Source organism: Mytilus edulis, chromosome 8 (genome assembly GCF_963676685.1).
Source record: "Mytilus edulis chromosome 8, xbMytEdul2.2, whole genome shotgun sequence".
Classification (NCBI taxonomy): domain Eukaryota; kingdom Metazoa; phylum Mollusca; class Bivalvia; order Mytilida; family Mytilidae; genus Mytilus; species Mytilus edulis.
Genome location: NC_092351.1, coordinates 622,922 through 733,614, shown reverse-complemented (window position 1 = coordinate 733,614; position 110,693 = coordinate 622,922). Strand labels below are relative to the sequence as shown.

At 33.1% G+C, this 110,693-nt stretch overlaps 4 protein-coding genes and 2 long non-coding RNA genes across 8 annotated transcripts; 3 read left to right on the top strand and 3 right to left on the bottom strand.

Moving 5' to 3' along the window:
* Positions 1-6,222: 6,222 nt before the first annotated feature.
* LOC139484542 (ubiquitin-conjugating enzyme E2-17 kDa) lies at positions 6,223-13,914 on the top strand. Of its 2 annotated transcripts, none has more exons than XM_071268272.1 (5): positions 6,223-6,401; positions 6,517-6,597; positions 7,764-7,879; positions 10,786-10,874; positions 12,894-13,914. In XM_071268272.1, exons 1-5 carry the CDS (start codon positions 6,358-6,360, stop codon positions 13,038-13,040), a joined length of 477 nt encoding a protein of 158 aa, XP_071124373.1. In that variant the 5' UTR covers positions 6,223-6,357; the 3' UTR covers positions 13,041-13,914. The 2 variants fall into 2 exon arrangements, with proteins under 2 accessions (XP_071124373.1, XP_071124372.1); XM_071268271.1 differs by lacking the exon at positions 12,894-13,914 and adding an exon at positions 11,855-12,518 and having other exon boundaries at positions 6,224-6,401.
* On the bottom strand, positions 12,866-15,251 carry LOC139484543 (uncharacterized). Its single transcript, XR_011655117.1, has 2 exons — positions 14,036-15,251; positions 12,866-13,965 (listed from the first exon to the last, which is right to left on the bottom strand). It is a non-coding gene; the product is annotated as an uncharacterized lncRNA (long non-coding RNA).
* A 2,370-nt stretch (positions 15,252-17,621) lies between these two features.
* On the bottom strand, positions 17,622-35,572 carry LOC139484541 (deoxycytidylate deaminase-like). Its single transcript, XM_071268270.1, has 5 exons — positions 35,444-35,572; positions 27,962-28,073; positions 22,099-22,234; positions 19,915-20,128; positions 17,622-18,032 (listed from the first exon to the last, which is right to left on the bottom strand). Exons 1-5 carry the CDS (start codon positions 35,485-35,487, stop codon positions 17,933-17,935), a joined length of 606 nt encoding a protein of 201 aa, XP_071124371.1. The 5' UTR covers positions 35,488-35,572; the 3' UTR covers positions 17,622-17,932.
* A 3,031-nt stretch (positions 35,573-38,603) lies between these two features.
* Positions 38,604-76,457, bottom strand: LOC139484560 (hyaluronan mediated motility receptor-like). Of its 2 annotated transcripts, XM_071268316.1 has the most exons (19): positions 76,259-76,457; positions 71,760-71,858; positions 70,192-70,274; positions 67,000-67,074; positions 66,341-66,529; positions 64,620-64,821; positions 64,084-64,134; positions 62,947-63,017; positions 62,367-62,542; positions 61,523-61,609; positions 60,499-60,615; positions 59,806-59,876; positions 59,155-59,303; positions 56,532-58,666; positions 55,938-56,042; positions 50,569-50,660; positions 44,332-44,465; positions 40,759-40,918; positions 38,604-40,519 (listed from the first exon to the last, which is right to left on the bottom strand). In XM_071268316.1, exons 1-19 carry the CDS (start codon positions 76,302-76,304, stop codon positions 40,506-40,508), a joined length of 4,056 nt encoding a protein of 1,351 aa, XP_071124417.1. In that variant the 5' UTR covers positions 76,305-76,457; the 3' UTR covers positions 38,604-40,505. The 2 variants fall into 2 exon arrangements, with proteins under 2 accessions (XP_071124417.1, XP_071124418.1); XM_071268317.1 differs by lacking the exons at positions 71,760-71,858; positions 76,259-76,457 and adding an exon at positions 70,701-70,719.
* On the top strand, positions 46,650-48,766 carry LOC139484563 (uncharacterized). Its single transcript, XR_011655119.1, has 2 exons — positions 46,650-47,732; positions 48,073-48,766. It is a non-coding gene; the product is annotated as an uncharacterized lncRNA (long non-coding RNA).
* Positions 76,458-76,632: 175 nt separating the features above from the next.
* On the top strand, positions 76,633-108,982 carry LOC139484562 (protein Red-like). Its single transcript, XM_071268318.1, has 19 exons — positions 76,633-76,770; positions 80,000-80,072; positions 80,485-80,643; positions 81,310-81,369; positions 84,196-84,265; positions 92,775-92,872; positions 95,407-95,521; positions 96,131-96,201; positions 96,656-96,708; positions 98,529-98,692; positions 99,776-99,887; positions 100,238-100,286; positions 100,787-101,063; positions 101,443-101,508; positions 102,860-102,900; positions 103,771-103,839; positions 105,099-105,254; positions 107,071-107,615; positions 108,615-108,982. Exons 1-18 carry the CDS (start codon positions 76,761-76,763, stop codon positions 107,240-107,242), a joined length of 1,815 nt encoding a protein of 604 aa, XP_071124419.1. The 5' UTR covers positions 76,633-76,760; the 3' UTR covers positions 107,243-107,615; positions 108,615-108,982.
* Positions 108,983-110,693: the final 1,711 nt, after the last annotated feature.

Sequence of the window (110,693 nt, the reverse complement as noted above, 5' to 3'; positions counted from 1 at the left end):
TGCCTAAGTACCATAGATTACTAGAGTTCTCCTGTCTATAGATATAAGAATTAAGATGGGATATGAGCTAACAATGCCTAAGTACCATAGATTACTAGAGTTCTCTTGTCTATAGATATAAGAATTAAGATGGGATATGAGCTAACAATGCCTAAGTACCATAGATTACTAGAGTTCTCTTGTCTATAGATATAAGAATTAAGATGGGATATGAGCTAACAATGCCTAAGTACCATAGATTACTAGAGTTCTCCTTGTCTATAGATATAAGAATTAAGATGGGATATGAGCTAACAATGCCTAAGTACCATAGATTACTAGAGTTCTCTTGTCTATAGATATAAGAATTAAGATGGGATATGAGCTAACAATGCCTAAGTACCATAGATTACTAGAGTTCTCTTGTCTATAGATATAAGAATTAAGATGGGATATGAGCTAACAATGCCTAAGTACCATAGATTACTAGAGTTCTCTTGTCTATAGATATAAGAATTAAGATGGGATATGAGCTAACAATGCCTAAGTACCATAGATTACTAGAGTTCTCTTGTCTATAGATATAAGAATTAAGATGGGATATGAGCTAACAATGCCTAAGTACCATAGATTACTAGAGTTCTCTTGTCTATAGATATAAGAATTAAGATGGGATATGAGCTAACAATGCCTAAGTACCATAGATTACTAGAGTTCTCTTGTCTATAGATATAAGAATTAAGATGGGATATGAGCTAACAATGCCTAAGTACCATAGATTACTAGAGTTCTCTTGTCTATAGATATAGAATTAAGATGGGATATGAGCTAACAATGCCTAAGTACCATAGATTACTAGAGTTCTCTTGTCTATAGATATAAGAATTAAGATGGGATATGAGCTAACAATGCCTAAGTACCATAGATTACTAGAGTTCTCTTGTCTATAGATATAAGAATTAAGATGGGATATGAGCTAACAATGCCTAAGTACCATAGATTACTAGAGTTCTCTTGTCTATAGATATAAGAATTAAGATGGGATATGAGCTAACAATGCCTAAGTACCATAGATTACTATTGTTCTCTTGTCTATAGATATAAGAATTAAGATGGATATGAGCTAACAATGCCTAAGTACTATAGATTACTATTGTTCTCTTGTCTATAGATATAAGAATTAAGATGGGATATGAGCTAACAATGCCTAAGTACCATAGATTACTAGAGTTCTCTTGTGTATAGATATAAGAATTAAGATGGGATATGAGCTAACAATGCCTAAGTACCATAGATTACTAGAGTTCTCTTGTCTATAGATATAAGAATTAAGATGGGATATGAGCTAACAATGCCTAAGTACCATAGATTACTAGAGTTCTCTTGTCTATAGATATAAGAATTAAGATGGGATATGAGCTAACAATGCCTAAGTACCATAGATTACTATTGTTCTCTTGTCTATAGATATAAGAATTAAGATGGGATATGAGCTAACAATGCCTAAGTACCATAGATTACTAGAGTTCTCTTGTCTATAGATATAAGAATTAAGATGGGATATGAGCTAACAATGCCTAAGTACTATAGATTACTATTGTTCTCTTGTCTATAGATATAAGAATTAAGATGGGATATGAGCTAACAATGCCTAAGTACCATAGATTACTAGAGTTCTCTTGTCTATAGATATAAGAATTAAGATGGGATATGAGCTAACAATGCCTAAGTACCATAGATTACTAGAGTTCTCTTGTCTATAGATATAAGAATTAAGATGGGATATGAGCTAACAATGCCTAAGTACCATAGATTACTAGAGTTCTCTTGTCTATAGATATAAGAATTAAGATGGGATATGAGCTAACAATGCCTAAGTACCATAGATTACTAGAGTTCTCTTGTCTATAGATATAAGAATTAAGATGGGATATGAGCTAACAATGCCTAAGTACTATAGATTACTAGAGTTCTCTTGTCTATAGATATAAGAATTAAGATGGGATATGAGCTAACAATGCCTAAGTACTATAGATTACTATTGTTCTCTTGTCTATAGATATAAGAATTAAGATGGGATATGAGCTAACAATGCCTAAGTACCATAGATTACTAGAGTTCTCTTGTCTATAGATATAAGAATTAAGATGGGATATGAGCTACAATGCCTAAGTACTATAGATTACTAGAGTTCTCTTGTCTATAGATATAAGAATTAAGATGGGATATGAGCTAACAATGCCTAAGTACTATAGATCACTAGAGTTCTCTTGTCTATAGATATAAGAATTAAGATGGGATATGAGCTAACAATGCCTAAGTACCATAGATTACTATTGTTCTCTTGTCTATAGATATAAGAATTAAGATGGGATATGAGCTAACAATGCCTAAGTACCATAGATTACTATTGTTCTCTTGTCTATAGATATAAGAATTAAGATGGGATATGAGCTAACAATGCCTAAGTACCATAGATTACTATTGTTCTCTTGTCTATAGATATAAGAATTAAGATGGGATATGAGCTAACAATGCCTAAGTACCATAGATTACTAGAGTTCTCTTGTCTATAGATATAAGAATTAAGATGGGATATGAGCTAACAATGCCTAAGTACCATAGATTACTAGAGTTCTCTTGTCTATAGATATAAGAATTAAGATGGGATATGAGCTAACAATGCCTAAGTACCATAGATTACTAGAGTTCTCTTGTCTATAGATATAAGAATTAAGATGGGATATGAGCTAACAATGCCTAAGTACCATAGATTACTAGAGTTCTCTTGTCTATAGATATAAGAATTAAGATGGGATATGAGCTAACAATGCCTAAGTACCATAGATTACTAGAGTTCTCTTGTCTATAGATATAAGAATTAAGATGGGATATGAGCTAACAATGCCTAAGTACCATAGATTACTAGAGTTCTCTTGTCTATAGATATAAGAATTAAGATGGGATATGAGCTAACAATGCCTAAGTACCATAGATTACTAGAGTTCTCTTGTCTATAGATATAAGAATTAAGATGGGATATGAGCTAACAATGCCTAAGTACCATAGATTACTATTGTTCTCTTGTCTATAGATATAAGAATTAAGATGGGATATGAGCTAACAATGCCTAAGTACCATAGATTACTAGAGTTCTCTTGTCTATAGATATAAGAATTAAGATGGGATATGAGCTAACAATGCCTAAGTACCATAGATTACTAGAGTTCTCTTGTCTATAGATATAAGAATTAAGATGGGATATGAGCTAACAATGCCTAAGTACCATAGATTACTAGAGTTCTCTTGTCTATAGATATAAGAATTAAGATGGGATATGAGCTAACAATGCCTAAGTACCATAGATTACTAGAGTTCTCTTGTCTATAGATATAAGAATTAAGATGGGATATGAGCTAACAATGCCTAAGTACCATAGATTACTATTGTTCTCTTGTCTATAGATATAAGAATTAAGATGGGATATGAGCTAACAATGCCTAAGTACCATAGATTACTATTGTTCTCTTGTCTATAGATATAAGAATTAAGATGGGATATGAGCTAACAATGCCTAAGTACCATAGATTACTAGAGTTCTCTTGTCTATAGATATAAGTATTAAGATGGGATATGAGCTAACAATGTCTAAGTACCATAGATTACTAGAGTTCTCTTGTCTATAGATATAAGAATTAAGATGGGATATGAGCTAACAATGCCTAAGTACCATAGATTACTAGAGTTCTCCTGTCTATAGATATAAGAATTAAGATGGGATATGAGCTAACAATGCCTAAGTACCATAGATTACTATTGTTCTCTTGTCTATAGATATAAGAATTAAGATGGGATATGAGCTAACAATGCCTAAGTACCATAGATTACTAGAGTTCTCTTGTCTATAGATATAAGAATTAAGATGGGATATGAGCTAACAATGCCTAAGTACTATATATTACTAGAATATACAATTTCTTCAATGGTCCGGCTTTAAGATTATTCCTCAATGTCAAGAATCCAGTTATTTTGTGCCATCTTTATCTGATTTAGGTACTGTTTTTTTTTTAGACTGGTCAAATAGGACTGTAAAGTATGGACCCGGCGACAATTGATCTGTCACAGATTATTATAATTGTATAATTTATCTATTTTAATCCAAATTATTATATTAACTAGCCTATTCATTTGATAGTTATTTGTATGTAACTGCTAGTCCATTCTTTTACCAATTTATCCGCCTTTGTGTCAAATAATATTTTTTTTTTAAATACTGTTAAATTGGCACTAGGTGTTAACTTAACGATTCCAGTTTTAACAACTCACCATTGGACAATGATAAATCAAATGATTAATATCAGCTTTTAAATCTACAATTCATATAGAAGGAAAAAAAATGTCCGTGTGTATTAAAATGTTCTAAACATGTTCAAGGGTCGTGCTTAGTAACTTGAGAATTAGCATAACTGTGACATGTAAAACATGTAACCTTTAGCAATTACCTGTCTTAAAGAGATATAGTGAGAAAATACCAAGAGGACAATAAAAAAATCGGCATAATTTTACTCATATAAACAAAATTCAAATTCAAATATTTTATTGGACAAAACACATATGATACAATGCGTATTCCAAGATACAAACACATTAAACATGACAAATTATGCAAATAAACAAAATATTACACAGAAAAACATTAATTGAGCAACACCAGTCCGTGAGACAAATAATACATGCAATCCGAGAAAACGTGGTGAACGCCCGTTTCTTCCGAAAAGGCAATATAATATATATGTAACACGCCACAATTTCAAAAATATTATGGAAATATTTAAGTGATATTCATTGGCCGTTTGTACTCGTGTCACTGAATAACAGATATATCAGAGGGTAGTAATGCCCTTTACCGTCAGGCATCAAACGGGCATTTTCGGCTACCGTTAGCGTCAAAATGATTATTCGTCAAAATATCTTTATCGTGATTCGTCAGAGTTCTCAAATAATTATCGTTACCGTTATTTTTGAAAAATCATTCGATTTTATATATCGTCTAAAAGAAAGTGCCGGCATATTTTATCGTCATGCACCAAAAGTTACCGTAAACGTCTTTTGGCAAGATTTTTTTTTAATACCGTAAGCCTACTAAAGAAAACGTCATTTGGCAAGAATTTTTACCGTTATTCGTCATGAAGGCACCCCCTTTACCACCCTCATATCATCATATCGATTTATTTAAACCTTTTATCTGAGACTACTATAATACACTAGTAGTGTCAGATTTTATTAATATTTTAAACATGTAAAAAAACTGCATTAGTAAAAGATATAAAAGAACAGAGTTCCATTGTCCGCGCCCACGTTGTACATATTTTATCAGTCCCAGGACAATAACTGACCAAGGATTTGTATAGTAAGACTTACTATGCAAATCCTTAAACTGACAAACATATTTTTTTCTTTAAAAACCGTTTTTATATTATTTTTTTTAGATATAAGTAAGAAAGTAAGTAGGTAAAACTTTATTTGGATTCGGCATATTGACAAACAGTACAAACATAAGCTCTAGATAATGACCTTTTCACCGAATATAAAAACATATGCAACTTGATAACAAATAAAACAAGGCATGCAGCATGCAAAATAAATAATTAAAAGCAGCACTAAAAATTAACTCTAAGCAATAGCATATACATGTATCTTGCGAAATAGAAAAACATATGTACATGATATATGAAGCACTATTTTTTTTTTAAATTTGCAGTTTAAAATTATTCTTAAATAAATTTCCAATGATCACATTTTTTTTTTAAATTTGCAGTTTAAATTTTTTATTTTTAAATATATTTCCAATGATCACAGATATCACATTTTTTTTAAATTTGCAGTTTAAATTTTTATTTTTAAATATATTTCCAATGATTACAATTCTTTAACAATTTGTTAATAGGCACCGATTTTCAAAATTGGTATAGAGGCATTGCTGATATAAATATAATATGATATCTGGCAAGAATTGTGCACTTATGAAATTTTCAATAGTGTTATATTTCCAAGGGACACAGAACTCTTTGAAAAAATATAAGCATTACCGCATTCGGCAATGCTCGGTGAATCTCTCCTTCTGAAGGTACGGAATCGGCCGAGTTGTGACGAATGGCATTTACCTATTGAAATGTGATTGAAATATCACATGATCTTATTTCATTCGGAACATTCGTTAGATTTCATCAGATTTATCCATCTTCACTGAATACCGAAAAACGAAAAGAACCCGTATGAGAACGTCATAAACAAGAAATATCTCTCCGCATTAATTAGGGAAATATCAATCAAATACTGCGATAAACGCACAATTATTGTAAAATATAACGTATAACAATGTCCACACCTGCTAGGAGACGATTGATGAGAGATTTTAAAAGGTAGTGTAGCCCTATTCTCATTTAAAACGAATTATGTACTTCAAAACAGTTATCAAACATGGCTTCCGTTTTTGTTTATATATTTTTTTTCAAAGTTCTTACTGTTCATTTTCAGATTACAAGAAGATCCACCTGCTGGTGTAAGTGGTGCCCCAACAGACAATAACATAATGTTGTGGAATGCGGTAATATTTGGGTAAGTTTTGTCGAGAAACAAGATAATTTGTCATAATAATCAGGTCAATCCCTATTACTATTAGCCTATTCATTGTCATTGAATAATCAGAGTTTACTAATTCCAGCACAACAACATTAAACTCTATTTAGGAACATTTGAACAAGTTACAGGTGCCTTTTCATGGAAAGAATTTATATAAAGAGCCAATTACAAACATGTGCATCATTTTCTACAAAATGATGCATCTTGTAGCCATATTGCCATATAAGCCACAGACCACAGATCTACGTACATGAAATGCCTCTGAAATACTTTAAGAGGGTTACCCTAGATATCTTCTGGTAGCGTGATTTAGGGGATCCTGGTCACATAAATAAATAAATGGGATCCTGGTGTTGTCTGAACTGAACCACAAAGTCAATACACCATATCGCTAATCCCGGACGACCCGACTGCTTGAACTTTTGATGCATACAACAATCACTTTTATATTGTGGCGTCAGATATTTTGTTTTATGACGTCAATTTTTTACAGGAACCTGTGTGATATCCAGTAATGGCGGACCAGTAGCGATAAGGTGTATTAAAAGTTAAATATTGTATAATTGAAATAAACCAAAAGTAACAGTTATACAAGTTTACAACATCTAAACTGCAGACTCAACAATATGGGGGCATCGTCTTTAAACTCTGAAGAACAATTCTCTCAAACAAAAATCATAACTCCCTCTCTAGAGCTATTTTTCTCTCAATACCATTCTACATTTATTTTCTTTAGTATCCTGATTACTATAAGGTTAAATGACTGATCAAAGAAATAATCAACAGGGCACCAGATTTATTTTGACATTTTTCAAATACAGATTTTCATTATCATGACTAGTCCAGGACTCATGGACTGTCATTCACCTTTGTGATATCTCTGTTATGATATTATATCGATCCTGACCCTGTTTTGATTCCCAGAAAACATCAGAGAAGAACAATGAATCAAAAGAAAATGTCACCAATTAAGCATGAATATGTGGAGTCTCATGTTAAAAGATGAGACTTGACAGTACTGCATCCATATAATTATAAAATGATTTCTTAACAGGCATATTGAAATATGAGCTTATTTTGTTTACACTGTCTTATTTTATTGCTTGCTTCATGGACTTCATTTGTTATATATTCTGTTTTAGGCCACATGACACACCTTTTGAAGATGGTACATTTAAATTAACAGTAGAATTCACTGAAGAATATCCAAATAAACCTCCAACAGTACGATTTGTATCTAAAATGTTTCACCCTAATGGTAAGTGTGTATTTAGTACAAACATCCTTAGAATGATGTAGAGCTTGACATATTATTAGGTCCTGATACTCATACAAACTCATAGATACATGTTTAAGAAGATGTGGTATGAGTGCCAACGAGACAACTCTCAATCCAAGTCACAATTTGTAAAAGTAAACAATTATAGGTCAAAGTATGGTCTTCAACACGGATCCTTGGCTCACACCGAACAGCAAACTATAAAGGGCTCCATAAATGACTAGTAGAAAACCATTTAAACGAGAAAACCAAGAATCAAATCTCAAAAAAAAAAAGAGAAACGAGAAAAATTTATGAACCACATCAACAAACAACAACTACTGAATATCAGATTCCTAACTTTGGACAGGTGCAAACAAATACAGCTGTGTTTTAAATGTTTTGAAACATTGTTTACATGTAGGTACAACTTCACCCTTTCCAGAAACAATAGTGTAACATCACAACAAAGAAAGACGCATACACTATAAAATATCAGTTGAAATGGCTTGACTCAATCAAAAGACATATTAACACAAGTGAACATACACTTAACGAATAAATTTGACTGATTAATTTATGAGCTGTATATAATGACGAGTTAACAAACACATCTTTCTTTGTGTTTTATACAAAGTCCCATAATAACCATCAATCCACAACACTTTATGCTACAGGAATGTTTTTAATTATTTTTATGCCCCACCTACGATAGTAGAGGGGCATTATGTTTTCTGGTCTGTGCCTCCGCCCGTCTGTCCCGCTTCAGGTTAAAGTTTTTGGTCAAGGTAGTTTTTGATGAAGCTGAAGTCCAATCAACTTGAAACTTAATATGCATGTTCCTTATGATATGATCTTTCTAATTTTAAAGCCAAATTATAAAATTGAGAATGGAAATGGGGAATGTGTCAAAGAGACAACAACCCGACCAAATAAAAAACAACAGCAGAGGGTCACCAACAGGTCTTCAATGTAGCGAGAAATTCCCGCACCCGGAGGCGTCCTTCAGCTGGCCCCTAAACAAATATATACTAGTCCAGTGATAATGAACGCCATACTAATTTCCAAATTGTACACAAGAAACTAAAATTAAAATAATACAAGACTAACAAAGGCCAGAGGCTCCTGACTTGGGACAGGCGCAAAAATGCGGCGGGGTTAAACATGTTTGTGAGATCTCAACCCTCCCCCTATACCTATAACCAATGCAGTAAAGTAAACGCATAACAATACGCACATTAAAATTCAGTTCAAGAGAAATCCGAGTCTGTTGTCAGAAGATGTAACCAAAGAAAATAAACAATATGACAATTATACATAAATAACAACAGACTACTAGCAGTTAACTGACATGCCAGCTCCTGACTTCAATTAAACTGACTGAAAGATTATGATTTCATCATATGAACATCAGGCACAATCTTTCCCGTTAGGGGTTTAGTATCATACCATCATAACATATATGAGTAGAACATAACCCGTGTCATGCCAACAACTGTTTTTAAAAAAAATAATGTGTTTAGTTCCGATGCAAAGACCTTATCAGTGACTCAATATTAACGCCAAAATATGCAATCTTTAATGACTTGACAACAGTATCGTAATTATATCCCTTCTTAATAAGTCTATTCAAAGGTTTTGTAAGTTTCTGAGGTGAATACTGACACCTTTGTGCTTTATAAAGAATATTACCATAAAAAATTGGATGTAAAATACCTGAACGTATTAGAAGTCTGCATGTTGAGCTATATTTACGAATGATGTCTTTATACCGATGATAAAATTTAGTAAATGTTTTGACTAGTTTGTGATATCGAAAACCCTGGTGTAATAATTTTTCAGTAATACATAAATTTCTCTCGTTAAAATCTAAAACATTGTTACATACACGAGCGAATCGTAGAAGTTGAGATATATAAACACCGTAAGATGGTGACAAGGGAACGTCACCATCTAAAAACGGATAATTAACGATAGGAAATGAAAAATCATCCCTTTTATCATAAATTTTAGTATTCAGCTTTCCATTAGTGATATAGATATCAAGATCGAGAAAAGGGCAGTGGTCATTGTTAGTATTAGCTTTATTTAAAGTAAGTTCAACAGGATAAATTTCATTAATATACATACTGAAGTCGTCATTATTGAGAGCCAAAATATCATCCAAATATCTAAAAGTATTATTAAATTTGTTTATCAGATGTTGTTTCGATGGGTCTTTGCTTATTTTTGTCATAAATTGTAACTCATAACAATACAAAAACAGGTCCGCAATAAGTGGTGCACAGTTTGTCCCCATTGGAATTCCGATAATCTGACGATATACGGAATCCCCAAAGCGAACAAACATGTTATCTAGTAAAAATTCAATGGCATATATAGTATCAAAGCATGTCCAATTAACATAGTTTTTTTGTTTATTGCTACTAAAAAATGACCTAAAAGAGTTTGAACATATATATTCACATTCTGATTTTTTGAATGCCCATTTAATTAGGTGTGTGAATTTTTTCTTAATGAGAATGTGAGGCAATGTGGTATACAGGGTAGAAAAATCAAAACTTTGAACAGATTCAAAATCACCAATATAAGCATGCAATTTATCAAGTACTTCCAACGAGATGTAGACTTTTGACTTCAATTTCACAGTCCACTGAACATAGAATATGAAAGTGCGAGTTTCAGGTTAAAGTTTTTGGTCAGTGTAGTTTTTAATGAAGTTGAAGTCCAATCACATGTTCCCTATGGTATGATCTTTCTAATTTTAATGCCAAATTAGATTTTTGTCCAATTTCATGGTCCATGGAAAATGATAGTGCGAGTGGAGCATCCATGTACTTTGGCCACATTATTTTATGAATTGTTTGTTGATCATGTATTTATTTACCTACATTATTTTATTTCAGTTTATGCTGATGGTAGTATATGTTTAGATATTTTACAAAATAGATGGAGTCCTACATATGATGCATCAGCCATTTTAACCTCTATACAGGTAAGGTTACATATAACACTAGCCATATTTACCTCTATACAGGTAAGGTTACATATAGCACTAGCCATATTTACCTCTATACAGGTAAGGTTACATATAACACTAGCCATATTTACCTCTATACAGGTAAGGTTACATATAACACTAGCCATATTTACCTCTATACAGGTAAGGTTACATATAACACTAGCCATATTTACCTCTATACAGGTAAGGTTACATATAACACTAGCCATATTTACCTCTATACAGGTAAGGTTACATATAACACTAGCCATATTTACCTCTATACAGGTAAGGTTACATATAACACTAGCCATATTTACCTCTATACAGGTAAGGTTACATATAACACTAGCCATATTTACCTCTATACAGGTAAGGTTACATATAACACTAGCCATATTTACCTCTATACAGGTAAGGTTACATATAACACTAGCCATATTTACCTCTATACAGGTAAGGTTACATATAACACTAGCCATATTTATCTCTATACAGGTAAGGTTACATATAACACTATATACCTCTATATCAGTACATGGGTATTAATCATCAACCATTGTATCATTTGTACGATATATTACAAGACATTACACATTTTACTTTGCTGGGATTTTAATGAAAATTGAAAAAACAAAAAATATATTTAAATTTACTTAAGTCATATAAGTTCAGGACATTTGTTATAGCCAGGCAAATTTAACAAATATTCAAATATGACTGTGTATGTGTACAATGAAATTATCATATGAGTCATTTATAAGGAATTGAGAGATTATTGTCTTAAGTTTGTTGCTTCCCTAACATCATGTTACTTTGTACATGTAGGTAAGTGCTTGGAAATTAAACAATAAGAAATAAACAGAAAATAAATTATTTTGGTTTAACTTAAAATCGTTGACGACATTACTTTAGGTCATCTTCATCATCCATACCTGTCATCCTAGCACATTATTGTCTCTTTCTGATTTTAGTCTTTACTTCATGATCCAAATCCAAATAGCCCTGCAAATAATGAAGCTGCTCAGTTATATAGAGAAAATCGTCGAGAATATGAGAAAAAAGTAGCATCAATAGTGCAGCAAAGCTGGCAAGATGATTCGGACGATGAGGAGGACACAACTAAAGAATTGTCATAGCAACAGCTTTCATTAATTAGATGCGATATTTTTTGTTACAGTTAAAAATCTCTCCATTGATAATGTACACATATCTTTTCCTTTTAAGGGGTTGTCTCAGAACTTTTCTTTTTTTGGTGTCGTTAATTTTAAACTACATGTAGATGTTATAACTAACATTATTTTAGAATGTTAATCAGCATATTCAGCTGTTTATTATTCTGAAATTCAGAAAATAGTTATGTCATTTGAACTTGGTGTAAAGTATTTTAATTTCAATAAAAATATGTTATGAGACAGCCCCTTACAGTCATTTCTGAAAGGGCAACATATGTTTGTTAATGTTTGATTGAATAGTACCATTTAGATGTGTTCCAGTCTTGTTAAGTAGTGTGAGTTATGGTATTGTTTTAGTAAGCACTGATAAAAAAAGAGTAAAAATATGCCTGACAAATGGGTAATTTTTCATCTGTTGCTAGTTACGGCATCATGTTTTTAATCAGTTGTAAAATTCAAGGGATTTATTTTATTTTCGCTTGTGTTTTATCAGGTTTTACAAAAAAACTTATGATTGAGAACAATCGTAACCAAAGCATTTTTATGATCAGATATCTGAAATGAGAAAGTTTTTAGGATTTTTTCTGTGATAATGATTTATGTAGTATGACTTACACATTTCAGAGATCTTGATCATGTTGGTAAGGGAGGTAACTTGTTGTCTGCAATGATGATTTGTAATAAGGTCACACAGACAAATCCCTGTGTTAACAGTTCATCTATTCAATAAAAGTTAAATGTTTATAAATTATAACAATATCAATGGATGCTACCATGTAGTTATAAAATACTGTAAATTTTAAAATAAAGTTTAGTCCTAATTTGGGTATAATTTCAGTCTTTGCTTGATGAACCAAATCCAAATAGCCCTGCAAATAATGTGGCAGCCCAGCTATACAAAGACAATAAAAGGGAGTATGAGAAACGAGTTAAAGTTATTGTAGAAGAAAGTTGGATTTTTCATGGGTCTATTGACGACGATTGAATAACATTGTCAGGTCTACAAACATCATAATTATACCAATGTTTTATTGTATAAAACTTTAAAAACACTTCTAACTGAGTTAGTTGATGTAAAGATTTTTTTGACATTCATATTTTAGATCTGTATTTGAAAATTTCTATCAGATTCTTAATTTTTTGCTATTTTATAATTGGAAATGTTTAAAAATTGAAGAAGAAGATGGTTTATATTAGAAATTGCTTAGAATTGTCACTAAACAGTTTTAACAATCCACTGAAAAGTGGCAAACAATTGAGCTCACAATAAATTTGGAAGTTGAAATAAGATGGTGGAGGACAGATTTGATTTCTACTTTATATTTTAAAAACCTTTGTTTTATACCAAAAACAGTTATACATTGTTAGTCACTTTAGGGTAGTGTGGATTAAAGGGAGACATTGGGTATATGTCAATGAGACAGCAATCCATGACACTTTATCATGTATTCAGTGTAGATGCTTAAAGTAAATGAAAAGGAATATTTGACCCTTACACATTAAAATACAAAGTTCATCAGGGTTTTATAGATTCTTTATATGGCGTTAACCTCTCCTTCAGATAGACCATTGACCTTGGTGCCTAATTAAAGTAGAATATAAAACACGTAGACATGTGTCTATATATGTATGAAGTATTATACCAGAAGTGCTGTAATTTATAATGATAGGAAATTGTATGTGTACAAGTGTCTGTATAAGACTATTTTGTTTTGTTATATACCTATTATATCATCAACTTCTCTACAGTGGGCTGTTATCACTAGTCTGTGGTAACCATGGTAACCATTGTTTTATAGTATATCCATGGTAATTTGTTGTCATTCTTTATAAGTCAGAATAATAGCTCCACAATAAAATAACAATACAATGTAAATATCATTAGTTTGCTTCACCGTCAAGTAACTGACCTTTCCGATAATCCATTAGTTCTGTAATGATAGGTTATTACTGATAGTGTTTCACGGTCAAGTAACTGACCTTTCCGTTAATCCATTAGTTCTGTAATGATAGGTTATTACTGATAGTGCTTCACGGTCAAGTAACTGACCTTTCCGTTAATCCATTAGTTCTGTAATGATAGGTTGTTACTGATAGTGACCATTACATCTCTTCATTCATTATTAAAACCTTATTTATAATTGACTTTTTATAGTGGTACAAATATGTAAAACTTGTTAAAGTTGTTTAGTTATCATTAGGGACTAGGTAAAGTTAACAAAATACAGTATTATGGGTCTGAAATATACAAAAATAGATTAACAGACACCAAAAATATAGAATAGACACAAATGGCCTAAAAATATTAGAATATTGAAATAAACCCCTTTTTGAATACATAGACACTGGAGAGAAATTGATGATATTGTTTATTACTTTGTGGGCACACAAGTAATAAATGGACTTCATCCACAATGCAAATACTTGTATTTGTCTTGTGCATATTTCAATATAATTATTGTATTATTATTATTGTTTTGTTACCAGGGATACTTTACAGAGTAGTTATAATAAGTTTTTTTATGCAGATATTATTTTCATACTTGGTAATTTTAAAGTTATATTTTTCACTTGAATAATTTATAATCAAAACCACACTTGAAGGATTTATGTAAACATTTATATGGCTACTCAAATGGCGATATATATTTTGCTGGGTTTCACTTTAATACTGTATGTATCCCTGAGTACTATGCTTTGGTTGTTTTTGTTATTGTATAATGTTGCCTGTATCATAAAGTATTGTGGTGTACTATTACTAGGTATATATGAAGGTACACCAGGATTCTTATTCAAGTATTTCATTCTGCATTTTATTGGTCACATAACTTCACTCAAAGACTTCTGTGTTATATTATATATATATCTAAACTACTTTTGTGTTATTATATAACTAAAAGACTTGTGTTATTATATAACTTTTTATTGTTAATTTTATTAGTTATATAAGATTACATCTATCATCTGTACTTGCACACACAATTTAGGTTATTAATCAAGGAAAGAATTGATGATCTAAAATTTGTGTCATTATCCAATTAAAATGAACGTTACAAATAGTGTTACATTAGAACAATGAATATAAAGCCTGACAATTATTATACTGATGTCATATTTTGGGTTATAGTCATTATGTATTGAACCACTTGAGTGAACTTCTATGTATTATCTCCATATAACATGATCTATTTATCATGTTATTGAGTTTTGTTTCATTTTTGTAGTGATCATTGATAATGTCTTTAAACGAGACATTAAAATTGAAAAAAAGGTTAGTTTGTCTTGTTATTTAAATATTATGTCTGAATGGCATTGTGTGCTAGGTGATCTCTGCCAGCTGATTCACTAAGCTTTCAATATTTCACTTTATCCATGACCCTTATTTCTAAGTCAGCTGATCATTCTTAATGAAATGACTAAAAAAGAAAGAGTACATAAACACATGACACAAGCACCTGGCAAAATGCAGAGGCAAAAGATTAGTTACAATAAAAAAGCCATGAGACTAAAATTTGGCAACAGACAACACCATAAACTTCACACTGGTCAATGCACAGTCAGTGTTACAATATGGGCTACCAATCTATAAAGACCAAAGGAACAGCACTTTATGTGTTCTTCTTTTAAGTCACAGTGATGCCTTCAACACAGAGCAAACATTCTCACTTCAATACAAGTTTTTAAGACATCTGTAGAACCAATTGGAGCAGAAAATATTAGTTCATCCCACAGGCAAGATATTCTTACTGACAAAACCCAAAGTATAGGAACAGTTGGTTAAATTAATGTCAGAGTTAAGCCTCCAACATAGAATGAAAACTGTTGCTGACAAAATCAAAAGTATAGGAACAGTTGGTTAAATTAATGTCAGAGTTAAGCCTCCAACATAGAATGAAAACTGTTGCTGACAAAACCAAAAGCATTGGAACAGCGACTTTGGATGTTCATCATTTTTCTGAGTTCATTTTCCAACACATCTAAAAAAAAAACAAACTTGCATCCACATGCACTGGTTTGAGCTAGATGTTGATCATGTTACATCTGTGCATTGATGAATTGGAAATGGAATTTTCACTGTATAAACTGGTAAAATTTTAAATTCTTTTGCAAACATGTTTACAAACTGCTTATAACTTACAACCAACATTTTCTGCAAACCAAATATAAAATTATACAGGATATTATTGAACAGTTCTAATTATATAGCTGGGATTGAACTTAAGACTGGCAATTGTAGCCCACATCTAGTCCTATACAAGAAAAGCAGTAATTAAAGAAGCACACACCAAATTTTAGGGGCCATTGCTAATTAAAACCCTGTATAGTGACGAAGGATACAGAAAGTGGGTCATTAGTTTTGTTTTGTTAGTAGGAAGATTCAGTGTTTATATGATACCCTATAAACGTCTACAGTTTGTGTAATTCATGTTTCAGTATTTATTATTAAAAGAAGACTGAAAACCAGCAGCATATCCAAACAAGGTCAGGTAAACTCTGCCAGACATAGTCACCCTATGTTCATTCTGTGAAACAAATATAGTTGAATTATCTGAGAAACAGATTTCACCAGGAAAAATTAACATTGTAAATTGTGAATAAAAATGAAGTAAGGGTCAAATGAAACCTGCCAGACTGACATGTTCACTTAACAATCATTCCATACACGAAATATAGAGTTGACCTATAGTACTGCTAATAGTATCTTAGAAAAGGAATTAAACATTGATCAATGATTCATAAAATGAGATCAGGTCAGGTGAACCCTGTCTTTGAGAAAGTTTAGACCTAGCAAGAAACTGAAAATGAGGTCAAGGACAATGGACATATGACAGACAGAAACTTTGTAACATAAAGATCTGCAAAATTATGGTGTGAAACCTGCATGTATTCTACCCTCTGAAATATAAAGCTTCATTCAAATAGTTCACTGCATGATATAGTGATGCCTACATATACATTCTGTAACTTCTATCGCAGTAGAGACGAAAACAAACCAAACCTTTCAAATTTTTATGGAACTCTTAAATGATTTTAAGTACAGGATTATGTCAATACTTTTGTTTTCCATAGGATCATACATGTCCTACCTTTTCAAACTGATTTCCTTAATGGTGTTTCTTTTCCTCTTTCTAATGTCAAATGCAGGCTGCCCTCTTACAATAACACAAAAGCTTGTTTCCTTTTTGTTTTCTGTAAAATCTTTTGAAATAATGTCATGCTAGGAAATCTTATTGACAGCTATATATTATAGATTTTGCTCATTGTTGAAGGACAAGGTTGTATGGTACCCTTTAGTTGTAAACATATCGTTTCTTTGGACTCTGATGTAAAGCTGGCTCAATGGCAATCATACCTCATATTTCCTTTAATTTTTAGAGTATTTATAATGTACAGCTATCTCATTTGGCATCCATACCTCATATTTCCCCTTTGATATTTTACAGTTTTTTGTGGTGAAAAACAATTTGACATTGTGGCTTTAGAAGAATGCCCAAGCACAATAATCCCTCAGAAAAAGGAACCATTTCATAACAGTTTTACTTCAAAAAGATAAATAAATAGCAAACTGTTTACATTCTATATTCATTATGCTATTCACTGCCATCACAGACTTTTGTTTTTATACATAGAAATATTATCTGTAATCCCTGGTATCAAGTATTGTGGCTTCATTTATTTTCTATGGAATAAATTTTAATAGGCATGATAGTTGGAGACTTTTAGAAATCCTTGGTTTGGTTATGTGGTCTTATCAAAGTTGCTAAAATTGTGTATTGTGTAGAGTATCTCAGTTTCTTGATTCTCCCTATCCAACTAGTATTCATGACTCCACTGTACATTGTTCTATCATTATCACCATGTATAAAGTAATGCATCTTAATCTGATTCCTTGTTTAATACATCTTTCACTTCTTGTGTCATATTTTCAATCACACTGAAATCTATTAGAATCTGTGTTTTCTTCGGGATATGTTGTCTGAAAAAATAATAACATAAGAAAAATATTCATTGTCTTTTGTAAAAAAAATAATTTAGGAGGTCATTATATATGAGATGATATTTTATGGCAAAACTTTGTTAAACTTTATCATACCCTTTTTAGAATCAAGAAGATTAAGAGCTTATATTTTTGTATACACACTGTTTATTAAGGTATATTAACCTCTAAATGTCTTCATTGTTTTTGTTGGGTTGCCGTCTCATTACCAATAAAAATATGCTAAGTTTATATTTCATAATGAGATATCAGAAATAAATTAAGAATTGAAAAATGTCATGACTTTCAGATGACTACCTTGTATGTTTCTCTCAGACTGCAGGTCTTTCCATTTTTTGTTCTACACATGCCCTTTTCTCACACACATATCTGTCTTTTTCTCACACACATATCTGACTTTTCTCACATACATATTTGTCTTTTTCTCACACACATATGTCTTTTCTCACATAGGTCTGAACTTATCTCACACATATATCTGTCTTTTCTCACACACATATCTGAACTTTTCTCACACACATGCCGTTTCCAATGCCTTATTCTTGTGATGCTACTTATTCTAATTATTTTGTGTATATCCAGCCATGTCCATCATTAACTTACCTGTGTTTGACCTCAGTCATGTCCATCATTAATTTACATGTATTTAACACCAGCCATGTCAATCATTAATTTACCTGTATTCTACTCTAGTCATGTCAATTATTAATTTACCTGTATTCTACTCTAGCCATGTCAATTATTAATTTACCTGTATTTTACTTCAGCCATGCCAACCATGTCAATCATTAATTTACCTGTATTTAACTCCAGCCATGTCAGTCATTAATTTACCTGTCTTTAACCCCAGTCATGTCCATCATTTATTTACCTGTATTTAACCCTTGCCATGTCCATCATTAATTTACCTGTCTTTAACCCTTGCCATGTCCATCATTAATTTACCTGTCTTTAACCCTTGCCATGTCCATCATTGGGTGCAATCAACAGTTTTTTTCTATGACGTCACATTTTGAGGGACCATGCATAAGTGACCCTTAGTGGTGGACTGATTAATAAAGATACTTGTATAAAACTAGATATCACTGGAATCAGAATGTTCTCTAGTTTATAATGAAATAAAAATAATGTGTACTTTTAATATATTAAAAATATTCCATCCAATGAACATGGGGAAAAAAAGGTCTAATTTGAACAAAAAAAACTTGAAACCAGGTCATGTGCACACCCATGAAGACATGATCCATGCACATTTTACATAATCAAAACTGTATGAAATTTGTAGGTTTTTACCTGGCCGATCAAAAAAATCTTGTTTCAGGGTACGGATTCCTGCTCCAAAAAGAGCTACAGTGGCTGCAAATAAGTTTTCAATTTTCACTGCCAAAAAAACAGGTTGTTTACAGTGTTGTCTCCCCTCAAAACATGTAAAGTTAATATAATTTTAAAAATTATTTCAATCATTCAACCTGTTTTAATTCAAAGCTAATTAACTAATTTTTACAATCAAATACAAAAAACATGATACTTTTTCACCAATTGAGTAAATAAACAGGGGTTTCCCTCCATGGTTATTTTTAGTCGGGGAATAACCCCTAGTTTTTTTATACAAAACTGTTTATAGCACCCATTAATTTACCTGTCTTTAACCCTTGCCATGTCCATCATTAATTTATCTGTCTTTCACTCCAGCCATGTCCATCATTAATTTACCTGTATTACACTCCAGCCATGTCCATCATTAATTTACCTGTATTACACTCCAGCCATGTCAATCATTAATATACCTGTCTTTCACTCCAGCCATGTCCATCATTAATTTACCTGTTTTTCACTCCAGCCATGTTAATCATTTATTTACCTGTATTTCACTCCAGCCATGTCCATCATTTTCCTTGAAGCAATGAATTCTGGTTTATCATGGTATTTATCTGAATAGTAAATGACTTGTTTGATACCGGACTGTATAATAACTTTAGCACACTCATTACATGGGAACAAAGCCACATATATTGTACAGTTCTTCACATCTGATGAGTTCTTGTTCAGAACAGCATTTAATTCTGCATGGCAAACTGAAAATAAAGTTTTTAAACACAATTATGATTAGGGAGCTACCATTTGATTTTTATGGGGGGGCTAGGATGAAAAATTTTGTTCTGCTTTTTTTTTTAGTTGTAATCTCTGTCCTGCCTTTTTATTTTTTACTCTATTCGGTCCTGCCTTTTTTTTTTTACTAGTTTATCCTGGCTTTTTTTACACAAATTGTCATCCTGCCTTTTTTTTTACCAAGTTGCTCATCCTGCCTTTTTTTTTTACTCAAAACTCCTGTCCTGCCTATTTTTTTCAAATTTCATCCTAGCCCCCCCATGAAAATCAAATGGTAGCTCCCTTAGATTGAATTTTATGGAAAAGTAAGCAATAATAATAATAATAATAAATTCTTTATTTAAAGAGGGTAAACACAGTAAGTTACAATTACTGATCTTCCCTGAGGCCCTTGTATACATGTATACAATACAAGTAAAAAAAAACAAAAAAAACAAAAAAAATAATAATAAGATTAAAAAGCAAACATACACATATAAACACAATTGTATAGACATAATAGTTTTATGTACATGTACCATGATTAAAAGATATAAAACAGTTACAGATTGTATGTAGTAAATAGATATAATATACAAATCATTAAAATCATACATTCTAAGAGTAATAGTTGCAATCATTTCAGACTGAATATTGGGACTGTCTCAAGTATTGTTTTATAATTTGTTGTTTTGCACTTTAAGCATTTCATATGGTAGTCCGTTCCATTAAACTGATCCAGAATAAGCAAAAGATTTTTTAAACAATTCAGTTTTTGGCTTTGGAACTATCAAATTACCTTGAGTAACACCCCTTAAGGCATAAGGATTATTAACAGATAGAAGTTGAAACTTTTAAAATAGGTACTGTGGTGCTTTTTTCCGCATACATTTAAATAGCAATAAATATTTGTGGTATTTGATTCTGTTTTCTACAGTCTTCCATCCAAGTTCTTTAAATAAGGGGGCTGATGGGGATAATGGGTCTGCATGAAGAATTAATCTTGCTGCTCTTACTATCCCTTCATTTTTACATTCTCCCCAAACAATACAGCAGTAATCGATAAGAGGCAGAATATACCCATTATAATATGCTTTCCTGGCATAAATATCTAAAAATTTCTTTAATTTAGAAAGAAGGTATATTCTTGATGAAATACTAGCACAAATTTGATCAATTTGATTTTTCCAGCTAAGTGTGCTGTCAATTTTAACACCTAATAATTTCTCACATGATGAATTTTGTAGTGTTTCTGAATTTATTACTAAATTTGGTTGAAAAGATTGGGTTGATAACTTCTGACTTGTTCCAGTAACCAAACATTTAGTTTTTTTGGTATTGATGAACATATTATTCATTTTGCACCATTCTTCAACTTTGCATAAATCTTCTTGAACATCATCATGTAAATTATCTATACTTTTCCCGGATTTATGAAGAGTAGTATCATCAGCATACAAGTCTGTTTTACAATTTTTAATGCAAAGGGGAAGGTGATCATTTATAAATAAGACAAATAATAGAGGACCTAGTATAGATCCTTGGGGGACACCAAATTTCACATTTTTTTTTTATCAGAGTTAACATTGCAAATGTTTACTTGCTGTGTTCTATTACTTAGGTATGATCTGAAAAAACCTACTGCAGACTCACTGAATACTGATTTGCCTTTTGTTTTGAGGTTTCCCAAAATGTTCTGCATTTTTTTTATACAAATCAACAAATATAAACTGTATCATGTGGAATAAATTTAGAAACGTTTCACCTCTGACCACTCAATTTAATGTAAAATATTAGACATCATAAAAACTTAACATCTTCATGGTCTTACAAATGACACTTCAGTAGCTTGGGCAAAATTTGAGTTGAAAACTGCTATTTGGAAACATACAGGCTAGTTGCTTGAGAAGAGCAATGTAATTTCTTCTAAACTTAGGTGTAAAAAATTATATAATACCATAAAGCTGTTTTGTTTGCAAAACATCTGAATGTTCACGTCCCCATGGCATTAAATCGTCATGACAACCAATTGGCATTCCATTATATCCAATTCCAACAATTTTATTTTCTTCGTTAACAATACAAGCACCTACCTGAAAGGGAAATAGAGAAAAAGATGTATATTTCTATATGTGTCATGTGGTTTTTTAAAACTAGAAGGCTCTAAAGAGCCTGTGTCGCTCACCTTGGTCTATATGCATATTAAACAAAAGGACACAGATGGATTCATGACAAAATTGTGTTTTGGTGATGGTGATGTGTTTGTAGATCTTACTTTACTGAACATTTTTACTACTTACAATTTTCTCTATCTATAATAAACTTGGCCCTATAGATACAGAGGAAAATATTTTGTAAAAATTGACTATAAAGGGCAATAACTCCTCACGGGGTCAACTGACCATTTTGGTCGAGTTTGACTTATTTTTAGATTTACTTTGCTGAACATTATTGCTGTTTACAGTTTATCTCTATCTATAATAGTATTCAAGATAATTACCAAAAACGGCAAAATTTCTTTAAAAATTACCAATTGGGAGGCAGCAACCCAACAACCAGTTGTCGAATCATCTGAAAATTTCAGGGCAGATAGATATTGAGTTGATAAACAATTTAACCCCTTGTCAGATTTGCTCTAAATGCTTTGGTTTCATAGTTATGGGCCAAAATCTGCATTTTATCCCTATGTTCTATTTTTAGCCATGGCGGCCATATTGGTTGGTTGGCCGGGTCAACGGACACATTTTTTAACAAGATACCCAAATGATGATTGTGGCCAAAGTTGGTTTAATTTGGCCCAGTAGTTTCAGAGAAGATTTTTGTAAAAGATTACAAAAATTGTAAACAAGAGGCTGTCACAACGACAGCAAACCGGATTTATTAATATTTATTTGTGTCCTGGCAATATCACAAGAACCATTACTGATGAATGGTGAAAGTGAAAATCGTCAATATCAAATTTGACCTCCATTTTGTCATCAGTATCAACATCTTAAAATTTGAAAAGCTTAGATTGAATGGTTCATGAGTAAATGCAACAACGTGAATGGAAACGCCATTTCACAATCTTTCAGGAACCATAACTCCTGAACGGTAAAAGTCAAAATCGTCATTATTGAACTTGACCTCTAATTTACCATCAGTAACAACATATAAAAATTTCAAAAGCTTTGGTTGAATGGTTCATGAGAAAATGCACAGACACGACTGGAAACACCATTTTTCAATCTTTCAAGAACCATAACTCCTGAACGGTAAAAGTCAAAATCGTCATTATTGAACTTGACCTCCATTTTGTCATCAGTAACAACATATTAAAATTTGGGAAGCTTAGGTAGAACAGTTCATGCGTAACTGCACGGACACAACTGGAAACTCCATTTTTCAATCTTTCAAGAACCATAACTCCTGAACGGTAAAAGTCAAAATCGCCATTATTGAACTTGACCTCCATTTTGTCATCAGTAACACCATATTAAAATTTTAAAAGCTTAGGTAGAACAGTTCATGGGTAAATGCACGCACACGACTGGAAACTCCATTTTTCAATCTTTCAAGAACCATAACTCCTGAACGGTAAAAGTCAAAATCGCCATTATTGAACTTGACCTTCATTTAGTTGTCAGTAACAACATATTAAAATTTTAAAAGCTTTGGTTGAACGGTTCATGAGTTAATGCACGGACAACATTTGATTCCCGCCCGCCCGCCCGCCCGACCGACCGACCGCCCGCCCGCCCGCCGTACATCCCCAAATCAATAACCGACATTTTTGTCACAAAAATCCGGTTAATCAAAGAGCTGAATAGCTCTGAGGGGAAAGACGGCCCTTGTTTCTATTTTATTATGTTTTTGGAAAGGGGGGGGGGGGTATCTTTTGATAGTTTACATATGAAGAATGAAAAAGAGAACCGCTAGAACATGTAGAAAGGTTGACAATATTGAAATCAATTGTTGTTTATGTAATTTCATTTCCTTAGTTTAGGATTCAATTTGGACCAATGGAAGTGATCTGCATCTTCTAAATCTAAACATTTGATTAAAGTTGATAGCTAATTATCTAAAACTCAACTGAATTCTGTCATTTCACAACAACTACAATATTTTTTGAAATCTTGATTGTGTACCACTGAACTGCAGGCTAGGGCCATTTTCCATTTTTTGTGACAGTACTCTTGGATTTTAAAGTTTTTTCTTTAGAAAGTGTGGACTGAAAAATCTATTCAGTTTTAAATTTCCATTGTTAAAGTTCTTAGTTACAACTCTCATCACAGGGAAACAGGTACTAATAAAAAAAAACAATATGAGTGATGTAAACTGTGTGAAGCTTGTTTCCAAATCATAATTTTGAAATATTTGTAAATATAAATATGTTAAAACTATAAAAATGCATTTTTTTTTTATTTTTTTTTACCATTACAATGATTATGTAGGTACACAAAAATTTAGTTTTAATAGAAGACTACTAATCCAATGAAATGTCACATTTGAAGTGTTTAAATACTTTAACTTTTATTTTAGTGGATAATTACTCATCAATTGAGGTGCTCCTGAATTGGAGGAAGATTCTCAGAATTTTTACAGAAACAAGTGGTCTCACTAATTAACAACAAAAAGAATTTTAGCGGCAAGAAGCGACAAGAAGAATATGTTTTTCTTGTCGCTAAATAGTCTTCTTCTTCTTCTTTGTATAAGCTTCCTATAGACAGGAACACCTCTAATGATATTAGAGTATATATGAGGGTAATTTTGTGGATAACTTTTTTTGTTTTTGTTTCTTTACAACTATGTACAGCACATTATGTGTATGTTTGTTATTATATGTACTTTTTGGTTTTGTTGTGTCTTTTAAAGTTATATATACAGATATTGCTTTTTAACTGGTTTATTATCATATGCTTATCTTATTTACATGTGTCAATGATGTGTTTTTCCTATTCATGCAAGTGACAATAAAATTACCTATATAATAGATGCTTACATGGGTGTAATTTACATAGGGAGTTTATGATGTTAAAAGAAAAAAAGAAAACTTGTTAAAATATCAACATAGTAGCCAATGCTTAAAATCTAAAACATATCTTTCATTTCATCTAGATATGATATCCAACTTTGCTCAGTATGATAAAACAAATTTCATATTAAAAATACATTATGATTTTAATATAATTATTTTGTGACGCTTTTTGTCGCTTTTTGACGCTTCTTGTCTCTAATTAGTGAGACCCGAAAAAAGTAATAAAATCGTTTCTTTCCCCTGTGTCATGTAACCCCACGATCTTTGTTTATTTTGAAAGTTGTTGACCTACAAATTAAAGTATTGCATGTTGATGTTTAAATCATCTACAGTAAACAATATTATGTTTAGATTTAACAAATACAAATTTGTGATTAGTGCACGATCTCTAAGAATGATTTAAATAACCAGTGAACTGGTGAAGGATATCCCTGCTTCTTCCAAGAATGACGTCACTATAAAATACAATGTAGGTTGGATATATTTAGAATATCTCGTCATACTAATTTTTCCGGATTGTTAAATAAACGTAAATAGTGTAAAGGAGAGTTCAAGATACGATAATTTCGTGAGAAACAGAAGGGAAATGTGTAAAAAAGTGTTTAAAGTCAAACTATTCATTTCTGGGTCTCCTTCTCTTCAATCTAAGTAAGATTTGTTGGGGGTTTTCCCACACTATAACATGTATAAAAACAAAATGAATGATGTGAGGGAGTGTCACTCTGGTCAACCCCATAGGGGATTGTCGGCTTGAAGCCGTCTTTCCCCAAAAATTGACTATAAAGGGCAATAACTCCTCACGGGGTCAACTGACCATTTTGGTCTAGTTTGACTTATTTTTAGATTTACTTTGCTGAACATTATTGCTGTTTACAGTTTATCTCTATCTATAATAGTATTCAAGATAATTACCAAAAACGGCAAAATTTCTTTAAAAATTACCAATTGGGAGGCAGCAACCCAACAACCAGTTGTCGAATCATCTGAAAATTTCAGGGCAGATAGATATTGAGTTGATAAACAATTTAACCCCTTGTCAGATTTGCTCTAAATGCTTTGGTTTCATAGTTATGGGCCAAAATCTGCATTTTATCCATATGTTCTATTTTTAGCCATGGCGGCCATATTGGTTGGTTGGCCGGGTCAACGGACACATTTTTTAACAAGATACCCAAATGATGATTGTGGCCAAAGTTGGTTTAATTTGGCCCAGTAGTTTCAGAGAAGATTTTTGTAAAAGATTACAAAAATTGTAAAAAAATTGTAAAAAATTGACTTTAAAGGGCAATAACTCCTGAAGGGGTCAACTGACTATTTTGGTCATGTTGACTTATTTGTAGATCTTACATTGCTGAACATTATTGCTGTTACAGTTTTTCTTTATCTATAATAATATTCAAGATAATAACCAAAAACGACCAAATTTCCGTACAATTACCAATTCATGGGCAGCAACCAAACAACGGTTTCTCTGATTCATCTGAAAATTTTAGAGCAGATAGATCTTGACCTGATAAACAATTTCACCCAGTCAGATTTGCTCTAAATGCTTTGGTTTCAGAGATATAAGCCAAAATCTACATTTTACCCCTATGTTATATTTTTAGCCATGGCGGGCATCTTGGTTGGTTGGCCGGGTCACTGGACACATTCTTCAAACTACATACCCCAATGATGATTGTGGCCAAGTTTGGTTTAATTTGGCCCAGTGGTTTCAGAAGAGAAGATTTTTGTAAAAGTTAACGACGACGGATGACGCAAAGTAATGAGAAAAGCTCACTTGGCCAGGTGAGCTAAAAATTATATTTCAAGATTTAATAATATCAAGTTACTGTCATAATGAAGGAAACCGATAACAGTATTCCTTTGATACAGATATAATAATATTCATGATATTTGTCAAATGGTTATTTTTTTTTTTATATATTCCAATACTTCCTCAATCTGCTACCTCATTACCTTATGAAGTTAAAAGATATACTGATATAAACCATCTATTACTTGTTTTAGTTGTTTACATATAGATTCAGTACTGTACTTTCAAAACTATTATATACTTATACCTAAGATTCAGAAAATTTTAAGTGCATTTATTATTGTGGTTGTTAAACAATGTTATTGCTATATTCATTATTGAAGTTTTATGATATGCTGCTTATGTAAAAAGTAATGCTAATAAAATTTTAAATGTGCAATTTTTTAATTTAGCAAAACCTTTTCTTTCACAATTACAAAAATTTCATGAATATTTTAATTCAGGCCAAAAATTAAATTTTATTTGTTTGATTTAACGACTTACACAACCACCTAATAAAGCTGCCTACCTCAACAATTTTATAACACACACTGTTTCAAAATTTTTGTTCCACAGATGTTTTTCATGCTCTGAACATCATTTTCTTGTCTAAATCATATAAGTTATGTTTTGGTCCAAAAAAAATCATATACCTACTCCTCTGGACAACCTTTATACAATTCTTTCAGGCAGTGTTGACTAAAGAAATTTTTTGATGGTCTATTTTAGTCTGCAGAGAAACTCTGGTTGATCCACAATTAGTCAGGTTATCTGGTGCCTGTGTTGTTGTCTTTGTTTGTACATCTGGTAGAAAAGCAACACCCATGACCCTCTCCCCAACAAATTACCCATGACCTATTGGTGAAAGGATATATGCCAAATCATACCAAACAAAAACAAGTACTGATAATCGGGGCAGTATCGCCATTCCAAGAGTCACTCCCCAAGTAGATATAATTCTAACCATAATAACATCAATTATATACCAGTCATGTCAATATATCATACCTGGGTTCTAGGATCTTTACTTCTTTGTGCAGAAAGAAATGCAATTGCCATGAAATAATCAGGCCAATCTAAATAGTTCTCTCGCTTAGCATTTTTAACACCAGTGATTTCACTAAAATAAAAGTTAATTTCATGTTTATACATATTTAATGAAATAGCTATAGATACTAGGGTACTGGACAATTCATTTTAAAAATAAGTTGTATAAATGATCATTTCTTATGATGACAGTAAGGATAATCAAGAATTTGCACTTTCCAGACACATTTCTGTACCCATTTTAACAGAAAAACGAAATAATCACTTCCCTCTTTTCTTGTTGAATTGCTGCGGTTCCCAGAAAGGAAAAGCTCTTGATGTGTAAGCAATCTGTTGTTTAATTGCTGAGAGTGTCATGGGAATGTGTTCCACAAAAGTGGGTCAGTGTAAGGTCAATATTTACCATATCTGCTAAAAAATAACATTTAATTTTGCTGGGCAGATGTGCAATGACCAAAATGATGAAAGCAAGAAAAATTTCAGAGCCAAATGTCATGAAGGACGGTTGATCCAAACTGGCTTTTTTCCTATTTAAACAGCCCAAAAGATCTTGAAATGAACACATAATAAACTGTGGTATAAAACAATATTCGTGTGAAAGAAGAAAACGTGAAACACCCAATTTCAACTCTATTCATTTAGTTTTTATAGTGGATAGGGAAACAAGTTATTGCAACTTATATTATCCCTCTTTATTTTGGGGGTGCTAGTGCTGCATACCCTTTTTCGAAATCTACAAGGGTGTCTTTTACTTGCAAGAGATATGGCTCTCTCTATATTCATTTAGAAATATAGATACATTATTTACCCATCTCCATTAATCCCAATATGGTGTCCTCAGATTCCACTGTTCCCTTGTAGTTTTTGTATGGGACTAGTGCATGTGTAGTGTGGCCCTGTACAAGATGTCATACTTGCTGATTTGAAATTTTTAGTGTGAAATTTTTTACAGATGGGTCTCATTGGGGTCTAAGCAAGACCCAGCATTGGCCGATTTTTTTTTTAAGCGTGACATGTAAAAACACAGTCTGGCCGACACAGGACCCCCTTACAGGTCTATGTACGTATAGTTTTCAGAGACAAGTGACCGTGAATAGGACTATCAGCTGTCAGGTTATAGGACTGTCAGATTATATGACTGTTGGATTATAGGTTTGACCCCTTTCATAGGGATGGCCTCATCAAACAAAGGGAAGTTTCTAACGACCTTGACTTGACAGCCCTTGCACAGTCGGATGGCCTCATCCAATATGTGAAATTCTTTTTATGGATTGTGTCACATGGCCTTGATCTTGGAAAGGAAAATAATTTGAGTTTCAAGAACCATACCACTGGCCATTAGTATGAATATAATTGAACACTATCTGTTTCTGTAAATATCTATAGGACCTTAATTATTCATACAAAGTCAACGGGTTGGACATCTTCGCTAGCCAAGGATCGTAACCCTTGGCTAGCGAAGATGCGGGGTGGAAAACTCAAATTGCATTTACAGATCAATGGATACTGTCATTTTTTTCATGTCAGTGAAATCCAGGACCTTGTGGAGCAGGAGCAGTTATTTATACTGAGAACAAGCAAGGAACTAGACTAAAAAGACAAGAAGCTAGCAGAGGCTCAATACTCTTAGCGGAACTCATAGCTATCCTTATGGTCCTAGAACACTGCATTTACACACTTAGTGAACAGTTCACTGAAATAAAGATTCTATCTGACAGATAGCCAGACAGCAGTTGGCATCTTGACTCTCAACTGGAAGTCATCGGACTACATCGACACTATCACAAACATCAAAGAAAGCATTGGCACTCATCTGAGAGGCGGCATACAAACTACCCTATCTTGGATCCCAGGCCATGCTAAATTATATAGCTAGGAACAAGATAGCGGACCAGTTTATAGCAAAAGATGCAGCACAGGAGGCCTCAAATCTAATTTAAATGACCAGTATAACGTCTATTGTAGGTAAGACTCTTCCACTTGATTACCCGAACCCAACTATTGGGAGAATCATCAAAATAGATCTTCAAACCCTATTAGCACCAGCAAGTAAGGAGACATACGAAAGAACAGCAACACAGGCACTTGTTTCTATCCATTGGAAGACCCACTATCAACGTAAATGTACGTTGATAGTGGGTCTGTTATGAATATGGTATACTCGGAACTACATATAACTGGTCTTACTATTACCAATGTACATTCGGACAACTACCACGTCATATTAAGGAATTCCGGGATTCCCCATGTTATATTTGACAGTCATAATATAGTTGTTATCCTGATCGGACGTCCCCATTTGATGAGCGGCCTAAAAGATAACCATTGACTCAAGCCTAGGATTGTGATATTATAGGTAATATATTGCATACACGTATCCCTATAAAATCATTACAGTGGTGTCAGAAGTCGGCACGAATCCACTGATTTACACTGTTAATCGGTGACATCCATTCGCGCCATATTTTCATATTTTTTCTTTGTTTTCGCGAGAGGAAAATCTTTGTTTCTTCTCTCCCGCGATTGTTTTATTTCATGGCGCGCTGATTTATCAGTACTATTGATATTTGCGCGAGTGATATATTCGTTTCATATTTATATTGTGATTATCAGACTTTCCGTGTGATAAAATTCCCATCCCCCTTTTTGTAACACATTTAAAAAATACAGAGATTTGCATACACCTGGAGAATAAGACAAAATAACCTTATAAAACAAACTACTAGTGGATAGCTTTTGATTATCTTTTTGGTTTATTTCAGGTTTTGTTTATTTATATTAATTACAAATCAACACATTTCTTTTTTCATTCATTGATATTCCGTTGAGCGTCAGATCTTCTGATGTCAGATATCATTTTATGTTTTTCTTTTGTTTTTCATAAATTATTGATACAACTGTGTGCGTCAGATCGTCTAATGTCATAGTTGTTTTGTTTTTGTCATTTTGTTTAATTGTCTTGTCGGTTTTACCGTCTGAAAAGTGTTCACTCATTAAAGAATGTGTTGATAATAAAACTTGTACTGGGTACCCTTGTACTGTACTTCTATTTGTTGTGAATTGTGTATACATACGTCATTGTTTACAATTGCATGCCTGTGTTTAAATAGTTTTTTTTCTGAGTTTACGAATGTGTATATTTGATATTAAAAAGAAACATATTTTCTTGTGCAAATTATATGTTTATTTACATTTATGCATATGTGGAAGTTTTGAATATTTAGGTCCCTTGACTTATATGATGATATAATCAGGGTTATTAATATTAGTAAATTTCTGAATCAGCTTTGCACGTCAGATCCTCTGATGTCATAGGTGTTTTCAGATTATTATTTTTTATATACACTTGTGTTTTCATTTGCAAATCAGAATAAAATCAAAATACCAATTTTTCTAAAATTGTGATTGTATGTTCAGGTGTTTGTGATTTTATTTTTAAATCTTGTTTGTGGATGTAGTGTATTTGTATATTGTAGTGTTACACAATTTGTATTGTATAAATTTTGTGTGTAATTCCTTGTAATTTTCGTTTTCTAAAGTTTTTATTGTAATCTTAGTTAGTAAATCCCAACTGAACTCAAAATATGAGTAACTCAAGTAATTTTGACGGAACAGTGCCATTCAGATGGTCTCTGCTGAAAGCCGATATTGAATCTACAGCTTTCGTGAAAGGATGGAATAGTGAAAAAAAATTGCAAACATTGGTATCGAGAATTTCCGGAAAAGCACTCAAGTTCTATAATAACAGGTCATATACAGTACAAGCAAACTACGAAACAGTTTGCAAACTCTTTAACGACCGATTTAATTCAGTTGGCAACCCATTACTCATTAGGGAAAATCTAGAGAATATCTTTCCATATCCAGATGAGTTATTGGACGAATTTACAGACAGGATTGAAGAGTTGGTAGAAGGGGCATTCCAAAATGAATCAGAAAATGTAAAAGAACATCTGATAATAGAATACCTTACTAATACGTGTTGTGATGAAGAAGGGAAAGAACTAGTTCAAGCTGTCGCCGAAGGTTCAGTGTACGAGGCAAAACGTTACCTCTGTACATTAAGTAAGTTTACATCTAAGAGATATTTAAAACTGAAAAGTTTATGGGAATCAAAAATGACAAATAGAATAGATGATATTGATTTCAAGATTGAAAAGACCGGAGACCATGATCCTATTGTAAGAAGACAAGAAACAGATGAAATTGTTGATTCCAAAGATATAACTAGAACAATTAACAACGATGAACCAGAATGTTATACCCAACCTAAACATTCGAGCGAAGTGGAATGTAATGGAGCAATGGAAAAGAAAGACGCTGATACCAATTTGATAGAAAAGACGGAAGTCCACAGTCCCGTTATGATAGAACAAGGAACAGAGCAAACGGCGCAGCAAGGAAAGACAATCGAGAAAGTATCAGACCCAGTAATAGAACACCATGCAACATCATGCCATTCCAACGTTGTGAAAGAAGATGCAGTTTACACAATCGAATGTCCCAATACCAATTACGAAGCGTATTGGTTAGGTGAAGATGATTATAAAATGCACAGAGAGGAAAGTTCCACTCCCAAGTGCGAAACAGATTGTTTAGGTGAAAATGATGATGATAAAATACAGACAGAGGAAAGTCCCAGTTCTAACTACAAGTCAGATGCAATATGTGAAACCGAGGAAAAGGGACAGAAAAAACTTACTAATTCCCTTTGTTTCAACGAACAAAATCATGATTGTGATAACAAATTAAGTAAAAGTAAAGTCAGTGCAGCTAAATCATGCAAAGAAACATCGAGGTTAATAACTCGACACAAACTCCATCTACTTGTTCAAGCAATGGTAAAAGACAGTAATGACTTAGATAAAAAGAGGTCAACAAACAGAAAGGAACATATTTTAGAAGAAAACATAAATACCAATGAAGATTCACAGTGTATACTGAAATACGACCAGGTCATGCAATCTCAACCCAAACACGAGGAAGGAGGAAATAAAGACTTGAAACATTTTATCAAGTTAAATTCATACCAAAATCAGTTAAGTCAATCAGAACTAGAATTGCTTGGTAACACCATTGACCGCCTTACTCCAAATGCTGTATACTGCCAAAATAACCTGTTGACTCTTGAACTCAAGGATAAACAATATCGTTACTGGATGACCCGTAAGCATGATGGAGGAGATAGGGAAAGAGATAGTAATAAAGAGGGAAACAATTTTGAAGATACTCTGAATAACTGCGTCAAAAGACAAGTTCTGAAGAAGGAACAATGGACACAAACTGATGACCTATCATCGGAAAAGGAATCCAGTCTTACAAAAAGAAAGGAGGTGAAAGATCAGAGTACACAAACATCAGTTGATAAGCAAACTCCAATGCACTTTGATCAAGAACATGAATGGAACATGCATTTTACACAGACAGCCATCAACCATCGCAATACAGTCAAAGCAGAGGATGAACATATTGATCCTGGTTTCCTTGAAGGAACACAATTAAAAGAAAAAACACATACAGAAAAACTTCAGGAAGCAAAGAGATGTACAAGAGCATACGAGAACAACAATATAGGTCGAGATAGTTTGAAAGATACAGAAAAGAAAGCTTACGTAAAGACTAAAACGTCCAAATTCAAGCAAATTAAAAAGGAACAACAGATTAAAAAGATAAAGCACAAGTTCATCACCAACAAAAAAGAAAGTGATACAAGTAAAAGGAATATGATGAGCACAAATAAAAGAAAGGACGAACTCGTAGCAAGGAGAATGTTACCAAAGACGATGAGTTGGGGTAAAGACGGGAAACTTAGATGGAAGAGACCTAAGGCTAAAAGATTCCATAGCAAAACATTGGGGAGATCGGATTGGAACTTGAACCTTGACAGAAATGATGTTCAGACTGAAAGTTTGGTCAGGGACAAACCATTTGATATTTCTGCAACCGAAGATGGAGATATTGTTGCCATGCAAAAACTAGTTTCTTGAGTTGTGTTTTTATGTTTTTATTTGATTGAAAACAAATGTATATAGTTACTGAATTATTTATATCAGAATTACATTTATATTGAATGCTATAGTTACTGCCATGTATATAATTATGTACAAGTGTTGGTTCAGAATACTAGTGTATAAGTTTTTTGAATTTATATTCGAAATGTATATAATAATTTTAAGAAATTCATGTCTTTAGATATTCGCCACTGGACATAAATGAGCAAAAGACAATCCATCCATTTATTCATTTTAAACTGATGTTTCTGCATAAAAACTACAATAATTTCAGCTTTACTTTAGGTGTATGTCGGCATCATTTTATTCATATTAAACATTTATATGTCTCTTTCTTATACCAGAAATATCCTTTCTTCCAAGATTTCTACTGGTAGGATCTTTACAACAACGAAGTGAACTATTTTACCCCAAATAAATTGTAGTTGCATTCATATGAGCGTACGCAACTAATGCTTTTAGAATAGAATCATTGTGTTTATGGAAGAAGGAGGAAGTGGAAAGGATATTCATTTCATATTTAGCATTGGCGTTTTAAGAGACATGCATATTGTATCTTTGGATAATTCTACTTCCAAATTGGCTATCCTCTGAATAGACGAACTTGTTCAGCAATCACAAGATGTCGTGTTGAAACTAAAGCTATGTTATCAATATTATTGTATAGGACGTTTTAAAATAAACCTTTACGATACAATATATCTCATTATCGTCATAATCGTATATAGAGATTGTTTTATATATTTGTGTACAGAAGGAAAAGGATAGCTGTTTTTCATAACTTATATGATTATAGTTTTATACTGTATAACAATGGAGAATCTATCTGCATGTATCAACCATATGTGTATCAACTACAACTTTACGGACTAGTGTATTCCAAGGATTTCAAATTAAGGATGTCTTTTTCGCATTTAAACATCAAACAGTTTATACAATTTAGTGTTGAGATATAAAAGAAGGTGCCATGACTTTATTCCAGAAGAGGTCCATTTCTATGAAAGAGGGAGGAATGTTATGAATATGGTATACTCGGAACTACATATAACTGGTCTTACTATTACCAATGTACATTCGGACAACTACCACGTCATATTAAGGAATTCCGGGATTCCCCATGTTATATTTGACAGTCATTATCCTAGTTGTTATCCAGATCGGACGTCCCAACATAGATGAGCGACCTTATAGATGACAAATGACTCAAGCCTAGGATTGTTATACTTAGGTAATATAACACATACACATAACCCTACAAAATCATTACAGGTCTTCCAATGGATAGAAACAAGTGCCTGTGAACAGCAGGGATAAACGGAGAATATATAAAAAGTTCAGGGCGATTTAAAGATTCATTTATCCCTGAAACCTCTGGATAAAGCATTGAATACGATAGATTCAAACAGGATAGAATACACACAATAATACTTACCATTTCTCTTTAAAATCGTCGCTAATGTTATTTGCTGATGACATCTTTCGTAAAATTCGCGGGAAGATTCTTCTTCAGACTTTAAGAAAAATCCAAAGTGTTCCGAATTAGTAAATCAATCCGGAACAGACATGATTTGAATCCGAAAACTATAACTTTTAGCAATTCTCTGCAACCACCAACTAAGTTCATTAAGTCTAATTGATCAAATGATCTAGTAATCAATTAAGATAAATGATTTCACTAAGCTTGAAATTTAACCCACCTGCTTATGTGATCCATTTAATCTATTAAATTTGACAAATCATTCAATCCATCAATTGCTGAAAAAGGACAATGCTGTGATCGAACTATTTCTTAAATTGGTCTTGGTCTGGGGTCTCTAAAAATACCGCAAAGGACCTCCTTTGTGCACAAAGGAGCACATAGAAGCACTAAGGACCCCAAAGAAGTTTGATAAGAGCACAAAGGACCTAAAATTCCCTTTAAAGCATAAAAATATTATGAATCCTGAAGAAAAATGTAAAAAAAAATAAAATAATTTCAATAAAAATTGCGATTTGTATAATGTAAGATTTGGTGTTATCACCGGTATTGGTTAGGAACCGACTTTATATCCGGGCTATGTGATAGCTCATGAATGTGATATTTTTAGATAGTTTTAATAAGATATTATTGATAAAAAAAAAATATATTATTCTTAATATTTTCTTGTTGTTATATTCTTTAAAATAAGAGACTTTACCAAAACTTCGAAAATTATGTAAGGATACCGATGTTTCTGGGTTTTTTTTGTGTCTCGTATTTCATCATCAGCTTGTTTTCTTATGTATGGTTATATGTATTGCTATGACAAAAAACGTTTCTAAAGGCACAAAGGGAAAGGTATGACAATGATTCTTAAGGTACGAAATCAGTTTGAATTTGTCAATCCGTATTACATCAATTTCAACATACACTTTGTTTTATAAAATTTTATTCTGCACAAAAAACAAAGTATGTACAGAAATTTTCTAACATGACGATTCTTAAATTGCTTTATCGAAAACGTTTATAAGACACAAAGGGAACAAACAGTATGAGATTTATTCTAAAGGTAGAAAATTGGTATGAATTTTTCAATCCGTTTTTCAGAAATTTCAATCTGACACACTTTGTTTCATAAAATTTTATTCGGAACAAAACAAAGTAGTTGTATTGAGAGTGAATTATGTTGTATTTGTACAGCTTTGAATGTTTCAATGAAGAACTCTCTGATTTTTTTATTCTTATATTTCTATAAAAATTTTCTCATTTTTTTTTTAAAACTTCAATAGACGATGTCTTTGATCGCCGCTTGTGAGATCTGTATTTAGAAAACTGGTATTTTTATCATTGTGCATAATTATATCTGAAGTTTTCTTTTGTTTTTCAAATATATTAATTAAATACACATTTTTCCGAAAGAAATCACTTTCCCCCATGCAATTCTTTGAACAATTTCAGTTCCCTTGAGCACTTATCAAACTCTTTTGTGGTCCTTTGTGCTAACTAATACTTACATACTTTTAAACATCAGTATGTTTCCATTTCATTTTGTTTCGTTTCTTTCCGCTGTTATTTCGTTTCGCAGATTGCAGGTACCCCTCTTTTCGCCCCTTTTCTATTTTTGATATTTTAATCAAAATTTTAAAAATCAAATTTTCAAAAAATGAAATTATCAAGATTGCACTTTTGGTTTAGTATTTTAAAAGTTTGATTAAATTTCTATACTATCAGATTTAAAAACGATATTCAGAATTTTAATATTTTTATTATTTGATTAGAATTTCAAAATTTCAAAACTTTTACATAATATTGAATTTTGAGAATTTTAAAACTTTGATCAAAATTCTAAAGATCTAAATTAAAATTTCAAAACTTTTTAAAACTTTGAATTGATAAGACTTAGTGTTACACGGGCCCTTTCAAATAGCCCGGATATAAAGTCGGTTCCAAACCGATACCGGTGATAACACCAAAATCGTACATTATAAAAATCGCAATTTTTATTGAAACTATTTAAATTTTTTAACATTTTTCTTTAGGATTCATAATATTTTTATGCTTTAAAGGGAATTTCAGGTCCTTTGTGCTCTTATCAAATTTCTTTGGAGTCCTTAGTGCTCCTGTGTGCTCCTTTGTGCACAAAGGAGGTCCTTTGCGGTGTTTTTAGAGACCGCTTGGTCTGTGGTATATCAATCTACTAAACCAATCTGGTCATGTGATCTATCAAATCAGTCTGAACAGATTATATATCAATCAATTAAAAAGGATGATGATGTCAATGAACCATTTATTATACCTGTCTAATCATGTGATCTATTAATCCAATTAAACTGTTTAGTTGTATGCTTTATCAAGCCATTAAGCTATACTGATCATTATTTAAGCATCCATTAAACCTGTCTCGTCATATGATCTATCAATCTATTAATAGGAAACACAAGGAGATACCGGTAACAAGTCAGAAATAAAACACTTCCATTTCTTTGTCAGATGTGTTTACGGTTTTGATTTTGCCACTTGATAAAGTACTTTTAAGTTGGAATTCTCATTGGAGCTGGGTTTTTTTTAAATTTTACTTTTAACACTCGACTAATCATGTGATCTATCAATCCATGAACATAGTGCCTTTTACCACATTTTTGGCTGTGTATACTGATCCTTCCCATGACAGTAAAACACTTGCCAATTATGAACTCAGTTATTTCAATTAAAACACCTGAACATGCGACTTCAATTTATCAATACTTCATGGCCCAAAAACTTACTTATGGAAGTCAATGAAGCAAAGAAAATAGAAGATTACACATTTTGTTTACACACTTCTGGGTGTGTGTTTTTCTCGCTTTGTTGAAGTCCCATTGGTGTCCTTTGGCTGTTGTCTGTTTGACATATTCCCCTAGATACATCCTTACAATAAGTTTTATGTGGATCTTTTAAAAATTAATGAGACATAAGCCTTAAGGGTTTACTTTGTCCAATGCAATGAACCTAGAATTATGGGTTGTGTTATTATAAAGACCACAGGGTTCATCTTTCGAACATGTATAATTTGTTTGCCAATTATCCTGCTCACAGACAGGGATGTTAAAGGTGCTACTTAAATGGCCTGAATCAACATAGAAACGAAATTAAACACAGTCTAAAATTTTAATTGATCTTGATCATGCACAAAATACATAAACAATCAAACTCAAAACATGATATGTCAGCCTAAAGTCACATGATATGTCAGCCTAAAGTTGAACCTGATTCAAAACAAAAGTTTTACTTGATTCTATTTACTGACATGCTACATAAAGAATCAGTAAGTAACAAGATTGCATATGTGATTCTATGGCAAAAAGTTTCAAGGCAGCATTTTAAAGTGTGCATATCAATGTGACTTCTAAGTGATTTTTGTGGCTCTCTAAACTTTAACACATATTAAATCTGGTTTCAAGTATTTTTTATACAGGATGTGTTGATGTTATAAAGTTCAAATGTTACAAGTCAATGTGTTAAAGGAAACTATACCTTAAATCTCATTAAAAACTTTCCCACGACTTAATCTCTCTGTCAGACATACATTTTATTCTTAAAATACATTGGCACATATTGACATGATGACTTATCTAAAGAGTTATTAAACATGAAAACTTAAAATATTGTTGACATGGTGATGAACAGTATACTTGTAAGTAGCTGCATATATAAAGGTCAAATCAAAGGTCATTGTACATATTCATCAAATAGTACTTGCTTGAATTTCATTTAGTAATATTTAAAAATATGACTGGCATATCAAGCACTGGTGTTACCAGATCATTTGTTTGAAATCTTTTACAGTTAAAAATTTGCTAATTCAGGCAAGTGTAATTGAGTTGAGGTTTTATTCTAAACTGTTTTCTCTACATAAGTCTATATCTAGTTATTACTAATCACTACATACTAAAAACTAAAGAAAAACAGACACTATAAAAATAAAGGTACAGAGAAATATTATCGCTTGTAGATTGAACAAAGATGAAAAAGTACCTTCAAGATTTAAACTTTTACTAATAAAAAATAAATAGAGGTAGTGTGAAAAATGTACTGCCATAGATTTAAAATTGTCATAGGTAAATACTAAATAATAACTCAGAAAGCTATCATACATATAGACTTATAACAAATGATTTAAAAAAAATAAAAGTGGTTGCATACATAATTCTACATTAAAAACACTAATAACTATTTAAAGTACAGTATAAAATACAGTTATACTACAGTGGTACTTCACATAATTAAAACCTGCTATTTCCTTGTCATAAAAGTGATATGTGTGAGTACATATGCAGTAAGAAATGAAGATTTCTGCTGCATTTAATGTAATATTCAGTTAACATTTCTGACTAGACTCTGTTGTCACTGGGGTAATAACTGTTTTATTATCCAGGTGATATGAGAATATGTTTTGGTAGACACTAAAATTCACAACCTTGAAATGAATATTATAAGATCTTGAGAAGTCAACTCTTGGGTTTTATATTTTATGGTTATGAGTAGGAATGGGATCTTTAAAATCAATCTTACAAATAATATTGCTATCATGTTTGTTTGTTGATAATGATTGGGTATTATTATGATAAAACAATACATTGTCACAATTATTTCTTACATTTTTAGAATTATTTTACACCATTAAAACTATGTGCTGTGTAACTTGACATACAATACAAATTCTCTATCATTTTACACAATGTCATTATAAGATTATATAAATTGACATCACACACATTGTTAGATTCATTTTACACAATGTCACTGTAAGATTATATAAGGTAGCATTTTACACAATGTCACTATAACACTATATTGTCATACTTATAACACACATTGTTAGAATCATTATACACAATGTAACAATAATAAAATATTGTCATACTTATTACACACATTGTTATAATCATTATACAAAATGTCACAATAACACTATATACTGTGCTCCTAGACTTCACACCGATGACATTCAACAGGTCCATTATGGATAGGATCCTTTTCTTTTGGCTTCTTTTCTTTATTTTCTATTTCCTAGAAAAATAAATAAATATATGAAGAATGAGGTTATCAAAAGAAGTAATAGAAAGCAAGTTATACTTGTACAATGTTTTATAAACAGTGCATTGCCTAATTGTGTATGTATTATCTGCTTCAGGATTTAAGAGTCAATTAAAAATTTAAATATAAATGTGTTCATAGGTTTGAATCTAAAATAATAAATCTGTTTGTTGCAAGAGTATGATAATATTGTGCTGACAAGAAATATTTACCATCTTTTAATGGACTTGATGGTGGAACTGTGTTCTCTTTGGATTGGAAAGCTTTTGATGGATCAAATCTTTTTCGCCCTTCTAATGTCAAGGTCTTTTCCTCTAATTTCTGGTTGGTTCTTTTAAGTTTATTAACCTGTTCTCTGAGTGAGGTAGTTTCCTTTAAAAAAAAGATTAAAAATCGTATTAAAAATATAGATCTAAAATATAAAACTTCTGTCTGACCTCACTATAATAACTAGTATAAAACTTCTGTCTGACCTCACTATGATAACTAGTATAAAACTTCTGTCTGACCTCACTATAATAACTAGTATAAAACTTCTGTCTGACCTCACTATAATAACTAGTATAAAACTTCTGTCTGACCTCACTATAATAACTAGTATAAAACTTCTGTCTGACCTCACTATAATAACTAGTATAAAACTTCTGTCTGACCTCACTATAATAACTAGTATAAAACTTCTGTCTGACCTCACTATAATAACTAGTATAAAACTTCTGTTGTCTGACCTCACTATAATAACTAGTATAAAACTTCTGTCTGACCTCACTATGATAACTAGTATAAAACTTCTGTCTGACCTCACTATGATAACTAGTATAAAACGTCTGTCTGACCTCACTATAATAACTAGTATAAAACGTCTGTCTGACCTCACTATGATAACTAGTATAAAACGTCTGTCTGACCTCACTATAATAACTAGTATAAAACTTCTGTCTGACCTCACTATAATAACTAGTATAAAACTTCTGTCTGACCTCACTATAATAACTAGTATAAAACTTCTGTTGTCTGACCTCACTATAATAACTAGTATAAAACTTCTGTCTGACCTCACTATGATAACTAGTATAAAACTTCTGTCTGACCTCACTATAATAACTAGTATAAAACTTCTGTCTGACCTCACTATAATAACTAGTATAAAACTTCTGTTGTCTGACCTCACTATAATAACTAGTATAAAACTTCTGTCTGACCTCACTATGATAACTAGTATAAAACTTCTGTCTGACCTCACTATAATAACTAGTATAAAACTTCTGTCTGACCTCACTATGATAACTAGTATAAAACTTCTGTTGTCTGACCTCACTATAATAACTAGTATAAAACTTCTGTCTGACCTCACTATAATAACTAGTATAAAACTTCTGTCTGACCTCACTATAATAACTAGTATAAAACTTCTGTTGTCTGACCTCACTATAATAACTAGTATAAAACTTCTGTCTGACCTCACTATGATAACTAGTATAAAACTTCTGTCTGACCTCACTATGATAACTAGTATAAAACTTCTGTCTGACCTCACTATAATAACTAGTATAAAACTTCTGCCTGACCTCACTATAATAACTAGTATAAAACTTCTGTCTGACCTCACTATAATAACTAGTATAAAACTTCTGTCTGACCTCACTATAATAACTAGTATAAAACTTCTGTCTGACCTCACTATAATAACTAGTATAAAACTTCTGCCTGACCTCACTATAATAACTAGTATAAAACTTCTGCCTGACCTCACTATAATAACTAGTATAAAACTTCTGTCTGACCTCACTATAATAACTAGTAATTGTTGCTTGTTGAGTTGCTGGATCATAAATCCTTAGGCCAAAAAAAAATAATGTCTGTTTAAGGTTACATGCTTTAACCCTTTCAACGCTACACAAAAAAATAGAAAAATGGCTGCTGCTGCTGCATTTTTTTTTAGTACATTCATTAGAACAGTATTTTCCTTTTCAGACTGCTGTATCTTTTTTATTATATGAGATACAGAGAAAGTTATTGCATGAAAAATGCTCAGGAGAGCATGAACTGTAATGTTAGGCAATTATTTTACTGAAATTTTTATCAGGTTACCTGCGTTTTCAGGTAATTAACAGGTAAAAGGTGTAATTTATTACATTTGTGTTGAATTTTGAATAAAAACTACTTTTAGTCTTCATTTATTTTGTTGTTTTATCTGCCATATTGTAAAGAAGACACCAGTTGCCCGATTCCGTAGCGTATTGTACCATACATAACGTTTTATGTAATCGTGGCACAAATAAATTGCTCCGTCCTAAAAAATTTCAGTCAACCTCCGTTTTCCCCCTTTTTCTACGTCTCGTAATGATCGATCAAATCATATTTCCCACACGAATTTTATGTAATAAACACATTGAGATAACAAGAAACCTTTTAACTAATCCTCGTTGTAAGTTTCGCCAAGGAAATGCTGAAATTTTTCCATATTTACAGCTTCGTTTCCGATTTCCGCCATTTGCATTTGTCAAAATATTTGTTTTTATTTTCCTTCTATTTTCCTTCTACTGCATGATTTTACTATAAAAATTGTCGGGATTTCAAGCGCAAATGAGACCTTGCATATCCTAGATTCAAACGAGGAAAAATTAGAGAGAACCCGAATGAAAACCGAATGGTTTAAGAGTCCTTATGAAAAATCCTTTTTCATCGCGGCATATGCCGCGAATAGCAGTGGCGAACGGCGTACGTCATCGCGGCATATGCCGTGTATAGCGTTGAAAGGGTTAAAAAAATAGGGTAGAACTATTTTCAATTTATTTTATTTTTTCATTTCATTTTTTGTGATATGATTTTGAGTGTGTGGTTTCGACTTGTCGTGGTTGGAGTTGATCATGGGCCGGCGAGTTACGTAATTTTAATGATTGGATTAGTTCCCTGTTATTAATTGGAAAAAAATGGTGGCAAAATGTTTATTTCATCACACTAGTCCCGAATTTCCTTAAAACAGCTATCATATTCATGATTATGAACATGGCAACACTATCTTTACTTTTAACACGAGTTCAGTTTATTTTTTACTTTACGACGGATATAAAATGGCTTAGGGTTGGCGCTCAAAATAGGGTCGGTTGGGTAACCGTAAACAGACATATATTTTTTTTTGGCCTTACCAAATTATAAGGTAAGGGATTGCACTGTTGTTGCTTTACATTCTGTCAAGAGTTTAATGGATGGTGATATTAAGAGATGTCAATTTGCACTTATTACAATATTTGGAATTAATGGAGATAGATATACCTATTAGTTTAAATCCTATACAATGAAGATTTTTTTTGATGTGTGTGTACCAATACAGGGATTGCTGTTTTTTTTTTTACATTTAAATTGTTGTATTTTTTTATTTTTAAGGTGGTACCTAACACTTTCACTAAAATTAATTTGGCTCGTTTAATTTTATTTAAATTTTGACAAAGTATTTACTTTGACCCTGTAACAAAAATATAAAAATTTCAAAAATTTTGAACCAACTGTTTTGTCAGAAAAATTACACTGGTTATATAGCAATTTGACAAACACCAATTTTGATCATTGGGAAGCTTAATATTCCTTTTACAACACAACGTAATTAAAACGTTTAGCTGACTTTACAGAGTTATCTCCCTGTAGTGTTAGGTACCACCTTAAACCCATTATTGGTTTATTGTTCATTCAGTTCTCGATCTGAATATATATGAAATATAAGCCACTGGACTTGGTTAATGAGTCAATACAAATGTGAGGTTCACCTATTCAGTTATATAGCTTACCTTTTTCAGACTATTATTTTCTTCTTTTATTTTGACAATATGATGGATTTTCTGTTTTTGATTTTGATGCCCCAGTAGTTTGGCATAGGCTTGACTCAATTTATCCATCTCTGCCTGAGCAAACTGACTTCTCCCTACAATGAAAAACAACCATCAATATGTTACATGAATAGTTTAATCTAATACTGGACAAACTGACTGCTCCCTTCAATGAAAAACGACCATCAGTCTGTTACATGAATAATTTAATCTAATACTGGGCAAACTGACTGCTCCCTTCAATGAAAAACAACCATCAATATGTTACATGAATAATTTAATCTATTACTGGGCAAACTGACTTCTCCCTACAATGAAAAACAACCATCAACATGTTACATGTATAATTTAACAAATTTAATCAAATAATACTTGGCAAACTGACTGCTCCCTACAAGGAAAACAACTATTGTTCTGTTACTTGCATGGTTTAATCTTTTCCCTGAGCAAACAGCTTTCCCTTAAAAAAATAACAGTATAAACAAACAAAAATGAGAGCTACTGCTCAGATGATATCCCCGCTGAAATATTTCCATAAACAGGTAGTTGTCGAGTGATGAATCTGAAAACCCATCACACGGTATAGCTGAGTTATATAAACCCTGAAACCAAATTTAAGAAATCCTTGTCCAGTAGTTCCTAAGAAAAATGTGACAAAAATGATCACCTTGTCTATCATGTGTAAAATGATACAAGTGTTCAGTTAACAAAAAGTTGTTGAGTTATGATTCTGAAAAGGCATCACACGGTATAGCTGACTTAAAGAAACCCTGAAACCAAATTTCAGAAATCCTTGTCAAGTAGTTCCTGAGAAAAATGCGACAAAAATATTCATGGGATGGACCGACGGAATGATGGATTGACTGATGGATGGACAGACTGACATTAAACAGTATACCCCCCCTTTTTTAAAGCAAGGGCATAATGATCAACATTGCGATTTGTCAACTGTGTGAATTATTACTGTGAATTCAGATATATTATTGCAATGTTTTTGTTATTGCGTAAAGTATTGAGAAAATAATAGAAATAATTTAAACTTGCATTTTGATTTTTATGCCCCACCTACGATAGTAGAGGGGCATTATGTTTTCTGGTCTGTGCGTCCGTTCGTCCGTCCGTCTGTCTGTTTGTTCGTTTGTCCGTCTGTCCCACTTCAGGTTAAAGTTTTTGGTCAAGGTAGTTTTTGATGAAGTTGAAGTCCAATCAACTTGAAACTTAGTATACATGTGCCCTATGATATGATCTTTCTAATTTAAATGCCAAATTATAGTTTTGACCCCAATTTTACGGTTCACTGAACATAGAAAATGATAGTGCAAATTTCAGGTTAAAGTTTTTGGTCAAGGTAGTTTTTGATGAAGTTGAAGTCCAATCAACTTGAAACTTAGTATACATGTGCCCTATGATATGATCTTTCTAATTTAAATGCCAAATTATAGTTTTGACCCCAATTTTACGGTTCACTGAACATAGAAAATGATAGTGCAAATTTCAGGTTAAAGTTTTTGGTCAAGGTAGTTTTTGATGAAATTGAAGTCCAATCAACTTGAAACTTAGTATACATGTGCCCTATGATATGATCTTTCTAATTTAAATGCCAAATTATAGTTTTGACCCCAATTTTATGGTTCACTGAACATAGAAAATGATAGTGCAAATTTCAGGTTAAAGTTTTTAGTCAAGGTAGTTTTTGATAAAGTAGAAGTCCAATCAACTTGAATCTTAGTATACATGTTCCCTTTGATTAGATCATTCTAATTTTAATGCCAAATTAGAGAATTTATTCCAATTTCACGGTCCACTAAACATAGAAAATGATAGTGCGAGTGGGGCATCCGTGTACTGTGGACACATTCTTGTTTTTATATGAATGAAACAGGATTTTGCTCAATATCGCAAAAATTTAAATCACATTTTAGTCTACAATGACAAAAAACAATTGTAACTGCACGCAATACTTTCTGAATTTACATTACATCATTTTTTAAAGGCAGTGCTTTAAGGCCTGACTTTCAAGTCATGAGGTTCATCTTTCCTTACGCAAATCTTTGCTGGGGGTCATTTTGCAAGAAATAGATCCGGAAATGTTTAAATTTCTCCTCTACTTTTTGTGGTATGTATTGGTTTTTGTTCCTTTCATTTACATTGGGAAATAAAGAAACGATCAGTGTGTATTGTTCGTTTTAAAAATATGTTTATTAATGTGTCTTTTGCATTATAAGCAGTCAATCTGATTACAAACTATCATTATTCGAATTCCGTGTGGAAAGAGGTCCGTTCAATTTCGAGTACTATTTGCGATCTAAAGATATTTTAAAATCATTTCACTCGTTGATATAACATGATATTATAATTAAATGTCGACTGACCGTGAATTATATTGCATAAGATACAATTTAAAGTAATTCTGTACGTGAAGCCGTATGACGTTATAGTTATTTCGGTCTCAGTTATGTAAAATATGAAATTATCGTTCCTGAATAGGGTTCCAATAATTAAAGACAAGAAGCGTCAAAAAGTGATAAGAAGCGACAATAAAATTAAAATAGCGATAAGAAGCGACAATATAATTAATTTAGCGAGAAGAAGCGTCAAGAAGACTATATAGCGACTATACATAAATAAAATAAATGTCATTGCAACAACTTATTCCCCATAGATATTAAAAAAAACATGCATTATTTTTTATTATAGGGGCGGTTATAAAACATTTTTTATATTACTGTACATTGATAGATAAAAATATGTTTTTATTAAGAAGAAAGGGAATAGTTTTTATTAGATATAAAAAAAATATATATTTTATGCACACGCCAAAAATTGGCCATCAAAACAAAAAAATTTCAATTTCCTTTTAAAGAATTTATTGAATCAAAACCATGCAATATCATTTCCTTTCTAACAGTGAAATTCTTCTTTTTCATAGGGACATATTTGATAGGTGTAGCTTCACCCTATCACATCAAATGAGAATAGCCTCGTGAGAGAATTACGATTCGCTTGTCCCTTGTTAGTTATTGTCACTTCGTCACTAAATTAAACTTCTTGTCGCTGTTTGTCTCTAAAATTCTTCTTGTCTCTTATTAGTGAGACCAGTCAGTTCCGTCCTTAACTTCCGTTTTTGCACTGAAAACAATCACACAATTAACGATGCCTAGTCCTTGTTGGTGTGTACCTGAGTGTCATTTAAGAGGAGGACTTGCATTTCTAAATGACTTAATAAGAAGGAAAAGTTGGATCAACGCCATGGCTCAAACGTAGATTGTCATGTGCGATGCAATCGTAGAACCCATATCAATCAGCTGTTGTTTGCAAGGCACATTTTACTGAAAACGACTACGTTCAGGAAACTATTCATGGTAAAACTTTATTTTCTTTAAGAAATATATACTGTTATTTATATAATCGCCATGCAAGTAAACCAAAGTCTGTTTGCAACCGCAATTATCGTTTTAGAATAAAAAGGGGGTGAATTCAAGACGTCATAACTTTTGGGATTACGATTCAATATCATCTGTTTGACATTTTTTGGTTAATACTACAATTGTATGGTTTTTCTACAAGAGATATATTATACTGATAATTATTTTAGCAGTAATTATGTAAATTTCGGTTGTAATGACAAGAATTCATGAGCTATGCCTCGGGCTTTCTTGAAAAATATCAATGACAAAGCTAATGTTATAAAACTTTTTTCAGGGCACATGACCACTTTATAGAGACTTGTCTACTGCCATGCATTCCCATCCTATTTTCATGCACCATTTGTAAGCAAGAGACTGAATGGTTTACAAAATTAAAAATCAGGACGGTGTCCCGTTAAACCAAAAGAACTAAACTGGATGAATATTGTAGGAGAAATCTAGAGGAAAGTTTTGATTTGTGAAATTGGTTTTCCTGAACAGATGTACATTCATCCTGCAGGAAAGATTTATAACTGTCCACCACCAACTGACGAGCTAATGTTGAGCTTCACAGATGGAATTACTCAAACACCATAAATGCTTTGTTTTCAGCACAGATTTCACAAATCATGACACAGCTGTGCATTTTTATGCCCCACCTACGATAGTAGGGAGGCATTATGTTTTCTGGTCTGTGCGTCTGTTCGTCCGTCCGTCTGTCCCTCTTCAGGTTAAAGTTTTTGGTCAATGTAGTTTTTGATGAAGTTGAAGTCCAATCGACTTCAAACTTGGTACACATGTTCCCTATGATATGATCTTTTTAATTTTAATGCCAAATTAGAGTTTTTACCCCAATGTCACGGTCCACTGAACATGGAAAATGATAGTGCGAGTGGGGCATTCGTGTACTGGGGACACATTCTTGTTTATACCTGTTAAGAGTCGAAAACTAAATATTATTTTTATATAAATAAACATATATTGTGTCATTTTAGAACTTATATTTTTCCAAAGGATGCATGAATGAAAGTAGTGAAATTCATTTTGCTTTGATATATAGATTTGAATTACAATTGTTCATGTTATTGTAATGCATATAAAAATAAGGAGATGTGGCACAATGTAAATATATGATATTCTGTGAGTTTATCAAACTAAAGGGGATAAGAAATGGGTATAAGCAGTTACAGGACTGTACTACTGTACAATCTCCAACAATGAGAAAAACTCATACTGTAAAGAGAATTTCATATTTACAAGTAAGTTTTGTTTTTGCATTGAATAATTTTCTTCTATTGTCTTAAAAGCAAATATGGGAAGTGGTTAAAATGCTAATGAGACAGCTTTTATGGCCACCAGATGTCATTGTTACCTTGATTAAAAACTCCTTTTTAGCTCACCTGACCTGACTCATCACTTGGTTTCGTCGTCCATAAACTTTTACAAAAAATCTTCTCTGAAACTACTGTGCCAAATTTAACCAAACTTAGCCAAAATCATCATTGCGGTATCTAATTTAAAAAATGTGTGGTTAGACCCGGTCAACCAACCGAGATGGCCACTATGGCCAAAAATAGAACATACAGGTAAAATGTAGATTTTGGCTTATAACTCTGAAACCAAAGCATTTAGAGCAAATCTGACATAGGGTGAAATTGTCTCTTCAGTGAAGATCTATCTGCCCAGGAATTTTCAGACAAATCTGACAACCCGTTGATGGATTGCTGCCCCAAAATTAGTAATTTGAAGGAAATTTTGCAGAGTTTGGTTATTATCTTAAATATTATTATAGATAGAGATAAACTGTAAACAGCAATAATGTTCTGCAAAGTAAGATCGACAAATAAGTCAATATGACCAAAATTTTTAAGTTGACCCCTTAAAGAGTTATTGCCCTTTATAGTCAATTTTTAACAATTTTCATAAATTTTTGTATTTTTTGTTAATTTTTAAAAAATATTTTCAACTGTAAATACTGGGCCATGTTTATTATAGATAGAGATAATTGTAGCACCAAGAATGTTCAGTAAAGAAAGATCTACAAACACATCCCCATCATCAAAAACACAATTTTGTCATTTTATATGTGTCCGTTGTTTAATATGCACATAGACCGTCCAAGGTGAGCGACACAGGCTCTTGAGAGTCTCTAGGTCATTAATACAGGTAGATAACTTTATCATGTTTATACTGAAAAATAATTTTGCTTGGAGGGAGAATTTTAAAAAAGTTCTGTCTTCAAAAGAGTTGACATGTTACTATGTACATTAACTATTATGTTACTTGATGTTCTAGCAATACACACAGAACGGAGACTAGTCAATCTTTGTGAATTATTTTTCATAGAATAGGAGTAATTGAATATGTGTATATAATCAATAATTAAAAATAGTTTCATTTACATTAAAAAGGAAAAGTTCTTATGTCTTAAAAATGCATTTCATGGCGAGGTACAGAAAATATACTGTAAACAGTAGACTATAGATATAGGTGAACTAGGTACAAGAGAACTCTAAATCTTAAATACTACAAACCACCTCTGTTCTATGGAAGATAATGATATAACTGGACTAGAAATACACACAACCTGTAATTAACTGCCTTTACAGCGCTTTCGCGCTTTGATTATCTCTTGGGGCTGTTCCATTTTAACATACTTTCAAACTTGGCTGACCACCTATCGAGACAAATTGAGAATATCATTTTACATCTTTACTGTAACAACCACTTATAGTGTCTCCCCTTGGTTCAATGTTGGTTTTTAATACAATCTATTGATATCAATAATTACCAAGAAGTGCCATTTTTTCCATCTCATAAGCGTCTATCTGTGCCATGAATGGCTCCACCTTTGTCATCAGGTCTTCATACATCTTCTTCCAGCTGTAAATATAAATGTTATATCAAATATATCAAATTGTGATAAATATAAATGTTATATCAAATATATCAAATTGTGATAAATATAAATGTTATATCAAATATATCAAATTGTGATGTCAAATTTTACAGGAACTTGTGTGATTTGAAGTTACTGCAGACTATTTGGCATACAAGTGAAAATACAGCTATTATATTTGTGTTACATTGGGGATATGACTAAATCAGATAATGCATTATACATGATATCACTGACCACATGGACACAGGGGATTCCACTGTATTGGTGCATGATATCACTGACCACATGGACACAGGGGATTCCACTGTATTGGTGCATGATATCACTGACCACATGGACACAGAGGATTCCACTGTATTGGTGCATGATATCACTGACCACATTGACACAGAGGATTCCACTGTATTGGTGCATGATATCACTGACCACATGGACACAGGGGATTCCACTGTATTGGTGCATGATATCACTGACCACATGAACACAGGGGATTCCACTGTATTGGTGCATGATATCACTGACCACATGGACACAGAGGATTCCACTGTATTGGTGCATGATATCACTGACCACATGGACACAGGAGATTCCACTGTATTGGTGCATGATATCACTGACCACATGGACACAGGGGATTCCACTGTATTGGTGCATGATATCACTGACCACATGGACACAGGGGATTCCACTGTATTGGTGCATGATATCACTGACCACATGGACACAGGGGATTCCACTGTATTGGTGCATGATATCACTGACCACATGGACACAGGGGATTCCACTGTATTGGTGCATGATATCACTGACCACATGGACACAGAGGATTCCACTGTATTGGTGCATGATATCACTGACCACATGGACACAGGGGATTCCACTGTATTGGTGCATGATATCACTGACCACATGAACACAGGGGATTCCACTGTATTGGTGCATGATATCACTGACCACATGGACACAGGGGATTCCACTGTATTGGTGCATGATATCACTGACCACATGGACACAGGGGATTCCACTGTATTGGTGCATGATATCACTGACCACATGGACACAGGGGATTCCACTGTATTGGTGCATGATATCACTGACCACATGGACACAGGGGATTCCACTGTATTGGTGCATGATATCACTGACCACATGGACACAGAGGATTCCACTGTATTGGTGCATGATATCACTGACCACATGGACACAGGGGATTCCACTGTATTGGTGCATGATATCACTGACCACATGGACACAGGGGATTCCACTGTATTGGTGCATGATATCACTGACCACATGGACACAGGGGATTCCACTGTATTGGTGCATGATATCACTGACCACATGGACACAGAGGATTCCACTGTATTGGTGCATGATATCACTGACCACATGGACACAGGGGATTCCACTGTATTGGTGCATATCACTGACCACATGGACACAGGGGATTCCACTGTATTGGTGCATGATATCACTGACCACATGGACACAGAGGATTCCACTGTATTGGTGCATGATATCACTGACCACATGGACACAGGGGATTCCACTGTATTGGTGCATGATATCACTGACCACATGGACACAGGGGATTCCACTGTATTGGTGCATGATATCACTGACCACATGGACACAGGGGATTCCACTGTATTGGTGCATGATATCACTGACCACATGGACACAGGGGATTCCACTGTATTGGTGCATGATATCACTGACCACATGAACACAGGGGATTCCACTGTATTGGTGCATATCACTGACAGGATTCCACTGTATTGGTGCATGATATCACTGACCACATGGACACAGAGGATTCCACTGTATTGGTGCATGATATCACTGACCACATGGACACAGGGGATTCCACTGTATTGGTGCATGATATCACTGACCACATGAACACAGGGGATTCCACTGTATTGGTGCATGATATCACTGACCACATGGACACAGAGGATTCCACTGTATTGGTGCATGATATCACTGACCACATGGACACAGGGGATTCCACTGTATTGGTGCATGATATCACTGACCACATGGACACAGGGGATTCCACTGTATTGGTGCATGATATCACTGACCACATGGACACAGGGGATTCCACTGTATTGGTGCATGATATCACTGACCACATGGACACAGGGGATTCCACTGTATTGGTGCATGATATCACTGACCACATGGACACAGGGGATTCCACTGTATTGGTGCATGATATCACTGACCACATGGACACAGGGGATTCCACTGTATTGGTGCATGATATCACTGACCACATGGACACAGGGGATTCCACTGTATTGGTGCATGATATCACTGACCACATGGACACAGAGGATTCCACTGTATTGGTGCATGATATCACTGACCACATGGACACAGGGGATTCCACTGTATTGGTGCATGATATCACTGACCACATGAACACAGGGGATTCCACTGTATTGGTGCATGATATCACTGACCACATGGACACAGGGGATTCCACTGTATTGGTGCATGATATCACTGACCACATGGACACAGGGGATTCCACTGTATTGGTGCATGATATCACTGACCACATGAACACAGGGGATTCCACTGTATTGGTGCATGATATCACTGACCACATGGACACAGGGGATTCCACTGTATTGGTGCTTGATATCACTGACCACATGGACACAGGGGATTCCACTGTATTGGTGCATGATATCACTGACCACATGGACACAGGGGATTCCACTGTATTGGTGCATGATATCACTGACCACATGGACACAGGGGATTCCACTGTATTGGTGCATGATATCACTGACCACATGGACACAGGGGATTCCACTGTATTGGTGCATGATATCACTGACCACATGGACACAGGGGATTCCACTGTATTGGTGCATGATATCACTGACCACATGGACACAGGGGATTCCACTGTATTGGTGCATGATATCACTGACCACATGAACACAGGGGATTCCACTGTATTGGTGGATGTCATGAAGACAACTATTCATCTGCAGCTTAAGAAAAGTACGGCTGATTGACAACTCTTTGAAAGGTATATCACACACCTTTTGTAGAGTCTGCAATATACACTGATTGATCACAGAACATTGACCAATACATGACTTTGAAACATGCATGAAATGTTATACACAATAAACTGTACAGAGATATGTCTCGCTTTTTTGTAATTTAGATAATGCAAATGTTGAAATTAAAATAGCAACACTATAACATGCAAGTTTTGCAAATATCCAAAGTCAATGAACTATGACTGAAGGAACATAACTAAACAATCTCCATGGAAATGAGATGTGCCAATGCTATTACAACTGCTTACCAAATATCACTGACCTACCACTAGTGGTTCTCCATAAACCAATCTTACCACAAACTAATACATGAAAACTTAAGCAAAAGTCAATTGACCATGACTGAGAGGTCATGGCCAAATAATCTCAACGGAAATGAGATATGACAATGATTATACATGCATACCAAATATCATTTAGGCCTAAATTAAAATATTGTTTGTTTGCCCTTTTCCGACCCTATGTTTTGAAACAGGGTAGGTAGGTAGGTAAAATATTTTATTTTTCTTTCCCAAAAAATAACTTAGCTCGGTACATTTTGGTCATGGGTAGGCAGGTAGGTATAATATTTTATTTTATAGATACACAATCTGCATGATGTCATTTTTGTCTGTATTGCTTTTGTTTAAGTATGCTTTTGCTAATAAGTTTCTAGGACTATTAGTATAATAGTTCCAAGTTTTGAAGAGAAAAAAAAATATCATGTATAGAATGTGAAGTTAATTCATATATGCACTACAATTTTTTTCAAATATCAAAATATAGGGCTGTGTGGCATATTTTAAACGTTTACATACCTGGAATTTTTAAGACTCGAGTTTTTACTTGCACTAATATTCTGTACTATGTACCTTGTACGCTTACCTATAGACCTAAAGTTTTTCTGTAAGAGATAACTTTGTCCTGGTAAAATATGTCCGGGCAGATATACATTGAACATTACTAGTAGAAAAAGTCCCTAGAGTGTTTAAATTTTTGTGTGTGCCTGTGTTTTCAATAAAAATGCTTCAAGACTTGAAACTCAATTGACTTTGTCACGTATTTTACATCGCACTTATAAATGATCTGTATGGAAAAACTTGGCGATTTTACTGCCAAATATTCTCCCCTTTACAGACTTTTGGTTCATGTCAGATATAAATCAGAAGATATCAATGCTGGTCGAAGGCATCGTTAACATAATCATCCTAATCTATGGACCACCAAAGGCCATCCCTACATAGGATACAAAGTCTGTTTACAAAATATTTTGTACACACGTTGATAATTTAGTATTGGACGAATTTTTTTTAATGAACCCTGCTCTTCAAGTATAAAGATACAGAGTAACGTTCATTAAATCATGATTTCAAAGCTTTCAACATTCAGGGGCGGATCCAGCCATTTTAAAAAGGGGGGTTCCTAACCCAGGACAAAGGGGGGGGGGGGGGGGGGGGGGGTTCCAACTACATGCCCCCATTCCAATGCATTTATCGTCCAAAAAAATGGGGGTTCCAACCCCCGGAACCCCCCCTCTGGATCCGCGCCTGACATTGATTTCAAACAAATGCTTTGAAACTCCAAATGCAAGTGTTCATTTATGTCAAACGCTCACGTGATACCAAACGGACTAGACCTTATACGGTAAAGATAAAACCCGAGAATTCCGGTAAAAAAGTTTTGAGCGGGAAATACAAATATAAGAATTTTGGTAGGAACAAAAAATAAATTAAAATAAAATCTTGTTTGTAAACACAAATAAAAGATTTTCAGGCGGAACGAATTTATAGGGTCGGTCGGTAAAGGGCAAACAAACAATATTTTAATTTAAGCCTTACTTATCTTTTGTGGTCTCCCATAAACTGACCTAATCACAAACTAATACATGAAAACTAAGCAAAAGTTTCAAAGTCAATAGACCAAGACTAAGGGGGTTGGGCCAAATAATTTCCATGATAATGAGATGTGCCAATACTTATACAGCTGCATACTAAATATCTATGACTTATCACTAGTGGTTCACCATAAACTAGACCTAATCACAAACTAATACATTGTTGACCCTACCGCCGCCACAGTCGTCGGAAACAGCATACCTATGTCTTGCTTTTTGACTCCGTCAAGCGAGACAAAAAAGCTGTATTCATTGATATTGTCTTATTAATTAGTTGAGAAGTTTGAGACACCTACTTATTATCCTTGTCCATAGCCTTGGCTTGATCCCTCAGATCCATTAATTCATCTTCATAGTGTTTGGCCATTTCTTCTTTTTCTTCTTCTATAGTGTTTATTTGACTAAATAATAAAGCATTATTATTTCTATTTAAAACTTGTTAATACAAATGTTATATACAATGATATGAAGTTATTCATATTAATCTCAAACACCTTATTACAAAAACATTCTCATATAAACAAAAGTATCTCTTTTCTGAAAATAAATTAACCCTTCAATATGGCAAATGTATGGTATTTGTTTCAAAAGATTTTTGTACAAAAAACAAACTATTATCATGATAGGCATACTGCATTCTTCCTACTATAAGCAGAGATTGATTTGTTTACAAATAAGCGGTTTGGGCTTTACTGGTGGTTGAAAACCGTATGGTAATCTATAGTTGTTAATTTCTGTATCATTTGGTCTCTTGTGAAAAGTTGTATCATTGGCAATCATGCCACATCTTCTTTTGAATACAATAGAATAAATCACAGAAGACTGCCATTAAAGGTAGACATATTAATGAACAATAGATGGACAATTGTACATAACTACACCATGTTTACCTTTGTAAAGATTGAACTTCATGTGTTAGTTGATTCCTGTCCTCTTTCACTGAGTGGAGAAGTTGAGATAAATCTTCTATTCTATTTATTGATTCACTTTCTTTATGCTTTACTTCGTTTTGTATCGCTTCAGTTTGTGTTCTATATTTCACAGTTTCACTTTCTAATTCTTTAAGTCGGTTTTCTAAAAGCTGTATATTTTCAGTCAAATCATTATTACAAGACTGTTGACCTTTGACCTCAGTTTTAAGAGTTTTAATTTCAGATTCATATTGTAAAGTTAACCTTTCTATGACCTCTTCCTTTGTGTCTATTTCCTTTTCAAGTCTTGCATTCTCAGTATTCAAAGTCTGGACTACAATATTAATATTGATAATCTGCTGATTCAGCATATCTTTTCCAGCCTCAGTGTCCTGTATTTTAACCTTTAGTGAATCAATCTGTGACATCATTTCGTGTTCCATGTATGATATTTCTTTGACTTTATCTTCATATTTCCCTTTGAAATCTTTATACACATGTATTTCTTGTGTTAACTTTTCTACATCGTTCTCTAAGCTGTGAGATCGTACACCTTGATCCTCTAATGTCTCCTGTAATGTCAAGTTCACAGATTGTAGTGTCTCACTCTGGTGTTCTGTGTTTTCTAAAAGTGTTTTAATAGAATCTATTTCTGTTCTACTTTCTCTTTCCACATCTTCTAACTTAGTTTCTAAATGCTTAACTAATTCCCCAAGTGCTCCTTTTTCCTCCTCAAGGGAGGCAATCCTTTGTTGTAAGATCTCCTTTTGGTTTGTGACAGTCTGTAATTCTGTGGTCAATCTCTCCTGTTCACTTCTCCAGTTGGTCTCCTTCTCTGTTGATTTGTTACTTACTTCTTCTAATGAACTCACTAACCCAGAAAACTGTTTTGAGATGGCCTCTTTTTGTGTTGTTACTTGATCTAATTTTGATGTCAGTTCTACTTTCTCTTTGTCTAATTCTTTCTCTCGTGTATAAGCATCTTCCAATGACTTGAGATGTTGAGATATAGTCTCAGTCTGAACTGTCTCTTTCTCCTTCATATTCATAGTGTCATTCCTCAACTTTTCAATCTCAGAATGAGCGTCTTCCAAACACTCAACATGTTGAGATATAGCCTCAGTTTGACTCTCATCTTTCTCCTTCAAATTTAACAAATCACTCTTCAATGTTTCAATTTGATCCTTAATTTCATTTTCATCCCTTAATTTTTTCTCCTGTAAAAAGTCAATCTCATTCATTAACTGTGTATTTTCTTTGTTTAGACTGTGGAATTTAGTATCTAACTTCTTCAGTTTATCATCAGTGATTTCTTTATCTACTTTCACTTTGCCTAACTCCTCCTTCTGATGTAATATTTCCTGTTGTTGTTGTACTTTCACTTTCTCTAATTCCTGTATCTGTTCTATCAGCTGAACATTGTCAGATTTAACTTGTTCTATTTGTGAAGTAAGTGATTGTAAGTTGTTTATCAAATCTTGTTTCTCCTGGATAACTGTCTGAATGTTACCCGTCATCTGCTCAGCAATATCAAGACGTGTTTGTTTTTCTATTTCTAGTGTATCTTCTACAGTTGTTAATTTTCCTTCAAGGTTAGAAACTTCTTCCTTTAAACTTGCTTGCTTTTTTTGTGTGATTTCAAGTTCAGTTTGTATACTTTCCTTTTCTTTCAGAACCAGTTGTAACTGGTTTGTCAATTCCTTGTGTCCGTCCTCAATTTTCTCCTCAACAGCAGATTTGAGATGATTCATCTCTTCTAGTTCTCTACATAACTTGATGTTTTCCTCAGTAACAGAAATCTCACGATGTTCTAAATGTAATATTCTATCTGCATGTTGTCTTGTTGTTTCTTGGTTGACCTTGTTTTCTTGTTGTATTTGACTTTGAAGTGACCTCTCCACTTCCTCTAGACTGTGAATTCTGTGTTGTAAGTTTGTGATATCTGCCTCCTTATCTTCTATGCTGTCCATTAAGTTCTGTAATTCCACTTTTGTGGCTTCTAGTGATATCTCCAAGTCTGTTATTTTCTCTTCTTTATCAACAACTAACATCTGGAGGTCAGAGGTCAGCTGTTTCTGTTCATCTAATTCATAGATAAATTTTTCCACATTCTCCTGAAAATTAAAACAAAACTTGATAACAACATCTAAGCAATACATAGATGTACCATACTCAAGATAAACACATTAACAACAAGGTCTTCTCTGTTACAATGAGGTTTTTTTCCTTCAAATTCCTAACAACAATCATACTCTCCTATGATATACCTATTTTCGTTGATTTTGTGGGTACAGGAGAATCACAAACTTAAATGTTCAACGAATAACAAATTATCCTAGGAGGTATGCCGAATTTGCCAAAACCACGAAATTAAACATCCATGAATATGCAACTTTTCTTCAAACCACAAAATTTGAAAATAACTGATTCCACAGTAGCCTTTACAACAGTTCACCAATGTCATAAAATGAGATCATGATGTGTCATATGTGTAATTCCTTTATACAGAATTGTATAAGTTATGTCAGGAAAACCTTTTTGTTTACTCTCTCTCTGATATTAAATGTTGTTTATGTAAGATGTGTTTTCTATAAGTTATTACCTTCTCTTTGTTGATGGAATGGACCAGTTCTTTATTCTTGGACTGTAGGAATTGATATTGGTCCTGGACCTCCATCAGATGACATTTAGTAACATCCAGTTGGGACTGAACTTGATCGGATTTCACATTATTCTGATTTTGTTCCTCCGCTGAAAAATACAAACTATCATAAAAATTCCGAGATATGATATGACTGCCATTGAGACATCTATCCAATGTCCAGTGTTGGAGACCTAAAGTTAGAGATATGATATGACTGCCATTGAGACATCTATCCAATGTCCAGTGTTGGAGGCCTAAAGTCAGAGATATGATATGACTGCCATTGAGACATCTATCCACTGTCCAGTGTTGGAGGCCTAAAGTTAGAGATATGATATGACTGCTATTGAGACATCTATCCAATGTCCAGTGTTGGAGGCCTAAAGTCAGAGATAAGAAACATCTGTAGGCCTCCAACAAAAATTCATCAGATAGGAACTGCAGGCAAGATATACAAACTTATTAAGTGAAAATAGTTCTTTCTATCGATTATCTGATGGTTTTAAAGATTGTGGCCTCATAGAAATACAGCAGATAAACTAAAATTTTATGACCTTCAATAACATAATAGACTCACCAAATTGACCTTCAATAACATAATAGACTCACCAAATTGACCTTCAATAACATGGTACTTTTCTGTTAATGTCTTGATGTTTTCATTCAATGTTCCATTTTCTCTGAAATGATTTAAATGATTAATTACTGTATCAAGAATAAGATATCATTAGACTTATAAACAGTTGCACCATCTCAGAGCAATATAAAAAATTCTATTTTTTGTTAAATGTGAAATTAAAACTAAGTTATTATCAGGGCTAAAGGGCTAATGATACAGTTACATGGGAAGTAGTGACATCCCTTACACTAAAATCAGAATAATTTTATAAAATTTTATTTTTTACAAAGATTGTTGAAAATGGATTCTACCACTGCATCATGTATGATAGCATATTAATCGATTCGAGACAGTTAAATTTTTCAAAATGCAGATTTTCCTTATTAAAAGCAATGGGATCAAAACTACAATATGTTTTTAAGACACATGAAAACTGTATAATATGCATATAAAAATGAGGTCAAGGAGTATGGACATCTGTCAGATGAAAACTTCAGACCATAATATACAAAATATGGATTATCATTTCTTCAACCATCTGAAATCAAAAGCTTCATACAAAAAGATAACACTGACACCAACAGAAAAACATCTGTATGCTTAAAATTCTGTTACATACTTGATAATAAGGAAGCTATTTGAAGCGTTTAATGACTATGAAGGTGTTGTATAAATAATCTTACTCTTCCAGGATTTCCAATTTCTCCAGGAGGCTGGCTTTCTCTGCTCTGACCTCAAACAATATCTGTCCTTCTTCCTTCAAGTTATCTTGTTTGGAAAATACCTCTCCTTTTAAATATCTAAAAATAGAAATCAAAGATTATCTCTAAACCTGGTTTAAAGTTACTAAATTCTATTTACTTTGCATAGATCCAGTATTCTCTAAACATTGTGGAAAGTGAAATGTTTCAAATATATAAAAACTTCCTAAATGTCCAGTTCCATTTTTGTTAAACTTCTAAGCCATTTTAAAACACAAGTTTATCCTGGCTTTAAATTCCCATATCTGGTTATAATACATTGAAAATACTAGTTACATGGTAATAGTCCACTTCATTTATTATAAAAAGATTTTTTTTACTAAAAACAAGAATGTGTCCATAGTACATGGATGCCCCACTGGCACTGTAATTTTCTATGTTCAGTGGACCATGAAATTGGGATAAATCCCTAAGTTGACATTAAAATTAGAAAGATCATTTCATAGCGAACATGTGTACTAAGTTTCAAGTTGTTCCGACTTCAATTTCATCAAAAACTACCTTGACCCAAAACTTTAAACTGAAGAGGGTCAGACGGACAAGCGACGAACTGACAGATGCACAGACTAGAAAACATAATGCCCCTCTACAATCGTAGGTGGGTAATAAAAATGTGAAAACGAAGATTTTTTGTATATTTGATAAAATTGGAATTTTGTATTTGTTCCAATTTTCATCATTGAAAGGTTAAAATCCAGGATAAAAGAATTTTTCTCTCTGAAAAATAACTTATCTTTCCACACAAACAACAATCAATAAAGGTTACAAATTCAATTGATTTCATTTTAGTTGATAATTGAAACCTTATCTTTGAAGTCTTCCTTGAAATTGCATAAACATAAGGGACCAAGAAGACTGCACAATATTTCCCCAGATACTCGGGTTAAATTCTTCAATGGAATATCTTGGTGTTTACTTATTATAAATCTTTAAAATGGTTTAATACCTGATATCATCCTCTTGACTCCAGGTTTCTGTTTTTAAATCTTTTATCATCTTTTTCAATGTAGAATATTTAGTTGATAACATACTCCTGAAATAGTACAGTATATAACAGTTGATAACATACTCCTGAAATAGTACAGTATATAACAGTTGATAACATACTACTGAAATAGTACAGTATATAACAGTTGATAACATACTCCTGAAAAAGTACAGTATATAACATGTTATAGTATAATGATTAGTGTAAATAAAAATGAATCAATCAACATAATTTAATGTTATAACCTGACCACATTGATTGATTGTTGGTGTTTTAACACCACTTTTTTTTCCGTGGTGAAGGAAGCCAGAGTGCTCTGAGAAAACCACAGACCTTCAATAGGAAAACTGACATTCCCAGAAAATAAAGATTGAAATCGAGTGCATCTGCACGAGTAGGGATCAATGTCACAATGTCAGTGTTGACTGACTAGTGATAACAGTAGTAGAACTACTTAGACCACTTGGCCACCGAGGCCCCCTTGGCCACCTTGTGAAGATCTGATGAGTCGACTTTTAACAGTTTATTCTAATGTTGTGCTTTAATACCACTGTCCCAGGTTTTTTGTGTGTAATTAAATGGAAGTCGTTGGTTCCTGTCTGTTTTTGTCTCTAAATTTTCACATTTTTTTTATGTCTGGGCTTTTTATAGTTGTCTATACAGTATGAGTTTTGTTCATTATTGAAGGTCATAAGGTAACCTATAGTTGCTTAAATCCCTTATCATTTGAACTGTGTTGGACAGTTGTCTCAATGCCAATCATACCACATCTTTTTATTTTACACATGTTATTCTAAATTACCTGTTTTTTTCAAGAGTGTCAGATTTCTCCCTATAATCTTTCAAGGCCATCTCCTTTTTCTCCAGACTTTGTTCCAGATCTAGTTTGTCTGCCATAATCCTTTCATACCGGGTCTTAAACAACTGTATCTTCTTGTCAAACTCTTGAATTGTCTCATTAAAACGTTTCTGTAACTTCTACAAATCAGAGTCAAATGATGAAATATCATTAATAGCTACAAAGGGTTATCTTTGAATCAGTTGATACCATAATGACCAAATTACAGCTGTATTTCTGTTTCTAGATTTCTTCTTTTTTTAATTTTTACGTTTTCTCACTTGTTATAAAGACAAGTAACTTTGCCTCTTTATTATTCAAAAGAAACTTTAAAAACTGCCAAAATATTCCACATATTGACAAATAAACAGCTATGCGTAGGAACTATTTTGTTTAAAATATGTACTGCTTTCTTTCAGATCAGGTCTATATTAGTGGTTCTATACCTTTATATATAGATATATTTTATTCAACAATTTTCTTGTTATATAGATATGCAGTTTTACCTCAACAATTTTCTTGTTATATAGATATGCAGTTTTACCTCAACAATTTTCTTGGGGTTTTCTGTTTTCATATTGACAGCCAAATCTTCACTGCCTTTTCTTTTGGAACCTGTAATAAGAAATCAAACATTTTTACCAGAATACCTCAACAGTAAGTTAAACATTTTCAAATAATTTTTCCATCATTATAAGATATCTGCAATATTGTGATATCGACAATTTATTTTTTATAGGAATATTTAATATGGATGTGATTGGCTGCTTTGTTGAACATTCAATGTCTAGACTCATAAACAGGGTTTCAACTGCATTTTTCATCCAGTATACATGAAACTTTTATTCTTGTGTATTTTTCAGAATTTCACACATATGTCTAGATTCAAAATTAAATTTAAGTGAAAATATAAATTTTTGAAGAAAGTTTTACCTTTTAAAAGGAAGATATGACACAAATTTTAAAAACTTTTGGTTTTAAGGTGGTTCCAAACACTTTCACTAAAATTAAATTGGCTCGTTTAATTTTCATAAAATTTTGTCAAAGTATTTACTTTGACCCTTTAACAAAAAGATAAAAATTTCAAAAATTTTGAACCAACCGTTTTGTCAGAAAAATTACACTGGTTATATAGCAGTTTGACAAACACCAATTTTGATCATTGAAAAGCTTAATATTCCTTTTACAACACAACGTAATTAAAACGTTAAGCTGACTTTTCAGAGTTATCTCCCTGTAGTGTTATGTACCACCTTAAACAAAACTTTTAGCTTGGGGTTGATTTTTTTCAACTTAAATACCATTAAAATTTTTGAATGTGAAATTAAAGCGAAATAGTTGTTGTTAAAGTAATTCAAATACTCTAAGATGCATTTTCACATTAATTCTATTTTCAAGGTTACTCAATTAAAATGTTATTTGTTTTTGGTTTATAGCTCTTTAAATGTTTCTATTTGTGTACATCCATATAGCCCTTTTCACAAAAAATCTTAAGTGTAAAATTTATCGTAAGTTTAAAATATTCCTTAACAATTCAACTTAATATTTTTATCGTAAGATTAATTTTACACTTAAGATTTTTTGTGAAAAGGGCTACTGGCTTTTAAATATTTGGGCATTGCATGTTCCTGATGAAGGTAAATCCACATAAACGTTTTTTTCCCCACTGTATGTTACTTACTGCTTATTTCCAAGTTGTTCCTAGGTGTGCCATTATGATCAGCATCAATATCTACAAAAAACAATGTAAAATATTACCACTGTTATACAGTATCCAACATGTCATCTTCTCTCATTATCACAATGTCATGACAAAACTCTCATCATTCTCTATCAAAGTACCGGACTTCAATTTATATATGTTGTGCTGTAACCACTGTTCCAGGTAAGGGAATTGCTGACCACTCATAAACATGTTAAACCCTGCAACATTCTTTATGTGCCTATACCAAGTCTGGAGTTTGTAATTCAGTGGTTGTCATTGGTTCATGTCTGTCATATTTGTTTTTCATAATTCATATTGTATAAATAAAGCCTAGGTCATGTAGGTTCACATTTTTCATGTCAGGGTATATACTAGCTGTCTACATAGTATGTTATTTCAAGATTAATTTTATCTCTGGAATAAATACATTTAAACGAAGAATTACATCATTTATTGTAGGATAACACTTTTAAAAAAATAAATCTCAGAAAATAGGTCTGATTAAAACATACCCAAATGATGGATTCTTTCTTCTATCACCATGACAACATTTTCTAAAATATGTAGTTCGTTGTTCTGGTGATTCTGTGTGATATCCAACTCATGTTTAACACGAGATATTTCTTTATTCTTACACTCCATCTGGTGTTTCAGGGAAGATAACTCATGCTGAAGACTTTCTTGTTTCTTACAAGCTGTGTCTGCATTTGTCATCTGCTCAAAAGAAAAGTACAACCAACATAATAAAGTGATTCTAAAGTAAAGTCCAGTTAATTTTTTTAACAATTTTCCAAAAATGAAATCAAAGTGTGCCCTACCTCACTATATACTAGTAATTCATATCTAAAGAAATCATAAAATTCAGTATAGCATGAGATGAAAAGCTTTGCTCCATAGAGAACAAGTCTCATAATAGATTGATCATTCTTTACTCGATGTTCAGAGGCAAATTTTTCCTGTATATAGGGGCAGACATTGTGCCTAGCAAAAATGCATCAAAGAAATTTTTTTAAATAAAAAACTTGTAAGGGTTCCGCGGAACCCAGTGTCTTGCCTACTTTTGCTGTTAATCGCAGGCTCAACAAAAATGAGGAAAAAAATCAATAAAAAATATTCCTCTTGATACTATCTTTTGATCGTAAGAAGCTTCTGTCCAAGTTTGGTAAAAATTCAGGATAGTTTATGAATCTTATAAATGTTTTAAAAACTTTAACTGCAGACTGTATGTAATGTTGACTGGAAGAAAAACTAAGTCCATTTATAAGTAAAATATGGAAAAATGGATTTTTTTTACAAAACTTACTTCTGGTTACTATCTTGTAATCAGAAACAAGCTTCTGTCCAAATCCTGGATAGTTTAAGAAAGTTATTGAAATTTTAAAAACTTGAACCACAAAGTGAATGTTATGTTTCCTGGCAGAAAAACTAGTCCATTTATAACATGTATAAGTAAAAAACGAAAAAATGGAATGAAATTTTTACAAAATTTACTTCTGGATACTATATTATGAACATAAACTTGCTTCTGTTCAAGTTTGTTAGAACATGTTGAAATCCAGGATAGATTAAGAAAGTTATTAAAATTTCAAAAACTTTCTTGCTTTTTCGACTAAAGTCGAAAGGCTAGACAAAAAGAAATATCCACCTTATTTCTGAGGACTTTCATTACTTTTCTCCAGCTCCTTTAGTTCAGTTTTTAGTGACACTGTCTATAACTTGAAGTGAGATTTTATCTGTGTGATTGGGAGGGGTACCTATCTTATTTTGTTAATTTTCTTTTGTTCTTTCAAAAGACAACTTTCGAGATCGATGCATTCCCGTCAAAAACTTTGGTTTTAGTGAACATCACTTGTGCTTTTAGGGGCCTCGTCACTTCCGTTTTTACATGTTGAGCGAGTGGTTGGAAAACTATATTGCACGAATTATTCAGCAAATTGGATTCTAATAATTGTAAATCAGCACTTGTGTCATTAGGGAATTGTGATTAAGTACATATACCTACAGAACAAAATTTATTGCTAGTTTATCATGCACAAAGATGATCACTAAGACACTTGATGAACGTCAATAATGCAAGGATACAGGCGATCCCCTCTATCGGGTAAATGATGTCTTAAAGGTGCGCATAAATGATAAGTTCTTTCCGGTGACAGACAAACTCGAAAGTGGTCTGTTCTTTTTCTAGTGGAGCTTTTTTTGCCTGAAGTGAGATGTTATCTGTGTGTTTACCTACCTTATTTCTAAGCACTTCATTACTTTTCTTTAATTCTTTCAATTCTTTTTCTAGAGACGCTATTTTTGCCTGAAGTGAGATTTTATCTGTGTGAGCTGTTTGTAATCTTCCTTCTAATTTAACTATATCGTCTTCTCTGTGTGTTAACTGCTTATCCAAGTTATTTCTCTCCTGAACTAACCTTTTTATCTGTAAGTAGACAATGATTTATCAAAAGGTCTGTAAATGAAAAAATAACTGCCATACATGTATTATTATTGTGTTATATAGTCAAAAAATTGCTATTGGTGGGAAAAACAATGTAGAAGAATTGAATTTTTAATCCATAATTAAATTTGAAAATTTTAGGTAAAATTTGATTTTAAAAATGGAGAATAATTTGCCATATTGATGCAGCAACACATTCTGTATGTACATGTAAGTGCTTTTCCCAAGTCAGGAGCCTGTAATTCAGTGGTTGTTGTCATTTGATGCTGAGTTACATATTTTGTTTTTTTGTAAAAAAAATTATAAATAAATTAGGCGGTTTGAAGCTGACTGCAGTATGGGTTATTCTCATTGTTGAAGGCCGTAAACCTGTATAGCTGTTGATTTTGGTGTCATTTGGTCATGTTTTGTGGTGATCATACCACATCTTCTTTTTAAAGTCAATAGTATACCTCTCGTTCCAGGTCTTTGATTTTTGCCATTTCCAAGGAGTTTTCTGAAGTTTTGTGATTTTTCTTTTTATCTCCCTGCAAATAAAAGATATAATTATTACATTAAATTCTGTTCCATACCAGAGAGAGATAGATACTATCCACTTAATGGAAAACATGTCTGATTTGCAATTATAGTAGCATAAAACATTATGCTTCAGGTCAATGCTAACATGATTTTATTTATTGAAAATTTTCAATTCTAAACTGCTGTGAAGTGCAGCATGAAGTTAAATACCTTAAGGATGTACACCTCTGAGGAGTCAAAAATTTCTAGAATTAAACTTTTTTTCTAAACCTGATTTTTGGGTTTATATGACTAAAATAATAATGGGTGAATGAAAATTCATATGGTGGTGCACTTCTTTTTTTGCTACTGGTCCGAGACCACAATAATTTCGTAGTGCATTTCTTTTAGAACATAAATGAAAATTAAAAAAAATCCCACCTGCGCTTTCTCAATGAAATTTTTACAGTGTGTTGTACTACTTTTGGGACAAATTATATCAAAATTATAGAAAACTTCATCGGCTCTAACTCAAAATATGGACAATTTTATGTTTAGAGTGTCTTGAAATCTTTTGACAGCTTCCGAAGTGCTAATTTTTAACCTTTTTCAGCTGGACCAAATCACTATTTTCCTTTAAAATTCTGGACCCAAACTTTTTTACAGTGTAACTTCACCCCCCTACTTGCAATTTGAGGTATTAAACAAGGAGAAATAAATTTGGAAGGGGTTACCGGGTATAGAAATTAATGGCAAGTAACTCACTGTCAACACTAGGGACTATATTCGTGAACAACGAAAATCAAGGGACGACAATTGTGGTCTTGGACCTACTGCCCTTTGAAAATACCCAATTTCGGTGATTTTCCCATTTTTCTTTAATTTTTACCTATTTTTGGGCTATTATCGTGAAAAAAATCACAGTTCCACAATTAAACTTTTTTTCATACTTTCAATAAAGATGAAATGGACCAATCTGAATAAATTTCGATTTAACAAGAAAGTGTCCATAGTACACTGATGCCCCACTCGCACTATCAATTTTCATGTTCAGTGGACCATGAAATTGGGGTCAAAACTTTAATTTGGAATTAAGATTAGTTAGATCATATCATAGGGAACATGTGTACTAAGTTTCAAGTAAATTGGACTTCAACTTCATCAAAAACTACCTTGACCAAAAACTTTAACCTGATGTGGGACGAACGGACCTACCAGAAAAGAAAACATAATAGGTGGGGCATAAAAATTATAGGTAGGTGTTAATACATAAGAAAGTTTTATCATATTTTGATGCTTTTTTGTGTCATATTTACCATTTTGTCAATTTTGTTAATTTGTGACTTTTTTTTCAGTTTTCAGAACAAAACTCATATTATACCAACTTTTTTGTTATAAATGATAGAAAAAATACATATCTAAGAAATCTGAAAAGACAAAAATGATATGGGATGCACATGATTCTTGTAAAATCATTTTTTGTACCTCTCACTCATTTTCTCTAAATTTTGGCTATTAGTAAATAGACTGACTTGATTGGTCGTAAAATTTAAAAACTGAATTACTCAAAAACTATTCATTGTAAACAAACATTTTTTTCAGAGTTGACTTTGGTTATAATTTTTCTAAAATTCATTGATATTTTTCTCTTTTATCATATATTTTGGAAATAATTCAAGAACGAGATTTCAACGAGACTGAAACGTCAGGAGAATACATCCTTACAAGAGGCTGTCACAACGACAGCAAACCGGATTTATTAATATTTATTTGTGTCCTGGCAATATCACAAGAACCATTACTGATGAATGGTGAAAGTGAAAATCGTCAATATCAAATTTTACCTCCATTTTGTCATCAGTATCAACATATTAAAATTTGAAAAGCTTAGATTGAATGGTTCATGAGTAAATGCAACAACGTGAATGGAAACGCCATTTTACAATCTTTCAAGAACCATAACGCCTGAACAGTAAAAGTCAAAATCGTCATTATTGAACTTGACCTCTATTTTGTCATCAGTAACAACATATAAAAATTTCAAAAGCTTTGGTTGAATGGTTCATGAGAAAATGCATGGACACGACTGGAAACGCCATTTTTCAATCTTTCAAGAACCATAACTCCTGAATGGTAAAAGTCAAAATCGTCATTATTAAAATTGACCTCCATTTTGTCATCAGTAACAACATATTAAAATTTGGGAAGCTTTGGTAGAACAGTTCATGCGTAAATGCACGGACACGACTGGAAACTCCATTTTTCAATCTTTCAAGAACCATAACTCCTGAACGGTAAAAGTCAAAATCGCCATTATTGAACTTGACCTTCATTTAGTTGTCAGTAACAACATATTAAAATTTTAAAAGCTTTGGTTGAACGGTTCATGAGTTAATGCACGGACAACATTTGATTGCCGCCCGCCCGGCCGCCCGCCGTACATCCCCAAATCAATAACCGACATTTTTGTCACAAAAATCCGGTTAAAAATGTTAAAGTAAACATAACACTGTAACAGTTTTATGTCATAAAGCATTACATTTTAATATTTTTCATTGTAAACTTAGCAGTAAATAGGTTATTAACAAGAATGTGTCCATAATACACGGATGCCCCACTCGCACTGTCATTTTCCATGTTCAGTGGACAGTGAAATTGGGGTCAAAACTTCAATTCGGCATTTAAATTAGAAAGATTATATCATAGGGAACATGTTTACTAAGTTTCAAGTTGATTGGACTTCAACTTCATCAAAAACTACCTTGACCAAAAAATCATTTTCTATGTTCAGTGGACCGTGAAATTGGAGTCAAAACTTTAATTTGGCATTAAAAATAGAAAAATCATATCATCAGTAACATGTGTACTTAGATTAAAGTTGATTGGACTTCAACTTCATCAAAAACTTTAACCTGAAGCAGAATAAACGGATGAACAAACAGACAGAGGAATGGATGTACAGACCAGAAAACATAATGCCATTGCCCCTCTACTATCGTAGGTGGGGCATAAAAAAGAGTTAATCCAGTCATGTTGTTCTATATTGCAAGTTTAGATTTTCAGACTAACCAATGATTTATGACCATCAACCATTCCTACATATAACATATAATTATTGAGATCTATCAAAGGCTTCCTCTACTTACCCCATTACTACATGTTGATTGATTCAATGGACACTTTTTAACTGGTGTATCAATGTCAAAAGATCCTGGTCCGAGAAGAATATCTGAAAAATAAAAATAACTATTTAAAGAACAACAAATTTTAAGCATCACTTTTGGGCTATATGGTAGTGACCAGTTATTGATTGGTGGAGGAAGTCGTAGTGCCCTTGATGTTGACTGGCTAGCTACTCATCTGCTAGTGATTAAAGTACTGTGGATTCATTAATATTCAATGGATACCATTTTTTGTGATTTTTCATTGATAGCATTGACAGTGTCCTTTCTCTATAAAAGAAATAACATTGTTTTTATAAAATGTTTGCTTCTATAGCTATTTGTCCTATACACCTATTTTTATTTGTCCTGGACAAGCTGACAAAGCAGTGTTGGGTCCAACTGTATTTTTAATCAATCCCCTATTATCTATCAATATTTATTACCTATTGATGTTTTGAAACGATCCCCTACTGTATTAAACAATATGTTACCTTTTGGTGTTTTGAATCAATCCCCTACTGTATTAAACAATATATTACCTATTGGTGTTTTGAATCAATCCCCTACTGTATTAAACAATATATTACCTTTTGGTGTTTTGAATCAATCCCCTACTGTATTAAACAATATATTACCTTTTGGTGTTTTGAATCAATCCCCTACTGTATTAAACAATATGTTACCTTTTGGTGTTTTGAATCAATCCCCTACTGTATTAAACAATATATTACCTATTGGTGTTTTGAATCAATCCCCTACTGTATTAAACAATATTTATTACCTTTTGGTGTTTTGAAACGATCCCCTACTGTATTAAACAATATATTCCCTTTTGGTGTTTTGAATCAATCCCCTACTGTATTAAACAATATATTACCTTTTGGTGTTTTGAATCAATCCCCTACTGTATTAAACAATATATTACCTTTTGGTGTTTTGAATCAATCCCCTACTGTATTAAACAATATATTACCTATTGATGTTTTGAATCAATCCCCTACTGTATTAAACAATATATTACCTTTTGGTGTTTTGAATCAATCCCCTACTGTATTAAACAATATATTACCTATTGATGTTTTGAATCAATCCCCTACTGTATTAAACAATATATTACCTTTTGGTGTTTTGAATCAATCCCCTACTGTATTAAACAATATATTACCTATTGATGTTTTGAATCAATCCCCTACTGTATTAAACAATATATTACCTATTGATGTTTTGACTCAATCCCCTACTGTATTTAAACAATATATTACCTTTTGGTGTTTTGAATCAATCCCCTACTGTATTAAACAATATATTACCTTTTGGTGTTTTGAATCAATCCCCTACTGTATTAAACAATATATTACCTTTTGGTGTTTTGAATCAATCCCCTACTGTATTAAACAATATATTACCTATTGATGTTTTGAATCAATCCCCTACTGTATTAAACAATATATTCCCTTTTGGTGTTTTGAATCAATCCCCTACTGTATTAAACAATATATTACCTTTTGGTGTTTTGAATCAATCCCCTACTGTATTAAACAATATATTACCTTTTGGTGTTTTGAAACGATCCCCTCCTTTATCAAATTGCATAGAAACAGCTTTATCCTTCTGTTTAGGATCATATGAGCCAACAGGAGGTGCACAACCTATAAAATACATACAGATCATTTTAGTCATTCAATAAATATATATTTCAACTCGTTTTTCTTATTTCATCCATTTAGAGCAGTAAGTACGGAGTGAGTTGTGGATGATTATAAGACACTCATTCCAATTAATAATTGAAGGGGGACTATATTCAGGTCCTTTACTGAGAAATAATTACCACTCTCAGTCATGAACGATGGGGACATAAATGTATTCAGAATTACTGCAATTTCATGAGGTAGGTGTATTGTCACTAATATTGACATCTTTATACACTTTGCTATAATTAAACACATATTTAAAAGTATGTTAATGTGTGTGAAAAAAAATCAGGATTTTGATCATAGCTGGTCTGTTTCCAATGAATCCTTTAATACTATGATCCATAGTTCTTACAAGTTACAAATATTTCAATGATGGACTAAGAAAATTTACAAAAATAAACTATGTTTGGCACGCAATTTGGAAAGGAATAAGACATATTTAATGCAATAAATGGATTACAAATTTATTTCAGGAAACTTTCATCACTTTCTAATGCAGTAACAACTTTATTTTTATTTTGCTGAGTGTTGAAATGATTGTTGATTTACACTCACGAGTCTCGCTGAAGTGATTAAAAATGTCTTCATGTAATGACATGCAAATAATTAGGTCAATGCTTCGTTGTGGTTGTTGCACTTTGATCAACAAAAACCCCAATCTCGGTCCAGATAATGCAAAAGGGCACATGGCATCAAATTTTAAGAAGAAAAAGAAAAAAAGGCAATGGTGTTGCGCCATGCTAAATTGCTTTAGATAAAACATGTTGATAAAATCACTGTTACGACAAAATTATGTGTATATGCTGAGTCTGTTTCTGAATCTATTTTTAACATAACTTTTGATTTTTTAACCCTGTATACCACCATACCCCCTGTAAAATTATAAAAAAATTTAATAAACCTTAAATGACAAAATTTCTTTTTATTTGACGTTTACATTTTCTGATGTCAGTCAGGGGTACTACTTGTACAAGTGTATTTTATTTACTTGAAGAAGTAAAAAAAAATATACACATATAAGTAAATTTGTAGGATACTTATACAAGTGAATTTTATTTACTTGTATAGGTAAAAAAAAATTGGCTGAGTTATGTCCCTTCCGCATCCAGATTTTTTTACTTGTATAGGTAAAAAAATCATCCTTTCTTCTTTTCTTGAATTCTGCAGATTTCTTTGCTCTAATAGAATTTTAAATTGTGTACCCTTTACAGATGTCTTTACTAATCATTCAAGTGTGATTTCATAGACAATGAAAGTCCCATTTGTCTGTTATCTTCTTAACACTGCTCATTTACAAGCCCCAAAGGAGCAATTTTGTATTGCCTTGCGCAAATATACAAGATCTTTGCTCAATCAGTTTCTTTGATGAATTAATGAGATGAAACATTGAACTTTAATGAAAAAATTTGAGCAAACCTGGGAAAAATTATTAAAGGCATGATTTTACATCTCAAAACTTGAGGATTTTTGTGGGATTGTAAGAAAAATTTACTTGTACAAGTAAATTTTTCAGAAAATTAAGGGGAGATTATTCAAACATTATTTATTTACTTATATGTGTATATTTTTTTTCACTTCTTCAAGTAAATAAAATACACTTGTATAAGTAGTACCCCTGACTGGATGTCAGACACGCGAAGCAATGAATGTGTGTTTTTTTTTAATTTGATAGATACTTTTGTGCTTTTTTGTAAATGTTTGTTTGTTTTGAGATAATGTAACCAAGTGATGACCGCTGTACCCATATTTTGACTATTTCACATATTATATCTGTTTTGTTCACACATCGTTGTAAATATAACAGAATTTGATGTGACTGTCATACAAGTGAGAAGTTTAGCGCTATAAAACCAGTTTTAATCCACCATTTTCTACATTTGAAAATGCCTACATACCAAGTCAGGAATATGACTGTTCTTGTCCATTATTTTGATGTGTTTTGTCATTTAATTAGGGACCTTCCAATTAAATTTGAGTTCAGTATTTTTGTGATTTTACCTTTGACAACACCACCGAGAAGGTCCTCTGAATTATGCGTTAAACTGGTTTATTTCTTCAGATACCTGTATACACACATTGCCTATTGTAAACATGAAGCAAAACACCAGAGATGGTAAAAAAATTTAATAGGACTATGCAATATAAATACAGGCACCCTACTAGCAAGATAAGACCAAGAAAGTACTGAAGATTATAAATGGTGTATATCTGCTGTCATTGGTCTTTTTTGGTGTGAAACAAAATATTGCTTTGCATACAAATGACAAAATGAACCACGATCAGATATACGCTTTACAATAAACAATTCGTTTAGGTATGACTATGAAGCGAAAATAGTGATGGTAGTATTTGTCACTGGAGTTGTGATTAAAATTTATAAAAAACACAATTATTAAGCCAAAGGGCCAATATGCATGGAGTTGTTTAATCCACATATGAGGATAAAAACCAATTTAATCATTGTAATTGTAAACCTTAACCCTTTTTTGATCAGAGCCCTGATTTTGTATATATAGGTACCGAATTGACTAAACTTTTTATTTTTGCATAATAAGAGGGTGGTAAAGGGTTATTTTCGTCCGTTTTTTTATTTCACGTTCAACGTGTTTTTACTTTTTTATTTGACCTTCAGTTGTGCAAGATGGGTGCCACTTATAACGTGTTCTGCTTATTTAATTTTATGTGCATCGTGATTTTCAAAGTCTTATTTTGCGTGCTACGTGCATCGTGATTTTCAAAGTCTTATTTTGCGTGCTACGTGCATCGTGATTTTCAAAGTCTTATTTTGCGTGCTCGGAAATTTTTCAAATAAAATTCAAACACTTGGCAGGGATCGTCAAGAAATACTTTTTTAAAAGCTGTAAACCAATTATATCATAAATGTGTATACTAAATCTGGAATATCAAGTAAAACAAAGAGTAAACAGGGATCTCCATGGATGAAAATTGAACGATGGAGGAACTTTCACCATTACAAACCGTGTCTACGCTGTACAGTGTAGCGCGATCGGAAGTATTTTATCCTTCCATACAAGGAATGGTGAACATGCTAATTCATTGCTTATTTAAATTATATTTATTTGAATTTTCATTATAGAATTAGAAGTATCAATATTTTCATTTATTGCCGTTTTTAACCATTCAAATGCCAAGTCTTCATGGTCCCCCTTAGTCAAGAATGACCAAAAGCTGTCATGAAGGTCCCCATGTAGATTTTTTGTATTTTTGGTAATTGTTATGGGGTTAAAAATCATATGATGTGGAGCTTTTTTTTCATGGACACTGTCAAATTCAGAACCCATTACCGGTATGGCTGATTTGCAGCAACAACAAAACGATTTGTACGGGTTATGTAAAAGGTTAAAGAGATTTGTAAAGCAAACGTTGAAAAATGAAAAGGTTTTTAATGACTTACTCTGGCAAATTGATGCTGTGCAACATGCATCTTTCGAGTCTGAATAGAAACCGGAAACGCGGATGTATCAATTTGATTGTAATATACGAAATGAATTTGGAATTACGATACGATATTTCTTTACAGGAAATATTTAAGTTTTTACTTTTAAACTTTTAAAGTAATTCTAAATTATCGTTACAGCAGTACTCGAGTTATTTGCAATGAAATAATATTTACTGTTTTGGGTCTTATTTTGTACTTCTTAAAAAAGGGGGATGCTGATTGCGTAAGTCAAAATAAAGCACTTGTTCGACTTGTTAAACTGTTTCCTCTGTAACTGGATTATTAATTAATTTATTTAATCTAAATTATCATAATCATTTGCTGAAACTTAGTTGATTAATTCGACAAATAGATCGTCTATCCAAGATAGTATTCTCCTGTCTGGTTTGTTGATCTACCTGTACAAGCTCAGCGATCTTAATCCGGATATCCCTCAGGCGTTAGAACTGTATTGGATTATAACATAAAAAGCCTAAGGGCTATGCAATTACATGCATTTGATTATAATTGATAAACAAAATGGCGTCGGGCTACAAAAAAACGACGAAGTTTTGAACGATGGCGGAAGACAATTAACGATGGTGCAAGACAATTTAACAATGGCACGAGTCATTTGACGATGGCAGGGCGCCATCGTTAAACAGGCCATGGAGATCCCTGAGTTAATATATACAAGAAGACAGTGACTCAGTCACAAATAAAAGTATTTATTTTTCATGCAACGTTCATTACAGAAATTATTTCACGTTCAACGTGAAATTATGTCTTATTTCACGTTTTTTTTTTCGTGCAAGCACCACCCCTTTACCACCCTCTAATAAGGATAAAGCCATAATAATTTGGCATTAACCAGTTGATGATCATTACTGAATATTGAATCTTTATTTTCACCCACCTGTCTTTTCGTTAAAGCGTTTAAATGGTGCTTTTGAAAAGGCCATAATGATGATTTTTTTTTCTATAACTGATACTTTGTCATTAGATATGTAGGAATATTCAACAGTTATCTATACAGATATGCACAAGGACCGCCAGATTTTCGAATTTCTTCTTTCACTTTTCCGCTTTGACCAATGAAATTTGTTTCCGGAAGTAGAAGTAAAATTAACTCGCATGATTTTGACGGATTATTTTTTCCGGATAAGAAAAAAATAAGACACATTTGAATATCTATTCTTTGAATTAAAATAAAGTCAGATAAAGCATAAAGCAATTTCGAATGCTTTTTTATGCATATATCTTGATACAGTTATAATAAAGCGTAGAATATTTAAACAATTTGGCTATAAATAAACCCGGATAATTTACGGAACAGTCCTACTTTTGTTTTAGATTTTAGGCACTGCATTATTTTTATTTTGCTCATTCTTTTCCATTTCTCCATTGCAGTTGCAAAGATGCCAGAAAGTAAGTTTGTTTCCCACAAACACACATGAAATAAGCACACATAAGATCTGTAAATCATTTATTTACAATTTTAGACTGTATTATCAAAATTCATGTATTTTTGATAAATTCTCTTTTTGTTTTCTGATGATAATGAAAGAGATTTTCTATTTTGTCTAGAGATATGAGAGTAATGTCATTTCATTTCCTATGTTACGTATGTGTTATCTGATGAAGAATGACTGTCTTAAAGATGTCATATATATATATTTGTTAAAACCTGTGTGACGGGATTGCTTCCCTTGGAACATGTATAGTGGTACTTGTAAAATCCTTTTTAGACTTTTATCCACGGAGAGAGAAGAGCGCTGTTGTTATGGGCGGTGTTCTTGTAGAGCAGTCTTAAATGTCTCTACAAAACCTGCATCCACAACTTTATCTGGTAGTTGGTTTCAGTGAATAGTTGTTTTCACAAAAAAATGAATGTTTAACTTTATCAGTGCTCTAGCTAGAAATCAAAAGGGGCAGGGTGCCAGTGGAGGGCAGGGCACTTTTTATGATAAGAAAAGGCACTGCTCATTTTTTTGTCTAAGTTTCTGTGTGTATCACGAGTTAACGAATCTCTTTGTTTTTTTTATTGTACTATAGTCTTTATTTCATTGTTTGTGTAGTTATGATTGATATAGTACATCTTCATCAACATATTATGTTTTTACAGTCATGACAGTTCAACTTCACTCTACCAATTATCAAAGAATATGTGTTTTTTTTTTTTTTTTTTTTTTTTTTTTTTTTTTTTTTTTTTATCTATATAGGAATTATAGCTTTGAATACATCATATGAACTGAAACAGAGAGCATTACTAATTTAACAATGTTTAGAACATGGATTGCTAAAAGTATAATTATCAAATAGAAATTGCAATATATATTTTTTAATATGTTCAGACAGTTAATATCTTTAAGATAACATGATTATGTTATTATATATTCAATTGGTAATTTATTCCCTTTTTTGGTACTAGATAATATTTTTAGAGCACAAATTTGTAATAAGCTAAAACAGGGGAAGTAACTCCAAAATCAATTTCCACCACGTTTGGGTTAATTAAAAACTGTGCTTGTCGCTAACAAGTTGAGATGGAAGGCATTTCTGTAAAGGCATAGTTTTATTTTGATGACTTAAATTCAATTCTAAAGTCATGAAAGTCTTCATTTATATACGCTCTTCCATTGTGACTTGGAGATCGAAAATGCCGACCCAAGCTAAACACACTCGCTGACACATTCATCAGAAGTATGACAAAAAGATACATTGTCCTAATTAAATTACCTAGTTATTAACACCTTTGAAGTCTTTATCATTGTAATTGATTGTAATAATTAAAATGATTAACCTGGGGGCAATCACACAGGTGTCATATATGTAATTAACTTGGAGATCAGAAATCGATGAAACAAAATTTTACCAAAACGGAACAAGATAATTTTGGAAAAAGACGTCAGGGCAGAAGGGCGCGGATGAAGGCACCCAGGGCGCAGCTGAGGGCACCCAGGGCGCGGCGCCCTTCTATTTTGGGCTAGCGAGACCACTGTTTATACTGTGGTTTGTTGCTATTTGGTACTTTAATATTCTGGTGTTATTGATAACTTGACATTCAATGATATTGTCAGTTTCACAGTTAAAATATGTTTTGGCTTTGATAGTTCGTTTAGGTTGTGCTGGTATGACAAAATTCTCGCTGGTAGAGCCAGCACCAGACCCTAAACCACCTTGTTAATCAGGATAAGATGGAGGCTGTGTCTTCTTTCCTCTAGTGTCTCCATTTTGAGCTGGTGTCTCATATTAGTTATAGACCCTGTTTCCTGTAATTTTTCTAAATGAATCGTATGCCTCTGTTTTGGATAAGTTCTAGTTTGTCAATATCCCCTTTCATATATATGGGTTTTAGATTCTTGCACCATATTCCATTGTTGATCTTACTAGGGATATGTATGTTACTTTCCTACATGGCTCTGGTACATTCCTCTGAAAGTTCCTCTTAAGGAAGCCCAAGGTTGTGTTGACTTTCTTACTGATGTTGTTTATGTGGATACTCCATTTCAGATCGTTTGAGATTTGGAGTCCTAAGTATGGGTTCACTTGTACCTCTTGTAGGATGTGTTTATTAAGCATATAGAATTTGTCTACTTTTTTGTTTATGGATAGGACATATAGCACTTTTTGGCATTGAAACACATCCCCCATTTGTCATGTGTTAAATACTTAGTCAGCCGTAAGTGGTTGAGCTAAGGAAAGTTCTTTAGCTCAGTTGGTTAACAAGCTGCCTTGTAACACAGAGGTCCCAGGTTCAAAACCCAGTGGAGACATGTGATTTTGCAAGAAAAATCATGCTCTCCAGTATAATAATAATAATTTTTAAAAATGATACGGCTGCATGGTAATTAACATTTCTGACATCCTTTTCAAAATAGCTGATCTTAAAGGGTATCAGGTCTGTTCACCTAATTACTTGTTCGCCATTACCCCTTAGTTTGTTTGCCCATTGAGTTTGTTCGCCATGGGTACCTTCCTCCTACTTTTTAAAAAGAAATATCAATATTAAGGGCATACAGTGACGATACAACATGTACAAATTTAATAAACCTATTCAGATATTCATATGGTATACATGTATATTCTTGGAATTTATGAAAACACATGTTGTATGGAAAGCTTGTTCAATGACATAATAATTTTCCCTTATTGTTGAAATACTTGTCTTTGATGGATTAATGATAAAACAACATTTTCAAATTTGTTTTGATAAACAAGGATTTTCAATTTCCTTTATTATTTCATATAGCCTAGGTGGTCGAGTGGTCTTAGGCACTGGACACTGAAAGTTGTGGGTACCAATTTTCATGGATTAAGGAAAAATTGTATAATCATGGAAATTTGATTTCATGGTTTTGCCAAAGTCTGCTTGCAAGCATATAGCATGTATAGAAAACTTGTATTTTGTTGAACATTTCATTCATGGATCACCTTTGCCCACGAAATCCCTGAAAATTGATATCCCATGTATAATAATGAATTCATGGTTACTAATTTTTAATACAGAAAATATTTCAACTTGAACTAAACAGATCTAGATATGACTTAAACTTTCAAATTAGATAAAAATTGCCTCTAGAAAATCATTTTAATGTTTGTATATTTTAGAAGCCTCTAGATAGTCTAAGATCATTTTAATGTTTGTATATTTTAGAAGGAGATTCTGAGGTTTTCTCAAATCCACTTCCTCCAGAAAATCATCACTATAGCGATGATGAGGATGAAGGGTAAGTTTTATATGATTTAAAATAACTTTTTATAGAAATAAACTCTCACTGTCATACCGATACATAATCCTATTAATAAGCTGTCAAAATTCTTTCAAATATTTTTATATGACTATCAAACTGCTATCAAATAACAGGCCCAACATACATAACATATCCAGATGATATTTGAAAAATAGTTTCTAAAATTGTCATGATTGTAATTCGGCAAATATGGTGAAATTATGTCAAATAACCAGGAAATACCATATTGTTCTACTTGTCTAAAGAGATTTTCTCTTGTTTTTTTATGGATTCTTATTTTTTGTTTGATGTTTAAAAAAAAAAATTAAATCAATTTTGATTATCATGTTAAGTTACAGGGTCAGTAATATATTATATATTATAATTATTTATTACAATGTATATTTAGACATCCACTGACCAATGATGACTTTAGGAAAATGATGATGACCCCCCGGGGGCCAGGACCAGCAGCAAAACAACAACATCATCATCAACAGAATCAACAACATCAGCAGCATTCATCTGTCCCTAAGAAACACTCAAGTAGTAGTAGTAATACAATATTGTAAGTATTCAGGAACTATGACGATATTATTGGTATGTAAATAAGGATGTTGTATGATTGCCAATGAGGCAACTATCCCCAGAGTTAAAATGAAGAGTTAGAGACCAACTGCCACTGTTCTACAATATTAATCTGATCATAATAAAAACAGCACCATTACTCTATTGTAAGACCTCTGTAACTAGGACATCTAGTTTAAGAACACACTAGTAATATATGAAAAAAGCCTGAAGAAGCTTAATACATGGTTATTGCATAGACTTGTTAAAAGTGCTCTGAGCATTGTCTTTTTCAAAATCCTTGATCCACAAATGTACTGAGCCCATTATGATTCCATATCTACATATAATCATCAGCTGGCAGACATGTCACCAGTTAGAACTAGTTTTATATTAGAAACTTTGTTGTGGAAGTTATAAAAAACAAACTGAAAAGACATGGACAAAAACAATAAAAGACAAACAGCAATGCACTAAATACATAAAGATTCATAAGTCTGAAAATTATACATAAATTGTTTTGTTCCATTATTGAACAGAATATGTGATTTAAAAACAACCAAGATTACAGTTTAATCTAAAGACATAGAAACCATTGTTAACCTAACTGACCCAATTTTTCTGGGGTTTTAGTTGATTTTTGTTCATCATTGAATTTATTTTCCAGAGAATTACCCAAAGACAATGAGGATGATGATGCAGGCACCAGAAGAAGGAAAAAGAAAATGTAAGATTCAGTATTCACCAGTAGTAAATTAACACCTAATAAGAAAGTTGATTTATGATTATCTGAAATATATTTGAGGTGATGTTTGTGCTATGATTTATCAATCATATATAATTGATTTTGTACTGATTAAATGTACATAGACACCATACATTTTGTATATGTTTCATATTTAAATCCTGTAGGCAGACTTGGGGTCAATTACATTGGAATGTAATTAATTAAATTACACATTACATTGCAAAAATGGTCAATTACACTAATTACACATTACACAGTTTTTGAAATGTAATTAATTAAATTACAATTACTTTACTAAAGTAATTAATTAAATTACACATTACATTTTATCATGATATTTTTTAACAATATTTTACATGTTTATATAATGCATGTGTAAAATATTCAAGTAAGCATAGTTAAAGCCTTGCATTTGATAAACATTTAATATAGTTATTTTAATGTTTTGTCAAATAGTCTGAATATCTAGTCTAAAGTAATTAATTAAATTACACATTACATTTCATCATAATATTTGTTAACCAATATTATACATGTATGTATAATGTATGTGTAAAATATTCATGTAAACATAGTTTAAGCGTTGCATTTGATAATCATGAGTAATTTTAATGTTTTGTCATTTAGTCTGCATCTCTCTGGTCTGTACACTTTGACAGCCATTCTCAAAAGTATTTCTATAGGACCTAGCTAATGTGGCATACATCGCTTGGTTAGAACATGGAGGTATTATACTTCCATAATCTGTAGATGTGGTGATAAAAAAGGAAATTAGTTCCTATTAACTTGCCAATACATTAATGGGTATTTTGACATCTCAGAAATGAAGTTATTTAACCCTTTTGCCGATGAGTCCCAGTTTACTGGGATTCACGCTTCAGACAGCTGACGATGAGTCCCGTTTTACCGGGATCGGAATACCTCTTTTATATTTCCCGCTCAAAACAGTGCAAACATGAGTTATCTTTCTTTGATGAATACCCGGATGAAAGTGTAAACATGGCGCTTCCGTTTGTTGAAAACCGTGTCAAAATCCGACGAAATTTACAGAATTTACGAGAATTTGAAATGAAGGAACATTTTTTTTGAAAGAATATGGAAGAATTGAAGCCAAACTAGTATACTTTTTGGACATAAAATGTCGTTTTATATACAAAACACTTGGAAAAGAGTGTGAGGAATTTGCACAGCCTCCTAAAATTTTTCAAAATTTTGCCGTTTTGGGTTAAAAAATTACGATTTGGGGTCTTAGAGCAGAATTTTGAGAATTTCACCTAGATAATGCCGAAAATTTGAAAATTTGAATATTATATGAAGAAAAAATTATCAAAACATGAACAAAACTGTGAACATGATGTTAGTGAATGAAATAAATACACAAATAACTATAAACAAGTTTTTATTGACATTTATTATGAAGGTCTCCCACTTGAGTAAAAGTAGCCAGGGAAGCCATCGTCTCAGAGTAGCTTCTGTCTGGGCAGCAATCGGTGAAAGGGTTAAATAAAACATAGCATGAATAAAGAAATAATAAATAAATAAAAAAAAAATCTCTTAATAATTATTAAAAGGTATGCTTGTCACAACGTTGAAAATAATTTTTAGTACAAACAATGTATATAATGTCTATACCTTAGCAATATTTTGCTAATTAAATAAAAATACATGTAATAGTGGCATAATGCCCCTGGACATTTTAATCTGATTAATTGTTGTTTGTTTTTACAGCTGTTAATTTTTTATCTCTATAATCCTTTTGTGTATACTAATTTGACAAAATGATTGTGTGCAGTAAATTTAAATTCTAAATGAACTTTCATAAAGATTTTCACACATTTTTTTGTTTTTGTTTAACATGGTAATTTATTGATTTTCAATCTATTTAGTTAAAGATCTTTCTTAAAAACTTATGTATTTTTTCAAATCATAAGACTATTCAGAAAAAAAAACTGTTGGTCAAATAAGTAATATAAAAACTTAAGAATAAATTACAGAAAGTATGTGATATCAATATTTCAAAAATAAATATAATTTTACAATTTATATTATTAAACATAAATCCTTATCTTAAACACCATAAAAGTACATGTAATTGAAATGTAATTCAAAAGTAATTGAGCATTACATGCTTTTTTCATTGTAATTAATTAAATTACCATTACAAGTAATTAAAAAAATGCTCAATTACACATTACATTCAATAACATGGAAAATTGTAATGCATTACACTTAATTACCATTACATTTTCAATTACCCCATCCCTGCCTGTAGGGAAGCAAATTTGTCTTTTTGAGAGGTTTTGGGTCAATTCACAACAGCATAGTGTATTGCACAAAAGCAAAAAATTGAATATAAATTCAAATCATATAACCAATTCTAAGTTCTTTGACTACAGTTATTCTGTGTAAGAAACCTATTATGTGTCAAATATTAAATTACAATCCAAATTCAGACCTGTATCCAGTGCAATTTTGTGTCCATTTTTGCCCCAACTGTTCAGGGTTGGACCTTTGCAGTTTTATCTAGCTGCGCTGGGTGAAGCAATTTATTTGGTGGTTAAGTCAACTTAAGATTGGACAATATTTTCATCAGTTTTACAGCTATATTAAGGTTTATTCCAGGAATCTTAGTATCCTAGGTATTCAAGTTACAAAAAATGTGTATAACCATTCTTGACTAAGAAAACTGTTTTTAAACGATTTTTCCACTGTTAATCACTTATATTATATATTTTGGGGTTGATTCTGAAGTTCGGTGGATTGAGTCTTGAATTTTACTAAACAAAATATGTTATTCCATTACAGTTACTATGCTAAACTTAAACGAATGGAAGAAGAGAAACAAAAAGAGCTTGAAGAGAAATACAGAGATAGGGTAAGGTTGCTATAAGTAACAGGAAATAAAGTACAGAGATAGGGTAAGGTTGCTATAAGTAACAGGAAATAAAGTACAGAGATAGGGTAAGGTTGCTATAAGTAACAGGAAATAAAGTACAGAGATAGGGTAAGGTTGCCAATAGTTACAGGAAATAAAGTACAGAGATAGGGTAAGGTTGCCATTAGTTACAAGAAATAAAGTACAGAGATAGGGTAAGGTTGCCATAAGTAACAGGAAATAAAGTACAGAGATAGGGTAAGGTTGCTAATAGTTACAAGAAATAAAGTACAGAGATAGGGTAAGGTTGCCATTAGTTACAAGAAATAAAGTACAGAGATAGGGTAAGGTTGCTATAAGTAACAGGAAATAAAGTACAGAGATAGGGTAAGGTTGCCATATAAGTAACAGGAAATAAAGTACAGAGATAGGGTAAGGTTGCCATTAGTTATAAGAAATAAAGTACAGAGATAGGGTAAGGTTGCCAATAGTTACAGGAAATAAAGTACAGAGATAGGGTAAGGTTGCCATTAGTTACAAGAAATAAAGTACAGAGATAGGGTAAGGTTGCCATTAGTTGCAAGAAATGAAGTACAGAGATAGGGTAAGGTTGCCAATAGTTACAGGAAATAAAGTACAGAGATAGGGTAAGGTTGCCATTAGTTACAAGAAATAAAGTACAGAGATAGGGTAAGGTTGCCATTAGTTACAAGAAATAAAGTACAGAGATAGGGTAAGGTTGCCATTAGTTACAGGAAATAAAGAACAGAGATAGGGTAAGGTTACCAATAGTTACAGGAAATAAAGTACAGAGATAGGGTAAGGTTGCCATTAGTTGCAAGAAATAAAGTACAGAGATAGGGTAAGGTTGCCAATAGTTACAGGAAATAAAGTACAGAGATAGGGTAAGGTTGCCATTAGTTACAAGAAATAAAGTACAGAGATAGGGTAAGGTTGCCATTAGTTATAAGAAATAAAGTACAGAGATAGGGTAAGGTTGCCATTAGTTATAAGAACTAAAGTACAGAGATAGGGTAAGGTTGCCATTAGTTGCAAGAAATAAAGTACAGAGATAGGGTAAGGTTGCCAATAGTTACAGGAAATAAAGTACAGAGATAGGGTAAGGTTGCCATTAGTTACAAGAAATAAAGTACAGAGATAGGGTAAGGTTGCCATTAGTTATAAGAACTAAAGTACAGAGATAGGGTAAGGTTGCCATTAGTTACAGGAAATAAAGTACAGAGATAGGGTAAGGTTGCCATTAGTTACAAGAAATAAAGTACAGAGATAGGATAAGGTTGCCATTAGTTATAAGAACTAAAGTACAGAGATAGGGTAAGGTAGCCATCACGAGTTGGTTGACCGTTATGGAATAACCGTATCACAAATGATAGCGGATATGTTCCTTACGTCGTAACTACAATCCCCTTCCCTTTCCTGAATGTGACCTACCGAATTAGACTATTTACCGGATTTGTTATCACATAAGCAACACGACGAGTGCCGCATGTTGAGCAGGATCTGCTTACCCTTCCGGAGCACCTGAGATCACCCCTAGTTTTTTGGTGGGGTTCGTGTTGTTTATTCTTTAGTTTTCTATGTTGTGTCGTGTGTGCTGTTGTTTGTTTGTCTTTTTCATTTTTAGCCATGGCGTTGTCAGTTTGTTTTAGATTTATGAGTTTGACTGTCCCTTTGGTATCTTTCGTCCCTCTTTTATAAGAACTAAAGTACAGAGATAGGGTAAGGTTGCCATTAGTTGCAAGAAATAAAGTACAGAGATAGGGTAAGGTTGCCAATAGTTACAGGAAATAAAGTACAGAGATAGGGTAAGGTTGCCATTAGTTACAAGAAATAAAGTACAGAGATAGGGTAAGGTTGCCAATAGTTACAGGAAATAAAGTACAGAGATAGGGTAAGGTTGCCATTAGTTACAAGAAATAAAGTACAGAGATAGGGTAAGGTTGCCATTAGTTATAAGAACTAAAGTACAGAGATAGGGTAAGGTTGCCATTAGTTATAAGAACTAAAGTACAGAGATAGGGTAAGGTTGCCATTAGTTGCAAGAAATAAAGTACAGAGATAGGGTAAGGTTGCCAATAGTTACAGGAAATAAAGTACAGAGATAGGGTAAGGTTGCCATTAGTTATAAGAAATAAAGTACAGAGATAGGAATGCTTGAGAAATAGTTATGTTCTAGAGTGTTAGGAAAATGGCACAAAAAATAAGATTTCTTTAAAAGATATTAGTTTATTGTAGGAATTATAGATGTATCATACATATACATGTACATACCATGTAGGAAATAGAGTGCTCATCATGTCTTCTGCATGGTACTTAAGTACCCATTCTAGCATGTCTTGTGACGGATGGGTTAACTTAAAGTCTGGACAGGCAGTAAAACAACGTCTGGTTCGTTTGATCGTATAATCTCAACTCAATATAGTAACATGATACATAACAATAGAACAACGTTAACAGAAGATATGATGACGTTAACAATGTGAATGGAAACGGCGTTAAAAGTAGTGTTAACGTTTGACGCGTAAGTTAAACTGTCTCTAAATCACCGACATACTCGGGGCCACCAGATGCAATGTCCATTAGCTGTGATATATAGTGGCATGCGGAAAGAACAAAAAATAGATTGATCTCACAAATAATTAAAAAAATATTAAATTATTAGATTACGTAAAAAACTCTTTGAATTTGACAGTCTTTTCACAAATAAGAAAAATTAACAAGTCTGTTCACACACGTTAGTTTCTTCGTTCACTTCGTCTCAGATAACATTCCATGCTGTTGACTTCTAATGGGTAGAGTTTCGTCACGGGTCGATTTGTAACTCCTGAATTGGTACGCACCATAGCAACGCGAACTAAACCGTCCTTGCCTTTAATAGTGTCCTGCACAACTCCAAGTTTCCAATGCACGCGCTTCGATTCGTCGTGTATCTGAACGACATCGCCTTCTTTAATCTTTTGAACGTCGACTCCAGCTCTTTGGTGATATTCTCGCAATGAAGTAAGATATTCTCCTTTCCATCTTGTCCAGAAGTTCTCAATCAATTGTCTCTGTCGTATCGCTTGATTGTTCAAGTTTGTGTGTGTTAATTCACATACATTTAGATTGTCAATAGCACTATTTGACGATACATACGGTAAAGTTGTTATCCTACGTCCATGTATAAGATGGGATGGTGTAAGCGGCTCCGGATCTCTGATATCTGTTGAAATATACGTCACTGGTCGATCGTTGAGTGTGGCTTCGATCTCTGTTAATACAGTCCTTAGAGTCTCATCGTTGACATGTGCACGTCCTAATACTTTCTTAAGTGATGTTTTTGTTAAGCCAATCATTCTTTCCCACATGCCCCCGAACCATGGAGCTCTATTTGGGATGAATTTCCATTCAATGCCATAATTCTGAATATTTTCTTTAACTTTTCTAGAATTGCAAAGTCGTGAAATTTCGTTTGAAGCAGCTTTAAATGTTAGCGCATTGTCTGACATCATTATTTTCGGCACTGATCGTCGACTTACAAATCTCCGGAAACACAATAAAAAAGATTCCTCGCTGAGATCGTAAACTAATTCCAAGTGTACTGCTCGAGTGACAGCACATGTAAATAGGCAAATGTAAGCCTTCGATTCTTCGTTGTGTCTGTTCCTTATCGTTAGCGCTCCTGTGAAGTCTACACCGGTTATGCTAAAGGGTGTAGCATCTTGAACTCTCTCCTTTGGTAATGGTGGAATTTCTGGTGCGGGATAAGATTTTCCGATTACTTTTCGGCACGTTACACATTTCATCAATATAGATTTCACGCACTGTCTTAATTTCGGAATCCAAAATGTTTGTTGTATGTATGCTAGAGTGATATTTATACCTGAATGTAGTGTGTTCTCATGTGCTTCTAACACTATCAAATGTGTAAGACGGTCCTTTGCCGGTAACAGATATGGAAACTTGACTGTTTCTCCTACTGTCGCATTGTCTATTCGGCGACCACCACAACGTAATAATTGCTTTTCGTCTAGAAAGAGCTTTAATTGTCGCACAAGTGTTTTACGTTTTGTAGAATTATCTATACAATTTATTTCGTCACTAAATATTTTACCTTGTTTATATCTTATCCATAGGAATTTTGCATTTTCAATTTCATCAATACGTAATAAATCTTTCTTTCGTTCAGTTTCCTTTGCTCTGCAGTTTATTGCGAATCTCATTACATATGCGGTAATTCGGGTTAATTTTCTATAAGAATTGTACCGTTCGATATCTATGATTTCTCCTATACCAATACATACATTTTGATTATTCTCCATTGTTTCAATTTTGTCATCGTTCTCCGACATTGTTGTACATACACTAGACGTTACATTGTTTCCGTTCCATGTCGGCCAATCGTCTTTGCTGTTTAACCATTTAGGTCCACTAAACCATATTTCGTTCTGTTGCAATTCTTCAGATGTTATACCACGTGTAAGCAGATCTGCGGGATTGTCTTTCGTAGGGCAATATCTCCATACATTATCTCCACACAAACTTTTAATTTCTTCAATTCTATTTTTGATAAATTGTCTCTGTGGTTTTACGGATGCAAGCCAACTAAGTACGATTTGACTATCACTCCAAAATTGTATTTCACTGAAAGTTTCCGGAAAGTTTTTGCAAATATGATCAGCAAGTCTTGCTCCAATTACAGCCCCCATGAGCTCTAGTTTTGGTAAAGTTATAGTCTTGATAGGCGCAACTCTATTCTTTGCCATTACTATTGTTGGTTTTCTGTCATACATGATGTACGCGCATGCGCCGTACGCATGAGTTGAAGCATCGGTAAATACATGAAGAGTTGGTAAATTTGTGTTATTCTTGTTTTGTGTCTGAGTACTTCGATGAATCTCTGTTTCTAAGCTCGATGCCAGATCTCGTGAAATTAATATCCATTTTGATTGGATATCTTCCGGTAATATTTCGTCCCACTCCAAATTAAGCTTCCAAAGTGATTGCATAAAGATTTTCGCTTTTACAGTAACTGGGCTTAATAGTCCTAACGGATCGAAAATCTTGGATGATTGCCGTAAAATATATCGTTTAGTTAGTTTTCCTTTTTTGTCCATCTCGAACGTGTTACTTTGATAAAACAACTTGTCCGATTTAGCGTTCCATTGCATACCAAGAATTTTAGTAAGCTCATCTTTGTCTAAGGTTTGTTCTTTGCTAGCGATTTCTTGTAATTTTGGACTGTTTGAATTCCAAGAGCGTAGGTTGAATCCGCCTTTCGTAAGTAATTCTCTCGATCTCCTGTAATAATCTATTACGCTATTTTCGTTATCAAAGCTAGTTAAAATGTTATCCACATATAAACCATTTTCAAGTGTATCTGAAAGTTTCCCCGGATTTTCTTTAAAGTGCTTGAGAAGTGTGGCGCTCAAAATGAATGGCGAACATGTAGCTCCGAAAAGTACGGACTTGAAGCGATATGTTATTAGCGGACTTGATGTGTTTGAAGGATCGCTAAGCCATAAGAATCTCGTTGCATCTCGGTCTTTCTCGTCGAGCTGTATTTGTAGAAATGCCTTTTCTAAATCTGAAGTTGTAGCATATTTCTTAGCGCGAAATCTCATAAGTATTCCCGTAATGTCATTCATAACAGGTGGGTGTGATTCTAAGCATTCATTTAGACTTGGATTACCTCTTCCATCTTTGCAGCTACAATCATAAACAATGCGTATTGGCGTAGTAGATGATTCCTTGGCAACAGGGTGATGTGGGATATAATGTACGGGTCGATCGGTAGGAAGATTTGTTTCCTGAACCTTTTCAATAAAATGTCTTCTCTCCTGCTCCATTATGATATCTCCATACATTTTAAGTAAATCAGGTTTGTTTGCTAAACGCCTAATAACGCTACCTGTCCTCTGTTTAACCAATTCCATGTTATGCGGCAGCGGAAGGAAATCTGGTTTCCATGGTAACTTAGCTGTGTACTTTCCATTTTCTAGTATAATAGACTTTTCTCCGTATTCTCTTACAATTTCAGACTGACTTTTAATATTATCGCTTCCTGAAACCCCCAACGATTCTAAGTTCCAAAACTTTTCCAAGTCGCAAACAACGGCTCTGTGATCAGTTAAAATATTCATCATTGCCGATTGTTTTGAAGTACTTCCGTTCTTAGTTAGTACGGGTCCTGACAAGAGATAACCAATTTTCGACTTAACTGCGGTCGGTCCATTTCCTCTTATTATTTCATCTTCAACTATTGACCAGTAATAGTCTGCGCCAATCAATAAAGATATGTTAAACTTGTCTTCTGCGCATATCGGATGTGCGAGTCGTAAACCATGTAAGTATGGCAGTGCTCTGATTTCCCTTTGGGATTTTGTCTGAATAGGAGCGGCAATTTTCGGTACAATTATTACTTCTATTTCTATTCTTTGATTATCAACTGTTTCAATAGCTATGTTTGCTTTGTCAAGATGACGAACTTGTCCTTCGTTTCCTCCAAATCCAGATATTTTCAGTGCAATCTTTTCGGTGGACTCAATTTCTAATTTTCTAGCTAAATCTTCAGTTATGAATGAGTTCTGTGCTCCCTCGTCAAGTAAAATATTTGACATTATCGATCTATTTTCGGACCAAACAGGAGTTACGGCAGTTTTCAGTAAAACATCTGTATGTGCAGTAACAGTAGAATGTAAGGATGTGGTTAGCTCCAGTGGCGTTTCCTCTACGGCGGTATGTGCTACGGTCTTTTGTGTACTATACTGGTTTTCGGTCAAGTTCTTTGGTTCTGTGTTATGTACTTGGACATGTATACTCGTGTGATGTCTCTTTCCGCACTGGCGGCATTTAAATTCAGACTTACATTCAGCTACTCTATGACTTCCGAAACAGTTAAAACATACCTTTTTTCGCTTCACAATTTCTATTCGTTTCTCAACATCTTTCACGTTTTTGCATGTATTTGGATGGTGGGATTCTTCACAAAATAAACATTTCTTACGTGACTGTTTTCTGTTCTTTCCGGGAAATGTTTCGGCAATAAACGAAGCGGTCGGTAAAATTTCTAACTCTTCATTACTTGTACCTGTAGATTGTCCTGCGACCTGTACGCATACTTCCCTCTTTATGGCTGTTCTCAATGATTCGATGTCCCAGTCGTCGTTTCCGCGGTCTCGGGTTATGTTTTTCCGTACATCGGACGGCAACTTATTGTATATTATAGGCGTAAGAATGGCTCCAAATGTTCTCTCGTTTGTTCCTAACGATTCTAATCCGCGTATGCTACACTCAATTCTGTCGGAAAAGTTTCTCAAACTGTCTGCGTTTGACTTCGGTGCGGGTAAATCAATTAAGTTTTGAATATATGCGTTCGTGATTTTGTGGTTCTGACCAAACCTCTCTCTCAGTATTGATACGGCTTGATAGTAATTTGCACTTGTGAGTGGTAAACCGGCGATACATTGCGCGGCTATTCCCTGAATTTGATTTTGCAAATACGTAAATTTCTGCACGTCTGTCAATGTTTGGTTATCGTGTATTGTTGATTGATACGCATCCCAGAAAGGTTGCCAGTTTAACAAATTGCCATTAAAATATGGTAGATTCAATTTTGGTAGCTTGTGGTAGATGCTAGAATGTGTTGCGCTCATTGACGATCTGTATTGCATATCATTATTCTGCATGGGATGTGGAGTATTACATGTAGATGTGGAGTTGATAAAAACAAAATCTGCTGCATTTGGATTTAAGTTCTGATTAGAGCTAGTTTCATTTGATTTGTTTTTCTGTCTTGAACTTGATGAATTGCGTACTTTTGTCAAAATTCGTTCTATATCTAAAACATACCGATCTGAGTCTTCTATCTCTGCTTCCATGTTTTCCTCTGCAATCTCCTCTAATATTTCATTATCAAGTTCCGAAAGAATATCCCTCTTCTTCTTCAAAGTTTCACATAGGCTTTCTATTTCGTCGCGTTGTGTTGTTTCTTTCTCTAATTCCTCTTCAATCTTTGAAATTAATCTCCGTGCGGCTCCTCGATGACCCACTCTAATGGCTTTCTTTTTCGTCATTATCCTCTGGTCACGACACCAATGTGACGGATGGGTTAACTTAAAGTCTGGACAGGCAGTAAAACAACGTCTGGTTCGTTTGATCGTATAATCTCAACTCAATATAGTAACATGATACATAACAATAGAACAACGTTAACAGAAGATATGATGACGTTAACAATGTGAATGGAAACGGCGTTAAAAGTAGTGTTAACGTTTGACGCGTAAGTTAAACTGTCTCTAAATCACCGACATGTCTATTGAATGAAACATGAATACCCACACTCAGAAGACTTCTTAAGGATACTTAAATACCCACTCAATAAGTCTACTGAATGATACTTGAGTGTTCACTCACACATGTCAACTTAATTATTCTCAAATACTCACTTGTGTAGTCTGAATAATGAGATGATTATAATAATAATGTTACATTTGTCGTATTATTTCAGGCACGAGAAAGACGTGATGGTCATAACAAAGATTACGAAGAAACAGAAATTGTTAGTACTACAGCTGATTACAGAGCTGTTGCACCAGATGTTAAAGCGTAAGTCTATTTATAGTCCAGATGTTAACACATAAGTCTATTTATAGTCCCTTTGCTCCAGATGTTAAAGCTTAAGACTATTTATAGTCCAGATGTTAACACATAAGTCTATTTATAGTCCCTTTGCTCCAGATGTTAAAGCTTAAGACTATTTATAGTCCAGATGTTAACACATAAGTCTATTTATAGTCCCTTTGCTCCAGATGTTAAAGCTTAAGTCTATTTATAGTCCAGATGTTAACACATAAGTCTATTTATAGTCCCTTTGCTCCAGATGTTAAAGCTTAAGACTATTTATAGTCCAGATGTTAACACATAAGTCTATTTATAGTCCCTTTGCTCCAGATGTTAAAGCTTAAGTCTATTTATAGTCCAGATGTTAACACATAAGTCTATTTATAGTCCCTTTGCTCCAGATGTTAAAGCTTAAGACTATTTATAGTCCAGATGTTAACACATAAGTCTATTTATAGTCCCTTTGCTCCAGATGTTAAAGCTTAAGTCTATTTATAGTCCAGATGTTAAGACATAAGTCTATTTATAGTCCCTTTGCTCCAGATGTTAAAGCTTAAGACTATTTATAGTCCAGATGTTAACACATAAGTCTATTTATAGTCCCTTTGCTCCAGATGTTAAAGCTTAAGACTATTTATAGTCCAGATGTTAACACATAAGTCTATTTATAGTCCCTTTGCTCCAGATGTTAAAGCTTAAGACTATTTATAGTCCAGATGTTAACACATAAGTCTATTTATAGTCCCTTTGCTCCAGATGTTAACACATAAGTCTATTTATAGTCCCTTTGCTCCAGATGTTAAAGCTTAAGTCTATTTATAGTCCAGATGTTAACACATAAGTCTATTTATAGTCCCTTTGCTCCAGATGTTAAAGCTTAAGTCTATTTAGAGTCCCTTTGCTCCAGATGTTAAGGCGTAAGTCTATTTAGAGTCCCTTTGGTCCAGATGTTAAAACTTAAGTCTATTAATAGTCCCTTTTGTCCAGATGTTAGGTCTATTTATAGTTTAAAATTGAGAATGGAAATGGGGAATGTGTCAAGGAGACAACAACTAGACCACAGAAAAAACAACAGCAGAAGGTCACCAACAGGTCTTCAATGTAGCTAGAAATTCCTGCACCCAGATGCGTCCTTCAGCTGGTCCCTAAACAAATATATACAAGTTCAGTGATAATGAGCGCCATACTAATTTCCAAATTGTACATAAGAAACTAAAATTAAAATAAAACAAGACTTGTTTGGTCCAAATGTTAAAGAGTAAGTTTGTTCAAAGTTCTGTTGGTCCAGATGTTAAAGTGTAAGTCTATTTATAGTCCCTTTGGTCCAGATGTTAAAGCGTAAGTCTATTTATAGTCCCTTTGAGCCAGATGTAAAAGTGTAAGTCTAATTATAGTCGCTTTGGTCCAAATGTTAAGGCAGAAGTCTATTTATAGTCCAGATGTTAAAGCATAAGTCTATTTATAGTCCCTTTTGTCCAGATGTTGAGGTATAAGAGTTATTCACCTTATTGAAACCATATTTATGTTAACTTTAAATTAACCCCTAAGCTAGAGGTGGATTATGCATGAATGATGCGTGTTCAGTTATTTAAAAGAAAACAATGTCAACATTGAAAGTGAAACAGAAGTCAATTATTTGATTGACTGATTTAAGGGGGCTGGCGGGTATAAATCAAATGTTTTATTTAATATAGGATTTCACTATATTTTTTCATAAATGCACTTTATCATATACTTAAAAGAAAAATGAAATAAAAAAATTGGGTCACTGTTTATTTAAGCTCACAATCTGCCTCCGAAAGAAGCATACAAGTTGTCGATGTCCTTTTTTCTGTTGAACTAATAGGTGAAATAGAGGTGATATCGAAATAATAAAAGAACTAAATAAGTAAATTACAAAAATGGCTTAAAATTTACTGTTATTTAGTTTATGTACAGCTTATTTGAAAACAATAATAAAAAAAATATTTCAATTTTAATGCCAAAAAATGTCATTTTTGTACCAAAGGGAGATAATTTGGAGCTTTTTAAATAATATTAACATTTCAAAAGTCATCTAGGGCCAAACTGGACAGATTTTTGTACCATAGCATTAAGTTATAACTAATAATTTAATAATTAAAATTTGTGATGAAAAAACAAATGTTTAATTTTTTGCTGAAATTTTTGTACCCGCAAGCCTCCTTAATCCACATAAAAATAATTCTTATACAGATAAAGTCAATTTTCTTTTTAACCTATAGTTTGAAATCAAACAGACATAGAAAAATCAAATTGCAAGAGATGACTATCTATTTACATTTACGTTTATGTTTGTATCATGTCATATGACCACTGTAGAGTCAGAGGACATCTTGATAGTTAGTTACCTGTAGATGGTGTCAGGACTAACATACACACAAAATTCTGATATCTAGTATGTGCATTGTTAACTGTTTATTTAATACTCATCAAAATTTGGATATGTTATACATCAAAATGTCTATTGTCTTTTGATTGACTATTGTCTTGATTGACAGAGGAGAAAACTATGCTGAAAGAAGAAAACAAGTTATCCAGGAATCCAAGTATCTTGGTGGTGATATGGAACATACCCATTTGGTCAAAGGTCTAGATTTTGCTTTACTAGAAAAGGTAGGTATTTAGCTATTCTTCTTTAAAGCTCACCTGGCACAAAGGGCTAAGTGATCTTTTCTGATCACTTGGAGTCCATCATCCATTAACTTAAACAAAAATCATTCCTCTGAAACTACAAGGCCAAATTTAACCAAACTTGGCCTATATCACAATTGGAGTATCTAGTTAAAAAATGTGTTCCATGGCGCAATCTGCCAACGTAGATTGTTGACATGGTTGATATAAACTATAGGGGCGAAATGCAAATTTTATCTGTTACATGTATTATGAACACCCTCCGGGTGCGGGAATTTCTCGCTACATTGAAGACCTGTTGGTGACCTTCATCTGTTGTTTTTTATTTGGTCGGGTTGTTGTCTCTTTGACACATTCCCCATTTCCATTCTCAATTTTATTGCTATAAATAGAGAAAATTTGGCAAGTAAAATGTTTAAATGGTCAGCTCTACTTATTGCATTTCAATCAGAACTGTCAGAGGACTTCTGAAAGAAGTTATTGCCTCAGGTATTATTTTTTATCTAATTTTCCATGACAACTGATACTTTTCAGTTGAAATTAAGCAAATTTCTTCACCTGTAATATATTCATAACACATTGATTTTGTAGGTTCGTGCAGAAATCAGCAATAAAGAAAAAGAAGATGAAGAAGCGATGGAAACAGCTGTAACTCAGAAAAAGTAAGGTTTAATATACAGAAAATAAAATCCTGTTTTTCCAAGGCAAATAACATATCTGTTATTTTAACAACGACTGTCTTGTTAAGATGAGGTAAAATAAAGTGAAATTCTTTTTATATTAAGGTTGTACCAAACATCTTGACTAAAATTATTTTGGCTCCTTTAATTTTATAAAATTTGGCAAAATATTAACTTTGATTGTCAGACTCTTTGACAAAAATATAAAAACTTCAAAAAAAGTTGAACCACACACTTTATCGGAAAAAAATCATTGGATATAAAGCAGTTTGACAAAGACTAATTTCGATCTTTGACAAGCTTGATATATATCCCTTACAATAGAATTCTCTATTGAAAAGTTCTGCTTATTCAAATTTCAGTATTAAACCATTTATATATCAGTAGATCACTATTTCTTACCACTGAATTAAAATTTGATTTTGTATTACAACAGGGAAGAGAAACCAGAGGAAACAGGACCAAAAATAGAATTCAGGACTAAAATGGGTAAGAATATACACATATACATTATACTGGACCAAAAATAGAATTCAGGACTAAAATGGGTAAGAATATACACATATACATTATACTGGAACAAAAATAGAATTCAGGACTAAAATGGGTAAGAAAATACACATTAAAAATCAAATTAAGGACTAAAATGGATAAGAAAAGCCACTGAAAAAATACACATAACCTTGACTAAATATCAATTCTTAGATAGGTAAGAAGAAACACTTGAAAACCTAAGTCTTATGTTAACCAAACAGGCATATGGCATAACAAGTTAGTCTGGTATCTTCAATGAGTTTACAACTGCTTGGTCTGTGTCACTGCTGGTGAACATTTTCGTCCCTTGGTGTATCACCAGCCCAGGTGGTCTGTGTCACTGCTGGTGAACATTTTCGTCCCTTGGTGTATCACCAGCCCAGGGTCTGTGTCACTGCTGGTGAACATTTTTGTCCCTTGGTGTATCACCAGCCCAGGGTCTGTGACTGTGTCACTGCTGGTGAACATTTTCGTCCCTTGGTGTATCACCAGCCCAGGAATCAACTGTGTCACTGCTGGTGAACATTTTTGTCCCTTGGTGTATCACCAGCCCAGGTGGTCTGTGTCACTGCTGGTGAACATTTTCGTCCCTTGGTGTATCACCAGCCCAGGATCTGTGTCACTGCTGGTGAACATTTTCGTCCCTTGGTGTATCACCAGCCCAGGGTCTGTGTCACTGCTGGTGAACATTTTCGTCCCTTGGTGTATCACCAGCCACAGGGTCAGTGTCACTGCTGGTGAATATTTTCGTCCCTTGGTGTATCACCAGCCCAGGGTCTGTGTCACTGCTGGTGAATATTTTCGTCCCTTGGTGTATCACCAGCCCAGGGTCTGTGTCACTGCTGGTGAACATTTTTGTCCCTTGGTGTATCACCAGCCCAGGTGGTCTGTGTCACTGCTGGTGAACATTTTCGTCCCTTGGTGTATCACCAGCCCAGGATCTGTGTCACTGCTGGTGAACATTTTCGTCCCTTGGTGTATCACCAGCCCAGGGTCTGTGTCACTGCTGGTGAACATTTTCGTCCCTTGGTGTATCACCAGCCCAGGGTCTGTGTCACTGCTGGTGAATATTTTCGTCCCTTGGTGTATCACCAGCCCAGGGTCAGTGTCACTGCTGGTGAACATTTTTGTCCCTTGGTGTATCACCAGCCCAGGTGGTCTGTGTCACTGCTGGTGAACATTTTCGTCCCTTGGTGTATCACCAGCCCAGGATCTGTGTCACTGCTGGTGAACATTATCGTCCCTTGGTGTATCACCAGCCCAGGGTCTGTGTCACTGCTGGTGAACATTTTCGTCCCTTGGTGTATCACCAGCCACAGGGTCAGTGTCACTGCTGGTGAATATTTTCGTCCCTTGGTGTATCACTAGCCACAGGGTCAGTGTCACTGCTGGTGAATATTTTCGTCCCTTGGTGTATCACCAGCCCAGGGTCTGTGTCACTGCTGGTGAACATTATCGTCCCTTGGTGTATCACCAGCCCAGGAATCAAAACATGACCAATAAATTCAAGTCTTAAATGGATAAGAAGAAATACTTAAAGGTATAGACCAAAAAATTCACTAAATTATAAGAAATTGGATAAGGTGGAATGTATATATGATTTGGTTTGCAAAGTGATTATCATGAAACATTGTTTTAATAGTTGTACACTATAGACTGTGATTTTGTAAACAATACTACCCTTCTCCATATATTGGATGTCAAAAAAAACAATGCAGTTTTGACTCGTATAATAACATCTGTGGAAATACACATTTTGTTTGTTTACATTTCAGCAAGGAACATCTACAAAACTTTATTTCAATCCAGACTCCCGGAGAGGAATGAGTTATTTTTACCCAAACGTATGGCCTATGTTGTTGACCTTGAGGATGAGTACGCTGACAGTGATGTACCAACCACTATTATCAGGAGTAAAGCAGATTGTCCTACAGTTGACGTAAGTATCATGAAAGGCCAACAGCTTGAGGGCAGATAGTGATGTCATTACATGCATTACAACATTCTTTCTCATCTAAGTTTGCCTCAACCAAATATTATAAAACTTATACACAATGCTTATTACCACAAAACAAATCAGGTTTTAATATGGCATCACTTTCAGCATACCATAATAATTGAAAAATTTGTTTAATTAGCCATTTTAACACTTTAGCTCTCCTGGCCTGAAGAGCTTAGTGAGCTATTCTCATCACTTAGCATCCATCGTACGACGTCGTCTTATCTATTTACATTTTAAACTTCTTCTAGAGAACCACTGAATGGAATGGAACCAAATATGGCAAATATGCCACCGGGGGACCCTAATGGAAATACAAACAAATGTCTTCTTTTAGGGAACCACTGAATGGAATGAAATCAAACATAGCATGAATTTTCTTGAGGAGGTGCTGACCAAGTGTTGTTACTTTGTTTTGCAGATCCATTATCCAAGATTGCCGCCAGCAGGGGACTTAGTTTAACAAAGGACCCTATGGGAAAATCAAATACATACAAATGTTTTTTTAGAGAACCACTGAATGGAATGAAAGCAAGCATGGCAATAATAAATCAAATTTGGCCTCAAACATTATTAAAAGTATCTGTTATGATTTTTATCTTTTTTTTATATTATTTCAAAAACCAAGTAGAGTCAGGTAAGCGACACCTCTAGTTAGTTTGCCTCAACCAAATGTTGTGAAACGTATGCACAATGCTTAGTGCAACCAAATTTTGAATGGTGACACTTTCACCATTCTCCAATATTATGTCCATAGGCATATCTAGGAGGGTGTGAAGAGCCCTATCCCCCAACTCTTTTTGTGAGAAAAATTTGATTGATTATATAGAGAATTTATGAAGCACGACTGGTGTAGACCCCCCTTTATAAAAATTTCTGGACCCAACACTGATGTTCTTAAATAAATGGAAAAAATTGCTGAATTTGCTGTTACTTTTATCTTAATTCTGTTTTATGATTTAAGTCTCAGACAACTTACTACAAAGTTAATAAAATGTGTATTGGTTGACCTTTCTATTTCAGTCTACAACAACATTAACCACAAATGACATTGTCATCAATAAATTAACACAGATTTTGTCATACCTCAGACAGGGAAGGAGGGAGAGTAAAAAACTGAAAAAGAAGGAGAAAGGTAGGTGGAGAAAGAACAGAATTAGAATATTTAGGGTTGGAATACAACATTAGAATAGAAAGATATAAAAACATTCATAAATGGATTTAGACTGAAAGTAATAAACTAAGATTGAGTAATAAATGAAGAAAAAGATAATTTTAAAGAAGATGAGGGGAATTGTAAAAAAAGAAAGAAAAAAAAAGATATTTAATATTAATAATATTATCTTGATAAATTCCTTCAGGGTATTGATGTTTTAAAATGGCCTCTTGTCTATGTTGTTCAGCACTTAGCAAGATATAAGGATTTTGGTAACAGATATCTTTATTTGTAAGATTTTGTAAATAATCAAACTAATTAAATTGTAGGTAAACTGAAAGAAGAAGAGAAAGCCAAGTTAACAGGAGGTGATGACAAGTAAGTTAACTACATATCAACATTTTCATAAACTTGACTTTCACATACTTTGGTGTTTAAAATTATTATTTCATAATCTGCAACAAGATAAAGATAAAAAGTCTTATTTAAAAATTTCGATAGCATTATTTGTATGCAAATTAACTGAAATAGAAACAATTAAACTTGCATTTGTGTCAATTGTGAAACAATCACATTAATCTAGATAGTATGGCATGCCATGTTGCAGACTCTAAACTTGTAAAATAGTATTTAACAAATCAAATCAGGATAAAAAACAAGAAACGAGAAACACATATTTACCACATCAACAAACGACAACCACAGAACATCAATGGTATGGATATGTATTTCTTTTCCAACATATAAAGGTTTAATTTCAGTCATTTCACAGGAAAGAATGAGTATTAACAAAAAAAGTGCAAAAAAATACTTTGTATACAGGTATTTCCAAATTAATGAGTTAAAATATATATGTATGTGTGTATTATCTGTTTCAGTATCTATAATGATATTGGAGATTATGTTCCAACTTATAACAAAGTCCAGGATAAGAAAGATAGAAAGAAAGACCGTCGAGATGATGATAGAGACAAGGGACGAGATAGGGACAGACAGAGAGAAAGGGGGGATGATCGTAGAGATAGAGATAGGGACAGACATGGTGATAGGAGAGACAAAGGTGACCGAGACAGACGGGACAGAGATCGTAGAGATAGGGATAGGGACAGGGAAGACAGGAGGAAGAAAACATATTTTGAAAAACCTGTGGAGGAGGTATGAATTATCAGACTTTAGATTTGGACAGATTATCTTCTCTTGGATTGGTTGTTGACACAGAGACTAAAAAATATAGGAAAAGTGTTGAATAGGTTGTTGACATAGGGACAAAGCTTTTATGTCAGGACAGACTCTCCTTATTAAGAGAAAACTCAATAGGTGTCTTTATGAAACTAGTGCAGGCTTTATATATATTTATTGGTTGGTAATAAAATAACTTGTCACAACAGTCACTGTCACCTATTTCATGTTTTCAGAGCATTTTGATAAGATTGCTCTAGAAAGATCATGAGACATATCCTATTTTAAAGTTTTTTCAAAACAAAATTCTCATTTTAGACAGATATATGACATTTGGACTTTTATTGTTTTTCAGGATGAAGATCAGAAACAAGGCCAATCAGCTACTCAAGTGGTTCAGTCCATTAATGAGAAGTTTAAGGTAAGACAAGATTATACATTTCTGAGCTGGTTCAGTCCATTAGCAGAGGCGGATTTAAGGGGGAGAGGCAGGGGGCCTGGGCCCCCCCCCCTTTTCTCAGAAAAAATTTGGTTGATTATATAGGGAATCACTGAAGCGTGACCTGGGCAGGCCCCCTCTTAGGCAGTCAGTGGGCCCCCACTTATGAAAATTTCTGGATCCGCCACTTATAAAAAAGAAGTTTAAGGAAAGAAGTTTTAATTGAATTGAATTTCCCACATTTGGTTTATGTAAAAAAGATTGGTATGATTGCCAATGAGATAACTCTCTACAAGAGACCAAATGACAAAGAAATAACAACTATAGGTCACCGTACGGCCTTCAACAATGAGCAAAGCCCATACTCCTATAAAAGGCCCCAAAAATGATAATGTTAAACAATTCAAACGAGAAAACTAACGGCTAATTTATGTACAAAAAATGAATGAAAAAAAAACAAAAATTTAACACATAAACAAACAATAACCACTGAATTACAAGTTCCTTATTTGGACAGGCACATATATACAGAATGTGGCGGGGTTAAAAATGTTAGAGGATTCCAACCCTGTCTCTAACCTAGGACAGTGGTGTAACAGAAAACATAAGAACGAACTATAAAAATCAGTTAGAAAAAGCTTAGCTTATCAGATGGATACAAATACAAATACAATACTAATACAAATACTAATAGTCTAATAGTCAATTAATTAGAAATTTAAAGTTTTTTGTCAGTTCACAGTTGGCAGTGTCGGTTTTGATATGTATTTTGTCGTAACCGATTCCTCGTTATTACCTTAGCGTATTTTGCCACGGCATTTGTGGGGCATCCGGGGTGACCTTGTTCCATTTTATGTATATAGTTTTCCACTTTTTTTATACTTTGAGGACTGAACAAATTAGGTGAGTGTGTGAGTTTAGTATGTTTTATTTTATTGCAATTAATATGTTTGGGGAAACAAGACCCGTCACGGCCTGGCTGGGGAATTGGGTAGGCAAATGCTCACATTAATCTGTACCGATACAGGCTCCAAATGTCCTCCTTTATACGCTATAACTCATGGTGGTGCTCCTAATTAAAGGAGGTTCATATGGAGACAAGACAAGTTGTTTTAGTCCATTGGTCAGAAAATTGAATTGAGACAGTATAGATATAAAAACATTCTATTCATAAAAAACTAAGAAAAGATGTATCACAAAGAGTACAAACTTATGTTTTGAACATTAAATTAAATAAGATGTAATATGAGTCAAGACTTTTTTTGGTTATAATGACTTTGTTACGCTAGTATATTATTTTGCCACTATGTCTTCATTGTAATTTTAATTTCAGAGTTTTGCTGGTATGGTAGAAGAAGAAAAGGAAAAAGAAAAGTATGTTAGAAAAGTTATCAATTTTTTGTGACCAGGTGGAATAAGGCTCAGATTAATTAAATGCAGAACGTTCATATATTTTAATAAATATAACATAGAATAGAAGGCAACGACAGATCTTATAATGCTGGCTACGGCTGTTAGTGTTGTTTCTGGTGTTTCTTATTCTGCATTGACAATATAGTTAAAAAGTACAATATATATAGTCAATAGGTGAACTGTTTAACTAGATAGAACCAGATAAAAAAATTATTAAATAAAGTAGTTTGTCCAACAGCCAGTGGTGAGTAAATATCAAAGAGCCCAAATGAATATTTGGGATTCATTGAACCATATAATACAAAATATGTTCACTATAGTAAGATCATTTTAGTATAGGGTAAAATAGATATAAACTAAGTACAAAGTTGGAAATAATATCAAATAGATAATATGTATATAAATGAACTTGTCCACATTAAGATTAAAAGACAGATTTATTATCATAAAGACAAAACCTGAATATTTGCAATCAATGTGGCATTAATTGCTTGTTTTTCAAGTGGGTCATTTTGATTTTTGCAATTTTACAATGGAATAATTTAAAAAAAATATGAATTGCAATTTCTCAAGCAAATAAGAAAATAAAAAAAATATTGAGAATGAATTGCTTTGGTTAAAAGATTTTCCATTGTATAAAAGTCTTTAAAGTCAAGCCATTTCCTACAGATGTTGCATGTTTGTCCTAATATTGTGCAACAGATTATTTTAGGGTAAATGTTCACTTACATGTTTGATCTTCCACATTCTGAATCTTGATTTTAAATTAATAGCAATTTTAAATGCTTATTTTTCTGCTGAAGTGTATAATGTAATCATTTTATCTTATAGAGGCAGCACTAAACTACAGAAGTTAAAAGGAAAGATTGATCATTACGGATACGATGAATGTTACCCTGGGTAAGTATTTAAATATAGTAGAACTTCATTGGTTCTTTGTCTTGTATGATCAATATGGATACAATGAATGTTACCCTGGGTAAGTATAATGAATGTCACCCTGGGTCAGATCATAAAGACTAAAAATCGTCTAGTCTATCAAGGTTGAAACATTTCTATAATGAGAATGCTATTTACAAATTATTACATGTCAAAAAGTAGCAGAAGTTACCAGCCAGACATTCAACTCGCAAGCCAATGAGAAACTGACTGCAATGGCAAAAACAAACAAAAAAAAACATATTAAAATGACAAAAAGCAGTCTACACAAAACCACATAGAAAATAAACTCGCTGGCATGTCAGTTAACTGCTAGTAGTCTGTTGTTATTTATGTATTATTGTCATTTTGTTTATTTTCTTTGGTTACACCTTCTGACATCAGACTCGGATTTCTCTTGAACTGAATTTTAATGTGCGTATTGTTATGCGTTAACTTTACTACATTGGTTAGAGGTATAGGGGGAGGGTTGAGATCTCACAAACATGTTTAACCCCGCCGCATTTTTGCGCCTGTCCCAAGTCAGGAGCCTCTGGCCTTTGTTAGTCTTGTATTATTTTAATTTTAGTTTCTTGTGTACAATTTGGAAATTAGTATGGCGTTCATTATCACTGAACTAGTATATATTTGTTTAGGGGCCAGCTGAGGGACGCCTCCGGGTGCGGGAATTTCTCGCTACATTGAAGACCTGTTGGTGACCCTCTGCTGTTGTTTTTTATTTGGTCGGGTTGTTGTCTCTTTGACACATTCCCCATTTCAATTCTCAATTTTATCATCATAGATACCAGGACATGCATCAGTGTCATTGTAGATACTAAATATACCAGGATTGGTATTTGCGCCAGACATGCATTTCATCTACATAAGACTCATTAGTGATGCTCCAATCCAAAAATGATAAAAAGGCCAAATAAAGTAGGAAGTTAAAGAGCATTGAGGACCACAAATTTCTTAAAAATTTGCCAAATACACCTAAGGTAATGTATTCCTGAGATAGAAAATCCTTAGTATTTCAAAATATTAAAAGTTTTGTAATCACATTAATTTATAATTATGACCATATTAGTGATTATTCATGTCAACACAGATGACAAAAACTCATAACTGTTGTCTTTGCTTTATTTAGGGAGTACACATTTTGTATCTACAACTTCTTCTTTGTTTCAACTCCTTCTTTGTTTGTTTACAGTGAATTACAAATTGTACTTATTTGTTTTCAGTGAATGGCAGATGCAGGATACACTGGATGATTCGGATGATGAAGTGGACTATAGTAAAATGGACCAAGGAAACAAAAAAGGTCCAGTTGGTCGATGGGACTTTGACACACAAGAAGAATACAGTGATTACATGTCTAACAAGGAGGCACTTCCCAAGTAAGTAACCCAAAGTTAAATAACTCCAAAAATTAAATATTTCGCTTTGTGAACAAACCCATGGTCTAGATCCAATAAAATTTGTTTGCAGATGCTTAAATTGACTTCTTCAGAATAATGAATTTTATCAAATTATCATGCACTTAATATATTTCCTTAACTTTAAAACACTTTTAAACTCTTAGATAGTGCACATGATGGTACTAATTCATTTATTATGACTGTAATGTGTTGCATTCCAACATTGACTTATTTGACATAGATACGACAACCGTTCATGCTGGCTGTTCAAACTCCTCCCTCTGAAAAATCACAATGCCAGCCATTTGCTTCTATACAAACAAAAAAGGGAGATTCATGGAAGAGCCTACACAAACGCTTTTACACTTATACTTATCGAATTACCTAAATTGTCCTATTCAGAATCGAAATAATTGATGCAAGTTATACTTTATTGTAGTTTTAACATGGGTAGGCATTATATTCGTTTTATTTTAGCCCTCACTATCGCTTACCCGTGTTAAAACTACAATAAAGAATAGCTTGCATCAATTATTTTTTTAATTTTAAACCAAACAATTTATAATGGGCTCACTCGATATTCTTGCTTATAAAGTCAGTATCAAAAACATAAATGCCATTATTCTTTATCAAACACTAAAAACTTACAAAAACTTTTTCATTTACTAACAAGAGTGCACACACTGAAATGTCTTGCCTTCTTTACTAATCATTGATATTATGTTGATAGTCCTAAGTATAAAGCTTTATTACAACTGTCACATAAACTTAACATTAACCAAGATAGCTAAACAAAGACCAATGAACCATGAAAATGAGGTCAAGGTCAGATGAACCATGCCAGGCAGATATGTACAGCTAACAAAGCTTCCATACAACAAATATAGTTGACCTATTACTTATAGTTTTAATAAGAAAAATAGACCATAACACAAAAACTTAACACTGTGCAATGAACTGTGCAATTGAGGTCATGGTCAAATAAACCTGCGGGACTGACATAGATCATAATATATTTCCATACACCAAATATAGTTGACCTTTGGCATATAATATTAGATAAAAAGACCAAAACTTAAAAACTTAACTTTGACCACTGAACCATGAAAATGAGGTCAAGTTCAGATGACATCTGCCCGCTAGACATGTACACCTTACAATCATTCCATACAACAAATATAATAGACCTATTGCATAAAGTATGAGAAAAACAGACCAAAACACAAAAAACTTAACTATAACCACTGAACCATGAAAATGAGGTCAGGGTCAGATGACACCTGCCAGTTGGACATGTACACCTTCCAGTCCTTCCATACACCAAATATACTAGCCTTATTGCTTATAGTATCTATGATATGGACTTGACCACCAAAACTTAACCTTGTTCACTGATCCATGAAATGAGGTCGCGGTCAAGTGAAAACTGGCTGATGGGCATGAGGACCTTGCACATACCAAATATAGTTATCCTATTACTTATAATAAGAGAGAATTCAACATCACAAAAATTCTGAACTTTTTTTTCAAGTGGTCACTAAACCATGAAAATGAGGTCAAGGACATTGGACATGTGACTGACGGAAACTTCGTAACATGAGGCATATTTATACAAAGTATGAAGCATCCAGGTCTTTCACCTTCTAAAATATAAACCTTTTAAGAAGTTAGCTAACGCCGCCGACGCCGCCGGATCACTATCCCTATGTCAAGCTTTCTGCAACAAAAGTTGCAGGCTGGACAAAAATGTTGTTACCAAGTAATGTTTTACAGTGTAATTTCTTGTCTTTTTTAGGGCAGCGTTTCAATATGGAGTTAAGATGGCTGACGGAAGGAAAACCAGGCGTGCAGGACCCAAAGATGAAAAGGCCGAACTAGATAAACAATGGCAGAAAATTCAAAATATACTAAACAAGCGTAAAACAGGAGAATCTGGTGACTCAGGTGGAAAAAAACCAAAATACTAAAATGAGAAAACCTTTTCAACAAAACTGTTCAAAGCAAAAAGCATTGAAAGTAAAAGAAAATAGAATTTGATGTCAATGAGTGAAAAGAGTCAAACAAATGTGTCTATTTGTTTTAGTTTATTGTCTTGTATGATTGAAAATTGTAAATTTCAAAAATCTGATTGTGATGATTGAGGTTAATTATTTATTTGTTGTATAATGGTGAATCTATTCATAAGATATGTATCATTGTATAATGGTGAATCTATTCATAAGATATGTATCATTGTAAGGGAGGTCACTAATGCTGATTTTACAACAAAAAAACAAATTATCCTCACATGAGAGTTTAGCTTTCAGAATTCAATCATTTATTTAATTTTTATCAAAATTAGTTACAGCTTTTACATTAATGCTAGCAAGACAAATCTTTGTTTGGCTTGCTTGCTTTGTTCGTATTAATGTTTGCTCAAGCATGGTAATTAAGATAGGCGGGGCTTCAGCTTGTATACATCATACTTAAATTTTATTGGACGTTATGTTGGAGGTTAAGGACACTAGATTTTAAAACATCACATGATACATATTCTCACATGTTTCCTTACCAGTAAATATACAATACAGACAGGATTCTACTTCGTCGAACTTATCTTTCTATTACGCCAGTTCATTTTCACAATCGTAGAAACGGAAGACAATTTTTTTTTCAGAGATCCAACTTAAAGACTGTCGTCAATAGCTATTCGAACACACCTACTCTGATTTTGTGATCCATTGGATAGGTGTTTCACTTGACCCCTATATTTCATCTATTAGTACTGTGATTTTTTTTTATGTTATAAAGTCAACCTGTAGCTTTGCTATATAAAATGATAGAGTCTGAAGCGAGATGGTGTATCAAATACTCTTGTTTTGTACATTTTCAAGACAAAATATTCATCTCAAACACACCCTAACATAAAAAAGGTACACTCGATTTTCTCTTTTCGATACAATTGTTTCCCATTTTTTGGAATATTTTCTTGAGTTGCATAGTCGAAGGACAGACATGGAAATAACTGACTGAACTAATAGATTGATATGTTATAAAAACAATATTAGGTCAATTAATGTTGAAGGCCAGTTTCTCAGCCTCATACAAGAAAAAAGTTTATATTTTCTTTCATTGACAAATTATTGTATTTTTACAGGTGAGAAAACATGTGAGAATATTTGTCATGTGATGTTTTAAAATTAAGTGTCCTTAACCTCAGACATAACGTCCAATACAATCTATGTATGATGTATACAAGCTGAATCCCCGCCTATCTAAATACCATGCTTGAGCAAACACTGATACAAATAAAGCAAGCAAGCCAAACAAAGATTTGTCTTGCTAGCATTAATGTAAAAGCTGTAAAGGAGTAGAAATTGATGTGTCAATATTTCGTCCATCCAAATGTTCTTTCATCTCTTCTGGTAGTAAAAAAAAGTCTGATTTTATATATACGCACATGTTCAAACAGTAGAATGAGAACATAATTACATTTTCTCTTGACAGTTCAAACCTCCTTTAATACCAATAAGTAGCAACAGTTTCCTCGACTCGACTAAATTTATTGGATCTGTTTTTAAATTTTTTATATTTTTTGCATTTGTTTTCTCCATTTATCGTGTTTACTTGTGTTACTATAATGTTATTTGACCTTGACTCTATAATGTGAACTTGAACAATAATCATGAATACTATTTGTATAAAATAAATGTTTTCATTACAAAAAATATGAATTTTGTTTTTACTGATGAGTACAGGTTATTTTTTTATTTTTCATTAAGCAAGATTAGCTGGCGATTTACATTTCCTTAAAAAGAAAATATGAAAGTTTTATGTATTCTGTTAAATGAATCATTGATAATAACTCTGACAAAACTGATATACAAGTCATGTGATCTTCTGAAAGATTATCATTATGTTTCTTTTTTACTTTACTGCAATTACATAATTTATGTTCATTAAAATATTTTATACAAGAGGTATTCTATCAGTTTATTTTATCATTACTGGGATTTCCTGTTTTCATTTTTCCGTGATATAAAAATAATAAGAAGTGGTATTATTGCCAAGTATACAATTATCATCAAGAGACCAAATGTTGTGGATCTTTAATACAGCTAAAAGTTCGCTGTAAGGCCTTCAACCATGAGCAAAACTCATAATCTATTTATATAGTAAGCTATAAAACACTGTTTGACTTTTTTCTAGGGTCATATTTTATTATTGACCGAGTTTGAGGTCAACAGATTTTTGTATTACCATCAATCTGTTGTTTAAAGCTTCATGAGGTTAAACAGTTAACTCTGAGGGTCAATCATCAGCTGTTTACTAAGATTCAAGCCTATGACTTACTATGGATTCATTATTATTCGTTGGATACCAATTTTCCTTTGTTTTGTGGGGATAGGTGAACCATGAAATCAAATGTTCAACAAAATACATATTTCTAATAGGCTTTGTATACAGAGATTGTCAAAACCAGGAAATCAAATATCCAGGAATATGCAAGTTTACAGCAATCCACAAAAATTGATACCCACGAAAAGTCAATGAATCCACAGTATTTGTATCTTTTTAAACATAAATGAAGATGCCTACAAGCCCAATCTATAAGGATAGTTTTGTAAATCCTATTTCTTTTAATATCCAAGATACAGAAAGGAGAACTTTACATTGACCAATAAACCATGTAAATGAGATCAAAATAAGATGATACATACCAGACTGACATGTACACCTTACAATCATTCTCTGCTATAAATGTAAAGTTGACCTTTTTATTATCATATTTGACAAGAGGACAAAACTACAGAAACTAAGAATTGAACAATGAACATTGAAAGTCAAGGTCAGATGAACCCTGCCAGACAGACTTGTACCCTCATCATCCCCTACCCTAAATATGGTATCTGAAGAGAAGGACAAAAAGTAAAGAAACTCAACATTGATTGATTGATTGATAAATTGGTGTTTAAAACAACTTTCAACACTTGTGCTATTTTATGGCAGTTTCATTTTTTATAGGCGGAGGAAGCTGGAACCTCCAGATATAATCACCAACTAAAAGGAAAACTGACAAATCTTAATCAATTAAGATGGGAGTTCTAACTCACAACATCATTGGTGACCAGCTTTGACTAATGCATCCAACAATTTTATTTGTTCATTCATATAATAGTTTTTTCACATATGTTTGTTTGTCATGTCAAAGCCTTTTAAAGCTTACTATGCAGGATTGGATTTGCATTGTTGAATGCAGTATTAATGTGACCTAGATATTTGCATGCATTTACATCCTTTCGTCTTTGGTGGATATATGTCTCATTGGCAGTCGTACCATATCTCTTTATTTTTATATTAAGGTGTGATTAATAGAGAATATCATATGGCTTTTTCAATATCGCACCCGTATCAACCAGAGATACCAATATAATCCCA

Bases quoted from the DNA above. Each gene is read 5' to 3' on its own strand.
- LOC139484560 (XM_071268316.1), bottom strand. From the start codon at position 76,304: ATGGCCTTTTCAAAAGCACCATTTAAACGCTTTAACGAAAAGACAG. The intron at 56,043-56,531 runs GTAAACATGGTG...TTTATTATTTAG, and splicing joins GAAGTTCAATCTTTACAAAG to TCAAATAAACACTATAGAAG. The intron at 40,919-44,331 runs GTAAGCTATATA...TTTTTTTTAAAG, and splicing joins AAAATAATAGTCTGAAAAAG to GAAACTACCTCACTCAGAGA.
- LOC139484542 (XM_071268271.1), top strand. From the start codon at position 6,358: ATGTCCACACCTGCTAGGAGACGATTGATGAGAGATTTTAAAAG. The intron at 7,880-10,785 runs GTAAGTGTGTAT...ATTTTATTTCAG, and splicing joins TAAAATGTTTCACCCTAATG to TTTATGCTGATGGTAGTATA. The intron at 10,875-11,854 runs GTAAGGTTACAT...TTCTGATTTTAG, and splicing joins CCATTTTAACCTCTATACAG to TCTTTACTTCATGATCCAAA.
- LOC139484541 (XM_071268270.1), bottom strand. From the start codon at position 35,487: ATGTCATCAGCAAATAACATTAGCGACGATTTTAAAGAGAAATG. The intron at 22,235-27,961 runs GTATGATATATT...TTTCCCTTTCAG, and splicing joins GTAAAGATCCTAGAACCCAG to GTAGGTGCTTGTATTGTTAA. The intron at 18,033-19,914 runs GTAAATAAATGA...TTATTTTTTCAG, and splicing joins ATGGCTGGAGTGAAATACAG to ACAACATATCCCGAAGAAAA.
- LOC139484562 (XM_071268318.1), top strand. The intron at 80,073-80,484 runs GTAAGTTTTATA...ATGTATATTTAG, and splicing joins AGCGATGATGAGGATGAAGG to ACATCCACTGACCAATGATG. The intron at 105,255-107,070 runs GTAAGTAACCCA...TGTCTTTTTTAG, and splicing joins AACAAGGAGGCACTTCCCAA to GGCAGCGTTTCAATATGGAG.